Below are 117538 nucleotides of genomic sequence, written 5' to 3' on the forward strand. Positions count from 1 at the left end.
TAGATTTATCAGTTTTAGAGGGGGGTAGGGACATTCTGCCCCCCCCCCAACTCATTAAATTTACACCACTTTGTCTTCGCGCCTCTTTTTCTTTCTTTTTTTTCTTTTTTTTTCTTCCTTTTTTTTTTTTTTTTTTTTGCTTTTCCAGGGGGGGGGGGGCAAGTGCCCCCCCTTGCCCCCCCTCGCGACGCCCATGTGTTTAACCCCCCCCCCCAATAATTTGTAAAGAGTGCCCTATAAAAAAAAGTGTTGCCCTTTTTTTATGCCATCGGCCGTTCCGGGTGCCTTTTTTTTTATAGTAACGAATGTACATTGTATCGCCCTGAAAAAGCACAATATGTCTGTTAGTGTGTATAATCGTCGGTTTTGAAATGTGCCCCCATCGATAGATGGTACCAGCTCCCCCCCCCCCCCCCCCCCCGTGACTTACATTTCACCACGGATGTTATACCTTACCGAAATGAACGTGGTGCGTTACCGAGATCCCTGTGCGTACATAGAAATTAAATATTTCTCCTTTATTGCGCAAGGGGAGCGCAAGTTTGACCCCAGGGACTCTAGAGTGTAACTCCGGCAAGTTGTAAAAATATCCGTTCATAAATCCTGAGTTAACTGACCTGTACAATTTTCAACTCAACATGATTTTGTTTTCGCAATTGTAAAGGCCTATGAAGCGCGCAGTTAACTCTTCTAAAAATGCGCCGGATAATTAGAAATACTGTAGCGTTTCACTACTCCAGCTATATGGGTGGCAGACTGGCAGAAAAATGTTTTACAGCCGGCGTGGGAAAAATAATAACAGAAAAACCTTTCAAAGCAATGTTAAGTTCTGGGGCGTCTCCATAATCTGGCCAATATTCTGCTGGATGTTGTCTAGTCAATTCAAGGGATTTAAATCATCCTTGACCCATTGTTCTTGAAACTTAACATGTTAATCGTTTAAATCCAGAAGCGGAAAGAATGTAGTATCCCGACGCCACTTCTTTGGTTGTATACAAAGTAAATGGACATGGGCGTCGTGAGAGGGGGCGCTTGCCCCCCCCCCCGGAAAAGCAACCAAAAAAGGACCAAAAAAAGCCAAAACAACCCAAAAATCAATGTGAGAAAAGAAAGAAAAGAAAGAAAAAGAAGACGAGGGGCAAAGTCATATTGCTGTTAATTTAATGTACATTTAACAACATGGACTGTCAATGAGGGTGCAGTGGGCAAATGTCCCCCGCCCATCCTCAAAAATTGATAAATTGATAATAATTAATATGCTGGAGAAAGTACAAGGATTTTGGCAAATTGTGTGTTTTGCCCCCTCTAGAAAAAATCCTGGCAACGCCCATGTGTATGGAGATTTGAGTGCATTTTCAAAGTATTTTCTAAAAAAATTCTAAAAAAAACCACCCCATATTCATGTCTTTTCAAAAACTTTGCAATGACTGACCTTCATTGAGATAAAAATTTAATATGATGAAAAAAGTGGCGTCAGGAAAGGATTAACATTAATGCATTCTTTAGGTTAAATGCAGCATCGCCCGAACCGAAAAATGGCCACAAAGTTGTCCTCCACCTTTCGTACATGGATTTTTCGCTGTGTTGCCCATTTTCCTTCCACTTCATTGCAGAGATTAGATTTTTTTTAAAAGGGAACAAATTTAACAGTCTCTATAGGCCCTAATAAATGTTGAAAAATAAAAAAAAAAATCGAATCGTCGTCTAACCACGAGGGGGCGCACTTCCACTACGAGCGGGCGGCGGCCGTATGATCTTTGTCTATTCATTGAATTATTGAAACCATTTCCGACATTCAAATACCTTTTTAACCCCTTTCCTGTACTACGTAGGCCGTGCTGAACTATTTAACCTACCCTCAGTACATGCAGTGGCTACACTCTCGGTGGTGACATCATGGAAGACCGGAAAAGAAGGAATATTTTGAGAAGATACGTAGCGCTCAACTTGGAGAAGCGCCAATCAGATGCGTTGTAGAGGTATGCCTGCCCTCCGTACATGTTGCAGCTATTTCGTGAAAATATTCAGTTTTACCATGTTTACATAATTAAAGTCGTCGTGGATGTTAATATTTCGTTATCTATAATAACAAGATGAATTTTTTTTACTAAGATTGGTAGTAGTAATAGGCCTTGGCTAATTATGAACAAAAACTTTTGTCTCATGATTTTTCCCCTTCAAAAAAAAACAAACCTCGACATGATGACGGCCAATTTTATAAACTCGTCGTAACTTAAAAACTACACAGGTTACAACAATGAAATGTACATGTCATAATTCCTTATATCTTTGGGTTAAACCATCCAAAAATCACTGCAATCAGACAATCAGCTCTGAAGATATCTCTAAAAGTAAAAATGCGATGCAATTTGCCCGATGTGCTCCATCCAGTCCATATGTCGTACGTGAGTGGTGCGTAGGTATACCTCCATGACCTCTGTCAAGTGTCATGTCTGTCATGTCTGTGTGTGAATCACGACAGAAAGTTCTGACTACCTTTTTCCTGTTTCCGTACATTTATGCTTGGTTAAAAACCTAAGATCTAGGCCTACCGCATTTCCTTATTTTAATTCAGGAATCTCCGATAAACTTTTGTGTGTGAGGTTCACATCGATCCCCATGATCGCCCATTTGCAATGTGTGCGATGTCAACATAGATTAGAAATTGTGATGAAAATAACGGGTGATAGAGATTGTGTATTCAACTGAATGTCGGTATTACTATTAACAAGCAAAATTAGACCAGTTTGAGCTTCATTTCAGGAACTTTCATTATATTTATTCCGATATCTGTGACTGTTAGTGTTAGCCAGATGGAGATATGTATAGTTTCTGATCAATGTTTTGAGTACGGAAAAGATGGTTGTGCATATCCAACATGAGTAAAGCGCAGCATGCAAGAGCAGATCGCGCTGTGTCAGTGACGCGTGACGTCATGTGGCGGTCGCTTATTGGTCAGTTTAAACATGGACAGTGTGCCATGTCTACAGAGAGAAAATACAGTAATAAGATTACCTACTTCATTTTTGTCCATAAAAAGTCACCAGTATTGTCTTCAATAAAGTGAAATATCTCCACTTCTGTAAGTCCTTTTCAAAATGACAAAAAAGACTTTCTGATGCTGAAACAGTAAATTTGGAATGAAGTTACAAAAACGTTGAGCGATCCAAAAAAAATAGAGGGGTCCTAAAAGTAACTAATAATATCATTTTCTGCTTTTAATCCTAACTTGCTAGAGTGATTTACTAACCTTCCTCACTTGTGCAAATTCCAAAAACCCCGACCGACCGACCCTTCAATTTTTGGGCAATTTTACTAGAAACCAAACATTGTTTTTGGGCCTAGTCACAGCTTAAATAAATGTATCAAAAACACTTGGCAGGGTTCGACCTTAACTTTTTTTTTTCACTAGCCAGCCAGGCTACTGAAACGACTCTTAACTCTGCGGGCATTTTCACTAGCCCACATGTTTTCCTTTTATAGAGTGTCTCATAAACAACAATGTGCATACATCTAAAAGGTGTATCCTGAGGCAATCTTGTCAGTGTTTTTAATAAACAGGTCGAAAAATTTAACCCTAAACAGTTAATAAAATTAGACACAAATTGATACAGGTTTGCTTTTTGAATTTAATGATTTGAATATTTCTTCCTGTCCTTTCATCTTTGACGTGTTTAACCCTATCATTTTTGACCCGCCAATCGGGCTACTCATGGAAGAATAAGAATCCTCCATGGGCTACTTAAGGAATAGTTTGACTAACCCGCCGCTGTTTTGACTAGCATTTGGCTAGCGGGCTACCGCTTAAGTCAAACCCTGCTTGAGAGAAGTTTCCCACCATCGGTGGGTCTTATTCCTACTGCCTACTGAAATCTTGAAATTGAGATTGATTTTGATTTGTCTGACCCCTGTTGTAATTTTAGTTTTTCTTCTGTCTTGCCGTTTCAGATTCCCAAGCCTATTCTTGTAGACTGTGATAACCGACTCGGCCTAGAGCATGGAGAGGAGATCCCAGTCATCATCAATGGTTTATATGAATGCGCCCGAAATCTGCTGGATAGACAGAAGACGACTAACGAACAGTATATACGCTGCATTAGCAAGCTCAAGGTAAGGGCCTCTAGAGTAGTGACATTTTAAGCGAGTACATGAATTCCCGAGACAACGAATAGGAGCTGCAAGGTGTGTAACGTCCTATTTCATGGATTCAAACATCCAAGTGGGAAGTCACTATTCAGACCAATATGTCTAAACCCAAACCCCAACAGGTTTTCTCTTGGCACCATGCCAAATGCAACAAAATGCAACTTGGCTGAAGTAAGAACCCTGCTAAATGCAACAAATTGCACTAGTGGATTTGTGCAGTGAACTTAGCCACACGAAAGAATTGTACAGGCATTTGAAGGGATATCCATATTCCACAGAAGATTACCTCAGAGGAATTTGAGCGTGGGAGCTAACTCCACGGGCGAAATTGGTTTTGCAAACCTTGAAGGGTTGTGACGTGCAGAAGACTAGGGGATTCATTTATGTGCTGACTGGGCTTATACGGTCAAACTACATGTACATTGTTCCCCCCTTCACCTCCACCCTACAGTTCTTGAAGAAGTTACTCAACTCGGATGGTTCTCAGGAGTACCCCAGCATGAGTGGTCAGACCAGAGAGAGTCGAGTCATTCATGCTGAAGTTGTCTATCTGTTTGGCGGAGTGGAGGTAAAAAAAGTTTATCCATCTGTATGATTGCGCATTATTTTACCTCATATTCATGATTGAGACCCAATTCTCACTGGGACTATACTACATTTACCATCACGTGTCAGTCGCTAGTTTTGCTGTTTACCAGGCGCGCAGAGCGTAACTACGAATGCATAGTAGATTAGTGCACAGGTTACCCATGCCCTAGTCGACTGCGCATGCGCTTTATGACGCAATCAATGTCCGTGAGATTCAATTGTTGGCAACTATAATCAATTTCAATGGTCTTTGCTCTGATAGTAAATGTGTGACTATGAGCTGCCACTGTTACATATGCAGCCTTCAGTGTTTAAAGGGAATATACATCATTTGCTTTTGCTATAATTTTCAGAAATGGATGGAATTAGGGGGTTGAATATATATAGAAAATATAGTTACACTGACTTTTTTGAGGTTTTGGGTTCAAAAATGCTATAAAAACCAAGAAAAACAATCATTTTCCCGTAGTCTGGTTCCCTGACTCCATATAAGAGGAAACAGCAGTTTACATACATTGGGGAATTGTAAGGTCAGGGAACCAGTCTAGCTGTCTTGTACCCGTTCATAGGTGTGTAATCGATTGCAAACAAGTGCGATGGTCAATTGGGGCCAGTATTTGAAAAAAAGCCAGTTTTTTCCAATGCTGGTCGGCCGACCAGCGTTGGAAATTGATACAAAAATACCACTTTTCTTGAAAATGACAGTATACCAGGTGCCATGATTTTAAAGGATGCTTTACACTGTCATTCACTAACAGTCCAGCAAGGTATTTCAAAATGATTTGGTAGTTGTTTTTTTTATGTTTGCAAATGTTGTATTTTCCCTTTAATTTGATTGTACATGTATGTCATTGTCATTGGCAGGTCATGGTACAGCTGCTATTGTTACCACAATATTACCCCGTACTGAAGCCAGGGAATTCAAAGTCATTTAAAGCAGGTAGGTGTGACAAGTATATTTAAAGGCACGTAGGAAATTATCTGGGGAAAAAAACAACTATTTCATGAAAAACCTTGCTCAAATTGAAGAAAGGACTAGCACCAAATACAGTGAACTCTTGATCAGTCCAACCTCAAGGGAAAAGGATCAAAATTTGACAGTCTCTTTTTGATTTTACATTTTCCAGAGTCGGAGCTGAGGACAAGGTTATCATACCAAGTACTGGATGTCCTGCATTACATGTGCTTGTGTGTAAGTAGATACTTGGTCATTTTACGTAAGGGCGTCCCTTTATATTTCTATGATTCTCATAGTTTTTGGCCTCAGAAGCAAGAATCGGTCAGTCAAAAAAATAAATCTGAAAAAAAAATTGGAGATGCACCCGTATAGATGTCTAAATTAAATGATGCCAAGTGCATATTGTCTCTAGTTTTGTTTATTGCAACGAGTTTATCATGAGTTGATTTCACTGAATAAAATAATACAGCCGTTTTTGGCAAGATGTAGTTGACTTAGATTATATTTGCACCAAGCAGCTCACTAATGTTTTGGCTGTCGTGGCAGCCTTGACATACTAGTAAGATGATGAGACGCAACATCCTCTCATGTTTTTAGTGGGATTGATTCCACTGGTTGCTATACACCGTACATTGCGTTGAATCTGGTATTCATTTTCCATAGCCTTTCAAGTAACACAGAGCCTGAATTTAGTTTTCATAATTTTTTTTTCATTTGTTAATTGTTTTTGTGAATGGAGTTTCTGATAGGGTCGGCGGTAATAAAAAAGGTTGTTTTTGTTTTTTCATGTGTCGGGAGCCACACAAAATATAGTCTATGTAATAGGCCATGGTGAAAGCCATGGTCTGTAACATTTGAGCAGATTCGCTGATTAATTATGCAAAACAACCACATCTTGACCTCTAGATTTTGACCAATCAGTGGGCGCTTTCTAGATCGGTTCTTCAGTCATTCACCGTTTTCGCGTCATAGACATCGATAAAAAAATACCCTAGACACAGCAACAAAGGCTATGGTCACGCGCTCTGTATTATGTTACGCGACACGCACCCGGCTGTTGTTGTATTACAAAACACTGCATTCGAATTGACCTATCACTTGTTTAGTCCTGATTTGGGAATGAAATGACGTCACAATTTAGTAAAGTCAATTCCGATTGGCTGAGGCACGAGATCTGCATGCTGTGACATATCAGACGTTATACAGGAGACTTGGCTCAATGGATAATGGTTGATACTCAGACTACCCAAAAATGTAAAATTCCTGACATAGACTCTCTATTTAGTCTAATGACATTACACCTTGATGTTTGACAGATGGGTCCAGACATTGCCGGCCCCTTGTCAGACAGAGAGGATCTCATCTTTAATCTCTTCAACCTCATGTCGGAGAAGTCCTGCTTCCTCAAGGCCGCCACTCTCTTGGAGGACATTCTGGGTGTCAAACAGACTATGATATCATTGGATAAGATACGTAAGTGTGGGCGGGGCTGAGTGATTCATATGGGTGGGGTCATCAAATTCATGCTATTTTGATCATTGTGTTCATATGGGTGAAATGGCCAATGTGTTGTCACTGTGTACCATTGATACATAGTCACATGTATCCATGAAATTCTGAGGTCTGTAGCTGTAACTGTTTTGAAGTTGTGTATGATCGTTTTGAACCGGGTAATAAAATATAGAAATATTATTAAAGGTATTCTGCATTTCAGAGAAACTGCAAACTTTTTCCTGACCTCTTTTGGCTATTTAACCAGTTCGTGTCGGAGGACGTGATAACACACACAGGCTGTTTTTATACACACAGGCACGGCTGGCAGTTTAAACCGTCAAGATTGCCTCGCCTCGCCTCCGGGTGACGTCTAAACACGCTAATCCCCCGTGCCTTTTGCACACACTTAAAATCTGTGAAGTCTGTGGAGGTGGACCGTGTGTTGATCTTGAACTTCAATTGGCCATTGTGCACAACCTGTGGAACAATTTACACTCCAGTGCACACCTTGGAGTATTGAGTGGTTAAAAAAAATTAAATTGAAATACGGGGTTTAAAACTTGAAACTATACAACTAAACACTGTATACCTGATGCTGTCAGAGAGTTTGTGTTAAAAATAATCAGAAACTTACTCGGGCTGAACCTTTGTGCTTCATTTGAAAAGATTAGAAATTCAGATGATTTATCAATGCTAAATAATGAAAAGTTTGCGGAAACACCATGTGCGAATAATTTCTCAACTAAGAGAATGGTTCTGAAAAGAACCAGAGGTATAAACTCGACGTTCCGAGCATACTGACCGGAACGTCGAGTTTATACCTCAGGTTCTTTTCAGAACCATTCTCTTAGTTAAGAAATTATTCGCACATGGTGTTTCCGCAAACTTTTCATTATTTAGTATCTCCACCATGCAAAGCCTCAAATCTTACTTATTTATCAATGCCTTCTTCTTTTTTCCCACTGTCAAATAAACTGAACAGCCAAGCTAGATGCCCTGGTCGACAGCTTTGATGAGGAGCAAGTAGCTAACTTCTGTCGGGTCCTGTCCATCGCCGTGTCGGACACCGAGAGCAGAGATGAACAGCCAAACCTCGTCGCGCAGGACAGGGCGAACAGGAACAGGACGGGTGTCCCGGTCTCAGATTTGAACCAAGGTTTGTACCAACCTCGGAATCAGTCTACTCACAGGGCAGATTTATTGTGCACAAAAGCAAAACAACATCAGAGCCCTTGATTTTGAACAGGCCAGTACAGAAGATTGAAGCGTTTGACCCAGAGGTCAGGGCCAGCCTGGTATCCTGACTTACACTGGTTTGAGACCAGCTTGACAAGGCCTTGCCTATTCATGTTTGTGATGTAGCATCCTACGCCATAATGTACATTAGTCTGGTGCCGCTTGTTACATGTACTTACTGTACATGATGCATGTGTAGTGGTTTTAGTTTTCGATTCCATTACGTTACCACTACAGCACATTCTCTGAACATCTTCGCCATCCAGAATCAATAGAATCATTTGATCAGGTTTACAATGATTGCCTTGTCTTGTTTTCCCCTAGAAATTCTCGTTGGGCTTCCAAACTTTGTGATGAAGTTAGTGCAGATTGCATGCAAGAGGATAGGTAAGTGTTGACATGTTTTTATTTAGCTTTTACCACAGAGCACCAGTTATGTCCCTTGCTTGTTTTCGCTAATAGGGTCCCAGCTTCACATTTGTACTTTCCGGAGTCAGCGTAGAATCAAGACTACTCACATTTCTATGTTTTATATTGCCTAGCCACATGGTAGACATGCCCGAGGTCATCTATCACTAGATCCTAGTTTGGACCATGGTACATCCACCAGAGGGGGTGTCACTTTCCTGGCCCTAGTGGGGTGGATATGAATTGGCCGGAAAACCCACTGTACTTGTGTGCACATTTACATAGGCTTGTGTACAATTGCGCTGTTCACATAGGGATTGCCTGGATTACCCCCGCTGACCAAAATGGAAGAGTTTTAACCTTCACATGGCAATTCTGTGGTTTGAAAAACTGTTTGGGGTCTGAAGGATACGATGTGGAGTGCTGTGGCCTCATGGTTAAGGGCATTGGATTTGTGGTCTGCGAGTAAAGCTGCAGGTTGTGGGTTCGAGTCCAGCCAGGGGTCATGGTGCGTGTGCCCTTGGGCAAGGCACTTTGTCACTCATTGCTTCTCTCCACCCAGGAGTAAATGGGTTACTGTGAGGGCAGAGATGGTTATTGTGATTGAATAAGCTTGCTTGCGCTTAACAGACAGCATCAGGCTGTATACTCCCCAGGGAGCTGAGATGGTATTCGGAATGTTTAATTGGCCCAATGATCAGGGGTAATAATAATATTGTAAGCGCTGTGATTTAGTTTACTAATAACAGCATTCTTAAATGCCGATTATTATTATTATATATTATTATTATCATATGTGTAGTTAAAGGGGCTGGCTCTGCGAGATACACTGTCTTTGCTATTTTTCCAATTTCACTCCGATATTTTTCACAACCTCCCTAACAGACACGCCTTCGACCAGCAACATGCCAGGCCTGTTCAATGAGATCGAAGGCTGGGTGACGTGGCTGGACAGCTCCCTGGCCTTTGATGCACTGGCTGAGGTATCCAACGACGAGGAAGTCTTTCTGAGTCTGCCCCTGAACGACCTGTCGGCGCCCATCCCCCAATCGCTCAAGACCATGCATGAGCTGGTCTACAAAGTGGAGGTGTTGTATGTGTTATGTCTACTGCTGACGGGTAAACAACGAACAAAGGTACGGAATGAAGCGCCATTCATACCTGTTCAGTGTCTCCAGCCACTCCGGACATCAGGCAAATTCTCTCACATGTTTAAACAGAATCGCAATTTTGGAAAAACGGTGGGACCTTGTATTTACAAAGACTAAAGAATGCCTGTGAACATATTTTATTTAAAAAAGTATTATGAGCATCTTGTATCTAAAGAACTAATTAAAGCCCGCATAATAACTAAGAATTGGAAGAAAAAAATGAGAACAATCGATTAGGTTAACCCTCCTATGAAAATGTGCATTTTGAGGTCACCCCCAACTGTACTTTCTTTGCCGGTGAGGGGGTACTTGTGAATGGAGCGGATAAAACAAACAACTTATATTTCCCTCCAATCTTGTCCCCCCGTCGTGCCTGACCAGATCCACGAGATGCTCTCCAAGTACAAGCTAATGGCCGGTCTGAATGTCCTCTTCGACAAGGTCATCTGGAGGTGCAACCTGAGGTCCCAGCCCATGCACGGACTGAACGAGAACTGCGACTGCAGCCCGGAGGTCGCCCTCAAAGTGCAGTTCCTCAGGCTCGTCCACAGCTTCTGTGATCAGAATGAGTGAGTGTTGTCCCAGTAACAGTTTCGTGCTTTGCCCTGGATCTCATCCCTGGTGTCAGAATCATTCTGAAGACTTAAAAACATCTGCACCTGTACCGCATTGTATTAGGGTCATTCAATAAATTAGCAGGCATGCAATTTTTCCCTGGATCTGCTGATTTCCTCGTTTTTCACTTCTCATGAATGCCATACAAATTGAAAAACACTGTACAAAGTCGTGTGTGGTTTTGAATTTCCCCGTTTTTTTCTAAATTCCAGTTGCATGCCTGAATTAGGGCATCCCAATTTTTGCACGTCCCTGTTACATCTGATATAAGATTTTGTAACTTCAGGACACATTCTAGAACCCTCCTACTGATAGAACTGTCACAACCCTCAAAAAATATTTTGACTTCCTCTCCCATAGCAAATGTACAGACTGGTCACCAACTACCAGAACCCCCATGGATTAAACCACACAATAGTCAATACCTGTTGAAGGGGTTGGATAGATAGGGTGACCTTGAATACTGCTACATCTTGCGTTTCACCTGCAAAATACGAGCGCTAGAACTCTTTGAACTCTTTTAACGCAGAGCTGGAACTCTTTGTGTTTCTTCATCAAAAGTTGCCTGAATTTGTGGGTTTTGCTGTGGTCAAATCTCTTCATTGTGGCCTTTATTGTTGATGGCAGCCAGTTGTATGTGCAAGCCAGTCAGTGAATTAATTTACATTAACAACAGTTTACAACTTTTTGTGTGTTTTTTTTCTCACTTTTTGAAGGAATAAGTACCTCATCCTTACAAGAAACGAGATCAATGACTTGAACAGAATATCCAGCAGTGCCAGCCTCCCACCGTTAGATGCAGTCAGAGACATTGACAGGTAAGTCAGGGTGCCAGACTGTAACTTGATTCGTTAATATCCAGCAGTGCCAGCCTCCCACCGTTAGATGCAGTCAGAGACATTGACAGGTAAGTCAGGGTGCCAGACTGTAACTTGATTCGTGAATATCCAGCAGTGCCAACCTCCCGCCGTTAGATGCAGTCAAAGACATGGATAGGTAAGTCAGGGTGCCAGACTGTAATTTGATTGTCGAGGCTTGTCGAGTGCAGAAGAGAAGGAGGGTTAACCCTAACCCCTAGGCCCTTTTTGCTAGGAACCATCCTCAATCCTCCAAATTGGTTTGCACTTATGTTCAAATGAAGGATACCCACTGCCTCAATCCTTCAAAATCCTCCATCAGCCCTTGCCACTCAAATGCATTCATCCTCAATCCTCCAAAATCCTGCTTTTCTTCAAACGCCATTCAGCCTCAATCCTCCAAAACCAACCAATACTGAATGTGCATGTGCCCTCAATCCTTCAAAATCCTATATTGCAATCATCCTCAATCCTCCAAAATCCTCCAAAATCCTCCTCTTCTTCAAGCACCATTCAGCCTCGATCCTCCAAAATCAACTGATACTCAATGTGCGTGTGCCCTTAATCCTCCAAAATCCTCCAAAATTGTGTGTTGCATTCAGCCTCAATCCTCCAAAACCGCCTACAGGACTTTGAAGGATTGAGGAAGGATGCCCTCAATCCAACAAAATCCTCCAAAATTGTATGTTGCATTCAGCCTCAATCCTCCAAAACCGCCCACGGGACTTTGAAGGATTGAGGAAGGTTAGGGTTAATGTTTCAGGTAATCATCTGAACGTCTTTGGTTTCTTTTTTCCACCAGGTCTTTGTTGTGTACGGGGGCTAAAGGAATCTTAACCAAACTTGTTGACGTACTCAAGAAGGAGCCCGCTGAATCGCCATTCAGGTAGAGTTCTCACTCCATGGGCATCTCCTTGCAAATGTGGAGCACCGTGGTCCGATTGTTATGGTGTTTGACTCATGTGCCGTGGTTCATAGGTTCGAACCCTGATAGTGAACCACGGTGCTTGTGTTCTTGGGCAAGACACTTTACTATCATTGCCTCCCTCATTGCACCTGAATCCTGCAAAATCTTCCACTCTTTGTGGCTGGATGCCCTTGCCTGGACCCTTCGAAATCCTCCACTGGGTTTGCTGACTTTTATTTTTACATAATCAGTTTTCAATGCTCTTATGAGTTCATTAGCCAGTGTAACATATTGAAATCCTCCTCTGATATCTTGTGGATTGACAATGTCAAGGCCCTAAGTAATTGGAGTCAAGCCTGTACAATAAACAGTGGTATATGCTGGATGCCTGCCCAAGTATCAATGCGTAAAGCAAGTAGCATCCTGAATTCTGCAAAATTGTTTTTGGACAAAACCAGCCAGAGCTTCAGTCTTCTAATTTTATCCAGCATCAGTTGGTTTGTCAAAAGGTACTTGTACTCATGGAAAATATTGCCTTGTATTAGGTAAAGTAACTCATGGCAAAGACCTTGTACTTGTACTCTTGGAAATGTGCTCGACTTCAACAACACTGGCCGTCTTGGGTGCTACGAGATTAATGGGTTAAGCCTTCTTGTTTTCCCCCACCTCCTAGATTCTGGATGTCGAGATCCATTGAGAGCTTCCTGAGAGGCAAGACCTCCTTCGCTGACCAGACCTTCTTACTCCGGAAGGGTCTCCTGGAAGTCATCCTGACCAACATCAACGGCATCGGCACCAAGTCCAAGGAGGTGCTGCAGAGCAACTTTGACCTGCTGGCCGAGCTCATGAAGTTCAACCACATCGCCTTCAAGCGATTCAACAAGTTCATCGACACTCAAGAAAAGGTATGCAAGGGTCACATCTGTTTATTTATTAATTTGTTGATTTATTTTGTACATAACAATGGTAGCTCCATTGGTTTTAAATGAACTGGGACCCTAGATACATAAAAATATAAAGAGTAATAGAATTAGAAGTATTAGAAGTTTTGTTTGTTTGAAGGGCCTTGGCCTCATGGTTCGGAGCATTGAACTCGTGATCTGCGGGTAATTCTGCAGGTTGTGGGTTCGAGTCCAGCCTGGGGTTATGGTGCATGTGCCCTTGGGCAAGGCACTTTGTCACTCATTGCTTCTCCCCACCCAGGAGTAAATGGGTATCTGTGAGGGCAGAGATGGTTATTGTGGTTGATTTTAGCTGCTTTGCGCCGAAATGGCAGCATCGAGCTGTATACTCCCCAGGGAGCTGAGATTGTCTTTCAAATGTTTCATTGGCCCAAATAGCAGGGTTTTCAAAAGAAAAAACGTGGTTTTGGGAAAATCATGATTTTTTTTTATTATTTGATTTTAGTTGGATTCTTTCTTGAAGTTGGTGACAGAGAACATTGTGGATTCCAACATGTTTGTCCGATGCCTGATACTGACGCTGGATCACTTCCAGAGGGAACAGCCAGAAAACTACGGTAAAATGACAGGTTGTAGTTACCAAGTATTAGGATTAAGGGCTTACAGTAACTTTCTCCCCAAAACCCTCTTTTTGATAAAGTATTGTATTTCAAAGATGCATGACAACAAATGTTTTGTATAGAGGCTGCCTAAATGCTTGAAAATCAACAGATTTCCTGGGTTTCTTTTTTGCAATTTTGTGTTCTTATGCCTGCTATCAACAAGATGAATCAAATTCAGTCTTGGGAAATTTGGCTGCGCTACCTAAAAAAGTTCGAGTATTCCTCATGTGCGTGCATTAGCTTGAATACAGCTTTGGATGATAGACACTTTGATGAAAGAAAAGTTCACAATTTTGAATTTATCCTCGGGTGGGACTCGAACCCACGACCTCCTGCTTACTAGTGCAGACGTCTTGCCACTCGACTATCGAGCTTGCCAGGTCAGCTAGCTGGTTCGAATCTGATATAGCAGTGGGTCCCGCAACCAAGCACTTTTCATATGATGGAATTTGGCATCAGGGAGATGTACATTTGATATGGGGTTTTTAGCCGTTCACTGATGTAATTTTCTAAGCGCTGTATATATACTCATTATTGTTCATGGGCTTGCGAGAAAAAAAACTTCACAAGCCAACCTTCTCGTACTTCATCACAGATTCAGCAACAAAGTACATTCACTGTACAAATCTTGCCGAAGTAAAGTCTGAACTTTTGCTGAAGTTGTTTCCACAATATTTTTTATCGCCCGTATTCCAGAGTATGCCATGAGGAGTTGCCGCCTTCTCCAGTTCATCCGCAAAAGGGACATGAGAATTAAATTCCTCATCAAGCTCATCAACACAGTCCATGTAGAAATCCTCACCCAGGTAGGTGCAGCGACTAAAAAGAATTGAATGGGATGGAATTCAATATGACAAAACCCTATTCCTCCTTGAACCTACAAAATCCAACAGGGGGATTTTATTAATTGTTTTCCTATTTTTCATTTGTCTCCCCGAGAATAGACCTAAGACCTAATGACGTAATGGCTTTGTTTACATAAGCGCTTTCCTATGGGTGCAAAGTCGGGATGCCAGACAAAGTAGGGACCGTCTGCCACATAGAAAAGCGCACATGTAAACAAAACGTGACGTCATTAGGTCCCAGGCCTATTCCTTTCATATTCATAAAAAAACGTTGACAAAATTTACTAAATTTGTCTTTTTTGTATCTAAACCGAATATTTTTGGTCAAGAAGTTGAATATTTCACAAGTTTCTCATTCGCACATAGCCAACTAAAGATATGAGATCCCCTTTAACCAGAGTTGAACTATGGACCTGAAAATCCCAGCCAAACTCCAGCCCTCTGACAAGAACCACATTTTTGTGTGACAAAACCCATATAGTGAGTCTAGCCTGCCTCACCACTGGGCATAGATAATCCTGTCAACAAGAGTAGTCAGCAAGCTCAAGTAACAGCTGTTTGCTGTCTTCTTACCACTTTACAACCTTAAATTTGATAGACAGCAAATAGTTGATCAAATCTGGACCCCTATCGTAACGTGTACTACAAACTGTAGTACGGTCCTGGAACCATGTGTGGAAAACCCCACACTAACGCCGCTTAAATTAACATTGATCTTTACTCTATGCTGATGACCTTCAACAGGAAAACGTGAGTTGTCTGAACACCACCATCATCTTCTTGATGTTTGCCCAGCGCTCCTGTGAGCTGCCAGAGTATCTGTCGGAGCTGAGGAACGAAGAACAGAGCCAGCTCAAGCCCGGATTCCTACTCCAGAACTTCAGGTCTGTCTCGGGCTAAAGTGGAATCCGGAGACCAGAATTAGAAGCTTTTACTGTGGTGGTGTCACGCTCACGCGCATGCTGCACGCGTTCTTAAAGATGAGGCGCACATGCATTTTGGTATTTCTATTGGTCGAAGGAGCCCGGAGAGCGTGTGTACTACCTGAGCAGTTTTCTGTTCAAATTGTGAACCCTAAATTTTGCTCATTGAAAACATTTGTGAGAAAGGGTTGCTCATTGGCTTACTGCCGTATACCAACACAACAAATCATCAAAGAAAAGAAAATTTACTACAGCAAAATATCCAAAACTCCGGCAACTCTTGGTGCTGATTTAGCTGTAACATTGAGGTTTCTGCCTGAAATGACATCACATTTTGCTCACAAATATAGAAATTTGTATTGGCATAAAACCCCGAAAGGCACCAAAATACCCTCGTAAATGGCAAAACGTAAATTGAAAAGAAGGTTAAATGGGACTCAAAGATGCATTTTTAATGATTGCATTGAAAAGATTACATTGCATGGGCCCTGGAAGTGCAGATGTCATGCCTTGACCGCCCACGTTCAATGGGACTCGGTCCTACGTATTGTGGACCCGCGGTGATTTCAACACGGGTAACGAGACGATACAGTGGCCCCCTGTGCAAAATTCCTGCGTCGATTTACATGTTTTTTTTGTTTTTTCATGTCCAGGGAGCTAGTGTTCTTCTGGAGAGACCATTACCTTCATAAAGACAAAGATTCCTCCCAGCTTGAGAAGGTACGGAAAAAAAACTCAAAACACTGGGGTGCCTTCCAGTCACGTGAAGGTATTTGCGTTTGTTAGCTAGGCCCTGCGAACACGCCAACTCCAAATGGAGCGATAATGTCATCGAAAAGCTGTTGTGAAAAATGGCGGCGTCCTGTATGCCAATGCCACAGGTGTCACTGCTCGGATAGCAGCTTTTTAAAATCCTCGATAAATTAACTGACTGACTGGAAGTGAAATTTCTTCCAGTAATATGTGAGGCGTTCTGGCAAAATGAGACAGAACTGGGCAGAGGTCGAAACGAGGGTTCGTTGGTATTAGGAAAGAGAATAAAATTCTCCGTACAATACTGTTTGTTGCAATTCAATTGGACATTCCCTTGAGAAGTGTTCACATTTATCGACGTGCCAACAAAAAAGTAAATACTGAGAAAAGTGCTTTAAAAGCCTTTACACTTCAAGTTTTGTAGTCATGAAAGATACCAATTGACCTATCATGGTAGAATCGTATTAGAATCGCGTCAGCGCAGCTTGTGAAATATTGTCCGATTATATGGTATACAAATGGACGCGGAACGCTCAACATCTGCGACAAACAAAACTTAGTGTACAAAAATTCCATAGGGTTGTCTAAGGGGCGTGGCTAACTCGCAAACGGCGATAGGTCAGTTGTGTTCCCTCAGAAACTCTTTTATTCCATGATTTTTATACCACATTTGTATTTCTTTAAAATATGCGTCTTAGACATATCAACGATTACAAATATCAGTAGATCTGAAAATATTTTTTAAAATCGCCTCATACAGTTCTTTGCATTTTTCTCCACTACGGCCTGTGCCCGGTTCTGTTTTATTTTGCCAGAGCGCCTCACAGATATGAACTCACTTGGGATATTTCTGCGGGCGTTGTAATTTTTGTTCTAAATCCATGGTTTTTTTTGTTTTGTTTTTTCCTTCAGAGTTCCTGCATTCCATTCGATAAATGGACAGCCATCGCCAACGTCTTGATCAACGGTGACGTGACGACCCCGTACACGATAGCGCACTACCTACACAAAGACGACCTGTTGACTAAGGACATGGACGTGGACGTACCAAGGACGTCCTAGGACGACGGAACCTCCCTGTGCGGGGAACTGGAGAAGCGTTAGTGTCAGACTCAGGAAAGAATCAGTGGGGAGTTGCTTGGGCCATTTGGTTCTCACAGTGATTTGAACGTGCCGGTCATGGAATCAGAAAAAAAAAGCAATAGAACGATGTCTCGTGATGAGCAGTGTGTCGAAAATTTGACATGCTGGGTGTGGATAGCTCAGTTAAAAAAAATACAGGTCGAAATGGAACATCCGTAACGTTATTTTACGAGTGGTGATAATTGTGAAAATTACATCGTTTTAAGAATTTGAAGAAAAAAAACAATGAGAAATCAATGGCAATGTACTGAATTATGACTGCGGTGAAATTGTGGCCACTTTTGATTGCAAGGTTTTTTACACTTTTGAATGACTATAAAGACATGTATTTTTTTTGAGGGGGAAAATGTGGACCACAAAAAGGAAACGAAGACTGAGTGAGAACGACTTATTGTATAAAAAGCAGTGTGAAATGCCTACATGTACATAGAAATGTCTGTAAAACTCTCGGTAAAAGACTGAATTTTTTTATTATTTCCCCTAATACACCTGGCCTGTGACAGGCTCGGCAAAGGTTACTATCAACAAGGTCAATCAAATCCGGACTTTCAGAACTTAGGCAGCGCTACCCCGGAAATTCCGAGCACACTGCATGCGCAATGTGTACAATCTAATGCACGTGCATGAGGTATGCTTGGATTTTCCTGGGTAGCGCCGCCAAAGTTCCCAAGGCTGGATTTGATTATGGATTGTGTTGATAGCAACCTCGTAATCCAAGTCCAGTATTGGACCAAGCCTATTCGCTGCGTTCTCAAGTACCCCCTCACCGGCAAAGAGAGTACAGTTGGGGGTGACCGACCGACGCCATCTTGCCTGACTGCAATTCATTTGCCGCGAAGCGCGGCCACTGCGTGTACATTGTACAAATCCCCTGGTGCACGTGCGTCACACACAAGGAACGGTGCGCGCCAGCCAGCGAAATGTCCCGCCCATGGGACGTTGTTGCTAGGTAAATGGGCGCCCTCTTTCGTTGGCGCATGGAGCCCATAAACTTAAGACAACTAGACTTGTCCAGTTAAAGATAATCTGTTTTCCATTTTAAAAGCATAGTAGTAGTCCATAAATGCTTCAAGATACTTGAACATACAAGAACCTGACCTGGGTATGTGTATATATAATTCCATATGCACGCTCATACATTTGCGTGTGCAAGCGTGGAACACGGCCAACCCTGCACATTTTTTTGACGGGGATAAAACTTTAGATGCTTCCAGACTCATTTTGTAGTTATTAATGGCTTAAAGTTTACGTCAGTACCATTACATGTGTTGAAAGTACAAAACTTGTTGCATTTTTTTATCAAGAATTTAGGGGTGTGATGAATAATTATTTGTCACGATGAGGGAGCTTTCATTTTTTGTCCTAAGCCAGAGTTGGAGTCCAGTCCAATCACAAGCCAAATACTAGCCAATCACAAGCCAATCTGAAGTCTGTCACAAGCCAATCACAAGCCTATCGCAAGCCAATAACAAGCCAATCGCAAGTCCATCACAAGCCAATCACAAGTCAATCACAAGTCCATCACAAGCCAATCACAAATAATCATAAGTCCTTCACAAGCCAATCACAAACCAATCACAAGCAAAATCACAAGCAAAATCACAAGTCAGATCACAAGCAATGGGATGTACAATGACTAAAGAATCCCGTTCCATTCACAGTTCATTTAAAGGCTTGTAACTTCATTTATAACTTGATGACTAGTAATGGACTTGTGATTTTGATGGGAAAAAAATGTTGCAACCTGACGTCACTTTTGTCTTCATATATCATCTCAATGAAGGTCATTTATTGCAAAAATGACGATAAGACATGAATCTGGCACTGAGAAACATTTCCAATTTTGTTAGGAAATACTTTGATGAAATAAAATTGTCTTGACTCTCCATAGACTTTGTACACAATCGCGGAAGGGGCGTCAGGTTGCAACATTTTTCCTTTTGATGGACTTGTGATAGACTTGTGATGGACTTGACTCCTATCGAAGACAATATCTTGGTTAACGTGGGTGTTGTGATCATTTTAAAGAAAACAGAAAGGACAAGATACTCACAAGAACAGTGTCACAATATTTGTATGTAAACACTTTTAATTGTATTATTTTTTTTCATAGATGTAATCTCCCACACAAATAAGTGGTGTGGGTATGATTACGCTGTGCATTGCCAAATATGCAGTAAACCAATTAACTAGTGTTTTCTGGAAAGTTTTTCCATCGACACAGAAAAACTTAAGAACCTTGTTTCCATTCTTCAATTAGTTTGAGAAATCACGGAGAAAACTATGTTTAATAGCTGTAACATATTTTAAAATGCACAGTGACAAAACAAAGACACTGCATAGCATACACAAGGGTTTAAAAGGACTACTGTTTAAGATGTTTTACCGGCAAAATCTTTGTATATTTTTTTAAATAAATGGGGAGTTATAATGAACTGTTTGTTGTAATTTTAAAAACTGAAGTAGTATTTGAGTTGCTGGCTCGGCCCATTTTATGCTTAGATCGGTAAAAACTTATACAGGTGTATAGTGCCAAAGTCGCAGGTGAATTTGGAATGGCCATGAATCGTAATGTCATGCTTTGTTTACATGTGTGCTTTTCCTATGGGAGCTAGACAACAGCAACTAAACTTTCATAAGAATGCGCATGTTTACAGAGCATGACGTCATTATGTTTCATGTCTGTAGGAACTTTAGCTGAACGGTCTTGTCATTGTTTTTATGGATCTGTTCACAGCATGCTACGAACCACTACCAAAAAATGCTGAAAAAATCAACTTTTATTTCTTAATCAAACTCTGCTACACCATTGGTTTTTGGAATTTTATATTAAATTATTTTAAATTAAAAAAAAAATCTCACATGCTTGCTCTTTTCAAAATCTGTAATAATCTTCACCGTTTGTTTTACTCAGTCTGTCAGTTTTGAAAATAAAAATTTTGAAAAAAAAATTGAAACTAATGTTTCATTCATTTAGTGGATTAATCAGAGATTTTGCTAAACTTTAGTAAGGCCAAAAAACGAATAATAGTTCTGCTTCCGGTTGTCCTATCTACCCTATTCTGAAAGCCCCTACCCTAATTTTTTTGGGGGAAATTAGGAAAAAAAAAAAAATCATCAATTACTACCTTTTACCGTTGACTGCACGCAGACACCTCCAATATGATTGTACACACAAAAAATTGCCAAAATGTCATGTAATCGGAAGCAGAACTTTTTTTCTTTTTTTTGGCCCAAGTACCACAGGTCACATTGGAGTTTTTATCAAACCCAACATTTTTGTGTGTTTCTTTTTGTGTTTTTATCATCACATTATTGACTGGAAAGGGTGTGGCCTGTGTTAATAGACTGTTCCGTTGGGCCCCGCCCACTGCCCCCTGCACCTTGAGCATGTGGGAAACAAGTGTGCCTCACCAATGCCACACGGCATGTTCAGACCACATGCGTCATTCGTATTTCTGAGTTCTGTACATGCATGTCAGACATTTAATTAGTGCAGTACCATGGCCTCGCGGTCTGGTGCACTGAACTCATGATCTTGTGGGTGAATCTGCAGGTTGTGGGTTCGAGTCCAGCCTAGGGTTATGGTCACGTACGTGTGCCCTTGGGCAAGGCACTTTGTCACTCATTGCTTCTCCCCACCCAGCAGTAAATGGGCACCTGTGAGGGCAGAGATGGTTATGTGTTTGATTGAGCTGATTGCGCCGATATGGCAGGATTGAGCTGTATACTCCTCAGGGAGCTGAGATGGTCTTTGAAATGTTTTCATTGTCCCGGTGGGCAGGGGTAATATGGTTGATATGTACGCTACATACATTTTTTTTTCATTTTTTTCATTTTTTTCATGTTTACGCTATATACATATAAATCCATTCTATTATCATCTTTAATCACAGCTGTGATTGGTGCAGACTCCACAGGGGGGCGGGGCCAAATGAATCGGCCTATTGATTGAGCTGAGGGCAAGTTAGATTTTCATAACCACACTCCTTCTGGGGTCATTTTATATAAAAAAAGGATGGACACTTTTTCTTTTTGTTCTTAAATACCTTTTTGTTATCAACTTTCAAGAAGTTGCAAGACGTGGTGTTTTGCATGTGTATCGGTGCTCAGTGGCAGTATGTACTTTCACTTGTGCAAAAACAAAATTATAGCTCTGTTTTTTTTTACAGAGGATTTGTTTTTGTATTTTTAATATTTTAATATTTTAAAATGTGGCTGCAACTATTTGTCAATTGTAAACGCCCTTTTCAATTGTATCAATGTAATTCGAATTTGCAGCAAATTGCATTAGGTCTTAAAGCATTTTATAATGTCGCCATGTTTGACAGGCTCAGGCCAATGTGTAATGTTTCCCACTGTTTGGTGTGTTTGTTCATTCTTGTTTTAACCAAGTTACATAATTACAGTGCGGCAGATAGGTGAAGAAATTGTGCCTTTTTATGATACAAGCATTGAATTTGGTACGCAGTCAGAGTATATATGTCCTAAGAAAGATATTTGGCTATAGGGCCATCGCAGATTTGTCATGTGACAAAATGTTGGTAAAATAACAAGCAGTGGCGGCCATTTTCAAAATGGCCGCCATCGCTTGTTATTTTACTCTGTGTGCCACATTCCATGATTATCATCAAAGGCACAATTCTCCTACATATTTAACCTTTCTGCCCCACTGTTAGTCAGTTACCAAATTTTATGACCTCCAGAAATTCGTTATTGTTTCTGTTCACTAGTAGAGTGCATATATGAAATTCAAAGACTATTTTAGCTATTGTGTATGATACAAAAAAAAATTCAAATTTGTTGACAACTGTTTTCGTTTTCACCTTTTTTTTGCTCTAGAATATTTTTCTTCCAAAAATATGAGAATGAATGTACACAAGAGTTTCATGGGAATAATTTTATTTTTAACTTGTAAACTAGAACTTAAAACCATAGGATTTTACCAATCATTTTGAATTTGTTAAATGTCCTGTATATAGGTACTGATGTCAAGGTCCCCGTTTTCTGTTTAATTAAACTGCCTGAAAAAATTTGGATGCCTCTAAAATATAGTGTGTTCACTTGCATGTACGTACGTGTAAGATGTTTTCTGTTCATAATTGACAGAATGTTAAAGGTTCTGCATTGTGGTTTCTGACAGCGATTGAGAAAAAAAATTCCAAAATTTGCTTTATATATTATGTTGTTTTATTTTGAAATCAATAATTGCAGGCGTGGATCCAGGGGGGGTTTCAAAAGTCAAACCCCCCCCCCCCCCACTCTGACACCCCTAAAAAATAAAAAAAATTATAAAATAAGTGCATCAGTAAAAAAAAATTGACGGGCCTGATCCCCCCCTCCCTCCTAAGATTTGACAGTTCGGGATTCAGGTCTATAAGACCCAAAACACATTAATAACAGTACTGGAATCGTGCTAGGTTTCTGGGCTGTTGTTGCCAGGGCTCAATACAGTTCCAGAATTATTTTGCAAGTTTGGAACTGGCAGACACTTAAAGTATACCTTTTTGTTTTGCTGTTGTTACAATGAACTTGGCAGCATTAATGTTATGCATATGGATTAACTACATTAATGTACTGACGAAAGACTATTAGCCTATTTCAGATATGACAGACATAGTAGGAGGGCGCTGTTTTATTTGGGTAAATTAGTCTTTTGTATTTGCCAAACCAAACAGCGCCCTCATAATTGTCCGCCACATCTCAAATAGGCTATGATAATTCTGCTGATAATGGTACACCGTAGTATGTTTTCTGTCGGATTTTTAAGGCTGATTACTTTTTAAGCATAACCATTTAAATTTAACTGTGAAATCTTTTTTTCTGATTTCTTTATTTATATCAATACAAATGAATTCCATGTACTTTTATTTGTCTTGTTTTTTCATTGTCAGTCCGTTAGTCTATCTACCGGTTTGGAGTAGTTGTACCATAAAGCTAGGACCACATTCGGTCCTTTGAAATGAAGAAAATACAACAATGTTTAGGGTTTGAGAAAACGTATTCCAACGACAGCAAACAATTTCACATCATTTTGGTTCACATTCCTTTAATATTCAAACCTACCATTTAGTATCCACATAACAATAATAAAAAGCAAACAAATTACACAAAAACAAAAAAATTATGTAACACATAAAAAATATGACATTACACTTCATTCATTCAGTACATAAACTGATCCCATTTTTGCCCAGAGCCATTTGCTTACATAAGCCAGGGGAAACAATGTTTTATCTGTGGATAGAATCAAGCAAGTGATAGACGGTCAGCATCAGGCATACACACATTCATGAATCTAATTTTCGGTGTTGCAGTACTTGTACACGTACTCGAAATTGAGTACATTTTTTGTTCATGCTCGCACTCATGAGAATGTACTTGTATTCGTCCTCACAAGGAGAAAATTACCAGTATTTGTGCTCGCAACCACGGCAAAGTACTCGCACTTGTGGAAACATGCACTCCCGGCGGAATTTTTAATTTCTTGACGTGTATACATGTAAAGGTTTTGCCGTATTTGGAACGGATGACGGATAAACACGCAACGAGCAAGGCCGGAAATATCTGTCAGCGACTCGCTCACAAGCTAGGCCAGAAATATCAGGGTGTGCTACCCACAAATGGGCCTGAACCCGTCTGGCATTGAGGTTTGTGAAAACCAATCCCTCGCCTGGGTGCGGTCAATGTCACAATAATCCCGGCGTGAACTGGTTAAGAGGTACATGCAGGAAAAGAACAAATTTCTACTGTGTGGGAGGCCTTTGCATTTGTTTAATGCCTAGTTGACTGCAAAAAGCCCTTGAGAAGATGTGTACCAATTGAAATGTGCTCGTACTCGAAGCAAAATTCCTTATACTCATACTGCAACACTACATCATTTGGTGAAATAAGCTAGCCAGCAAGAATTCATCAACACATATAAAGGATTGTCTTTGGACTGCGCATAATCATACAATGCAATACCAGTTACTAGTAAATTAAATGACAGGATTAAATACCACGAGGATTTGTTTTCTTCAGGCTGGAAAACGCTCCGTAAAAACTTCTTAAATGCCTGCTGTGCAAATGATATGGGTTTCAAAGAGGAATTTTTTAATTAAGTCGTTAAAGTATTACAAGTCAAACTGCTTAATTACAATGGTTAATAATAATTTATACACCAAAGAATTATAAATACTGAGATTTTTTGGCTCTGGCTTTTATCTAAAGGCTGAAAAAAAGTACAAAAAGAAAAGATATTCACCAGACAGCCTGTGCACGCATTAGGCAGAAGTTAAATTATCCTTACATTACATGGCTATTTGCTCCACCTATAAGCTCCATTGCACAAATTTATACAGGTGGTTTTTGTTTTGTCTTTTGTAGCCTAACAACAGAGTTGCATGACTGAGGTCCAGGACTCAAGACTCGCGTCACAATTTTGGTGAATCTTGACTCGAGTCACTTCAATGAAAGAATGAGACTCGGACTCAACTATCACGACTTCGACTTGACAGAGATAACTAATGAGTCACGTGTTTTCTACCGACAGTACCGTTTTTCGAGAAAATTAAAAAAGAAATTTTGATCTTAATTTTCAGATCACAAGTGCATGTACATGTACTGCTCTAATAAATGGTGTTGCAAAGACTATAGTTCCCAATTGCTTTGCTGTCCCATTCATTGACTTTCACGCATGTATTATCTGGTCAATATATACAAACACCTTGACTCAAAGTGTATATTCCTTGTCAAATTCACCATTTTCTAGACTTTGGCTAGACTTTCTAGATATTTTCTAGACTTTAAAGCCAAAAGTGCTTCCTCAGCTGGTTTTTTACCCGTGGGTTTAAGAATCACTAAATACTGAGCAAAAGCCTTTCATCGTTTCACAATTGAAGGAATACCTATGCATGGAGACTATACTACTTATGATTAAATTAGGGCTGCCACAAACGTTATTCTATAGAGAGTTTACATGTGCCTTTTTGACTCAGTGATAGATAGTTCACACAGAGCTTCACAGTTTTGGTAATAAGTTTGTGACAGTAACACACATGTAAGCATTTGTGTATGGCTGATGTCTCATATAAACTCTCTATTCACTGTACAGGGTAGTTTGAAAAAAAAAAAAAAACACCCCAATCATTTATTCGCCCAATCTACCAATAATTACACATCGATAAAGTTTTTTTTAATGTTTAGTTGCTATAAGCCGATAGACATTGGGCTTTTCCCAAACCTTGGCTACATCTCCAGATTTGGCTCTGCAGTTGAGGCCAAACCTGCAATTGAAGCCGCGATTTGAAAAACGTCCACTGCGGCGTGCGGTTTTACTGCCTTTTCATTGATGGGCGCATTGTACGGATGGTCCACCGCCCCCGCTTTCGTCATCGTCGTCATCGTCATGGTAGGCCTCGCCTCGGTGGTTGTGAGAGTTAGTGTGGTGGGGTTCAAACTCCACCAGGTCGACCTCCTCGGCCTCCTCACCGGGCGGGTCCTGCTTGGGTCTGCGAGGCAGTAGCTTCTCCAGTTTCTGCGGGAAGACAGGAATAAACATCAAAGATGTTTGTGATAGTTGGATACTGGTATTTGTGAGGCGTTCTTGCAAATTGAGACCGAACTGGGCACATGCCGTAGTGGAGAAAACTGGAAAGTTGAAAATATTTTTTCTTGATTTCGATTTTCAGATTTATTAATATTTGTAACCTTTGACATGTCTTCTACACATATTTTAACCCTAACTCCCTAGGCCTTTTTGCTAGGATGTAGCCTCAATCCTGCAAAATCCTCCAATTGGCCTCATGGAAAAATAGCATATAGCCTCAATCCTGCAAATTCCTCCGCTATTTCTTGAATACGGTCCATGGAGGGGTGACCACTGCCTGAATCCTGCAAAATCCTCTGGCTATGACTGTCAATAGGCTGAGGCAGAGGCAGTGACATCCTGGAGCAGTGTGGAGGATGTCAAGTATAATCAAGGACTAAATTTATGCACGGCTGAGCATAAACAACACAAGGTCTGGCCCAAGACCTTGACACAGTGCGTACTCCAAAATCAGCAACCCACTTTTGCATTGTAACCTCAATCCTGCAAATTCCTCCAATTTGCAAAAAGGATTTTGGAGGATTCAGGGCGGTTAGGGTTAAAGAATAGTACACAATTCGTGATATACAAGTGTTTTTGAGGAAAAGCAATTGGCAGCTTTCATTTTCACAATTGAGGATTGACTGGCTGTGACTGTTTATGTAACTTGATACAGCTATGCTTTGACTGCGGGTGATTGATAAGCCAGCTGGGCCTACTTCTTGCCTGCTGTCTGTTGACTGCATTTGACTAGTCACAGTGCTTGCTTGAAATACGATCTCACTGTTGGTGATTAGCCTGTGTTAAAGGCATGGCAGGGGAAAGGATTGATTTTTTTCAGTCCGTGACTGTTAAGATAGCAGGAGGGTTAAGTTTGAAATTGTCAACCGTGCAGAGAACATCACACCACATACACTGACATTTTGACAACAAACTCACTTTCAGTTGCTCCGGGGTAGCAAAATTGTTTTCCGGAAATACGACATTGAATTTCATGATCAGACTTCCTTTGGTGAATGGGTTCCTGTGATGTGGCATACCCTCATTCTCCACCACACGCTTACAGCCTGAAAAAAAAGAAAAAAACAAACACCATATCACACCAAGTCAAGATTTTCCTGTAAAGCTGCATCAATTTACAAGAGAGCTAATTTGCCGCACACAATGTAGTTTTCCTTGGTGCACCCATGTTTGTGAATAAGTCTAGGGAAAACTTGAAATTTTACAGATAATAAAATGTCTGTATTTGTGTTGTTCAAATCACTCATGTACATTTGAATTTACGGAATTTTAAACACAACCATCGTTATATAGTTCTCTCCACGGATCAACAGAAGGTAAGTGTTCTTTCAGCAAAACGAAAACAAATCACATCAGGATGTGTGTGAATTGTTTTCGTTTTGCTGAAAGAACGCATACCTTTTTTGTGATGTGTGGACAGAACTTTTAAACGGGGGTTGTGTTTAAAATTCCGTAACTTCAAAAGTACATGAGTGATTTGAATGATTCTTGTACTAAAAGAAAGCTTATGAATTGGGCTTTCATATCCTAGATATTGGAAGTGCTACATGCAGAACTTCACTAAAACAGAAGTCCTGACATTTGGGTTTCTCTTCTTTTGACTCACCCTGTGTAATTTTGCCCACTCCGGGACCAGTTTTCCCTAGCCTTGCATAATTTACGAAGCACCCCCTTACCTGGTTGAATAATGCTTCCCGGTGGGTTCTTGATGAGAAGCTGACGATCGTCCAGATGTTTCAATGTGATCTGGAATCCACACAGGGCTTGGGTTATAGACACTTCCTGCTCAATGTACAAGTCGTGGCCCGCGCGCTTGAAAGTGTCGTGTTCCTTCTCCACCAGAACGATGATGACATCGCCGGACTCAATCCCAGGCTGGAGGGGGAAAGAGTTGAAAAGTCATCTAAGAGCAAGCTCGAGTGAGGACTACGGTTTACCTGACAGTAGTTCCGCTAACTTCACTCGAACACGCCATGCTTGAACTACTCTAGTCGACTATTTGGAACCGAAGCACAGGGCACCGTTGCATTGCCCGTTACCAATAGCTGCGCGCATCATAATACACAGCAAGGAGCCAGGATCCAGAAGTTTTGTGAAAATGTTTTGACCATTGTTTGACCAGAGACGTTCGCAAGTTGCTATCTGTGCACAGGCGTAGGTTATGTCAGCAATACACCACAAGTCGATCAACGGTCCGCACCCATTTCGCTCCAAAGTGAGTCTTGTATGTGTATGTGCATTTTCACAATACACCTGGCACAAAAAGAAACTAAGCAGTTTTTACAATCATCCTTGTTAGGACATTTCTCAGTGAACAAAAAAAATCTGAAATATACGTTTTGTCACAGAAACTTGCCGGTTCAATTTGATACCTCACTTGGGAACAATGTGTGAGAAATAACGAGAGCGCAAGCGCTGAAGTTCCTGAAATCCTAAAACTAAAAGTTGCACTTAGCGAGATTTTTAATGGGCACTGCAACACATAATGGAATGCAGGGCCTGCATCATTGCATTCAATTGTGTGTTGCAATGCCCACTGAAAATCTCCCTAAGTGCAACTTTTATCAGGGGTGATGAATTAGCGACAAGTGTATGGAAGCCCCCTAACTTCCTAACGCATTACAAGCCACGTGACTATAACATGACCACATTATTGGCTTTTCATTCAAACAATTATCATAAACAAATTCGTGAATTGTTACAAACAATTATTGTCAACTATTTCATGCATTTTGTTTGGTATTTTTGGACAATTACAATTTGGTACTGACAGTTTTATGGGTCACTTAGGGAGATCGTTTTTGGTCAATTTTTTTGGGGGGACCGACAGACCGATCGACCGACCGACCAACTGACATCAAAGTGACTTGTAAAAGCTCTGCGCCAGAGCTTAAAAATGAAAAATGCAGGATAGTGACACCCCCCCTGCTTACCTGTTGATCACCTTCACCATGGAATGTGATCTTCTGGCCTTCTCTCATGCCTTTGTCAATGTGAACCTCCAGGATCTTGCTTTCCTTACAAACTTTGACTCCGTTGCATTTCTTGCACCGATCCCTTTCATTGATACGCTCACCTATGGGAAGCAACAACAACAACAAAAACATGAAAGTACAGCCACCGGTGTTGTGAGCCTCGATCAAACTATTCTGGATAATCAATTTTTCGTCAAAGAGATGTAACTTTCAATCTTCAATCCCTTGAAGATGGCAGTTGGTTTTTTTTTGTCCTTACCCTCGCCTCTGCAATCTGGACAGGAGGACTGCATCTGTTGCACCATGCCGGGGCCAATCTGACGTATTGTCACCTTGATGCCCCGTCCATGACAGCTGTGACAAGGCTGCATGGCTCCGGGCTTACCGCCAAGTCTGCAACGCAAAAAAATAACGCCCAAAATTCATCACAAAATTCAAAAAGTTCAGGGGAACGGATATTAGTACAAAATATGTTTCAGGGGAAAATTCATGTCATGAACCCTTTAAACCGTTTGCGCCAGGAATATTTTGACATTGACCGGATCCGGGCGCTGAATTGTTTTTCACAAACCTCGATGCCAGACGGGTTCAGGCCGTCATCTGCAGGTGTCGCACCCTGAAGTTTCCGGCCTCGCTCGCTGTGAGCGGGTCACTGACAGATATTTCCGGCCTCGCTCGTTGCAGATTTATTTGGCACCTGTTCCGAATACCGCAAAACCTTTGCATGTATACACATCATCCGACATGAACTGGTTAACCCTTCTAGTCTTCTGAACTTCACAACCTTTTGTAAGTTTGCAAAACTGCTTTTGCCCATAGAGTTAATAGCACCTACACTTCAAATTCCTTTGAGGTAACCTTCTGTTGTGTGGTTAATCTCAGGGCAAGCAGGCAGATTCGGTCATGCTTCACTGCTCTCCACAGTGCTGTTTTGTGAACAGTGACTCTGTGTGAGACACAGTTACTTTAACACTCCATATCCCTTCACCCGAAACTGACCTGCAGACGATATTTCTTTGAATAATGACTTCCCACTAGGAGGATTAAACTACTTTGAAACGGTTAGGATTAATATCCACCCTTCCGAGACATGCCATCATACAATAACCATTTGAGGATCCAAAGAATTGTTTGAAATGTCTAACTTTGTGGACTCACCCTTTACAGCCAGCGCAGATGACGTTCTTACTCAATTGCAACTTGGAGGTTTTCCCATTGTACAGATCTTCCAGAGAGACGCTGCATACGAAAACAAAAACAACTCAAAATTACTTAGAAGAAAAAAAATAAACAGTGGGATTTTAGCATAAATGTGACCTGCTACGGCATAATGAGGAATAACTCCCATCCTTGACATTTCGAGTTTTTATACACCATGTAAAAGAGCAACTCTTTAGCTTTCTAATGATACCACATTTATTTCTGTAGTTCAATTAATTCCAAAGACATGCTGTGCGAAAGTCGGTTCCGAGACCTCATTTCGAGTAAAACAGCTTTGAAAAAAAGTTGTGTGTTGACGGTTCATCCCCACAGCGTGACCACTCACCCAAGACGATGCACCGTGTCTTCTCCCTTCATCTTCCGTGGTCTCCTGCCTCCACCAAAACCACCCCCAAAGAGCCCGCCCCCAAAGAGATGGGAAAAGATGTCATCGAATCCTGCAAATGGGAATAATCAATCAAACAATGGCAGTTTTGTTTAACCTTCCTAGTATTCTGCACTTTACAACCTTTTAAGTTTTGCAAAACCATGTTCACCCACACTACAAATTACTTTGAGGTAAAATTCTCTGGAATACAAGGGCAGATGCAGAACACAATATTTTTTGGGGGGGAGGGGGGAATTTGATCCCCCAAAAAGTGGGTCCCAAAAATTACGGCGTGGGGTTCTAGATGCTCTGTGGTGCGATCCGAGGCAATTTCTGTCCACTTTACCCAAAAGTTTTTGAGAAAAAGATGGTGTTGTACGCAGTGCCTGCCTTTATTGCGACGTCGAAAAAGAAAATTGGGTTCGTTTTGGGGGCCATGAGGGACAATAGGGGGGTCCATGATTGAAGGTGTTTACACACTTGTGTGTGTTTGTTGTGTTTCCTTACCTCCACCCTCTCCACCTCCTTCCTTTAACCCTTCCATCCCATATCGATCATAGGTATCCCGCTTATCGGGATTACTCAGCACCTCGTAGGCAAAGCTGATCTCTTTAAACTGCAAATGAAAATTTTAAAAATAATGAAAAAAAAAACACCAGTCCTTGGCCAAGCAACACTGCTTGCAAGGAGTTTCCACACCAAGCACCAAGTCTATTGTACTGGTCATTAATTTCATTACACTTATCAGACTCAGAAAAGGATTCAACTTCAACACAGAACTACACTAAGAAGGGCATGTTCATCTTCACCTTTTCTCCTGAATTGGGATTCTTGTCCGGATGATACTCCTTGGCCAGTTTCCGGTAAGCCTGGTAAACAGAGATAAGAAAAGTTTGATACTCATCTGGTTAAAAGACCAACATGATTGCATGGTAAACTCTGCGAGCACACTGGCTACCGGACCATAAATTATCGAAGCTGATTGTCGGGCAGAAACTACCCTACCCCACGAGAACAGAATCATTCTCTGGCAGGCACTTATTTTCTACAGTAATAATACAATAGCTATGCACAGGCCCACATTTGTTTTGGTTGATGTCTCATTCAAAAGTTAATAACCTTTTTATTGCTAGAAAAATAGGAATTTTATTGATAAGAAGAATCTATTTTTTAAATAGAACGGGGAACACAACTTATTAAGTCCAAGACTTGTGGAAAAAGGTGCAATGAAACAAAGAAAAGTCAGTCGCCATTGTTGAATCATCAACATCTTCACGAAAATGAAGTATCTCAAACTTTCCCTTCTCTTAAGTTATGATACATTTCCCAAGGGAACACTTTTTAGGGAAGGAAAGTCAGGGAAGCTTTGCATTGAAAACTGAAAATCGTCCTCCATTTCACGATCGCAGCCTCTTGTAGATCGGCCCTACACTTCACGATCGCCCATTTCTTAAGTATTTCTGGGAAAAAAATGTTTCAACCCGACGCCACTTTTTTCTTTAAATATCATCTCAATGAACAGGTCATTCATTGCAAAAATGATGATAAGACATGAATCTGGGACTGAAAAACATTTCCAATTTTGTTAGGAAAATTTTCTTGACTCTCCACAGACTTCGTACACAATCGCGGAAGTTTTTTCTGCATTTCCTAACAAAATTGGAAATGTTTCTCGGTCCCACATTCATGTCTTTTCCACATTTTTGCATAGACTGATTGAGCATGCTGAGTGAGAGTGAGAATGAGATGATATGATAATGATATTGATAATATATTTTATGAAGAAAAAAGTGGCGTCAGGTTGCAACATCCTCAAGAAGAAGAAGAAGAGGAGCAACTATAGAATGCAGGGCCACGCCGGAGCAAGGTTTTTTTTTCTGCTTGGAGGCGTGGATCGAGGCCGGCAATGTGAGTTGTCTTCTCATCAATGATTGGAAGGGAGGGCGCGCTTGTAAATATTTCGGGGCACGGAGTCGCGGAGTCGCAGAGACTAGAGACGCGGGGCACTGGAGTCGCCGAGTCGCGGAGACGCGCGCCACCGATAGAGGGCGCAATTCTCGGCGGTATTTTTTTGAGAACGAAGCATCCATATCCATTTTTAATTTCCTCGCAAAGGAAGGGAGGAGGGCGACGAGGCACTGGGGCACTGGAGTCGCGGAGGCGCAGAGTCACAAATTTGCGCCACCGATAGAGGGCGCAATTCTCGGCGGTATTTTTTTGAGAACGAAGCATCCGTATCCATTTTTAATTTCCTCGCAAAGGAAGGGAGGAGGGCGACGAGGCACTGGAGTCCAGGAGTCGCGGAGTCGCGGGGCACTGGAGTCGCGGAGGCACTGGAGTAGTGGAGGCGCGGAGTCGCAGAGACGCGCGCCGATAGAGGGCCCAATTCTCGGAGGTAGGTCGACTGCGGCTCCACGCAGCCGTACGGAGGCGCGGATGTAGAGTGTAGTGGCCCTGCATTCTATAGTTGTACCGAAGAAGAATGTGATCAGCCACATGTATGCGAAAAACACACGTAACTCAGTGCAGCCAGTGCAGTCATGCCATGGCAGTGGTAATGCAGATTTCATGTTGGCGCTGTGTGTGACGTGAGTGTGATTGCTCAATACACATCACACGACACACACAGATCATCATGCACAAAAGCCGGGCGGAAGTTCCCTTCATTTTCACAGTAAAATTCTCCATTCTTTTTCAAAATATTGACATAGTAACTACTCAGATATCCTACCTTTTTAAGTTCGGTTTCGTTGGCATTTTTAGACACTCCTAAAACCTCATACAGCCTTGTGTCGTTCGCGGGAGCGCGGCTTCGCATGTTGAACGCCATCTTGTCGGCAATGAAATCGCTAGAAAACTCGATGCACTTCGACTGCGCAAGTTCCTTGTTGTGACGTCATAAACTGCATGGTGCCTGTTTACGCAATAATCATAATTACAGCACAGAGGTACAGGAAACTAGACATTGGAATTTCAACTGATGCGCAACCTCGTCCCCAGTGCTAACTTTATTTCCAACCGCGTTTCCAATAGTAACTTAGAGAGCAGGTAGTGATGGGCGCGTACTGCTCAACATCCTGGGGACGAGGTTGACTGATGTGCTGACGTAACATCATGCGCACATGTGGTGGGATTCCCCGCACATTGCCCACGTAAAAATTGTCACGTGGTTAGTTGAACATTAACATTGCGTTACATTGCATGCATTGCATTGGCTGAAAGTTTTTCCGAAAATAACCCATGCAATCGCAGATAACCTGAAGGAACTTCTTCGACATTCGAAAATTATCATATCTCTTAGAATTCATATCGTGTTTGTCAGCAAAAAAATAATTATATAGAAAGGGATTCAGTCAGCTTCGAAAATTGGGAAATCTCACCCAAATAGTCAATCGGTATGACTGGTTTTGGAAATAAAGAGTGCTATCGACGAAATCGTGTTTCATGATCAACATGCCCGCCCGATTTATTTGTCAGGACGAATATATTCGATTTGTATGTTTTCTCAACGGAGGGGGGGGGGGGATCTACTTTTCTTCTAATTTGGATATTTCAACCGTCTGAAAAAAACGTTAGTTACTACGGGTTGCTTTTGCGCCCATATCGCACATAAAGAGACGCCTTGTTATAATTATCAGGCGGAAAATAATTCGAAATTTGTGAAGTAAATGATTCTATAACTAAACGTCAGGGGATTTTTTTTTGGGGGGGGGGGGCGTATCATAAGTCCGACGCCTCAGGTCCGACACCTCATAATGAGGCGTCGGACTTATGAGGTATAACATTTATTTATTCCGCCTCATAGGTCCGACGCCTCATAAGTCCGACGCGGCCGCCTCATAAGTCCGACGTCGGAAAAACGAGGCGTTTAAATTGTCGGACTTACGAAGCATCGGAGCTATGGACTTATGAGGCGTCGGACCTATGAGGCGTCGGACTTAAGAGCGGACCCCTTTTTTTCGATGTCTCGTTCAAACCAAACCTTAGTACATCTCCCCTGGATCCGTGCATGGGGAAACTGCGGGGGTGTGGGGTGGAGGAGGTCATCACATTATACCACCTTATTATTTCAAATTTCAATAAAAACAAAACCATTTTATTGTCAGAATTTGTTTTAATTTCTGTGATCCATAATCCAAACGAAAAAAGAAAAGCAAAAACTGATTCGATGAGTTTTCCGTATAGTTGTATAAGAAAACGGGACTGATTATGTAACCGATGGCAGATATTGAATTTCGACCAATTATGAGGGACTGTATATTTTTCCATATCGGCCTTGGGTCAGAAAATACAGGGTGATGCAAAAAGAAGGAAACCTTCTTCGTCCAGGATATAACCTACTTACTTAACTTATTTGAACTGGTTATTTTTTATAATGTAGTGAAGTATAGCTCTTCAAACGTTGTGAAGAAATCTTTTTAAAAAAATCGCAAGAATAGGGTTATTATGCTAATTTGAATACGAAATTACTGTTGTCCACGTGTAAGTCTAGTGCAGTGTTTTTGCCTTCAAATCAAGCTCCGGAGCTCAGTCAAGCGGATGGAATAAAGCCGTCCGGGGACAAACAGGTAAGACACAATACATTTTTAAACTACCATACCTCAGAGACAAAAATGAATTTGCAATAATATTTTCGTCACTTATGTTTAAAGATCAATATTTTAATACCATTAAATTGAATTTTTAAGAGATGCTCAACAAGTAGGTGACAATTGCTGTCAAAAGTGGGTTTCCTTCTTTTTGCATCACCCTGTATATTCTGTTAATGTCTGTAATCACACAGGGAATTGGGTCAATGTAATTGTTATCCTATATTATTAACTGATTTTATTGAACTTTTCTCATAAAAAAATATGAAATATTTCTAGCAATCAAAAAAAAGGGAATACAACATCCAGAATGTAAACATATTTGCATGAATTTGGTTTTAAGTTGTCACCCCCCCCCCTCCCACATATGTATTTTTTTGTTAGGAGCTACATGAAGTTGAAAAGTGGCGAGTGTCTTCTTATAATCTGTTTTGCTCAAATTTGTACTAAATTTTGAATCAGCAGAGCACAGACAGATTTCAGACCATTTTTCTCAAACTATCATACATGTATAATTATCTTTATCCTTTTTAAAGTTGTTTTTAGGGGTACTTAAATATGTACATGTATGCCATGTAATAAATGTATGCCTTTAAAAAAAGAAAACCCACCTCTTTATGGGAAGCTAGTTTTTTTTTTTGAAAGACAAAGCGCAGCATTATGATACAGGTAATCTTAAACCCCATACTGTAAATGCCAAACATCAGCTAATAATTACTGTATAAAAATAAACATATCCTTCAGTACTGTACAGATGTGTAAAAAAAACGAATAGCCAACTTAAATATTTCCCTGAATTCTTTAAACATTTTACACAAACTTATACAAATCATCAAAAACAACTTTCCCCCAATTGAAAGTTTTGGAGAAATAACCTACATTTCAGATATTATGCTAATACATTCCATTGAATACGCAAATATATTTACAATCATATTTAATTCCAAAAGATATTTGTTATATTTGTATTTCCACTGGGCGAGTAACTCAAATACTCAAGTACTCGTGAGTAGTTTATGCTACTCATTGTTCTACTCCTGGTTTTCATCTACTCGAGTACTCGTCCTGGCGCGAGTAGAAGCAGGTACTCACAAGTAGCAATTTAGGGTTTAAGGTTCACGGCCTAATACGTCCCCTGCAAACAGGGAATCACTCCCTCCACCTCTCTCTCCCTAGGACTCCATTCGTCCCAAAAAGTAAATGACCCAAAACGTCACACAGTTAAGGATATATCAGCGCTGAAGAATGCGGTGTGACTTGCAAGCTATTTGCTTGTATTAAGTTACTTCATGTCATACTAACGTATATGTCATTTTCTGCTTTTATGAGAATTCGGTTCACTACTCGCGAGTACTTGACTACTTACGAGTAATTTCTTTGGGAGTACTCGAGTAGAAAAATCCAATTCTCGACTCGCCCAGGCCTAAGGTATAATCATGAAGCTGGTTTCTATACCCAGAAACACACCTACCAATATGATGAGAAAATCCTTGCTCAAAGTGAAGTATGGACTGGTATTAAAACCCTGTGAAATTATTCTGCCTGAAATGATATCGTTTGGAAGACAACAGTCGGTGATGGTGCCATAGTGGTTTTGAAAAAGTGTGCCCAAGGGCTCACTTTTTAATGAGCACTGGCAAAGGAATACATTTACGATACCCCAAAATTTAGCATATGTGTTCTGTTTTCTTAAAATATATAGTAGCCATTTGTTAAACACCTACTTAAAATTTGAGCAATACTATTGCAGTGAACAAAACTATGCACACAAACACAAATGATCCCATGTGCCTTTAAGTACAGACCTGTTTTTTGCAATTTAAACATCATCAAGCAAACTTTTTTAACACCATCTTCTAGTGGTGAGGAAAATTGGAGATTTCAAAATCCAGTTATCCTAAATGTTTTCCAACCTAATAATGGTTATCCAATTTCACCAGAAGCTCCCTTTCAATTCAGTCATGCCAACAAAAAGTGGCAAATGTGGTGCCGCACGCAACGCCCTCCACAAAGATTGGTATAGTATGCGGGATTCAATGACCACTGGGCCTTTCCAAAAACACCCCAGAGCTGTAAATGGGTGAGCACTCTCTGATCAGTTGAAATGGGCAGTTATAAGATGGAATTTTTTGCGTCGGGGTGATATAATTCAAATTAGGTTTTGCCCTTCACCGACATTTTTAAACACTGTATACTCAGTGTGTTACCTCCCGAGTGAAAGTTGGAAAAAAATCGCTCGGGTGGGACTCGAACCCACGACCTCCTGCTTTCTAGTGCAGATGTCTTACCACTCGACCACCGAGCTAACGGGATCGGTTGGTCGGTTCGAATCTGATGTACACAGCAGCGGGTACCGCATAAACTATTATAAGATGGAATTTTGCGTCGGGGTGATATAAATCAAATTAGGTTTTGCCCTTCACCGACGTTTTTAAACACTGTATACTCAGTGTGTTACCTCCCGAGTGAAAGTTGGAAAAAAAAGGAAAAAAAAAAAATTGGGCAGGAAAATGGGCAGGCTATTCATGAACCAAGAAGACAGCTAGTGAGTGAACGTGGCTACAGTCAGAGAGACTACTGAGCACACTGTGGGATGTTGAATTCTTTAGCTTATGTAACACAAAAACACAAGGTTTAATTTTTTTTAAAGTTTGATTTCAAATATTGGATTTCCAAAATCCAAACTGAATAGTGAAATTTGAAACAAATTTAAAAAAAAATCTTGTTTAAACTTCGACCACTACCATCTTCCCTGGTAAAAAACTTCCAATTTGTATTTCAGACAAATCTAGTTTAAAGAACTATTTATGAATACATTTCAAGCAAACCGACACCCTGTGTTACCATGATACAAACTACTTACAGTGATAACTTATTCAATATCTTCCCTGCTTGTTTCTTTCATGGCAGCTTAGGCCCATTCTAGACGCCGTGCTACTGACGTGCCGAATTCAATTAATTTGACTTTTTTAAAATTCGGCACAGCGATAGGATGGCGTTTAGAACCATTTGGCTTGGCAAATTGACTTTGGTACGGCACCATTCTTTGGCTCGACAGGGCTGCCACTGTTGTCGTTCCGAATGGCAGTGGCACGGCACTGATCTAAACGCCGGTAAGCAAAGCCAAAAAATTGGGCCCAGATTGCTATCAAGGTTCAGTGGAAGGCTTCGTGTTTATGTTACCCTGTATGAATGTGGCTGAACACCTCTGAAGATTATACACCTCCTCGATATGTCTCATCTGTCTGGACATGCCTGGCTGATGTATCCCCTCCCTCCAACTGCCAACTGCTGCTCGTCTGAGTTTGCACCTGCGTCCTGTTTGTCAGCTGACGGACAGAGCTGTTCAGGAAATGTGCATCCGTCTGTACAGAAGCGGATTGATAATCGAAGGCACCGAGATCAAAGTCAGCCATGGTTTGAGTTTGCATGCTGGACAGGCTGTACTCCAAGAAGGAGTCCGTCTGAGTCTGAAGGGAGGAATTCTGGTTCCCTCCTTGACCCTGCTGTATCGTCTGGGTGTACATGTCCAGGGAGAGGAAGTCACTGCTACTCAGGGTGAGGTCTGGGAGTGCAGTTTGCGTCTGCTGGTGGTCGGTCTTAGGAGCAGGGGATGAGAGAGTCTGAGTCTGTTGGCAGCAAGAAGCAATGTTGTTTTCATCAAGACCTCCTCCTGGGCTAGTTTGGCTCTGTGATTCGTTGAGTAGAAAGGCATCCAAATAGGCGCTGTAGAAGTTGGTCTGAGTCTCCATGGTACTCTGTGGGGCTAACCTATCCACGTACTGACTTTGCAGGTCGGATGTGGCCGTATGGATACTGGTCTGGGTGGTGTCAGCAGGGTACCTGGTTGTCTGAGTGGAAATGCTCTCAGTGGCTGTGGAGTCCTCAAATGCTGACTGACTTATGGTGGTCTGTGTCTCCGAACTGCTCAGATTCAAGAAGTCAAAGACATTGAGGTCAGTCTGGGTGGGGACTCCGGCAATATCAGTCAGGGTGCCCTGATCACTTACTTGTGCCAAGGATGAGAGCCAATCATCTGTTTGAACATCACAGCTGGATGTGGTGTTGGAACTGAACCGGGGCTCCATCTGCACTGTGAAGTGAGTTTGCTGGCCAGGCAAGGAGCTGACGCTACTTACGTTGTTGGGAAGCGAGCCTGAGGGTCCTTGGTAATAGGTCTGGCTTGTTTGGGTGTTCCTGTTTAATGCTGACATGTCCTGCTGCGGGTACTGTTGCTGAAGGACCTGCTGCTCTGGCACCCGCATATGCAGCTGCTGCTGCCTTCTTGACGGCGTGTTGATTTGTGCCGACATGAGAGCTTCCTGCATGATCACATCACCAGGGGTTTGTGTGTGGGCTGAATTCCGCTTAATAATAGTCTGCGTCTGGCAGTTGCTGCTGCTATTCAGATGGGTGTTCATTCCTGAATCTCTGAACACTCGTAGACTGTTAGAGCTACCATCTCCCCCTGGCAATACTGAAGGATTAAAAACAGAGCCTTTGCGAACCCCTTCGAGTTGACGCTTAGCCAACCTCGCTCCCCGGCTTCCAAACCGTTGTGGGGTCTGGGTAGCGAGAGTTCTTTTGTACCTTGTGGCCGGCTGACTCGGCGCAACAGTCACTGGAAAGCTCTGCACGATGCCTTTGTTGATTGTCACAATCTGGGTGATTTCAGGATGCAAGGCGGCGGCCTTACCAATGCTGAGGATGGTAGGCTTTGGCAAGAGGAAGCGCTCTGTCTTCTGCTTGTTCTTGGATTGGGGAGTATTGGTTGGAGTACCTGCCTCTAAAATCTGCAATGGTTGGGGGGTCGCAATGAGACGGGGAATATTGCCAACTCGGGAAACAGGAACTGGGATTGTCAGGATTCTGTTGACAGCAACCGATGGAGGGTTTTCATTTGTATTGTGTGATTTTGTTACTGGTGAAGTCCTCCTGTTCACTTGCTGCTGAGGTGGTTGCTCCCTGAGACAGTTAAAGAAAACCATGGAAATATGGAAGAAGGCATCTTGACCAGTGTTGCTTTGTACACTGCAATGTCATACTTGAATTTTGTGAAGTTTACTTTGCACAACATCAGACACAGGCTAGGTGCCTTGCAGAGAAAGTTATTACTCTGAATGCTTTCAAAATGTTAGCCTGTAATGCAAATAGCTTTAGATCTTCATTTGTTGAAGCAAGAACTTTAATAACCAACTGTTGGTTTCATTTGGACAGGGTTCTGTTCGGATTGGTTGGGCTTGAGTTGGGTTGGATTGGGTTGGTTGTGGCTGGGTTTGAGTTGGGTTGGGATGGGTTGGGTTTGGTTGGGTTTGAGTTGGGTTGGATTAGGTTGAGTTGGGTTTGAGTTGGGCTGGGTTGGGTTTGAGTTGGGTTGGATTAGGTTGGGTTGGGTTGGGTTGGGTTCGAGTTGTGTTGGATTAGGTTTGAGTTGGGTTGGATTAGGTTGGGTTGGGTTTGAGTTGGGTTGGGTTGGGGTTGGGGTTGGGTTGGGTTGGGATTTGGGTTGGTTAGGTTGGGTTGGGCTGCAGTTTGTTTGGGTTGGATTGGGTTGATTGCAGCTGGGTTTGGGTCGTGTTGGGTTGTGTTGGGTTGTGTTGGGTTGGGTTTGAGTTGGGGTTGGGTTGGATTGGGTTGGGGTTGGGTTGGGTTGGGGTTGGGTTGGGTTGGGTGGGTCGGTCGGGGTTGGGTTTGGTTGGGTTGGGGTTGGGTAGGGGTTTGGTTGGGTTGGGTTGGGATTGGGTGTGGGTTTGGTTGGGTTGGTTCGGACTGCGGTGGATGCAGTGGGGTTGGGATGGGTAGGGTGTGTTGGGTTTGGTAAGGTGGGATTATTGGGGTGAGTTGGTGGGTTTTCAGTTGTGCTGTGCTGGATTGGGTTCAATTAGGTTACGTTAGCTATGGATAGATTTAAGCTTGGCTGGATTAAGTAGGAAATACTGAACTGAAATCAATAGATGAAAAATGTTAAGGTTTCTGTTATGGCTCTGTAAGTGTATTAAGTCTTAAACATCTTGGAGTTGGATCAGGAAATTGAAAAGCAATATATATTACGTTATTTTATACAGCACTGTTTTTGTAATTTAAGACTTTATTTTAAAAACAGGCATTTCAGGCAAATTCCAACTTACACATTTGAAGCCTCCTCGGCATAGTCAGGCGGCAACTCGTGGTTCTTTCTCCTCGCGTGCAAGCACAGGGCCTGTCTGGTTGTGTAGGGCACACCGCAGGAACAGGTGAAGTTCTTCCCGCAAATCTTCTCATGTTTGCGCCGCTGAAGTTCAAAGGCGAAGGGGAATTGGCACTTTCTGCATAGATAATTACGTACACCGTGCACTTGCTGGTAGTGCTAATAGTTTTCATTAAAAAAAAAGAGAGAGAACACAATTTACAAACTGCAGTGTCCTTACTCAGAAAAGATTCAAAAAGCTTGCATACTTTTTGAGAAAACTGTGAAAATGCATTATTTTTCTCAGGGCAAGGCATAGGATTCTGTAGAAAGTGATAGTTTATTCCTAATCATCAAAAGTAATTTGCTGACTTGAAGTAAAAACATTTCCTAGCAATATATCACATATAAACCAACTTAGGATGTTGAAAATTTAAAAAATTCAGCCCCTGAATCATTACACTCATTGTGTGTGTCAGACATGTTTTCAAAAACCTAGCTAACGACTTGGAAACACCACTCGCCATTGTTGTTTTCGTTCGCCAACGTCGGTGGCTTACAGTTTAGTCCCACTTGCACAGACGCTTCCAAGACTGGCACACTTTAACATAGTTCGCGTAAAGTGGATTGCAAGATTGAACCCGTACCTGTTTAAGAGGCCACATGTTTGAGAAAGGGTTGTTGCCTTCTTTGTGTCGACTGCATCCTACTACTGGGCAGAAGTACTGTTTCTGGACTGCCGGGTCCTTGGACTGCCGACATTTGGTGAAGAGGACCCTCTCGGACTTATTCTACAAATTAAAGTGGACGCATGTGTTAGGAAACATTTTATATTCCAGTGAATCCAACCTAATTAGTAAGTAAACACCCCCAACAAAGAAAGTCCACACTCATTGGAGGCGTCATAGTTTTAAATCTGAGGGTCTTATGAGGACGTCATTTATATAGGCTACATCTTTGGGGAATTTTACCAGCTACATTTTGATACCCCATTTGCTACCAAGACTGTAAATTGTCTAAGATTGACACAGCTTATGAACAGAAGTATATTAACGACGTTTTCATAGCTCATTTAGGCCACAAAAAAAAGTCTCCGGTTTCTGGTATGGAGCTTGCCCAAAAAGTGGTGCGGCGACGCGGCTTTTTTTTTTTTTTACCTGATTTTTTTGCTTCAAATGTCGGCTGATGACTGCAAATGGTGCCCGACTAAACTTAGTGCAAATATATGGGAGTCCAGAGAGGCCACATAAAGCTTATTCTTGACCATAACCCAATCTAAAAACACGTTAAAATTGTGCAGCAGCAGGATTCCAGTCAAACCAGTGAGTTTGGCGGTTTTGAGACATCATCTTTCATTGAAAAAAAAACTTTTTCATTTTGCCGACACGCATGGCTACGGCGACGCGCGCGCATACCAGAAACCGGAGACTTTTTTGTTTTGGCCTTAGCTTGATCGCATCACAAATGTTGTGAATTGTAATACATACCTTGTATATTCCATGTGTCTTTATAACATGCATTTTGAGAGCTGTAGTTGTCGGTAGGAGCTTGTCACAGCCTTCCACCGTGCAGGGGACATTTCGTCTCGGCTGTTCCATCAGTTCTTCTGCCGAGGGGCAGATGATCTCCACCGTTGTCATGGCGACTGTCATCCTACCATCAAAATGTACTCACTCATGTCATGGTCATGTGGTGGTTTCTCTACATCAATAAATACAGGAGTTTTGTGATTATAGGCCTTGGTAGTATGTGGCTAAGTCTCTTCTTAACCAGTTCGTTCCAGGATTATTTTTGTCGAACATTTCGATTTTCGAAAAAGGCAAGATATAGCAGCCAACTTTTGATATACAGCCAAACGCCACAACTACTGATTCGCAAGAGTCATTTCAACAGTTTTTGTACGATATTTCTTACCCCTACTTCATATTTTTACACTCCGGGGTGTGCCCACGGAGCGTAAATTGTACCACAACAGGCCATGCACAGCGGCCTTTTTCAAGTTCAACACACGGTCCGCCTCCACAGACTTCTTGGACTTTGCGTGTGTGTACAAAACAAATGGGGGAATAGCGTGCTTAGACCATGGAGGAAGGAATAGATGTCATCCGGAGGCGAGTCGAGGCACGCTTGACGTTTTAACCCGTCGGCCGTGCCTGTGTATAAAAACAGCCAGATCATGTCAACACGTCATCCGACACGATCTGGTTAAGTCTCATGGAAAAATATTGTTTAAAATTAAAGGTAGCAATGCTAGTCACTAGCATGGGTAGAGTAGATAATTAAAAATAGGCCTAGTAAAAAAGTACTAGTATTAGTAACATGAGTTATGAATAAAATTAAAAACAACTTTCTATTTTGTTTTGCGACTCCCGACTAGTAACACATGACTAAAGTGCTCAGCGGTTCTAATTTCGCCGTTAGACTTGCTTTTGAGGGGAAAGTTTCTAGGATTGTTCTGTGAATAACTAAATACGCGGAAAGGTAATCGAGGAGGAAATTCCTGGAGGAAATCCATGAAAATCAAACCTGTTTTTAGTGCGATCCGCGACCATGACACTCCCTGCTGCAGCTGTGTGCTAGATAGATAACAGCTTGAAGACTACTGAGGGCGCACTTCACTTTTACCGGCAAAGCGCAAAATTGCACTGCAAAATTCCCAAATCGAGATCGAGCTGTACAAGTTCCTGTGTACTATATGAACTAGGTGGGGTATGCAAAGCATGCACCGTACAGTCAACAGTTTATGCTGGTAGATATATATTTTTAAGTAAAAACTGTGTCTGAGACATTCGACGAGCAGTACTTTTTTTATAAAATTAAAACATTCAAAATAATACAGGGGTTGAGGGTGAACATATCCCCGCCCGCCGGCCGAAAAATTGAATTTCTACCTGTGCTCAATTAGTCGATTTTTTTCTCGAAACGAATCATTGTTTTCATTTTTTTTTTATCCAAACATATATACGCCTTGATTTTGGGTTGATTTTGCGCCAAGAACGGAAAAAGATATAGTCGGCCTCACGAATAATTGGAAATGTGTACATACTTCATATTAACTAAACGTGGCCAGATTTTTCAGTTTTGTGTGATGTCTCCGTCATTCAAAGGTGAATAACTTTTTTGTCATTGCTAAAACATTAGCAATTTAAAACACAAAAATAGCACGAAGAGGGAAACTTTAAAGCGATTTTTTTCTTCATCAAAATACCCAGTAGAGACAATTAACAATTGAAATAATTTTCAAATTTAGAAATCCAACAATTTTTTCAAACTTTGAGCATGGTACAAAGATATTTTTGTGTGCACATAATTAAAACAGTATAGTTTTGAATGTAGAAGTTCTTCTCTCGAAAAAAATAAAATTTCAGTTTTCCACAATTCGTTAGCAGAAAATCAAGCTTCATTTTGTTAGTAAATATATGTCGCTTACGCCACAGTTTACTCATAGCTTATCCTGAGCATATAATCGGCACAAAAAAAGAACTTTTGTTGAAAACTAGAAAAGGCTTGTATTGTTTTCGATCAGCATCAAAAAAGTATAACTTTCCCACATGATGATTATGACTCTGTAAAACAAGACCATGTTTTTTTTGTTATAACTTACATGTCAGTGACCGAGAAACAACAGAGTAGAGATAAACAACCTTATAATAAAATGTTAACAAAAGTGTGATGACATTTGATACTCTTTTTTTTTTATATTGAAATAAAATGAAAATTAAAAAGAGAAAGGAAGGAAGCAAAAATAGTAATCCGCCCGGTGAGGGACTCGAACCCGCGACCCTCAGATTAAAAGTCTGATGCTCTACCGACTGAGCTAACCGGGCTCTGACACAGGTTGGGAAAGCATAATTTATATACCTACAATATTTTTTGTTCTCCAAGGTTTATACATATCTTTGTTAACAAGATTCTAACTCCTGCTATCAATGAACATATACGTTTATTCGTTTTACAGAAATCAACATAAATATATCTTACAAAAGTTTCTTCTCATTACTACTAGATTAAGCAAACAGGCAACCAGTGATCAGCAGTATTGTTAAGCATTGTGTGTGCACGAGAGACCAGCTAAACCAATGCGCACGTGTTCGTTCGTTCACAGTGCAGTGTGCAGTGCATAAACACATGATACACGCAAACGTAACGAAGGACAGCAGAGCTAAGCCTGAAATCTAGAGCGTACCTAAAATAACAAAATTAATGTAAAATGTATCTCATGTACTATCTCAACGAAACTGGCGACCGAGTTTACACTCTCCAGGTAGGGATTTTTCTATGATTATTTTGTTCCATGTTGAGCAGTTTTGACTCGAGCAGCGCCAGCCACTGAGCCAGACATGTCAGTTGCTTTTCAGTTGACATGGTTGAGTTCAGTTTAGCCCCAACCTCGTCCCCAGTGCTTACTTTATTTCCAACATATTAACAACGTTTCCAATACAATAGTAAGCCCTGGATTAGTTCGAGTAACTTGGACCAAACTTATCGCCTTTTTAACATTCGGATGGTCTGGCGATATTGCCAGACATGCCAGACCATGTCCGAATGTTAAAAAGGCGATAAGTTTGGTCCAAGTTACTCGGATTAATTAATATGAAATGTGTTGCTGCATGTTGTCTCGATAAGAATAGATCGTAACAGTTATAACTCATGCCATGCTCGCACTGCGACAAATTGATTCTGTTTTTACCCCAGACACCGCATACAATTACAAAAATGAACGCAATTGTAATGCACAAGCAGGCACCAGACTATTTCTCATTTGCATACATGTTCAAAAATCTTGCACATGCAAATGATCCAATACCAGGGTGAGAGAGCAGCTAGTGGTGGGCGCGTACTGCTGGACACCCTGGGGACGAGGTTGGTTTAGCCCCACTTGTAATCCTTGTGTGGCCTCGGTATTGCTGCGCTGACCCGCTGTAGCTTGAGTAACTCCAGCTCTATAAATGTAATGCCTATCGCATTACAGCTTGAGTTACTCAAGCTAGCTGCGCTGTACGTTCGGCCACGCGCCTGGTTTTCCAACCTACTGAGGAGTTTAGTCCAAAGCCTGGCGCACCTTTTTTGGCTTTTTTTTTTTACATACCACTGCATACGGTTGTATTCTATGATGCCTTATCTTTTGCCCTCCGGGTAGATAAGGTTATCTTTCTTCAAATTTTTAGAGAAATTTAGCGGTCATAGGTGGTCAAAATGGCGCACTGGTTTTGCGCGTTGAATATGTATGCTTTTCCGGGCGCCCTTGGGCAAGGTTATGAACATGCATTGCACAGATAATGACCTTGTGGTGTCGGGCATGCGCACGATGGCGCGGCCGGCCATACAAACAGATAATCTCGCTCTAACTAAGTCGGTAGTAAAATCGCAACAATCAGTATGATCAGTTTCAGGCGTCCAGGGGACGTTTGCCACTCTGGCCGTACTACAGAGCTTGTGATAGTGTACGACCAGAGGCATTCGGGCTATTGTTCCATATGGAATGATGGAGGTGTTTTTCTGGTTATACTTTTAGTCCCCACGTTGTGCACAAATCTTAACATTGCTTGACTTTGGTTTTCTTCACAGAAAATGGATCCATTCGGTAAACCAACGCAGTCTGCTCATCCAGGTACGATGCTTCCCTGGAATAGGTTTCAACTTTGCATTTATTGCTTGATCTATCTTACCCTGTTGTGGTAATGTACCTTTAATCATAAGGGTATCTCTTTTTAATTCTTTGGTTCTCCTTTCTGACTGACCCTATTTTGGTCTCCTGAACCCCCCCCCCCCCAAAAAAAAAACCTTTTTTGTATTACCGCCGACCCTGGCTGGAACATCCCCCCCCCCCTCCTCCCACTTAACAAAAAATAAATACATGGGGGAGGGGGAATGGCATTACGGGGGAATCCTTTTCTTGTTCAATAGCACTGCCTGGCCAACAAGTGACTGTCAGTCAGCGTTTCAGTCGGTCTGTCAGTCAGTGAGATAGGTACAAAAAAAAACACTGGCCAAGCCAGCTAAGACCAGCAACTATATGTTCAGTACGACATGCTTTAAAAACTAGTTGTTCTAATAATATCTGTTTCATGTTTCAGTGAGGTTTTCACCAGATGATAAGTATTCACGGGAGAGAGTCACCATCAAGAAACGATTCGGGCAGCTCCTGACGCAGCGACCCAAACCGGTGTACTGATTCAAAAGATGCTGTTCAAAACATGAAGACTGAAAGCGCTGGGCAAATATGAACATTAAAGGAAGATTCTTCCTTTAACTGTACAAATTGCTGTTCAACATGAAGGAACCAAAAGGAGTGGGGTAGGAAGACAGGAATGATCCAACGTCAATGAGTGCTTCCAGATCCACTGTTTCCTTCTACTTCTGCTTCGAGATCCACCATACCCTTCTACTTCTACTTTTAGATCCACTGTACCCTTCTCCTGCAACCACATTAACCAGAAGTAGTTCTAGCCATCCAACTGACTGCAAAATGGTTTTTTTTAGTAGCTCACAAAATTCAAGGACACTGTGGATAAACATGGCCAAGCGCCCAGTTCATAATGAGACGTAGCTGGCAACTCCTGGACTTTGGTTCTTGTCAAGAGGAGCCATGAAGGAACTGCTTTATGCATCCAGGACCTTCACGTATGCAGATGAGTTAAAGGGAATGTACAACATTTGCTCTTGCTGCAATTTTCAGTAGTGAATGGATTTGGGGGAGTAGAATGTTATAGAAAATATTTTTAAACTGACTTGTTTCACGTTTTGGGCTTGAAGATGCTGAAAAAAGAAAGAAAAACATCATGTTCTTGTAGTCTGGTTCCCTGACCCCACTCAAGATGAAATGGAGCAGTTTGTCGACTTTAGAGAATTGTAAGGTCAGAGAATCAGTCTAGCAGGCTTGTACTTGTACCCCTTCACAGGTGCAAAGAAAATGCGGCAAAACTAATTATGAAAATTTAAGAGCAGTTTTTGAAGGGAAAAAAGGCCAAAATACCATTTTTCTTGAAAATGTCTGCACACCCGGAGCCATGATTTTACAGGGTGCTTTAGAATGTCATTCCCAAATAATCCAGTAAGAAATTTCGTGACAATTTGATCATTTCGGTTTTTGATGTTTGCAAATGTTGTTATTTTCCCTTTAAGTGGATTGATTTGCCGATTGGAATGCACAGTACCAATGATGGACTTTGGTGACATTATCAATGCGGGACATGTATGATGATGCCCAGTTCTATACGTATGAAGCATAATTTTCTACTACTCCATATTCTTTGCTCCGATTCTATGTGATACTTGCTTCTTTTCCAAACTTTTTTTTCTGTAGAACTTCAATTTTGTTTACTAATTCTAAAGTTACATGAAATTCCATAGTTTCTTTTGCATTTTTCATTTAACTGAACAAGATAATAATTGAAAAGCGCTTTGAGACCCTTGGTATGAAGCAGTATATAAGCACCACATCATTATTATAGTTATTATTAATAATTAACACGGCCTTTTCTTTGGTAAAGTTTAGACTGTCACAAAACACCCTGAGAAAATTATGCCATAATTTTAAACCTCAACACTTTTACAAGAAGGCTCTTTTTTTTTTAAATAACGAGAGTCAAGTGATCTGTCCATTCTATTTTAATGTGTTGGAACACACCCTACCTATTCTCCATTTTACCTTTCAAGTTAAAAGTACTTTTGTAACAATCATCAGGAAGGCATTTCTGTATTGTTTATAAGAAATAAAATGTGTACCAATTCACCCAAATGCTGAATCGATTTAATTATTGTACAGAATTGTCTATATTAATAAGAAAGCAGACGACCATTAACTTTTTTACCCCTGGAAAAGATTTTCTCATTGGATTTTTTTCTCTTAGATTGTTAAAATAATATTATCAAGCAATATAATAAGTTTCAATCGCTTGGCGTGTGTTTATATATCTGTGTGAGTTTTGGGGGCAAATATGAATCGAGGGCTTGTAGAGAAATGAATAACAACAATGAGAGTTATTTGGTTTGAAGCATACATTATTTAATGTCCCAATTTCGCATTGGAATGAAGTTTAGTCACTTAGTACCGAGACTTGGTTTTGGGTTTCCAGAGTACTTCTAGTGTCATCCTCAAGGGCGGATCCAGAACACAATTTTGGGGGGGGCCAAAAAAATTTTTGGTCCTTCAAAAAAGTGGGTCACAAAAATTACGGCGTGGGGTTCGGGGCCCGCTTAAGGGCCCCGAAAATTTTTTGGATTCTAGATGCTCTGTGGTGCGATCTGAGGCAATTTCTGACCACTTTTACCAATGTTTTTTTGAGGAAAAGATGGTGGTGTACTCATTGCCTGCCTTTTTTGCGATGTCACATAAAAAAAAAAAAATTGGTTTCGTTTTTGGGGGGGGGGGGGGGCCATGGCCCCCTTTGGCCCCCCCTGGATCCGCCCTTGGTTACTCATCCTGTATACCAAAAGCTAACCATCAAATTAGTCTTGGAATTTTGAAGAGAGATTTCCAGAGATATACCAACTTTTCATTTGATATACCCTTTTTAAAACACCTTTTACGGTTTAAGTACCCTTTTTTGTTGATTGTCTAGGGAACCTATCGGCCTAGTCTGTTTCTTTGATGTACATGTTCGGGCGGTACGTTATAAAAACCCGCGCAATCAATATTGTGTATGTATGACCATTAATTGTACATAGCGCCCTCTATTTTTTTCCTTTCCTAGAATTCATGATTATATTTGGACATCAAGTTCTTCTTTTGCTTTTGCGTCGACAAGCATATGAAACAACTTTTTTTTAGACAAGCGAGAGTTAATGCATTCTAATAAAATCAGTCTCATTCTATATGACCATTAATTGTACATAGCGCCCTCTATTGTTTTCTTTTCCTATAATTATTATATTTGGACATCAAGTGCTTCTTTTGCTTTTGCTTTTGTGTCGACACGCATATGAGACAACTTTTTTTTAGACAAGCAAGAGTTAATAAGTTCTAATCAAATCAGTTTCATTCTAATCAGTACAGCAAGAGTGGATGTATTTCAATCATTCACTTTCTCGGGCGGTTGTGTATGACCATTAATTGTACATAGCGCCCTCTATTTTTTTCTTTTCCTAGAATTATTATAATTTGGACATCGGCATCTTTTGCTGCTGCTTTTGCGTCGACACGCATATGAGATAACTTTTTTTTTCAGACAAGCAAGAGTAAATGCATTCTCTAATCAAATCAGTTCCATTCTAATCAGTACAGCAAGAGTAAATGAAAGTCAATCATTCAGTTTCATATATGCCTACTTGTGTCACTTTAATAGTTGTGTGCGTCCAATTCTGAGTTTGTTCACGAAGAGATCGAAATTAATAGAAAAAGCCACGTAGAATCATTTGCAATTACCCGGAAAAAGTAACCACCTATTTAATGGCATAAACTATCAAATTTAAGTGAAGATAGGACTGACATTAATAGTCTTGTGAAAAGTTATTCCGCCCGAAATAATGGAGAAATAAAACCTACTTTTGAAGATGGGAAATAGAGCGCCCGCGAGCACACCTTTTAAGATGCGTTAGCCACACTCAATAATCAGACCTTCCAAACTTTGAAAACGTTTTTTCTGTTTTCTCAAAATTCATAGTATCAACAAGTTAGTGTTTATGCACCCTACTTAAGATTTTGAGCAATTTCGTTGCTTCAAAAACGAACCAAAATGATCATCCGTACCAAATGCATCACAGGTGCAACGTGTTTATGTAACTGTTAGTTGATCAAGGCTGCCGGGCGTACTTGTTTCTTATTATTTTAACCCCCCCCCCCCCCCCCCCCCAATGTGGCAGTACTTGTCTAAGTTTTGCAAAACAAAAGTACTTTTTTGGGATGGGAAAGAGTGGAGAAGAGCATGTGCGAGTGCGTGCTTAAATCGAGGACACACACGTGCAACATTATCGATGAATTGAGGACAGGAACCAAATCGAGGACGACCTCGATTAGAAAACCAATGAGAGCTGTTCAGTGCAACATAAGTTGGAGTATAAACAAAGGAAAAGGGAAGAAGAGCAATTGAAAATCCTTGGTTTACACCATAAACAAACGTGTGTTTCTGGGGGTGGGGGGGGGGGGGGGGGGTGGGGACGCCAATACCCGGAGAAACGCAACTTCCTCCGCGGGGTCCGCTCATAAGTTCGACGCCTCATAGTCCGAAATTTTGGACATGAAGGCGGACGGTCGGATCTATGAGGCGTTGGACTTCATGACACGGCCCCGCCTCCGCCAGTTCAAACTCCAGTTCAAACAGAATCTGGTAACGAGACCCCAAAAAGTTTGCAAACTTATTATGGTTTCTCTGTTTCCTCAAAATGTAAAGTTGCCACTGAGCTAAAACTTCCACTGGTTAGTTGGAGCAATTTTGTTGATTCAAACGGAGAACAAAAAATCACAAAAAGCAAATGATCAATTTTGTTCCTTTTAGTGATAACCTAAAAAAAATAAAGTTAGCAACACATATGATACGTTTATCCGCAGATGACAATAATTAAAAGAATAAAATTATGTTTTTTTTGTTAAAGCCGGACTCCATTTTATAAATATATTCTCAGGCTGCACGTTAAAGACAAGTTCTTGACTGGATTTTCAAGTCTACATGTACATACTAAGAGAATTAATAGTCACCTAGTACATGTGTATGCTGCAGCAGCGTATCCAGCTTTTAACGCCAGGGGGGGGGGGGCAAATTTATTAAGAAGTTTACTGTATGAACTCTGTCTTAAAGAAGTAAAATGCCGCCGGGGATTGGGAAGGCCCCTCCCCCCGACTGGATACGCCACTGATATTCACATGCAATCATGAAATTGACTTTCCCTTACTAATAAACCATGGAAGTATGAATAGTACATTACAAAGCTCAAGCTAATAAAAGACAACTAGAACTTTTTTTACCCCGCCCCCTTCAAGTTTCAACAAGGCTTGAATTCCCCCGCCGTGCATGGCGCCGTGCGTGATGAGCAGCTGATGAGGGATCCGCTATCGTGCGTAAACGGCACGTACGACGTTTACTGCGTGCACAAACAACAACATACCGCGACGAGTGACAGCCGAGTTGCTGAGCGATGCCGATGGTCAATTGCAATGCGGAAATGCCGGTTAGTTATTTATTTCTGTCATGAATAAATGGCGACACATTGCATCGCTGAGCATGTCTTTCTGCGTAGATCATGAATTCATGTGACCTCGGAGCTGCTGATGTGCCTGTGCGAGAACTAGGAATTTTTGGTGAGTTTTAGTATTTGGTGAAGAACATTTCTGAATCTTATGAGTCATGTGATAGTCCGAGTAACTTGGACCCAACTTATCGCCTTTTTAAAAATTTGGACATGGTCTGGCGATAGTAGGGTCCAAGCCCATTCCGAGACCTAGACAACACAGTCACTGACAGTCCCAAAAACCAACATTTTCCAACAAAAAACATCAGATTTCACCTTCAAAACGGCCTCCAAATTACTAGATATGCCACCTGAGGTACAAGTAGACATCGATAATTAAGATGGTTGTACTGAAGTTTACTTACGATCCGGAAAAAAAGTGAAATTTTCCGTTCATTTCGGAGAGCTCCCCTCGCGATCTTGAACACGTTAAATTTGCGATCGTGTTTAAAGTTTGAACGACGCGATTTCTTCTACATGCCCAGCGTACATTCGATGGTCCCCGTATCCCGAGTGCGATTCCGTTACCGAGCGCGCGCGATGCATCGATTATGATAATGAGTAGACTGGATCACGTTTGTAAACACATGTGCATTTCAAACGATAATAGGGAGTCGGGAACTAGCGCAGCTTTTATAGCGGGTACCAGTTCAAGCTGGTTCCCGATTCCCTTTTACAGTTCGAAATGCACATGTATGTGTTTACAAACGTGATCATTATCATAATCGATGCATCGCGCGCGCTCGGTAACGGAATCGCATACGGGATACGGGGACCATCGAATGTACGCTGGGCATGTAGAAGAAATCGCGTCGTTCAAACTTTAAACACGATCGCAAATTTAACGTGTTCAAGATCGCGAGGGGAGCTCTCCGAAATGAACGGAAAATTTCACTTTTTTCCGGATCGTAAGTAAACTTCAGTACAACTATCTTAATTATCGATGTCTACTTGTACCTCAGGTGGCATACCTAGTAATTTGGAGGCCGTTTTGAAGGTGAAATCTGATGTTTTTTGTTGGAAAATGTTGGTTTTTGGGACTGTCAGTGACTGTGTTGTCTAGGTCTCGGAATGGGCTTGGACCCTACTATCGCCAGACCATGTCCAAATTTTTAAAAAGGCGATAAGTTGGGTCCAAGTTACTCGGACTAGTCATGTGAGTAGCGTGGACAACTAGGACTAGTACAAGTACAAGCACAATTCTTTTCGTGCAGTTTTAGAAGCAAACGCAACTCGTCGCTGCCTGAGGCCTGTTGCGGAAGCAAAAGAAATATATGTTCAGTGAGTAAGGCATTTTCCCCCAGCTTTAGCTGAAATTTTATTTTCAAATGTGAAAGATCCAAGCTATTTCTCAATCTATAAGTTCTGCATATTTTTATTTGGATGCATCAAGTCAAAGTCAAATAAATTTGTATTTTTTTTCTTACAATGTTAATTATTTATATTTAATAATGACAATAGTGTTAGTGTTATTAGGCCTTTAGAAGTGCATTTTAAGTTGCAGCACAGGAATTGAGTTAGCCCCATGTGGCTCAGATACAGCTGCGCAGTACAGCGCAGCATTCCGGGCCATTACTAGTGGGGCTAAGGAATTGATACAGCTATATTTCTAAACTTTCCCTTAAAATAGTGCCTATGATTAATATCAGGCCGAGTTAAAGAAAAAATTAGTGTCTCATCTGCATACTGGGCTTTTTGAAATAATGAAGGAGACCGGCTCTTTTTTCTCTCCCCCAAGATGTATTCTTCCATTTTCGTTGATTCTTTTGTTGATACAAAATTGTGTCCAAAGCTGTTACTTTAGTGTTACTGTTAGCCTTTCTACATCTACAGCCACACGTTTGTTGGAAACAAACAAACATACAAATACAATGTATTGAGCATATCATGTGTGTGTATGAATGTATGAATTAAAAAAAAAAAGGAGAAAAAGAAAGCGGGTGGGGACAAGAAACTAGTATATTTTTTTACTTGGCCTTAACAGTGAAGTGTGATTTCAGGTTTAAGAATTGAATGACAAACACATGTACCGGTATATAGCCTAGGCCCTAGTATAACCACAATCCACATGTATTGCATGTCAAGGCCGGATCCAGCTTAACACAATTTTTGAGTGGTATTTTTTGTGGGTCCAAAAAATGTTTGCCCCAAATTTAATATGAAAAGCAAGGGGAGGGGGGGGGGGGGGCACTACGTATTGCTCTGGTTGAGTTTTGTGGGTGGTGAACGCAGTGGCTGCCTTTTTTTGCGATGTCACTTAAAAAAAAAAAAAGGGCATGGCCCCTGTTGCCCCTCCCCCCTTTCTTGGGGGGGGGGGGGTGGGTGGGAGTGACACAGTCATTTAAACGAGTAGCCCCAGCTCATAGACCAAAACCTGAAAACATAATTAATAGGATAAGAGTGAAGTTGGTTTGACTTTCTCTGCAATAAAATACTGTCTCATTTTGCCATTTGTTGAAATATTGTTTGCTCACATGTTTAATTTATGAAACACATGAGTTCTCAATTTCAGAATTTCCCGAGTTGTGGGTTTACCCCCATATAAGGAGGCCTACCGGTAGTTGTTATAGTACATTGTACATTCTTACAAATTTATTGTGTCCAACTCAATTAATATGCCAGTCCCTGTGTGAAAACAGTTGTGTCAAGCATTATCCACAGAAGGTATCGATTGACATTGCAAAAAAATCAAACAAGCTACACAGACTATTGAATTTGAAGGTCAAAGTCCTCAGGCTGATGGCATATAAACTTGGCAATCATTGTATTCCTTTTAAATTTTCGTCAGCAGATGTCCAGTGTTGAAGCAGAACTTTACCAAGTCTTGAAAAAATACACCGGCAGTGTGCCATGCCATCAATAGTTAAGCACCTATAGTCTGAGAATGACAAAGATTTGCGGTCAACACCACTGGAGCGTAGTTCATCTCAGTGTGGCTCTGATACTCTGCTTGGTCACGTTTGCTTTGGCGGAGGACACGTCTCACGAGAATGGAACCAGTCCCAGTACTTGCCACGGAGGCGAGGAGGTCAAACGCTACGAGGTAGTCAGCCTGGAGTGGGACGAGGTTCAGGTGCCGTTTGGAATCTGCGTCTGGATTATGATCGCCAGTCTGGCCAAATTAGGTAAGTTCCTCATGTTGTTTAAATTTTCCTGGGACAGCAATGAACTTGTGTTACCTTTCATCTCCCAAACTTGTCTAGTACTTACAGCAATGAGATGAGTGGCTAGTGCGTAAGGTGCTTGCCGCTCACCACTGTGGCCCGGGTTCGATTCCCGGCTCGGACCATATCAGCAATAATTGCGCGTACTTCTGAAAATTATTAAAAATGCTCACAACTCTCCAAGGTGTATGAGATCCCCATCTAATTAATGCTTATTTCATCATCTTTCATTTTCTCTTCATTTTTTGTTCAATAATCCAATGACTTTTGGGAGAAAATTCCATCCAAAGATGATTACCCCGAAAAGTAGTCCTGTGGCCCATCACCATTTTGAAAAATGATGCTTGCGCTCCATAGCAAAATAGAGCAATTTCAAAAAGTCTACACCCATAGATGTACAGAACCTAAAACCTGACTTTCTTAAATGGTCAAATTTCAAAGGTCATTTTTATGCTGTCAAGAATCTGTTGCTTTTGAACACGATATCATTAACTTTGCTTTCTCAGCTTCTAGAAATAACTGTGTTTACCCAAATTTTCTTTTTTTAGATCCTACCCTTTTTAGTCTCCAACCTGTTTGATACGAACCCACTCCGCAGATCTCAACGTTTAACCCGCCCGTGTTTGGATTTGTGTGGGTATTTTGTTGAGGTCCTTTTGTTGGAGAACGACTCGTGCGGCGCGACCCATTGAGAACCCTATAAAACCCATTCACTGAAAGGAGATCTTGTTTCCTGTGAGAGAGGCGGATCGATTTCAGTCATTGAATACTGTAGCGAGATGGTGAAGACTAAGCTTACTGCCATTGTGTAGGGCAGCCTTAGACGTTAGGCCCCCCCCCAAAATACTTCTGTTACCATTTCCATGTATGGCATTTGAAAATAGGGTAGGTAGGGAATTTTTTTTTATTTGGCAGTTTTGTGTGTACACGTACGATCATATGGAGGCGTCTGCGTGTGTAGTCAAGGGTAAAAGGTGCCGAGTAGTAATTGATGGTTTTGGGTGTTTTTTTCTCAATTTTGTCCATAAACAAATTACAGGCATGCAACTTTCCCTCGGATCTGCTGATTTCTTCGTTTTTTTACTTCACATTTATATAAATGCCATTAAAAATTAAAAAAAAATTTACAAAGTCTTGTGCGTTTTGGAATTTCCTCGTTTTTCCTAAATTCCCAGTTGCATGCCTGAAATTAGGGTAGGGGGCTATCAGAAATCAGAATACAGGTAGTGTAGGTAGGGAAACCGGAAGCAGAATTAATTTTTTTTGTTGGCCTTTAATTTAAATGACACAGGGCAATAATTTCAGACAGAAACACCCCCCTCCACCCCCTGGCTTGCAAGTTAAATAAGGCCACCCCAGCAGTCAAATAAAAAAAACTCCTTGCCTAGATTAATTAGGATTGACTGGCTGTGACTGTTTATATAACAGCAGTGCATGTATCGTACCTTTATGTACCATGCACTGGTACCGTTACGTACCATGCATCAGTACCTTCATGTACCATGTACCTATTTTGACTAAGTATTTGACCAGTCACAGTGCTTACTACAAAAATAAATAAAGGCATGGCAGGCGAATAAGGATTGGTTTTAATTTTAATAGACTGTCTGAAACGGTTCAGACAGCAGGAGGATTTTAAAGTTTGATCCGACGTACTGGTACTGCAGTATTTAGAAGATAGTTTTCATTTCGCTAATCTTTAAGTACACGGTAGTGAAGTGTCGGTTAATATTTACTTAAGTGATAGTGCGCCCAATAAATTATACACATGATTGAAAGATCAGCAGCAATACAACTGAATGGCGTTTATAGTTGCTGTCGATGCCTATTTGCAGTATTTAACTAGCTTTATGTAAAATGCATTGTCAGGGAACAATTCTTCGACACTTATTATTGTGTGGCCCCAGACCATGTATGTTTAAGTGGGCAACAGCGTGACATCGCTGGAATATTACATTGGTTAGATTGGAGTCATCTCATGCATGTCATGTAATATCCGGGATATAGGTTGCAGACAAGTTTATCCATGCAGTGGGCCAGTTGTTTCAGATTTTAGTTGCAAGACTCTGAACAACTTCCCAAAAATGATACTAAAATTAGGAGTTATCAGTGAACATGTATGCTATGCAAACAATAATATTTAATTGTACACACCCCAACTGATAGTCTGGACTATAGGCCTGTACAGTGTGTCCCCAAAAAAGTGTCTGTCTGACTGTTTTTGAAATAACTACAAAACCATGAGGTCAATTTTGAAAATGTCTGGTTGTGCAGATACTCCTAGGCCTTGGCCTCAAGTGACTGGAGTTTCATTTCATTTCAGTCATGCATCACTGCACACTTGTCAATTGATCACAACATTTTTGGACACTGTGACCAAGTTCCATGCCTTAATGAATTTCAGTGCTGTGTTAAAGCTGTGTAAAATCCTGCATTTACGGACACAAAACTTCAGTTAAGTGTGACAATATTTGCTATAAAATCCTAACCCCCAAATCCATCCGTTTCTGAAAATTACAGCAAAAGCAAAAGTTGAATATTATACAAGTAAATGAAATTGTCCAATGTGATTTAGAGATTTGTATGCACCATACCCCGGTAGGCATACACTGTAACTTTTTCACCTAATAACCCCATGGTCTGTATTGAATGTCAACATTATATCCTGCTTATGAAAAGGGAAAACAGGCACAAATAATGCACAGGCCCCCTACAGTACAAAGCGGAAAAAAATAATTGTGAACAGTAGGCCTTACCCGTAATACATCCTGCTTCCTATGAATACAGGTAAAAATCTTATTACGTGTGCCTGTGTGTGCAGGGCTGGTCTTAATTTGATCTCATGAGGAAATAAATGTTCAGTACCAGAAGTAAGCAGTTTCAGGAAATGTGACACATGACATGTCTCTGTGCCTCGTTACATGCTGATCATGATTGGCAAATAATTCTTTATGTGGGCAATTCCACGGTTACTCACGTTACATTTTTGTAATGTGAGTAACTGATTTTGTGCGCCTTGTTTATCATATGTAACACATTTTTCTGGATGTCATCTTTGGCGCTTAGGTAGGTCTAGGTCTACTCTATCTACCATGGGGATAACAGTTATTAAACCTTTTAAGTAAGGTAATTACAGCCCAAGGAAACTCAAAAATACATCCAAAATGTAACGTGAGTAACCATTGAATTGCCCATGTGGTAAATTCAAGTTCATATTTTGGAGAAGAAAAATTATTTTGTACACAGCCCTCAATAAAAAATACAGCAAACACACACGTACATATAGGCCTACATGTTGATTTTTGAAACAAAATTGTGTTATTATTTATAATTAATGTATAGTCTAGTTAAACTACTGAATACTGTGATGGGCGACAGATTCTGCTTATTATTGCTATATACCAGTTAAACAGGGCGACACGCCTTATTGGGACGACAAATCGGTGTTGCCCTTTTGTTATTAAAAACGACCCTTAGGATTCTAAGTAAGGGGCTAAACCCCCCCCCCCCCCCCTTCCAAGTTTCTGAAATTGCTACATGTAGTCCAAAATTTGAATTTTTTTGTGACAGCTGTGCAAAGGTATTCACCATTTTGGCTAGTATAGGAAAATAGTTGAAATCTGATCAATTTTTTGCCCGCTTAAAAAAAAAAAAATCAATAAATAAATAAAAAAATCCCCCTTTAATTTCAGATCAGCCAGAGGGAAAATTCCACAGATAACCCACAGTGACATCAAAGATCCGCTCTGCCTTTAACCTCCCAGATAACATTCGTATCTTTTCTTTAAAAAAAATTCTTTCTAATTATCAACCAGCAGTAGCACAACCACAACAGAACGTTTCTTGATTAGCCGTCCATTCTACATGTATGTGTACATGGTACTGCCAATACAGTCGTTGCAGTTGAAATCCAAAATGATTCTCTTTTCTATGTCCAGTTGTTTTTCCTGGCTATAAAAAAAAGCAGTGTAGCACTTACTTGATTGCTGCTTCGGTATACATGCTTGTGAGCAACCGTACCGTAGCACAACTCTTTGTTATTTGTAGGGCTTGACATTCAGGTCACAATACAATATGTCAGACTGACAGCGCTGCAACCCCCCTAATTCAAGGTACAGGGCTACAAGAGAAATAACAAAAAAAGGACTCAGAAAAACCGAAGGTAGGAATTGACATTCCTCTTGAAACAGGACAGATCATACCGGTAGGTTAGAAGGAAACAAGCACTAGGCAAGGAATTCCAAAGAGATGCAGCATAAGGCCAAAAAAAAAAGTCTCCGGTTTCTGGTATGGAGCTTGCCCAAAAAGTGGTGCGGCGACACGGCTTTTTTTTTTTTTTTACCTGATTTTTTTGCTTCAAATGTCGGCTGATGACTGCAAATGGTGCCTGACTAAACTTAGTGCAAATATATGGGAGTCCAGAGAGGCCACATAAAGCAAATTCTCGACCATAACCCAATCTAAAAACACGTTAAAATTGTGCAGCAGCAGGATTCCAGTCAAACCAGTGAGTTTGGCGGTTTTGAGACATCATCTTTCATTGAAAAAAAACCTTTTTCATTTTGCCGACGCGCATGGCTACGGCGATGCGCGCGCATACCAGAAACCGGAGACCTTTTTTTTTTGGCCTAAGCACCATTGATATATCGATATGACCCCCCCCCCCACCCCCCTCCGATTTTCCCAGACAACAAAAGTGCCCCTCTCGCGGTCATAAATGTGCCCCCTCAAGATGAAAAAACTTGCCCCCTCGAGATGACAAAAACTGTCCCTCAAACGCACACATGAAAGCATTATGATCGGGCTAACAAATTGTCTCCTTTCTAATGCAAAAGTGACCCTCAAAAACACAAATACCCCTCGCACATTAACAAGATTGTGAACCTTTCTGTAATGGTGGGCTGAGGTGATTCAACACTGTTTCATGAATGAACAAATGTATAATTGTTCTCCAAGATGTTTAGATTATTTAAAACATTGCGCAGCTACTCCAAGTTTTTTTGAATCGATCGTAAGTTTATCGCAACAAGTTTGTTGCGTTTGTCCTATGGATGGCCCAAGCTAGGCACTTTTTCACTTTTTTTTGTAAAATCGGCTGCAGGTCTTGCACAAGTACAATACTCGACAAGCTTATGCTTTTTGGAGACCTCCATCCATCCATACACAATAATTCAAATGTTAAGTAATATTATGTACATGTATGTGTTGGGAAAAATTAAAGGTTTGATTGATTGATTGATTGATTGAACTTTTGCTCTTCCCCTTGATCTGCTTTGGGTTTGAACATGCATTCCAGTGGAATTGTATACCCTACCCCACAATTTATTGTGAAGAAACTGCAGGCATGTGCCCATTTAGCCTTTCCTGACCCTTTCCGTCTTCCTTGGAATTCGGCGAGAGATAACCTCGGAATTCTCGTTTGCTTTGCAGGTTTCCATTACACACGTTTACCGGAGTTTCTGCCAGAGAGCTGTCTGCTGATCATCATCGGCCTCGTCGTGGGTGGTATCATCTCGATCAATCCCAAGGTTTTCCCAGCGAGTCTCTCCTCTGGTCTGGACACCGACCTCTTCTTTCTGTTCCTGCTGCCTCCCATCATGCTGGAGGCAGGCTACTTCATGCCCTCCAGGTGAGAGGAATGCTGGGGTGTGAATCCCAGGGTGAATGGGGGGGGGGGGGGGGTATATTCCCCCCACACACTTTTCGACCAGGGGGATGGGCTATTAAATCATCGCCCACTTTTTCGTGATGAGAAAAGAAAAATGCAGATTTCGAGTTATTTTTCGAACATCCCAGCAAACAAAATGTATTCAATAGCACTGAAAAGTGGAGAAACAAAGTACAAAAGCTTTGAAACTGCGCAGTTTTTGATGTAAGCTCAAGTATACATGTTGATATACATCGATATCCCGAAGAGCGCCCCCTAGTGTAATGTGGTGTCCAGCCTCCCCCTCCCCCTTTTTCGAATTTCCACGGCCAGGCAATTTTTGGATTTTGGTCATCCCCATGCATCCCCCCCACTCGCCGGCACAGATTTACACCACTGGAGGAATACTTACATATTACGCATATATACATGTATATACTCTGGTTCCAAGACATGACAATCATCTGATATCTCTTAATAGATCATAGGTCAAGTAAATGTCACATTCAAGAATTGAACGTGATGCAGCAAAGCACTTTCTATGTCCGAGTGCATAGGCTACTCAAGGCACAAGGCCAGGGTGACGGTAATGTCATGTCCAAATTCTGCTAAATGCACTTCAAAAATCTGTCACATTTATCAAAAATCTGTCAAATTCCCCAGAATTACTCAAAATACACTTTAAACACGTAAAATCACATGCAGATGTTGTAGTATTGCCTTAATTAAGGTTCAAAATTACATTATAAACAATCTATAGTCACATGAAGATGTTATGAAATCGCGTAAATTTCAAGCAATACGCGGTTGCGTCACGACAAAATCCAGTTCGCAGTGAACCTCAGCACCTAGAACAGCCAACCTGTCCCATTATGCAAGGGTTTGATTGAAAAGATTGAAGGCTTTTTGAACAAATGTACCATTTTTTTTCCAAATTTGCTGTTTTTCTGTCAAAACCAATTGCTACAGAACTCTGCCAGAAATCTGCCAAAAACTCTCATTCTTTCAAATTTTCTGTCAAACCCTTTTTTGGAAAAAAAATCTGTCAAAGTTAGCCGAAAATCTGCTAAAACGGTCACCATGCACAAGGCATAAATAGACATTAAATGAGGGGATAATATTAATAGTGTGATAGAGCAGTCACAAACCTGTCGTCACTGTTTTGACAAAGTGATGAATCTGTGCACACAGCTGCAAAAGCGAGTTTTGAGAAAATTGCGTTTGAAGTTGGTCGATTGGAAAGAATGTTGCAACCTGACACCACTTTTTTTCTTCCCGATTCAGTTTGCAGCAGTTTCATTCATGTTTGAAACATGAATGTTACCCAATTTGAACGAAACATGAATAAAAAAATATTTCCAAGTTTTACTTGGGAGCAATTGCTTTGCAAATTTTGAAATAGTCGTGTCACGAAGATAAGTCGGAAGGATGTTATCATACATATGAGGTGTAAAAACAACCCAAAATAGGAGTCTGAAGGGTTGAAAATGCACAAAATTGAAAAAAGATAGTTTTTTTGGGGTAAAACAGACAGTTAAAAATTTGTTTAGAGAAGTTTTTTACAAACAAACCCTCTCTTGATCTAATTTATTAACCCTAACTCCCTAGCATAATTTACTAGGAACCATACCAATTCTGGCAAATTCCAGCGCCCACATGGGAAATTGTACACACACACTGTTGGACTTAGTTTCTGGAGGTACTGGTATGCCAAACTCAATGTAAAAGACCATCAGTTTAGGGGTACTGTACCCATCCCAACAGATTTCAACAACGCCTGCTGTTGGACTTTGGTTTGGGATGGGTTGAGTTCGGTTAGGGTTAATTAAAAAAAAATATAGACTTTTTGAACCATTTATGTAGAGCACTTCCCCTTCCCCTTTCCCCAACAGAAGCTTCTGGTTTACAGAGAATGACTTTTTGCTATGGAAAACACAGGCTGTGTGCCAAGGCACTTTCATTTTGTTCGTAAAATAAATGTGCTTCCTCAAAACAAATTCACTGATATCGAAGTCGATGGCAAAGTTTTAAAAATAAATGGCGCTAATACAGTCACTAGTTTATGTTTTAGCCAACCAGGTGTTTGAATGTAAACAAAGGAGTGCTTCTGTGTCATTGATTTATTGCCAACATTTAAAGATAGAAGTTACCAATTTTGATTTGTAAAATTGATTGTTTCTGATGGCTGTCTCATTAAAATTCCCTTTACAAACACAGATGCGCAAGTAATATACTATTACTCCCACGTATGGGTTTCAAAATGAACTGTTTTTTAACTTGTGATCCCATGTACTGTACACAGAAAAACAATATGCATGATGTTTAAACACTGCTAAAATAAACCAGTTGCCTGTGTTGTCATTTTCATGATCATAAACAAGATGTAAAAAGAAACAGAATTTTAATGTTAAGAAACGGTCATGATACAGTGATTTCCCCTTTTATGCTCATGTAATTTCTCAACCAAACTGGGGTGATAGAAAATAAAAAGCACTTGTTATTTGCTGACTTAAAGAAAGAAGGATATTGTCTTTAAAGCCCATAGGATCATTTGCAGTTACCTGGAAAAGAATTTAAATGAAAGAAACCCTGCTCAAAATTAAGATGGGACTGGTATCAAATACCCTATGGAAGTATTCCCTCTTAAATGGTATTGTTCAAAAGAAAGCAAATATTGAAGGCGGTTTCAAAATAATATGCCCACAGGCACACTTTTTTTACATGCGTTAGCAACGGAATTCTGTTACGAGATCCAAAAAATTTTGCATTATGTTTCGCTTTTTCCCTCTCAAAATGTACAATAGCCTTAACAGATTAGTTATGCACGCTTAAAATATTGAGCAACGTTGAGCAAAACGTTGCACAACAAGTAAATGATTGTGGGCTTTTCCATGGTTACTTGCACGACACTTTTTAACATCCTTACCACATTCTGAATGCTGCGGTCTTCGGACTAGTCGGACTATCTATTTCCTTTGTTTGCATAAACATACCCAATATTCATGGCTTTTCCAATGATGCGAACTAAAAAGTTGTATGTTCCCTCATTTGAGCATGTAAAAACAACGCGCCAAAATGACTACTAAAACTCTATAATATATTTATCTAATTATAATTATAGCCAAAAAAAGGTTGTTTGGACAAAAAAATAAACTTGTACATAGTATGTAAAACTGTATTCCATCTGACTGGCATGTACAACTCAAATGTCTTGTTGTTCCCATGTGATACCACATTTCAGGTTGTGATGTCCACTTTTGCATAAAATTACCCCCTACCAGTACGTAATTTGAGACTAAAAGTTTAAGAATAAAACTCTTTTGAGGTATGAGAAATGATTGAAAATGAGCAATTGAAATCAGTGAGTGTGTGGTTTTGTTAGTGAAATTCAAAATGTTACAATCTACACGAATGAAGCACAACTACCCTGAACACTTACTGCATATATGCAAGGTGGTAAAAAAATGCAACCCTACAACATTTGTCTTTAAAAAAAAAGGATGGGTGGATTTTTATGTTTTGGGTATCAGATTAAACCTGAGAGCTTTTTCTTTCAAATGTGGAAAAAAATCATGAAAATAGCACTTTGGTTTTGCTGAGAAAATGCCAATTATGTAAAAGTAGTCATTTTTCATCATATACACAAATACTTCAAACTGTGAAACATTTTACCGCAAGCCTACTGTGCAATTATCCTTCATTTAAATGCAATTTCTTTAGTATTTTGACATATTTATGATGCTCAAAAGGTTTAAAATAGGACTAAAAAGGATGAGATACCTTTTCAGGTGGAAAATAAAAGGTATTTCCATCTACATGTAATTTATGTGTTCTCTTGTCATATTACGTGCCTTGTTGTTTGTAAGGATTAGGACATGGACAAAATACCTGGTAGGTACAGTAACAATCCTTACTGTGGTATTTGTGTGTGTGTGTAGAAGATGCATTTTCTCAGCAACCCAAAGTGCTATTTACATAATTTTTTTTCAGTATTTGAAAGAAAAGGCTCTCAGCTTTAATCTGATACCAAAAACATAAAAATCCACCAATCCCTTTTTTTTTTAGGGCTGCATTTTTTGTGGGGTCACCCTGTATAGTGACCACTTTCAAACAAATTTCCCATTTTGTTGTTCCAGGTCATTCTTTGATAACATCGGCACCATCCTCATGTACGCTGTCTTTGGAACTCTCTTCAACACAATGACCATCGGTTTCTCCCTGTACGGCATCTCCCAGCTGGGCTGGTTCAGCACACCGGGGCCTAACGGCACCGTACACGTAACCCTATTGGAGTGTCTGACATTCAGTAGTCTCATCTCGGCCGTGGATCCCGTCGCCGTGCTGGCCGTTTTTGAGGAGGTGCACGTGAACGAGGTGCTGTACATTTTGGTGTTTGGGGAATCCCTGCTGAACGACGCTGTCACTGTGGTAAGTAATTTGCTGAGCTAAAAGTGGTTACCAGCCAAGATGTAATTTGTTGTCTGTTGCTGGTGACTGGTTCTGTTGCTGATTCTTGCTTAGCCCATTTACTAAGGGTGCAACCCTGCAACAAAATTTCCATAGACACTAGTGCTAAATGCCCATACTTCAAAATTCTTTTTAAAATATTTAGAACGCTCACAGGTATTTAAGCTGCACAGAAAGTGATAATCAACATGTCATCTTTCAATTTTTTTTGTAAACAAATGTACCTTTTTTTTGCAAATTTGTTATGTTTTTCTGTCAAATAACAATTTTTGCAGAATTCTGCCAGAAATCTGCCAAAAAAAATCCATTCTGTCAAATTTTCTGTCAAACTCGTTTTTTAACCAAAAATCTGTCAAAGTTAGCCGAAAATCGGCTAAAACGGTCACTATGAGTGCAAAAAAAAAAAAAAAAAAAAAAAAAAATTGACCAGGGTCGACAAACAACTCATTTTGCTTGATCGCATCACAAATGTTTCATTTATTATGTATTTGCAACATGTACATTTTGTGATTCAAAACAACTGTTTCCCCGAGTTGGCGAACCATACATGTATCAGTCTGTGACATATGTTTTTTTCTTTCAAAATGACCTTTTGTGAAGAGTCTTCACTTGATTGAGTGTGAGATGAAAATTCCCACTCATGCAAGCACATTGACAATTTGATGAGGTGCGGGCAATATGGTTTATACTGGTATGCTTCAGGATTTTTTAATGGTTGAATTTTAAAGTTACAGTTCATCATTTGTAGCTATCCAAAAAGTAACTGACGTAATTATTGTTGAAAATCATACTTGGTTGAAAGATAGTAAGTGGACTAAACTCCCGGTGAAATTATTCTTTCTGGCATGCTGTCATTTTGAAGAAATCTACAATTTTTCATCAAAAACAGATTTGTTTATCGTTGTTTTCATAAATAACGCTGCTGATAGTGCGCCCTCAGTTGACGTAATACAGTCATGTTTCGCAATGCTATATTGAATATGGTACGTATTCATACGATTGACGTACAATGTTGCCACATTTTTTTTATCATCAACGTTATGTTTTGCGTAATAGCGATACATTGTTATATTTAACCATTCAAGGTCTAAAAGAAAGAAATTTGCCAAAAAGGCGAAACAAAAAGGAATATATCATTTTTTTCGCATCCCGACTGTGACTTCAGAGGCACTCAAATGGGGGCTTATATACAATGTATACCATTTCAGCACCTTGCAGACATCAGACAGACAGATCACACAGACAGACATCAGCCAAACAGATATCAGACAGACACCGTAGGATCTTTTGATATCCCAATATAATTTGTCCTATTGAAATATTCAGAAAGCATGTGAGTGGTCACAGTCAGATGAAGAAAAACATCCTGGATGTTATTACGAATGCATCAGTTGCGTGGTTAACATTGTTTGTCTAATGCCACATGTTTCATGTCGACAGTCACTCAACATGCATGATTTGAGGGCATCTGCGGGAAACATACGCTCTAATTTTCATCTTCCAAATCTTTCAGACATGAGTGATAAAATGATGGTCTTGAAATTGTAATGAACTCATTGTCAATTTTCGACAGGCGCACAAAAATCCTGATCCCGGGGGCCGATTAATTCATGACCATGCAATTTAGGCTGGCGCACATGTATGTAAAATCGTTGTTAATGCAAATATTTGAGTAGTGGTCGGATCCAAGTTCAAATAATCAAAAACGAATTAATTATTACCCTTCCTCTCTGGCTGGCAATTTCAGCAAGGCCAGCCCAGCAGTCAAATCACCGTTTTTGACTGTTGAGTGCCTCCTGCCTTCATGAATTAAAGGTAGAGTGTAGTATTTTGTCGCTTGTGCAAACGGTGAAGTTGCAAAGCAGTGAGGAGGCAAGACGTCGAAGTCGCCTTGTTGGGTTGAACATCTTTCAAGATTTCAATGTGAACTAATCAAATCGTAAAAAAATTATGCTTGCGGGATGTTAAGCCAGGGTGTTCTGCGATTTAATGGAGAAATTTCCCCAGGAATTTTCCCCCTGTTTTTGAGATTTTAATTTCTCGGACAAACATTACAGTACATGTACAGCAAACGTATACTGTTGGATGGAGTCCATATTATTGGCTTTGCTAATAGTAATCCCACGAGCGCATGCTTGAACACGAAGTAGTGCGTCTGTGTCCAACATGCCACGAGGCCATAGGCTGAGTGGTACGTGGGACTCAGAGGCTGTTGAGTGGGATTGACGAATTTATCTTCAATCAAACTTCAATCAAAAACGCACAGTAAATATGGAACACGCACGCTGCACACACAATTTCCAGTGGTTGTCGTTATTATTACGTGCATGTTGTATGGAATGGCGTGCATATCTTTAAGCACAATACTCAGAGTGCAGTATGGACCGTGGCTGTGCTACGTGGTTTAAATAGCACGGCTTGTTGCCATGGATGGGCCAATCAGGATCGAGGATTCCAATTAAGATACAAAGGAATTTAAATATGTGTTTGGGATGTATTAAAAACTCTGTTTAAGACCTGTTGGAGTCTGGATGGGTGATAATTACCCGAGGCGAATACCAAACCAAGCACATATTTATTCCCATTCATAAATACCTTTTAAATAATCTTTTCAGTTCAAAAATCAAAACAAGTCAAAAACTAGACGTTGCCAACCATTTTGTTCAACAGTTTTACTTCATGTTTTATGAAATTAACACCCCTCTGACTATAATATGGAATGCCCCTTTACAAATTCCTGACCTCATAAGGAGATTGGCGTGCGCGTCGTGCGTACTGCGCGATGTCGCGCAAAATGCAGCTCGGCTGGTGTTGTGTGAATTTCGGACTATGAAATGTTGATTCACTGATAGCATTGCACGTGCCTACGTGAGGAATGTGAACGTTCAACCAATGAAACGTTAAAAGGCACCGGATTTCATGGGAGTCCAAATTTCATGTGACACTGGAAAAGTGTTTAAGACCAGCCAGCCATGTCTTTATCATCCGTTTAAGACCGGCCACGTGACGGGCTCTCAACCAATGGGAATGGGTAAACTGTATTTATGAATTAAAGATAATAGTAGTAATCACTTTGTGTTTTTCAAGGTCCTCTACCGGATGTTTGAATCCTTCAATGCCATCGGTGCGGATAATCTGATGGCCATCGACATCGTCGGTGGCTTCTTCTCCTTCTTCGTGGTCGCCATTGGTGGGGTGCTGATTGGACTTATGTATGGCTTTCTGACGTCGCTGCTCACCCGCCTGACTCACAAGGCGCGAGTCATCGAGCCCATCTTCGTCTTTGCCATGGCCTACATGGCGTACCTCACTGCCGAGATGTTCCGACTTTCTTCGATTTTGTCGTAAGTCCGATTTAAGTAGTCTGTCGTCCAATTAAACATGTACCATGGAATGGGGTAACTTTGGCCTATATTTTAGATAAAAGTGAATAGAAATCTCTGTAAAACAAAATGTCTCCAGCAAATTTATATAATTAGTTTGCAACTAATTATATGCAACTGCAAATTTAATGCCTTAGTGGATTTGAAGTGGGTAATTAAGTTAGGTAAAATTTTACGATGGCAAAGTTTTTGTGTGTGTTAATATTGGTCAATTAACAGAATACTGATATCTTAAAGTAAACAAGGTACCGGTATAAAAGGCAGAAAGACAGACACACGCAAAACACAAAGCTATTTTCCTGGAAAATTCTGGGGGCGTTATACCGTAAACACAAAATGAAAATTCTCGGCCTAGCATTGATCATGTTGATGTATAGCATTTTGTGTGTCCTTATGATCTCTGTAAGCATGTGAACTCTGTGTCTATAAATCTTACTGCTGTCAGAGCTGCATTTGTGAAGATCAATGGTTGGATTAGCCGACTACCAGCAAAGTTATTATGTCAATGTTTAGTTGATGCCATTTTAAGCTCGTTGGCTGCCCATAATGCATAGGCCAGACTATTTGAAATGTCATTTTATTACCAAGAAAAAAATATCTTGTTACACTTAGAGCAATGAAAATTGCTCTGCATATGTCAGTACAGATTTGATTGTAGGTGCATGCACCGATATATATTTAAATGCCTAATTATTACAATATAACACAATTTTGTCATCAAGATTTTTGATAACCCAAAATTGGGTCTTCCACATTGCTTCCGGGCCAATTTCATAGAGCTGCTTAAGCACAGAATTTGCTTAAGCACAAAAAAACCTTGCTTGATATAATCAGGTTACCGGCCCAAACGCCATGCGATGTACATTGCTTATGACTGGTATTTAGCTGTTCTTTACTTAGCATAAGATGTTTCACTTGTTTTCTTAAGCTTCACAAAACAAGGGGAAAGGTCAATTTTTTTGTAAATGTTGGTTTCGAATATCTGGTTTTTTAAATCTAAACCGAATAGTTGAATTCCAACTTAATTATAAAATTTTTTTTCTCCAGCCACTACTTTGAAATTGATTTTACACACACATGGCAAATTGGTCACTCAGAAAGTAAAGCTATCAAATATTTCTGTGCGCTTGTGAGCAGTTTCAAAAGCGAACTGGCTTATTCACTAGTGTAAGTGCACTCTGAATTTTCGGAGCAATTTTCGTCTGCTGTGCAAAACTAGACGGAGTCGTTCTTCTTGCAGGATTGTCTTTTGTGCCATCTTCATGAAGCCCTACGTGGAGGCCAACATCTCCCAGAAGTCCCACACCACCATCAAGTACTTCTTGAAGATGTTGAGCAGCATCAGCGAGACCATCATTTTCATCTTTCTTGGCGTCACAACGCTGGTGGACCCCAGTCAGCATAAATGGAACACCGTCTTTGTCATCTCCACACTCGTCTTCTGTCTGCTTTACAGAAGTATTGGTAAGTTGTATGTGGTGGATCACAACTGCATCACAAGTCCACGGTATGAAGTCAGTCCACATGTCCAGTCATAAAATGGCATGTTAATTCTCGCGTGCTGCAGCCGAAAGCTTCTGAAGGAAAGCAGGATCACCCCTGATGTTTTTGCACACCTCCTCGATCGTGTTTTGCGCAAAACGATCGAGAAGGTGTGCAATGACATCAGGGGTGATCCTACATTCCTTCAGAAACTTCCAGCCGCAGCGCGCGCCTTCCGCCACGGTCTCCAGCGCTGCATCAACATTGGAGGACGCCAAGTCGAAAGTGGCAGATTCTGAAAGAGAGTAATTTTTCTTATATGGCATTTAAATTTTACCCTCTTGCGCAAAGCTGATGAAATTCGCTCCATTCCGGTACAATTTGTTATGCCTTGTTTACAATGACCTGAAATTTTGGTGGAATTCCATTGACAAACAACAGAGTTATTTAGGATCAAAAGTAGGATACATCGTTGTACATGTACTATTAAACCTGGTTCATTAGTTTTCACTAGAGTAAAAATGGGATGCCTTCTGACTGTCATGGACGACATCCATACACGAACCTTGTCCAAAGCAGCTAAACAGCAATGGTGCCATAGAAATCCTGTTGACTGCAGTCACTGCTTATGGTCACAGTGAGAAAAAAGGGTGGGAATCGCAGTAAAGTGGGTTGCCCAGGGACACCTTCAAATATGTCCAATCAGCAATTGTGTAATAATTGATCTTCCAGGTGTCATTATGCAAACCTGGGTGGCCAACACCTTCCGTCTGGCTCGCATCTGCAGGACAGAGCAGTTCATCATGGCGTACGGTGGCCTGCGGGGCGCCATCGCCTTCTCACTGGTTGCCTTACTATGCAAAGAGACTGTCCCGAGTAAACAAATTCTCTTCACGGCGTGCATTGTGGTCATCTTGTTCACTGTCTTCATTCAGGTAAGGGGTGGATGAGGAACTCGATGAAGAATTCGTCACCGTTTTCATGAAGAGCCACACATAATGTGGATTTTGAAGAAAAAGCGTTTTTAGGATAATCGCTAAAGAAGTTTCTCCTATTTTAAAACTGCAAAAAATACTACTTTGCAACAATTTTTGCTGTAAGGAAACCTTCACATGATTCTGTGAAAGCTGAATTTTTACGTGAACCCAGTAATTAGAATGAATGCAGTAGTTAATTAGTGAAAATTAGTGAAAAAAAATTAGTGAAGATATGTGTCTCTACGTGAAAATAAAAATTCAAGTTTCTTACATTTTGGCCCTTCCTCTATTGTTGTGTAGTATTTTTTTGCCTTCAAATCAAGCTCTGGAGCTCAGTCAAGTGGATGGAATAAAGCCGTCAGTGGACAAAAAGATTTGGCACATGACATTTTTAAACTACCATATCTCAGAGACAAAATATGCACAAATTATGTTTTCGTCACCTTTGTTTAAATATTTTAATACCATTAAACTGAATTTTTGAAATACGCTCAACAAGTAGGTGAAAATTGCTGTCAAAAGCGGGTTTCCGTCTTTTTGCACCACCCTGTTCAATTATATGTGATTGGCAATATGGGCCATGCCAAGATTTTAAGTTGCCATCAAATGACAACTCTAAAAGGAACCCAAACATTCCTTAAAAGCAGTGAATTAGAAACTTAACAACTTCACCAAAACAAAATTATATTTTGTTCCTCCTGTACTTCATATTATTTGCTCTGAATTTTATTCATTACTTCAGACAATTTAAAGATAAACTATAAATGCCTTTTTGGTGTGGCACCCAAAAAATGAATTTTCAAATTGGATTTGGAAATTTTCTAGCATTACATTGCTCATCGCGTAGCTAGGATCAGACCAGGCGAACACAAAACATGTGATTCCACAATTAACATACAGTAACATCACTTGATATGAATATATTTATAGCATTTCGGTCAAAACTTTCTGAACAGGAGCGTGCCATTTAAAAACCACTTTTTAAAAACTGTATAAAAGGCCTGCAAATGCAAACAAGCAAATTTATTTGTTACATGACATTCCTTTGAAATTCTTTCAGAGAGAAAATCAAAAGTTTGAAAAAAGCATGTATATACAAGCTTTATTAAATTGAAAAGGAAAGTTCAAGACTTTCTTTGTAATCTATTTGTATTTATAATATGATTTTTCTTTTGTTTCAGTTCATTTTTCATTCACTTCAACACTGAATGTTCAATTTTGTGTGTGTAATTCTTCACAACTAGGGAACAACAATCAAACCACTCGTGGACAAGCTGAAAGTGAAGAGGGCAACAAAGCACAAACCTTCCATGAACGAGGAAATATTTGAACGGGTGAGTCAGTGTTGACATAGCACCTGACTTGTCTCCATGTAGATGCATTGGTACATTTTCAGTCTCGGTTAAAGGTACAGTCCATCATTTGCAGCTATCCAAAAAGTAACTGACGTAATTATTGTTGGAAAGCTTACTTGGTTTGGAGATAGTAAGGGGACTAAACTCCCTGTGAAATTATTCTTTCTGGCAAGCTGTCGTTTTGAAGAAATCAATGAAAGAAGGCCTTTGGCCAACGATGCGTCTAAAGACATATCGTTGGAAATGTCTGTTAGTAGTTGTTTTTTATTCAGCAAAGGGCACGCAAGCGTTGACGTGATGCACACGCATGCCCAGTTGCTATAATTCATCGGTTCAGCGCGCGACATCCTGAGCTGCAGCGGCTGAATGAGAATGAGTCTCGGACACTGAATTCAGGCTCAATTCAAAACATGACTCGGCAACTTTTGATTTGAAATCAAGATCCTGGAATGTTGCTTTCTCAGAATATACAACATTCACTGAGCTAAAACTTCATCATGTTAGTTGTTCAGCACCCTTCTTTAGATTTTGAGCACTTTTGTTACCTTAAACGAACAAAATGCAAACGTTACAAATGATGGACGCTACCTTTAATAGATAAGGAAATTCTTGTTTTGTATCATGTGTACATACACCAGACGGGTGTCAAGCGGATCTGGTAAGTTTTTATTTCTGAGTTTAATGTGGTTTTTATACACAATGGCAGAAGTTAAAAATTAATCGTCAGTTGCATCGTCATGGCAGAAATAAAAAATTAATCATCAGTTACATCGTCATGGCTGAAGTTAAAAATTAATCGTCAGTTGCATCGTCATGGCAGAAATTAAAAATTAATTGTTAGTTGCATCGTCATGGCACAAGTTGAAAATTAATCGTCAGTTGCATCGTCGTGGCAGAAATAAAAAATTAATCGTCAATTGCATCGTCATGGCATAAGTTAAAAATTTATTCACGCTGCAACGTCAGCTGAATCGTCATGGCTGAAGTTAAAAATTAATTCATGCGCATCATCAGTTGCATGTTTCATTAGGTAGCAAGTTAATTTTGATGGGTGGGGAGGGGGTGTTACACGTTAAAAAAAAGGGCACATTGGTTAAAAAAAAACGGGGCACTTGGAGTCGTTCCTCTCTCTTTTGTTTTAACTGTTCTTTCAATTTAACCATTGCATTATTGTCACACAAATCTGTTTTTAAAGAGCAACTTTTTTGTAATGCAATCCTTGAAAATTCACCTTTATGTATCATCTATCAGTTTTTTCAATTTTCGGTTTGCTATTTTCAAGGGTATTTTGGTGCCGTTGTTATTTGTTATTTGTATTCTTATTTCCATATTCATGAGCAAAAGTGTGATGTCATTTCAGGCACAAACCTCACTGTTACAACTAGTTTCAGCTCCAAAAGTTGCCCCAATTTTGGATATTTCGTTGTCGTAACTTTTCTTTTCTTTAGTGATTTGTTGTTGTGTCAGTACGTGGCAGTAAGCTAATGAGCAAGCTTTTCTCAAAAATGTTTTCAATGAGCAAATTTTTCTTTTCACAAGTTGAACAGAAAACAACAAAACTGAACAGTGTCTTCCTTAAATGACATCACAGCATAGAAACAGCATCTCAGTTGTCTGGGAAAGCATCTTAAATTTGAAATGTTTAAAGAAGTGCAGTTTTTAATAAAATTAACCAAAAAGGGATGTTGAATAGTTTTCATACATTTAAGAGAAGTAGAAAGTTGAACAAAATAAAAAAGTCATTGCAGGGACCCTTTTAATGCATCAGCCTAGTTTTGTCTTATATATGTTGGTAATAATGGACAAGTTTTCTTTGATCAACGTAAGTTCTCCCTTTCTGTTTTCCCACTAGCTTGGTGATCATCTCATGGTTGGCATTGAGGAGATTCTAGGCCAGTACGGACACCATCACTGGCGTGACAAGTATGTAGAAAAATAGTCTCTTGATCTCCAACCAGTGATTTAGTGTTAATTTGCATGCAGAGTTTGTACAGCAAAACAGCCTTTCTGAGGTGGAGTTGGATAACGTCACTCAAAGATGCGTGCTCTGTGCTCTTCACAAAATAGATTTTTCCTAAAGCTCGACGCACTCCCTTCCGATTTTACCGGTTCCCCAGATCATCAGGCAATCGTTCAGAGGTGTGCGCTGAAAATTCGGATCAATCTGACCGTATACCAGGCGACTGGATGTTTTTTTCACATCTGATTTTTACTAGATCCAATTTCACAGGAAGCAATATTTATGTTGACCAATCAGATTCAGGAATGAAGTCGCATGGTTGTCATCATGTGACCAACAAAAAGTGGCTCATGGTCGCACTCCAATAGAGTCTGCGTGTTGATTCATATGTAGAACAGCTAAGTTACGGAGTGTTCTAAACAGTGGCTAAAATTGTACGTGAAACCATCAAAGAAACATGAGCCAGTCTTTGTGTGCATATGGAATTGTATTGCATTGGCTGGCATCATATGGTCTCCAATCAGCTGCATAGTAAATGGTATGGTATAGGCTGAACATGTATGAGTATATGAATACCAAATTGACTGATTTGCATTTTGTGCTTTCTAAAGCATTTTATTGTGTTCCGTGCGTGAGTAATAAATTCACCTTGTGGCTATTGTCCTTGTTCATGGCCAGATGGTATTTTAAAGCCCTGTTTATGATTTACATGTATTATAATAATTTGTGATTCATCGTTCAGTTCAATCTACTTTGCAGATTCCAGGAAATATATGGTAATGTCAGGGGTGGCTTTCTCAAATTTTAGTGAAGAAGGGATCAGGTTATTATTCTTTAAAATTGACGGTGAAAATTGAACATTTTCATCATCAGCTCTCTCTACATTTGTGCTTGTGCACCCACTCTTGTTTTACTATACTCCCAAGGACAATGCTTTGTGTTTTCTATTGTCCCTGTAAGTTATTACTCTCCCATAGACTAAGCACACGAACCTACTAAAGAGGACCGTTCTGGACAAAAGACCCAACTCCCGAGGACTGAAAGGATCTGTTGTTCTCCCTTTGTGTGTCTGTCCTCGGGGGGTTATGCACAATACGTACATTCTTGGTTACAGTGGTTACATAACCAGAAAGACTATAAAAAGGCGTATAAGATCATTCGCATTTACCTCAAAAGTAACCAAATTATTGTCAAAAAAGCTTACTTTGACTAAAGATTGTACTGGAGCTACAACACCCCATGTAATTATTTTGTCTGGCTTGCTGTCATTTAGAAGAAATCAAGAAATGTAGGTGATTTCCAATGATCAGTCGATTGATTGATTTTTTTTTAAATAAAGAGTGCTCTGGACAAAAGCGTGTTTTGTGATCAAACCCTGTGCATGGTTTTGCACTGTTTTTCTCAAAAAGTGTTATATCCACTGATATGAAAGTGGAACAGGTTGAACAGGTCATCTTAAGATTTTGGGTTTTATTATCATTGAATACAAAAAAAATTCATGAAAAATAAATGATACTACATGTATATGCCTTTAAAATAAAATCATTCAAATGATGATCGTAATACTTAAGTTATATATCACTTGAAGCTTTGCATGGCAGATGACAAAAATAGACAAAAATTGCGGGTAACACCATGTGGAAAGAAATGTCTTCTTGGAAGAAGGGGGTTTCTGAAAAGAACCCGTTGGTTGAGTGTAGAACTTGATGTTTCGGACAGTGTGCTCTGTCCGTTTTCAGGAGGGTGAAAATTTTTCAGAATATTTTTCAATTATTGTTACCATTCACATCCTTTCTTCATTTCGTTCATAATTTTTTTTTTTTGGTGAACAGATGGGAACACCTCAACAAGAGGTTCATTGAACCAATGCTCTTGCACGAGCGGAGGAAATTGGGCGATCCCAAAATCTTGGAAGTCTTCAGTAAGCTGAATGAGAAAGACGCCAAGGATTACATCAAATCGCACGGTTCCTTCATCCAATTACAGTCCAACCAGTCCCTATCCAACATTCTGCGCACTCAGTCGTCGGATATGCTGTGCACAGGCTCAGCCCCTTTCAGGTACAGGTAGGACGTGTATCTACTAACAATTCTAAGTGGAAAGATAGATAGATACCGATAGATAGATAGATAGATAGATAGCTATGTACATGAAGGCTAAAGTGGTGTTGCTAATACATTATCATGATATGCAGCTTCCGTTTTACCAAATGCTGTGCACCCATGGCCCCTTAACCCTAACCGCCCTGAATCCTTCAAAATCCTCTTTACCAAAGTGGAGGAATTTGGAGGATTGAGGTTACATGGCAAAAGTGCGTTACTAATTTCGTAGGATGCACTTTGTCAAGGTCTTGGGCCGGACCTTGTGTTGTTTTTGCTCAGCCATGCATAAATATAGGCCTGCATTATGCTTGAAATCCTCGGTACTGCTCCAGGATGTCACTGGCCAAGCCTCAACATATTGACAGTCACTGCCGCAGGATTTTGCAGGATTCAGGCAGTGGTCAACCCTCCACGGACCATATTCAAGAAATAATAAATGAATATATGCCATTTTTCCATGAGGCCAATAGGAGGATTTTGCAGGATTGAGGCTACATCCTAGCAAAAAGGCCCAGGGGGTTTGGGTGAAAGGGTTAATCCTCTTCTCGCTTTTCAAGAAAGATTGGTTTAAGGCCCCGGAAAATGTTGGATTCTGGATGCACTGTGATGAAATATACTGAAGTATATACTTAAACTTATAAAACCCGAAAGGATGTTTTTTGGTTCAAGTTAAAACAAAATGGTTCCACTGGAAGCGGATGAATTTCTGTTCAAAAAAATATTCACATAGGCCTAAACGATGTAGCTCTCAATATATTTGCAGTGTTATTTGTTTGTTACAGGGAATGGCAAATATAAAAGACTAACAGACCAAATGCATCTTTATGTTTATGATCGATAGGTGGCAAGTTTGGGGCTAGACAAGGATTTATCGGTCTACTGAGTTTTTATGAGACAAAACTTGCAGGGGGTAAAATATGAATAGTTTTTTTATTAAAACGAAACTACACTGGAATTGGCGTAAAGCATGACTAGTTTCAATGACAGCCCGTCCCACTCCTATTAGGTTGGGATGTGTGTGTGTGAACATTTGTGAATGTTGAGTACAGAATGCTAGCAATGTCACTGGAACTTTTTAATGAAAAGAAAAACCTTCAGGGGACAGGTATGAACATTTGCCCCTATTGAAAGATCGAATGAAAAAAAGATCCTGGAAGGCATAATCAACTTTGCCACCATTGTCATGGCCGAGGTTATTGCTTTCGGGTCAAAGCTTCCATCATGGCGGAAATATCATAGACATGTCCTGATTTTAGATACATTGAGAGAAATGTCAATTCTTCACTCGTAGCAGCGCAATTTCATCGTCGTAGAACACTGCTGGCTGGAACACATTTTTGCCCAGGAGTAGGGGGTGCTGAAGCATATTCCAGCACCCCAATCCAAAAAGTTGGGGGTGCTGCAGCACCCACAGCACCCCTCGTTCCCGCGGGCTTGGACTCCCACGTGCCCATCAGACTTCATTAGAAAGTTCAGCCCGTGTGGATAAACGAGCATGTGATGGTGACATACTCGATTATCCACGGAATTTATCCGGAGATCGTTGCTCGCGTTCAACTTTGCTGATGGTTCGGCTCACTGCAGTCTGCATTACCGAACATCGATAGGCTTTAAGATCCTGTTAGCTCGATGGTCGAGTGGTAAGACGTCTACACTAGAAAGCATGAGGTTGTGGGTTTGAGTCCCACCCGAGTGATTTTTTTTTTCACTCGGGAGGTAACACACTGAGTATACAGTGTTTATTTGTCGGTGAAGGGCAAAACCTAGTTTGAGGGGCAAAACCTTATTCGATTGAGGATTTAAGAACTCAAATATTTACCAAGTTATGCAAAACAAATTTGTTTTCTTCTTTTTTTGGTCTTTTTTGTCCAGTGCTCTTCCTGTTAACGACAGCGTCCCGTGCCTGGATATGCAACAAATGGGGACGAACGTTCCCACGAAACTTTTCAAAGAGTCTTCCTCGCATCACCTTGACCTTCTAGCGGACAATATGTACAAGCCGCAAAGACATGTAAGCACACTCTACATTTTGTCGTCTGCTGTGATGTGCCCAAGGGCATCAAATGTCACCCAAGGCGAAGGCATTATTTTCCCCCAAGGGTTGTCATAAATGAACTCCTGAAATATCAGGTCATCATCATACATCAGGTAGCCATATATACACAATGGAAATCTGTTTGAGAAGTCATAGGATGTACGTGAATTGTTTTTGTTTTGCTGAAAGAACACACACCTTTATTGTGGTCCGTGGACAGAACTTTAAAACGGTGGTTGTGTTTTAAATTAACTGTAACTTGTAAAGTACATGAGTGATTTGAATGATTCTTGTACTAAAAGAAAGCCTATGAATTGGGCCTTCATATCCTAGATGTTGAAAGTGCTACATGCAGAACTTCACTAAAATGATGGTCCTGACATTTGGGTTTCCTTTTTTTTTTACTCAACTTGTATAAAAAATGGTTCTGCTTGAGGAGGAAAAAACTTAACCATTGACATTTGTGGACTTGTTTTACAGAACAACCATCGCAGGTCACGGCACATGGACGTCGATATCCAGGAACCAACGAACCTGATGCATCGCAGCATGAAGATCCAGCTGCGTCGGATCTCCCAGAAGCAGGGCATGAGACACGGCAGGGGCACCAACCCGCTGCTCAACTTGGCCCTGAAAAATAGCAGCAGCGACAAGCACCTCGCTAGGCGTCATCATCTGGAGCAGAACCATAACAAAGAACCTGGTAGGTTTTGTTACGAAAAGAACAAGATTGGCTGCAGAAGAGTGAGCCGTTTCCAAAAATATTTAATTCCCTAAAAAACCATTTGGACTTGATTGTTAGGTGTTTTGTATACACTCAGCCATGGACGTCAATCCTGGGGAGGACATTCCCCCCTCCACCCACCTCCCCCCACATTGTGATGGGTGGGGGACACAATATCAAATGTCCCCCCAGATTTTTGAACTTGTGCCTCATTTACAGGGCCCTATTATGTACTACGATCTTTTGCTAAGAAAATATTGGTTAAATTTGTCAGAAATTGCTTCAGATTGCATCACTGAGCTTTTAGAATCCAAAATTTTTTAGGGGCCCTGAAGCGGGCCCCGAACCCCACGCCTTTAGTGGAGAATGTAACAGCTTATTCAATGACTTCAACCTCGAAAATGATGTTTAAGTTACTATCTTTTGCTAAGAAAATATTGGTTGAAGTGGGCTGAAATTGCCTCAGATCACACCACAGAGCATCTAGCATTCAAATATTTTTGAGGCCTTTAAGTGGGCACCGAACCCTACACTGTAAAGGCTTCGCGCTCGCATTAGTTCTTATCAAGGTTTATATCCCGCCCTTTTGAGACGCGATTGATGCCCCTCCACTCGGCATCAATTGAATAAGCCATTTGCGAATAACCTATACCCTTTGCGAGTTACATTTGAATAACATCTGGTAGACTGACTTGTTTTAACTTTGAATTCTCCAGACCAAAGACACTGTTGCTAATGACATCATTCGGGGCATGCTCTTGCATAATTACCTAAGAGATGCTTGAGAATGGCACAAAGACACCAGACCATGCCGGAGCTGGGGGTTGCTAGCGTAAGGCTTGCCCCGAATCACATGATATAGCAACAGTCTCTTTGGTCTGGAGAATTCAAAGTTTGCCAAGCATTATTCAATGGCACAGCTTTAAATGAAAGATGGATGTTTCCGTCATCCTTCTTAAAATGTTTCCCATCTCTCCTGTGCAGAGAACCTCCCCGCATCGGCTGAGCATCCCGCTGTGATTGTGACCTTACAAGAAGAAGACGAAGACGAGGGCATTACATTCAGCGCCAAGGAAAGCTTCGACGAAGCTGACGCTGGCATAGACAGTAAGTGTTGATTTCTCCAAATTAATACCCTTTGCTCACTATGCTGATCTGATTGGAAGATTTCATTTTTAAATGTTTGAAAATGGTGCATGATACCTTTCAGCTTTACTAAGAGACATCTCATTATATATATAAATATCCAGGATAAATTGCGAAATTGCAAGATTCTTGACAACTTTTTCATAATCTTCCCTCATACTTTTGCTAACTCAATGAACAACAATACAATATTTTACATCTGAAGCAGGTCAATGAAAACCTAAGCTGTTGGAGTTTCAAACTAGGTTTTGCCCTTCACCGACGTATTAACACTGTATACTCAGTGTGTTACCTCCCGAGTGAAAGTTGGAAAAAATTCCATCTTATGAACTGTTGGAGTTTCAGCTCAGTAGATATACTTTTTCAGAAAACTGTTAAGATACATCTTCATTTTTCTCGACGAATAAGCAAAGTTTCCATTAAAAGCCCTCCATTAAAAACTCTCCCTTACGATCACAGTTTGTTACTTTAGAAAGTAATTATCATTCATGGATACGTAACTGATTGCAAACTCGACTAAATTTGGTCAATTGGGAGCAGTTTTTGAAAAAAAAAACAGGTTTTTTTTGTCTTGATGGTTGAGTCCTAATCATCGCAAGGAAATAATGGTTACTTCTCTTTTCTCAAAGATTTGATAATGTTATTTACTAACATCAAGTAGAATCTGTCATAATATTCCAGCAGTTTTGATTTTTGAAAGTTTGCGTATGCTGTCCATTACATTCAAGGATTGATATTCATCTAGATGCTTTTTTCTCCTGACAGCTCAGCACGGAAACTTTGCCAAGGATGATGGATGTACGGTGATATAAAAAAAATAAAATCCTGTAAAATCAATTACTCTCTGGAAAAACAAAAACATTAAAATCAAACCGATGAAAAGAAATTACTCCAAATGGAAGTCAAACAAGGTTTTCAGTCGGTGATTTCGTGGATTTCTTTAAAACAGCTCTACAGGCTGCTAGAGGGGGATATGAACCCATGACTCACTTTTGAGAGGTGCAGCTTATTTCACGAAACATACGCAATGGCATAAAGCCGGCCTCAGGTCGGCCTTGCGATGACACGGATCAGTGGGTGACTGACTTTATAGGATCAAGCTGTGCCTGAGCTACGACCCTTGGGAACATTTCAGTCCCCGATTTTTTGTAACCTGAGTATGACTGCGACAATATTAAGACGATCAGCATCAGTTGGCGCTCACAAAAATAAACAGTTCTAATCAAAAGAGTAGTTATTTATCCTCGTCCAAGATGTTTAGATTATTTAAAATGTTGCGCAACTACGCCAAGTTTCGTGAAATCGATCGTAAGTTTATGGCGCAGCTGCGCAACAAATTTGTTGCGTAAGTCCTACGCATGACGCCAGCTACGCACTTGTTCGTGAAATCGGCTGCAGATGTGTTTACCACTGCCTATTGAGCATTTTGGTGTTCCAAATTCGGCGATCAGAGACGTAGTTGTGTTTTACAGGTCACCCGATTCTCTCCTCCCTGCAAGAATTTCTGTTCCGTTTCATCGTGTGTAGATACTAGACAGGAATGCAGAAGCGTTTTGTGGTCGTGCATTGTCAATCCTAATATATTGATTGATTGATTGATTGATTAATTAATTGATAACTTTATTTGTTTGTTTATAGACGTATTGAGTGATACTGGAAATTGATATTGGTTGGATCTGACGTGCTGTAGATTTAACTTTAGTTCCTGATTTTTTCCCCTCTTTTGATGTGATTTGTTCATTTGATATTTTCCTACCTCCATTAAATTTTCCTCCTTTTTTCTTTTTTGTCTTTCTTTTCCGTTTTTAACTAAATGTTCCATGGTGCAATAAAACTGTGGGCTTTAACCAGTTTTCGCACCGGCATTATTTGAACATTGACCGGACCCAGGAGCGGGATTGTTTTTCACGAAGCTCGATGCAAAACGGGTTCAGGACATCATCTGCTGGTAGCACAACCTCAACCTGAGTTTGTCGAAGATTTGTCGAAGAGTGTCAGAAAAGCAACTTTAAATAGACATGTCGAACAGTTGCACTCTAAATTATGCACAAATGTTTCAAACAAAGTATGAAACAATGTACAAATGAAGGCTTTTACATGTTTTGTACCTTTTCCTGTGTCTGTCCATGTATGTGTGAACATTTCTAACCCATGTGTGTTCCTTTTGTCCCCCTTGAATTTAGATTTCGCATTTTTACATGTAGTCCCAGGTATGGTATATGGACTAACAACGTGAATGAAACCGCATGTCTACTTCTTCTCATTCTCAAATTCCAAATTGCAAACCACAAACATGTTATCATCAGACTGGTTCCCATTTGACCCAGCATATCCCACTCATGTCATTCGGACCGACATTTTACTCAATAAAAGTTGATGAACGTACAGCGAAAATTGACCAGTACAATTTAAGTACCATACCAGTAACCTCCTTCCCGCCCCCCCCCCCCAAAAAAACCCCACACACCAAAAGAATAGTTAAGTCTGTACCGTAGCTTATTGGCCCATTGCTAGCAAGCGTTTATCTCTTGTTTCTGTGAATTTCAACAACTGAGAATATTTCTATTCCTCCTGGATGGGATGCCAGTTCATCGCAGATATAAGTCTGTCACGAGCTAATATGGCCCAGAGCCGAAATTTGCCATATTCTGCATCAAAATCTCTAATAACCTGAAATGTACCGTTGCTGAAATATCACTTCTAGGTGTACATTTTTAAGGATTTGAAAGGGTGCCATAATTTTGACACCAGTATTTCATTGGGCTTTTCGTTCCACAAATTGGGGTTGGCGCAATCACTAACATTAAAGTGGCATTCACATCCTGACCAGTCGTTTTGACTAGCTCCATATCTAGACCACATGTCATATCATCATTGCCATTGATTATCAAGGTTTCCATTCAAGATGGTTCATCGAGGTATTTCCTGGAACCAAGTTGTAAAAACCTGTTTAAAGCATGTCAGCCTTTCAGTCTACAGCGCATCCCAGAATTCCCGCAAAATGTTTTGCAAGGCTCTAGCGTTGCCATGGTACATACCGCCATTATTTTATACCATTTTAAAGCTTATCCCTGGTAAGTATTGGTTTGGTTTTCTAAAGGTTTTTGAAATGATTCATGTTCAAAAAAAGGCATGTCAAAAACAAACTCAACCGATTTCAAGGAAAATCAGTCATGCACATTTTTTCTAATGTGGAAATGGTTCATCATGTTTATGACGTAACGATCTCGTTGCCTTTTACTTTTTGTGTTTTCTATTCTTTTTGATTCACGTAGACTTCACCATAAATCATGTGAATTCACAATATTGTTCTTCGTTTCAAGTTCAATTTTGAAATTCACGTGCAAGCATATACCTATTCAAAAAGCAAGCTCAAAGTATGACTCGAGTTTGCATACAGCATCATCTATTTCCTTCGAAAATCTGTTGAGTTTGTTTTCGACATGCCTTTATTTGAACATGAATAATTTAAAAACTTTTTTAAATATCAAACCAATACTCGCCAGGGATACAGTTCAGATTCCAAGCTTTAAAATGGTGTAAAAATATTGGCGGTACGTGTTTCCATGCCGACGCTAGAGCCTTGCAAAAAATATTGCAGGGTATTTTGGGATGCGCTGTAGATTGTTGTAATGCATGATCCCTTATAAGACTTGCTTGGAATGATAACACCCAAAATTGAAAAACCAACAAGTAATTGTTTTTCTTTCTTTTTGGTGACAGAAGGTTAACTCATGCTTTTTGTTAAACATGCAGAATCAACAGACGAGATTGTCCAGACAGCTTGCGAGAAAACCTTGCCGTGGAAAACGGAAAACAATCCGGAGGTCTCCGTCCGAGCCGAGATAAACCCCCATCAGTTTGTGATGGAGTTTCCCCAGAGCCCCCGGAAAGTCCCCCCAGCCAAGCCCCTCGTCTCTCCGTCAGACAGCACCACGGATGATTCGCTGCCTCTGACTGCTGCCGAACAGTTGCCATGGAAATCCGGCGGTGAGACATCGCCCTCATCGCACGGTTCGTTGGATGTTGGGGACGTAAAGTTCGAAGGCACAGGCAGTACTAAACAGGACGTGGAAACAGATGACAGCGTAGAGGATAGACCTCTTGAAGGTGCAGACCGCGAAACAAGATTATGAGCAGCGAGTGCAATTTCCTTGTTTGAAGGAGATGCGAAATCAATTTAATCATTCCTTCCTTCTTCCTCATCTGGAGTATATCTTAAGCATAACTGGGAACAGTCTCTGAAAGAAAATTCTCTACCAATTCTAAAATTGAGAATTTACACCATTTGCATTAGTGGGGGCCGTGGTACAATGGTTACGGTGTTCAACTCGTGTGCCGTGGTACACAGGTTCGAATCCTGACAGGGAACATGGTCATTGTGCTCTTGAGCAAGGCACTTTACCATTATTGCTTCACGGTCCTTCGGATGGGACGTAAAGCCGTAGGTCCCGTGTGTTGTGTAATGCACGTTAAAGAACCCAGTAACACTTCTCACTAAGAGAAGGGGTTTGCCCTGGTGTTTCTAGCAGTGGCTGCATTATGCGCTGCAGCACCTTGTATACCCTTTATAAAGGGGCTACATAATGGGTCTCATATTTTTCATAAACTTCATTTACCTGTTTTTAAAAATAGACATACATACCAGTGCCTTGAGTACCTAATTGTTGGTAGATACGTGCGCTTTATAAGACGCCGGTATTGGTATTATTATTATTAATGGAAATTGTGATACGTCATGTACACTAAGGAAAGTAATAATTTTGCAGACATTTTGTATCCAATCCCCCCTTCTAATCCTGAAAATCAGTGACAGATTTTAGGTTTGCTGTGAAATGACCCCGAGTGAATACTTCAGAAATATTGTAGATAACATTGCAACAAGGGCGTCAATCGCTTCTCAAAGTGTTTGGGGGGGGGGGGGGGAGGTACCTTGATCAGAGCGTGAAGCTCAAAGCCCTAACAGTGTGGGGTTCTCGACGCTCTGTGGTGCAATCTTAGGCAATTTCTGACCACTTTAACCTATTTCCTTTCAAGCAAAAGATCATCATTTAAACATCATGTTCGAGTTTGTAGTCATTGAATCAGCTATTCTGAGCTATAGAATCAAATGTGGGCTACAATTTATATTTGGGGATGAAAAAAAGTGTGGGGGGGGGCAATCTATATGATATCCCCCCCCCCCCACTTTAAAAAATGTGGGGGGGGGGGGGGGGGAGGTCGGGAGGGACATGTCCCCCCGTCCCCACCTATGGACGCCCATGTATTGCAAGTGAACATTTTTAATGGGTTGGATTTGTATAAATTTTGTTTTGTATAATTTTCCATCTAATGTCTCTTTTTTTCTCCACATCATCCATAATTGCACTTATTTTAACTGTTCAAAATTATCTAATATTGCTAGCTCATAGAGCACATTTGTTAAATATTACTTGTAACTTAATGACAACATTTTTGCACATCTCTCCATTGAAAATCACTCATTTTTATTTTTTTTTATTTATGTGTACACATTATTACTCACATAACATTATGAACGTCTGCGTTATTTCATTCACAGTAAGCCTACATGCTGCATAGACCATTATCATATTGCGGTTATCTTTCATTTTTCCCATTCAAATCAATGTAACCAAAGCGAGGCTGAAAGGAAAAATAGTCTGGTTCCTTTTTGCACAAACCCCATTATCATTCAGAACTGTTATTGGACGCAGGGAACATGACTGAAATGGTGGCAGCATGATAAAGGCCTATTACAACTCGCTACAGTGTCACATTTATCCTCTATCAAATAAATCAAACCGTTCTGATACCAAACATTTTTTTTAATTAGATATTTCTCAAATCATTTCACTGCTCACGAGCAGTGATATCAATGTCACTTTCCTTGCTAGCCACACTTAAAGGGGTACTTCTGCGAGAAAGTGCCCAGTTGGGCTCGAAAACGCATTTACCACAAAACGATTAAAGATTGTTTAATTAAGGTAGACAAGCTTTTACACAGTTAAAGGGGAGAGTGAGGTAAAAACGACGGTCTGGGTAAAACGGCAGCCCCTTGAGTATGAATACATAACTATAAAGCAGGGTAGTCTAACAATAGTTGCTTTAAAATACTAACCCCAAGTCCATCCATTTCTGAAAATTACAGCAAAAGCAAATGTTGTATATTACTTTCATGATGGATTCGTAGTGTAGAGTTTCTTTTCTTTATTCCGATACCAAAGTTAAAACTGAAGTAAACTTAGTCACCAAAAAAAAAAGGCTATAACATATATTTATGGTGGTAACAAGGGATAGAAATATTTATAAGAAGTCGATGGGGATAGATGCTTTAACTAGAGTACTCATATTTACGCTATATTTTTACAGTGCTATATTACTTTAATACTTTATATTCTGTGTAGAGAAGGGTCTTTCAACTGTTTATTTATATAGATTTATTTCAATACTTAGATTTTATTTAGTTCTTAGCTTTATTTATACAAGGAAATGTCGAACTTTATAAAAGGAAATGTCAAACTTAATTTAAGGTTTGGAGAAGTTCTATAACTATTTTAGTTGTAGTGATGATGCTTGGTTTTTATTGCAGGATCTTCTACAAGTCAGTTTGGTGTCGGTAGGTCGGTCCCTGAAAAATTTAGCAAAAACGAACCCCCTAAGTTTCCCATAAGATACATAATTTTACTTTAAAAATAAAATGAAATACTTCACAAACATTGTCTGTAACAAGTTGTGAAGTTGATTATGCAAGTTTTGTCAATGTAGGCAAGATAATTATGTGCAGTAATGTTATAGTCACATGGCGTGTCACGTGGTATATAGCGCGCTATATTTTTATGGAAAACTAAGGGGGCTTATTTTGGTCATTCACTGGTCTTTCTCGTCTGAAATCAGATGAACATCCATCGTTATATAATATATAATACTCTCATTGTTAGAAACACATGTACAATTTATTTGGATTCTTAGTTTCTCATAGTTTTGTTTCGCACATTTCGCACTGTATTGAAAGCAATATATTTACTTGTAACCAAAAGTGTATTAGATTTATACTGGTTTTTGTCATGGTATTTAGAAAAAAATTGCAAGTACTGACACAATTTGTACAGAAGTTCACTTTAAATTTGATTTTAATGTAAATTCATACAGTCTGTTGGCAAAGTTTATCCAATAATTTCTGAGTTAATGGTCTTGGATAACGACTGTTCAATTACTCCAGTAAAAAGCATAGGCTCCATCACATGATATCTTTTGTATAGGTATTGCATATTTTTTTCTTTTAAAGCCAGAAAACAAAAAAATAAGAGTGCAGATATTTAAAGCTCCTTTCACAAACTTAACAATATTTGTGTTGTTTGGTTGATTTCCGATTACTTTCCCCACTGCATTTTTGAATGAAAGAGAACAGTAGCAATTAACTTAAACTACACGGCAAGTCTTTTTGTTTTTCTTCACAAAAGATTGGAATAGTTTTTAAAAATTCCAAAAATAGTCAAATACAAATGTAAGGGGAAGTTGCATATCTCTCTTAATGTAAAAGTGTGAAAAGGTCACTCTCCAAAAGAGTAAATCTCCTATTAATTCCACTCCAAAATAGTGAAACTTTAAAAAAAAAAAAAAAAAAAAAAAAAACAACACTCCAAAAGAGTGAAAACCACTCAAAAAAGAGTGAAATTTCCACTCTTTTGAGGAGCCATATAAGAGACAACTCTTTTTAGACTGGTCTCTTATATAGCCTATGGCTTCTCGAACGGGTGGAAATTTAATCTCGGAGTGATTTTCACTCTGTTGGAGTGATTTTCACTTTTTTTAAGAGTGATTTTCACTTTTTTTGAGCGGGTTTCACTCTTTTGGAGTAGTTTTTATGACTCTCGGATTGGTTTTATAAGGAATTCAATCTTTTGGAGAGTGACATTTTCACTCTTTTACATTTAGAGAGAAATGCGTCCAATCATTGCGTTCGAATCATGTTAAAGCGTACGCAATATGAGGTCACACAAGGCTTTATTTGTGTGATTGGTTTAAATTTATGCAAATTTATGCAGTTGGAGACAGAAGTCGAAATAATGTGTGCCATCTAGTCACCGTCTTTTTGTTCATGGATTATCTGTACTGTTTCCAAAGACTGATGAGTGTAATTTTGGAGATATATAAATGAACAAATTGGTACTGTTTAAGGAAAACTACAAAAGTATTAATCGACGTACAATTTAAAAAAGTGCATTTGGGGAATTTTGTTACTGCGTAAGACTTGAAGAAGAAATATATTTTTGTAATGAATGTTTAATTTGTATAAAAATAATGTTTGAATCAAATAGGTGTTTTTATGATAACAGTACATTTTGGTGCGATTGCTTCTTTGTTAGATAAGTGATACAGATTGTATTTGCAAGAAATTACCTTGAAATCAAGGAGTAAGACTTTATAGTACATTGTATATAGTTGGGAAATGTTAAATTACTCCCAACCGTAGTATAAATAGGCCTATTTAAAAAGCTAGGGAAATTTTAAAATGTGCAAACAATTAGTATAAGCAACTCGACAAAAATTATTGAGTATAATTAACAGCGTACTTTACTCAGAAAGAAAACAGACAATTAAACACTGGATGATTTTTAAAAAAATGTATATACAGCCTTTCTTTTTAATAACAATATTATTTCTGTATTGCTTCATCGGTGTGTGTATCGATAATTTATCCCAATTCCCAGTGATCTTTTTTTGTTTGTAAGGGAATTCAGTTTTTGCTTAGATGTACGATTCGGACGAAACCTTAGCATAAATGATACTGCGCCAAATCAGAGGAACAGACATTCAAAGCCACGGCAGAACGTCTGATATATCGATCGTAGCATGTACATTTTATGCGACCCCGCGCGCCAGCCAATCGGAGTGGTATTTAGAAACTGTAACGTCATTTCGTTTAGAAATGTGGACTAATTGGTCAATTTGGCTGCCATGTTTTTGCAATGTAACAACGGGTTACGGAAGACGCGATGTAACGCGCCCGTTGAATGGTCAGAATGTCGAGGTCACGACGCCATCTTACTTTGCATAATAATCGCCGAATCAGCTCGCATTATCTTGGATATTCCATAGACTAGGCATTTGTGTGGTTTTGGCAAATGTAGCACACCCTCATATAAATGTTGGTACCGATAGATAGACCTGTCATGAAGCTTTTTCGTACATGAGCTCTTTCTCATGGGAACTCGTTGGCTCACATGAGAATCACGTTGACTTGAAAGAAGACTAGACAAGCCTGGCAAAGCTGGTCCCGAAGTGCAAAAATAAAATGATATTCATCATTGCTATTGACTGGATATCTTCATGCAATAGACCTAAGACATAATGACGTCACGCTTTGTTTAATGTGCCTTTTCCTGAGGGAGCCAGGTGGGGACAATTGGCGTGTGATTACTTAGATTACTATCCACAACCAAACTTTGCCAGTGTTAGCCAAAATGCCATTTGATTCATGGTGCGGTACTTCCGTCAAATGAAATTTCACTCCGAACCAATTGTACCTAGTGAAATTCATAGAAATTGAAAAGATCTCATTTAAACTCGCGTTTCAACTTACGTGATTCTTTTTTCAAGGCTTCCAAGTACCGATGTTTTTTGTTAATGTTGATCAGAAGAAATAGAAACCCAAGAACTATGCATATAACTATCGAGATATTTAACGTTCATAAATACCTAAGACAGTTTACCCATTCCCATTGGTCGAGATGATGAAGACATGGTTTGCTGGTCTTAAACACTTTTTTAGTGTCACATGAAATTTTGATTCCTATGAACTCCTTGCAGTGCCCTTACCGTTTTATTGGGTGAACGTTCACAATCCGCACGTAGGCGTACGTACTACCAGTGAGTCAGTATTCCATAGTCCTAAATTCGCCTCGGGTAATTATCAGCATTCCAGACTCCAACCAGTCTTAAACATAGTGTTTAACACCTCCCAAGCACATTCCCTCCTTATTTTACCAAGATAGCAGGTCTCTAAACACAAAATGATGTCGTGAAGTTAATTGAGTTTTGAAAAGTCAATATGTTTGATTATATAGGTACGTTTGAAGATGTTCCTTTTTATGTAGAGCCATCTCCACGGTTTCGAATCGTATACGGTTTCGAATCATATAGCGGATCATATAGCTCCTAGAACAGACAAAATCGGGCTCATTTTTGAAGTCAAACGGTCAAACCACGCGAAAGATTGTGTAACGGTCTTGCCGGCCTAGAATTTACAGACGAAGGTTTGCTCGGTTTCGCAAGGTCGGTCATTCATCGCTTGAAACCATTCCACACAGTCGCCGTCGTAGCTTGGTTGTGCCTTTTGCCAGCACAGCGAGTCTGCAGGGGAACCATCGACCCACTGAAAGTTTTGACCGCTGTTGTTGAATAATCCGATCCACACAGCTTGCCCGCGATCCTCAGCATACTGGCCAATGATGTGTTTCTCCTCGTTTGCGATGGACGCAAGGTGGACCATCTTCCCTGGATGGGATAGCATCTGGCAGTAGCGCTCAGCATCAATCCAGGACATTTTCTTGTCAATCCACTGGTAGCAGTGCGCGCCGAAAGCACGCCAGGGCGGCGGGCAGTACGGTGCGCTACATGTAGCTGACACGATTGTCGGCATGATCAGAAATGCTGACACCGACATTAACATGAAGAGACCAGTGAAACTCATGATGTGTTCATCAACTGTGCTCCGTTTAACTAAAAAGATGTACTGATACAAAAGCAATACAACAGACTAGTGAAGTCTTACTGTGTGCTAGCAAAGAGCCGTTTTAACTTATGAGCGTCATCAGCACTGAGTTCGTTTAAATGGCGCGATCACCGAGTGTGATTATAATCGTTTCGAAGCGCTGCTCCTGTGATTAAAGTAATCCATCCCTACGTCACTTATATCTAATTGACAATCTTTTTTTTCTTACTTGCTAAAAGCCTACAAGTAGCTGGCACGATGGTCATATGATACGAAATGCTGACATCGACATTATCGTGAAGATACCGAGGTCATGTGTCTATCAAATCTGTTTTTTCCCCTCGAATACAATAAAAGCGCTAGCAAGGAGCAGTTATAATCAATAGCACCGAGTGCGTTGTTTGGGTGCGATCTACGAGTCGTTCTAGTAATAATAAAGTCGTTTTACATCGCAGCTATTGTGATTAAAGTAATCAATCCATACGTCACTTATATCTAACTGACAACCTTCTGGTATATACTTATACTTATAAGACCAAGGTCCCTCAATAAAACAAAGCTCTTGACGACAGCGGCCTTTTCCTGTGTATTTGTTTACTAAGTATCGCCTCTGGAAATGAGAACGCTCATTGGATCACTTCGTTAGTCCAGGAGCGCTTCATTTCCCCTCGAACTCAGCTTCCCCTCGACAAAACAGAACGATCACTTTTGGGGCTACTTTTACTACACCACTCGAAACAGTCAATATTTGTATAGTCTAGTATAATGTATTTCAGCAAGGTTTTTTTCATAATAAATCGGTATTACGTTTTCGGGCTATTTAATAATAGCAATGTTATTTACCTTTAAAAAATTAACGCGATTATATCGTACCGTAATATTAACCAACAAGGAATTATTGTTACATAGGCTATTAGCCCATTTTGGGGGATGACCAATTTTTTGTTACACCCTGTATTATTAATTATCATGCAAGTTTTGTCTAGATTCTTTTGGAGAAATCCGAAGCGGTTACAGATAGGCTTTCATTGTACAATATCTATAGTAATGATGAGTAATACCTCAAGCTTCCTCGAGGGTTCATTTGATGAAATATTTTAAAGTATAATGCCCAAGAAATTGGATAAGCAACACTCAATTTAAATCATTGAGAAAACATTATGTATAATTATTGTAATACAAGTCAATTAGGTAGAAAATAGTATACAGGAGCGTCGCTAGACCACTTTGAATGGAGGAGGTTAAAAAAAACGACAGACCATCCGTGCTTAAGGGTAGACAGGATTATCCCCGTCACCTGGCCTCCGCAAAATCGAAGGGGTGGGGGGGGGGCGGTGTGGAGGGGGGCAAGACACCCTCTTCCCATAGGGGCGCTATTCAAAGTAGACGATCAAGGACACTGTCGCACAACTGGCAATCTTCTCCGGGCACATTTGCCGATGGCCGGACTCACAAATGTGCCAACTAGGCGGGACGATTTTGGCCACAAAAGTACTAATTAGCAAGGGGGCGGGTGGGGTGGTGTGGGGGGTCACACCCCTCTAGCGACGCCCGTGCAAAAGTAATGTTGAAAACAATGACCGCAACTTTTATTTTTGAACATAGAATGTGGTAAAATGTTTTAATTGTACGCATTTTTGTCTGTACAGGCTTTGTAAACAAAGCACGAAAAAATGAATTAAGGAATTGAAGAAATCTTCGCTTTACTTATTACTATCTACATAATTAACAATATTTTTCACCAAAGCACTGGCCTGACACTCAATTAAAATATTGCCAGATCAAGTCAGTAACATTTTCAAAGTCAATAATTAAGGTTTGTCCATTTCATTCGAATTTCTCATCCCCGTGCATCCGTTCTACGGCCTACAATTTGCAGACGAAGGTTAGCTCGGTTTTGCAAGGTCGGTCATTCATCCCTCGTATCCATTCCACACAGTCTCCGTCGTAGCTTGGTGATTTGCTGGGCCAATACACCCAGCTTACAGGGGAACCATCCGTCCACTGAAAGTGAACGCCGTTGTTGAATAATCCGATCCACACACGCCGGCCGCGATCCTCAGCATACTGGCCTATGATGTGTTTCTCCTCCTCGTTTGCGATGGACGCGAGGTGGACCATCTTCCCTGGATGGGATAGCATCTGGCAGTAGCGCTCAGCATCCATCCAGGACATTCGCTTGTCAATCCACTGGTAGCAGTGCCCGCCGAAAGCACGCCAGGGCGGCGGGCAGTACGGTGCACTGCATCCAGCTGATACGATGGTTGGCATCTGAAATGCTGGAGAGAATAACGTCATCATGAAGTCATCAGTAAAACACAAGATGCTTCTGTCAACTGCTCTGTGCTTTCAGTGAGTTTCACTCGTACAAGCTAGACTACTGTAGTCTTACTGTTTGCTAGCATGGGGAGCAGTTATAGTGCGAGCGCTAGCCGCACTTCGATCTCTGAATTAAAACAAAATGCCGACGTGCAGTATTCGTCACTTATATCGCAATTGAAAAGCTTTTTTTTTGAGTTTTAAGACCAAGGACGTGTATCAAGTGAAAAAAAAAACCGGGTGAGATCACCATGCACTGGCGTCCCCCGGTCAAAAATATTGGGGGAGCGACAATTGTCTTACCACGAAAACCCAATCACAGCTTCGTAGAAAACAATTCAACAACCAAAATGTTTAAAGTTGTGTTAAGTTGAAATACGCTTTGGCCCCCGTCAGCTAACGTACACTACACGGCGCATTTGAACAAAATCCCCGACCACACATTTTGTAAGATTTATGTTGACAAATTAAGTTCAAACCACCCACATATCAAACTACGTTTGTGTGAGGAAACAAATCTTACAAAGGCAGCTATTGAGATCACGGGATGAAATCAAGCAGACTGAGAAAAAAACACAATTTAAATATAGGCCTAACAGTCAGTGCCAGTCACATAAAGTATATAAGGTACTTAATACTTGCATTATACACAGCGGCTTTATACAGATTTGTTTTAGGACTCCAGTAAAATAGGTGAATACCATATGGAATATGAAATTCTCAAGCCTACCTGTCATTGCTGACAGCATCAGAACCAGAACTGCTACTCCGTCCATTTTCCCGCGGAAATCTGAGCAAGAATGCATTAGGTTGGCAGTTTTATACCTTGACTCATAAATGGCATGATGTCACAGCGAGAGTTGGATTATTGCCGTGTACAAAAAAAAAATTCACACCAGGTCACCTCAGAAGCTACGCAGCCGCAGACCATCGAACAGACTGACGAAATTATCCGCCATGCAATCAGGAGTGAAACTTCAACTTGGGAACGAGTGACTGGTTCAATTTCACAGCATGGGCGGGGCCAATGCTGGAATCGAGTAAAAGGGGCAGACGCAATGAAGCTCCCTATTATAATTGTGTTCAAAATTAAACCTTGAAGCCCACCGCGCATTTTGCAAATTATACAGAAATCGATATGAAACTAATTAAATGGCACCGAGTGCGAACAAAAGCTCCTTCTGGTAATAATGTACGCATGCAAAGACTTCCTTGAAGCCATCAAGGTTCGGCCCAAATTGCAATAACGTTCTGAATTGCAATAAGGCACACGGTCCAATTGCATTTACGGATTGCCCTTGACATTCACAGTGATCGTGCTATTTAGAGAAAAAAAACATAAAATACCATGTTGTATATGAAATATTCTTCATGAAATTCATTCGCCTGTGTTGAAAAAATAAGGAAACCTGGACCAACTGGCTAGCAGTAAACAGGAGCCTTTTCATTACCAGGCTTCTGCCGCATTCACATAACTATACCGTCCCTCAGCTAGCCAGTCACGGCATATCCATGGGGGCTGAGGGAGGCAACTTGCCCCTTGGTTTTGTAATTTTGTTTTTAACATGATTATGTTTTGTTTTATATACGATTTTAAATTTAAGGCGGTTTGGACGTCGATGCAATAAAGTCTTAATTTTGCCCCTTGCAAAAAAGCTGGATACGCAACTGTCCCTATGATCCCGTGGATCATGCAATTTCCCTAACTTGGCTTCACTTCTGGAAAACACCACTCGAAGTCGTCAATATTTGTATAGGGCCTATTATATTAATAATTTATGAGTTCATACATGTATATAATAATCGTCAATGAGTTCATAACGGAGTCTTATATAGCGCACGTAAATCTACCAACAATTAGATACCCAAGACCCTGGAAAATATGTCTATTATTAAAGAAGGTCAATAGAGTGGCATACCCTTGGTCGTTTATGGATTCATTAAATATGCATTTAGCCAGTAATAAGCCACACAATACCGCACAGCCTGCATGCAACGTTATAGACCTTGGGTTATGCTTGATGTCTTTCCAGATCCTATATCATATTCGGAAGACCATCTTTCACAGCGAGGTATAGGATATAGGCCTACGCATAAACGCGTACGCCTTCCGCTGTCTTGAATCTTTTTTTTGGGGGGGGGGTCCGATATGGCCACAGCTAGTTCAATATATCTAGTGTTGGAGGTTAAATGCTCGAAGAATCCTTTATAGTGTTCATTTGATTCAATGAAACATTTTATGTTCATACTTCTAATGAGGAATAACACCAACAAGGTATGGGACCAAGAAATGAATAAGCGCAACTTCAATTAGTATATTGAAAACAACAGGCCTGAATGAAATAATTGATAAAACAATTAAAGAAATGGCCAAAAAAAAATCAGCCATCAGCAAGTACATGGTCATGTGTTCAGATTTACACAGTGATAATGTGCACTGGGTGCATTTGGACAAAGCTTGTAATGAGTCAAATGTAAAAATGCACTCTTGAGTGAAATTTCGCATTTCACATTTCACTCTGCCCACAGAAACTACGAAATCCAAGTTGACAACATGGATCCGATGAGAACAATGACATTTTTGGCGTCATACCTTGTCAAAGCTTGATTGACCGAAAAAGCTTGCGAAATTTGTTCGAACTTCCTGTAGCCTATACGGTTTGCAGACGTTGCTTGAATTCTCAAGGTCGGTTACGCATCGCTCCAAACCCGGCACAGTTTCCGTTGGAGCTTGGTTCACCGGCCGGAGTGCGCTGTGTTGTGGGACTTGAGTCCAGGACTCGGTCTCGAGTCGGACTCGAGTCACATTTTTTTCGTGACTCGGACTCGATTCGGGTCACATTGGAAAATGACTCGGACTCGACCATGATGACTCGGACTCGAGCTTGGTGACTCGTGACTCGAGTCACTTTTTTTAGGGGGGGGGGGGGGGGGAGGGGATGATTTTATTGAGAAGTCAATAAAATGGACCGAAAATAATCGCACATTCTGGAAATTGTACATGTTCATTTTCCTATTCAAGAATTCCGGAAGCGCGCCAACAGGGGTGAACGCTCAGGATCTAGGTTACAACAAAGGTTCACGTTCACGTTTAGGTTCTAGGTTCTTAATCGACTGACATTGCATACCAAATTACCTTGTGGATTGAGCAGTTTTTTGTCCTTAATAGCAGAGCCATCATAGTGAAGGGGAAATTGACAGCGAAATTATCAAATGAAGAGACCGGTAAAACGCATGATGTTTCTATCACCCCTTCTTATCATGAAATGCACCGATACGTAAACTTATTAGACTTCAACATCATGGCAGTTTACGGAGCGATATGCAAAGAGCCCCAGGCCAAGTCCATCGTTAACTCCGAGTGCGTTTTTTTTTTTTTTTAAATCATAGAGCGTTTTCCGAGTCCTTTTCTAAAGTCGACTAGCGGCGCATCTATTGTAATTAAAGCAATCCATCCCGTGTCACTCGGGTCTATATCTGATTGACAACCGAAAATTACTTTTGCAAGGACGCGTATTCAGAGAAAACAAAACTCGGCTTTACAATGAGACCAAATTCAATTTGTGTTATGTCACTGTCACTGCGGAGCATGCACATAAAAGCATCCACACGCAATTTTTAAGTTTCTTTTCGATCACGGCACTTGCTGCAGAATATGTGTTTTAGGCCTATATTATTAGGCCTGTTGATAACTTTCGTACAATGAAAACAACTAAGTCGCTTGTATTTACATGTATAGTTTTTTTTTTTACTGAAACCTTTAAACTATACCTTCACGGTCCTTCTCAATTAATTGTGGATTGCCTGTGCTACTTCTTAAAAACAAAATCGCCTCGGGACACAAGGGCGGATCGGGGGGGGGGGGGGGAGGCAATTGCCTCCTTCCCAAAACGAACCCAATTCTTTTTTTTCTTTAGCGACGTCGCAAGAAAGGCAGGCACTGCGTACACGACCATCTTTTCCTCAAAACAAATTTGTTAAAGTGGTCAGAAATTGCTTTAGATCGCACACAGATCGCGTCTAGACCGTGAATCCGACCAAAATGTTGCCCTTCAAAGCGGGCCCCGGCCGAACCCCGTGAGTTTTGGACCCACTTTTTGGGGAACAAAAATTGTTTTTGGCCTCTCCCCCCCCCAAGAAAAGTAAATAAAAATTTGTTCTGGATCCGCCCTGGCTGCCTTAGTCAACCCCATAATAGAGCTGTAATGATCAACCCCCAACAACCCCCCAAATCGATACGATCGAACGCAAACGGTTTGCCGCATTGTTGAACGTGCTTGCAAGTTATTGATTCTCACAACAAAAGAAAACTACGGAAACTTTCAGCAGTGTATGACGTCATCCATTGGTCTGGTATCCTGCTCAAAGGGTATACTTACAGGCACTGTGCAATTTGGAGACCTTACTCGTCTTCGGAATTTGAGAAACAGGACGGCACCAAGAAACTTCAATAAGTTCAGGGACGTAACTTTTTCGTACTACGAATTTCTTAATAATCTTTGTGATTTACACACTTTGTGGATAACAAGAAAGGTATGGTTACTCTGATGTGTAATCACATGGATATCTGTGGAATATTTATGGGCAAAGATTTAGTAATTAGGCCCCCTAAACTAAACTTGGCACGGCACTCGCAGCGCTGAATCCCGTGCCGTGCTGTGCCCGCAGCATACTGATTGAACTAGGCCTTACCTCCGTAAATAAAGGCCACAATCATGACAATTGGAACCCGAAAATGTAGAACTTTGTCAAGTTGTTATTTTCACATTTAGACTTTGTTTGTAGTTAATTTATGCTTCAGAAGCACACTCGCCCTCTTTAAAGCGTTAGAATATTAAATAATATTCCCCCTTTTTCAGACGTGACGTCTATCTTCCCCCCTATAAATAATATTTTGTGTAATTTCCAGGTTCGTTACTTTGAATGCACACGTTGGCGTTAATGGCATATGTAAATTCCAACACGAAATTACACGAAAAATGGACGTCTGAAAAAGGGGGGATTAATTTTCGGGCGCCTTATTTTTTTCAGATATCCATGTAATATTTTGTGTACAAAACCTGTAAATTTTGCATGCCTTATATAGCCTACCTAAATTCCAACACGAAAAATGGACGTCTGAAAAGGGGGTGGGGGGAATTAATTTTCTGTGTAATTTCTGTGACACACACAACGTGTATTTAACATTGACTGAAAATGACAGGAAAAATGTATTCGTACTCTGTCGTGTCCAATGTAAACAACCTTTTTTCCCCGTTTTTTTTAGGCTGTAATTCACTAACATTCCAGTAAGGTATTTCGTGATAATTTGGTAGGTTTTTATTTTGATGTTTGCAAATGTTGTATATATACTCCCTTTAAAACTAACATTATTGAAAATGTTTTCAATAAGGACAGGATGCTTAATGTATTATTTTTGTTACAGAATGCAGATACTGCAAGATGTATAGCTTGAGATACTAAAATGTGACCAAGGTGATGTGAATGTCCTTTGGTTTGAGGAGACGCATCGGTTAAAAGGCCTCATCCTGTATGAGGCGATGGTGGATTCATTAGACCGACAGCGGCAGTTGTTTGCAGCCTGTGAGCATGGAGATTTAGCCTCGGTGCAGGCCCTTCTAGACCAAGATGCCAGCGGATGCGTGGATGCCGACGGGGGCGAAGGCTTCACCCCTTTACAGATGGCCGCAGGGAACGGCCACGAAGACATCGTCCGGCTACTGCTCATGCGGGGCGCTTCGCTGGACAGGCAAAACCTGTACGGATGGACAGCCCTCATGCAGGCTGCCAGTCACGGCCACGCGAGCATTGTTGCGCTCCTGCTGCAAAACAAAGCAGATCCCAACGTCAGGAACAAGTTTGGCGCCACCGCGCTGACCGCTGCGGCGCACTACGGTCACCTATCCTCTGTGAAGGTCTTACTCGGTTGCGGATTCATTGATTTGAACGAGAAGGAGGGGGCTAACGTAGGCCAGGCTTTCACCCCGCTCATGGTGGCAGCCCTGAGTGGGCGGGACCCGGTTTTAAAAATGCTCCTGGACAAGGGGGCGGATCAGTTCCAGGTGCACCGACAAACGGGATGGACGCCGTTGATGATGGGAGCATTGTGCGGCCACACCAGCATTGCTGAGATACTGATCGAGACTCGGGGATGCGATCCCGACGTGACCAATACCTTGGACAAAACTGCCCTGGAGATTGCAATACTAGGGAATCATCGAGATGTACAGAATTATCTGGATCGCAGGACATCCAACAGACCAAGAATTTGTAAGTTAAAATTTGTAACATGTTTTTTAGTGTTTTGTACTGTTCGTTGCAAAACATATTGAAAAATCAGACTGCCACACATTGCTAGGTGATATGGCCATTTATTTATGCCCCAAATGCCTTGTATTGAACTTTAGAAGAAAACAAAATCATGCAACTTTTAACTACATTCTATATATAAATTTGCGCAACCACATTGTGAACATTCATGGCTCGTACATATCGAACAGGGCTCACAAAATTGAGGGAAAAAATAAAATAGTTGCCCAAATATTTGTTCCAGTTTACAGACAATTGATATTAATATGTATACAGAGTGGTGCAAAAAGAAGGAAACCCACTTTTGACAGCAATTTTCACCTACTTTTCACCTAAATTCAATCTAAAGGTATTAAAATATTGATCTTCAAACACAAGTGATGAAAAAATGATTGCAAATACATATTTTGTCTCTGAGAATATTGTAGTTTCAAAATTTCATGTGCCAAACCTGTTTGTCCACGGACGGCTTTATTCCATCCCCTTGACTGAGCTCCGGAGCTTGATTTGAAGACAAAAAAAACTACCTTAGTATGTGGACAACAGTGATTTTGATGACAACTTGTATTCAAATTAGCATAACAATGTCACTATTCTTGCAATTTTTTTACAGATTTTTTTCACCACGCATGGTTGAAGAGCTATACTTCACTACATTATAAAACAAAAAAAAAGTTCAAATAAGTTAAGTAAGTAGTGTAAAATTCCTGTCAAAAGTGGGTTGCCCTCTTTTTGTACCACCCTGTAGAATTTCAAGGGATGTTGATGTATTATTGAAATAATTAATGGAAAAATGGTCTGACTTATAATTTATTTGCTTCCATACAGCAACAGAAAATAGCAAGCCAAAGATAATCGAAGCCACAGAAGCAGGTATTTACTCATGCGATTTTCTTTTTTCTTTTTTATTTCTTCGTAATGATTTTGATTTTAGTTTATTTTAGTAAAGGTTTGCACTTTTCAAATAAGAACAAAAACTGGACAACTGAAGTGCATATGTATAAGTCGTCAACTGAGTTATTTATTGTTAGAGATACATGTACGAAAAATGAACTGATTGGATTGTTCTGAGATACATATTAAACAGATTAACCCAACCCCCCCCCCCCAGCAGGTTTTCTCAAGGCACCCTGCCAAATCCAACAAAATGCAACTTGGCTGAAATAGAACCCTGCTAAATGCAACACATTGCAACAGTGGATTCTGTTGCATCGTGCAGTGAACCCAACCCATACCAGCCTTGGCACCAAATTTAACAGTGCTGATGGGTCAACATGTGTCCTGTTCACCATTTGAACCATTGTTCGCATTTTGTACATTTTGTTGTCAGGCGACATAAAACTCGTCCAGCTCATTCTGGACGGGGATCCAAAACAGTGCAATAAGTTGTCACCAGAGGGCGCTGCACCTCTGATGGTAGCCGCCATGATCGGCCGAGGGGACATTGCCGAGCTGCTGGTACAGCGCGGTGCCGATGTCAACATGCAGGACGCCAAGAGTGGATGGACGGCCCTCATGCAGGCCACATTTCATAGGTAGGCTCGCTGTCAATAGACTAATCCATTAGGCCTTGCCCACTGGTGCTTTATACCCCCTATGCCTTTTTGCTAGGATGTAGCCTCACTCCTGCAAAATCCTCCAATTGGCCTCATGGAAAAATAGCATATAGCCTCAATCCTGCAAATTCCTCCATTATTTCTTGAATATGGTCCGTGCAGGGGTGACCACTGCCTGAATCCTGCAAAATCCTGCAGCAGTGACTGTCATAATGTTGAGGCTTGGCCAGTGACATCCTGGAGCAGTACGGAGGATTTCAAGCATAATCCAAGCCTATATTTATGCATGGCTAAGCAAAAACAACAATAGGTCCGGCCCAAGACCTTGACAAAGTGCATCCTACAAAAATCAGTAACGCACTTTTGCCATGTAACCTCAATCCTCCAAATTCCTTCACTTTGGCAAAGAGGATTTTGAAGGATTCAGGGCGGTTAGGGTTAATGCCACACTGCATGCTCCAGCTGCATGCATCGTATGCAAGCAAGTCGGAAATTAATCATGTCTGTGATTGGTCAAGACTTCAGGGGGGGGGGAGGGAGGGGCTTAGTGGATCAATTTAGGCCAAAAAAAAAAAAACAGTTCTGCTTCCGGTATAAACCCAACCTACAATGTACCTTGATTTTTTGACGTGACCCTAAAGATTTTATTGGCAACCTTTTTACATCAAAAACGCTTGTAATATTTCTGCTGTCCGTATTTGTTTGTTTGCTTACTTACAATAGCTATTTTTCAGAATGAAACCTTCGTTGTTTTTTTCCGATGCGATCTGCAAGGCTTCGCTGCAGCAGTGGTGAAAGCAAATGCATCACGCATGCAGCAATGTTAGACCGGTTCCCGCCACGCGCCAAAGTTAAGGACGGGAACCAATCTATGTCCGACATAGTGTAACACGTCAAATTTGACATCGTAAAACTGCCAAACGAACATTGATGGAGAAAGAAAAATAGAAAATTTCTGCAAGTTAATTTACAGAACATGATCTCGTTTCTATGTATGTGTCTTCCATTTCAACATACTTATTTCGAGGTTGTACCGCTATCTATAATTGGTATTTATTGAGAGCAAATATCCACCAGAGGAAATACGCATAAAATGCGTTCCAGTGTAAAATTCACGCCGTGGTCCCTTTTAATAATACCTGATATCATGATATTCCACAGGAGGAAGGAGTTGGTGAAGTACCTGATAGATGCAGGGGCTGACGTCAACATACAGGCTAAGGATGGCTGCAAGGCACTAGACCTGGCGTTGGTCATAGTCATGAGTGAGTTGTTATACAAATGCAACAGTTTGGTAGGGAAATGACTGGTCCTGAGTTGTTGGCCAATTTAACTTCCTTCCAAAACGAAGTGGAGGGGGGAAGTCAATATCAGTCTACACCGAGGGACTAGGAATTTCCCGCTTACTTAAACCCTAACACCCTCAGCATTTTTGCTAGGATGCAACCTCAATCCTGCAAAATCCTCCAACTGCCTCCATGTAAACACTGCATACAGCCTCAGTCCTGCAAAATCTTCCGTTATTTCTTGAATGTGGTCCTTGGAGGGGTGACCACTGCCTCAATCCTGCTTAATCTTTCAACAGTCACTGGTACATATCTCCGATAGATTGATAAACAAAAAGCGAGCAACTAAATCTCATCCACCTACCAAGATTGTTACTGTTTTAGTTTTTTTTATATTTCAGTGACAGGTTTTGTGCTTAAATTTTCTTTTTTTCCAGATGAGAATGAAAAATCCGACAATGAACTCATATCCCTTCTGGCTGCCATCACCATGCCGACCAAGAACAACAAAGCGGTCAAAGGTCACAGTGTGGGGTCGTCGACCTGGTCTACTAAGACCAGCATGAGTCAACTAAGTGAAGACTCGCAAAGGAATGGTCTAAAGGTACAGTGCAGGGCTCACTGTAGAGCTACAGTCCAATTGCGATAACTCAAATTCGGATAACTCAAAACTCTGTATGTCTCGAACTAATACTCCTTTCCCATCAAGAGAATAGGATTTTATGTACATGAGTATCCCCGTAACTCGAAATGCCCGCACTGGTACCTCCGTTTATCTCAAACTTTTGTTCGGCCAGTCCATAAGAAAGTGCTGCCTAACAGTCGCAAAGAAGCATAAAAAGATCGCAAAACCTTTTTCAGGAGTTATACTGTAAAACACTTTGTGTAAGGATGCGGCATGCACGATGCCATTGTGATCGGATTCCCGCCCCTTAAACTGCAACATATCCTGGCTTTCGAGTTAGTCTAACGACTCTAATCGCTACCGCTGGCCCAATTGTAGCCTGCATGCGGGCAGTCCAATCGCTGGCTGTTTGCAGGGGCCATGTGACTACTCTGGAAATTTCTGAGGATGCGCACGATTGTAAAAATTTTCGATTGTCAAAATTTAAATTTAAGATTGTAAAAATTTAAGTTTTGAATTGCAGCAACATGTAGACTGAAGTCGGTAACCTTGGACACATTTGTGTTTGAAACCCCCAGAATTCCAATGTTAAAGCGCCCTCATTCAATCAAGAAGAATCATATCGAAGTGTGAGAAAGTGATGTTTTGAAACAAATAAACTTGTTTCACTGTAACTCTGATTTTGAAATTAGGCATGGTGGTCACGCATGTCCAACCGCTTTCGTAATCTGAAGCTCTCTCGCACCTTGAGGGCGGGCTTGTCGTCCACGCCCCTGACGCCCTTTGAGGATGAGAACCACCTCTCGCCCAGTGCGACACTGAAGGTATCCCAGGATGCAGTCGTCAAGACGGCCCCGGAGGATGATGGGAGGAATCGGAGGAAGAGCAGCCGAGAGGGGGGTTCGGAGCTGAACCGATCCCGCAACAGTGGTAAGAAGCAAGTCAGACTCTGGCTGAGGAACTTGTCATTTAAAAAAAAAGTTGTTAACACTCGGTAGGTTTTGTCAGGTTACAAGCGACAGAGCCATGGGCCTTATTCACAAGTCCGCCATGTTGAATTGAAAGTGAGGTAAAATCTTCATTTTTTGAACTTGCGAAGAGAAATGAAAGCATGTACATTGCTAAATAATTAAAGTCTGCTTAAATGAATAATTTGAAATTTGTAATTAAACATTCATTAATATTTTAAGCCAGATCAAAAAAAAAAATTAAAGTAAAATAAGGCTGCATAAATAGTCCAGCGCACACAACTACAACCAAGAGTTAGTGAAGGAACGCGCACGCAGCACAGGGAGTCAAGGCTGTGTTTCTCACTCTGTGGTCGAAAGGGGGAAGTAACTGTATTTGCTACCCTTTTGTTCTGTCAACAGTTGGGCGTGATAGTGGTCTTGATGTCAGCATGCAGTCTACACAATCCATGGTGAGTATTGCCTAATGCCTAATCAATTGAAAGAATAAAGAAGAAATTGTTATTTTTGAAACTTTATTTTGTGTTATTTGTCACTTTCTTAACTGAGAATTTGAATTTTGTAGAATTAAATCCCAATAAAAGACTGTGGGTGACAGGCGGCAAGCTGCCTCCCCAGCAAAGCCGGCAAGGCAAAGCCTTGTTTACTGATTAATAGAGGTATTTCCCCTTAAAAATCACATACTTAATGTGAATACATGAAGTATAACATTGAAATGAATTGTATCTTGTATCTTACACCTTCCCAGTCCATCATGTCACCATCCAGCCATCAGCCTAATGAAATTGACCAATGACAGAAGTGTATTTGACTCATAAATATGTATGAGGTGTAATTAGGTTGTATCTTGTTCCCTGTCTGCCCAGTCCATCATGTCACCATCCAGCCAGCAGCCTAATGACATTGACCAATGACAGAAGTGTATTTGGCTCATAAATATGTATGAGGTGTAATTACGTTGTATCTTGTTACCTGTCTCCCCAGTCCATCATGTCACCATCCAGCCAGCAGCCTAATGAAATTGACCAATAAAAGCAGCGTGTTTGGCTCATAAATATGTATGACGTGTAGTTAGGTTGTATCTTGTACCTCTTTCCCCAGTCCATAATGTCACCATTCACCCAGCAGCCTAATGACATTGACCAATGACAGAAGTGTGTTTGACTCATAAATATGTATGAGGTGTAATTACGATGTATCTTGTTACCTGTCTCCCCAGTCCATCATGTCACCATCCAGCCAGCAGCCTAGTGACAAGCTTCTCCCTGTAGTCCCTCCGTTCTTGCCGCCTCCCAGCTTTGAGTTGCACACTGCTGATAGGTCCAGACGATCCCACCACACCCCCAAAGCCTCACTGACGAAGCTTGCTAATGGCCAGGTAAACTATCAACAAGATGAATAAATTCCAGTCTTGGGAAGTTCGGCAGTGCCACCCAGAAAGCTCCAGGCTAAGGCACACTATTTGAACTGTACTGATGTTGTATCCATTAGAAGTGGGATTGGTAGGAAGGGTGTTTAGATGATGCATCTGGTCACGGGCGTCGATCGGTGGGGGGCAAGGGGGGGGGGCATGTTTTAAAGTGGGGGATTTATCGTTGTGACCCCCCACTTTATGGCAAGTTGTGCAGAATCCTACAACTAAAACTAAAATTACAGTGAGCCTATTGCAGGTAAACTTCTCAGTAACTTTTCAGATATTTTAGAAGTAGGTTTTTCGCAGACAAAATTCCATCCAGCTGAATTTTGTGTATTTATAGCTGGTTAGCAATGTAGCTATCTGACCAACCGTGCATTTACTGAGTCAACAATTCAGATTTGTTTGGACCCCATGTACCCCAGGGTGTAGGAGCCACCAGACCCAGAGGCCGGCCACCCACCAAGCTCATGTTCTCTCGCCGGTCAGCGAGCACCAGTGGGATCAGTCCGTCCAATTCAGCCCATCTGAGTGCCACGGCCAGCCCCGACTCCTCCGCTGAGGCCGGTACGTTGAGCAAGGCATTGGTGAACGCGAGGAGAACCAGTCTCAACTTAAGGGAGGTGGCTGGTACGTCCAAACTGAGTAAGTAGGATCTTTCTGTGTTAAACCTTGGTATGTCATCCAAAGCCTGTTTGTTCAAGTGAAGTGTTTGTGGTTTGAAATTCAAGAGGTCTTGGTCTCTGAAATTGTTACAAGCCATTATCATCTTTGAAGTCTTATCATGCATCTGGTCTGCACAGTAAGCCAGGTTTAGCCCATTCATAGATGTTACTGGGTAATCCTATACAATAGCACTGCTCGGCTTACAAGTGACAGACAGTCAGTCAATTTCATGGCTTGTTTTCATTGAAGCCCAATAGGGAAGATACAACATTTGCAAACATCACAAAACGAGATGATCAAATTATCACGAAATACCTTACTGGATTGTTAGGGAGTGACAGTCTAAAGCATCCTGTAAAATCGTGGCTCCTGGTGTGCTGACATTTTCTAGAAAAACTGTATTTTTCCAACGCTGGTCGGCCGACCACCGTTGGAGAAACCTGGCTTTTTTTCAAAAAAATATTCCTGATTTTTCATTTTTAGTTATTCTGACTTTTCTTTGCAATTGATTACACACCTGTGAAAGGGTACACGCCTGCTAGACTGATTCTCTGACCGTACAATTCCCCAAAGGGTATTAATTGCTCTGTTTCATCTTAAGTGGGGCCAGGGAATCAGACTACAAGAACATGATAGGTTTTCTTGGTTTTTCCAACATCTACAAGCCCAAAATGTGAAACAAGTCAGTTTCAACAATATTTTCTATAACATACTAATCCTCCAAATCCATTTTTTCCCTGAAAATTGCAGCACAAGCAAATGTTGTACATTCCCTTTAACTCGAAAACAGAAGGTCTTACAAACCTACTCAAACTGCTGAAAGATTGACTTTGAATATTGAATTTGAAAATTCCTTGATAGGTTCAGTTGCCGAGCCGTTGTTTACCCCAGTGTCATCCCACTCGATCAGACATTCATCTTCCAACCGAGAACCGTCCATCCAACAACCATCTACCAGCACACAGCATGCAAGGTGAGCATGAGACAAATTCAATGTGGATTGAAAGGAAGTACAGGGTTTCCCCCAAAAAAAACCTGAACCCTCAAAGTTACCTCTTTTTCACAGCTTTATAAAGCATAAGTCTTATTTATTTTGATTTGTCCATAAACCTTGTTTTGTTAGCTTTAATACACCGAAAACGTAATTCTGATCGGTTCAAGACTTGTTGAGTTGTGGCTAATTAAACAATTAAACAAAGATACTGCTTTTTCATTTTATCCACGCTGTCTGCTGTTTGACTGCTGCAATGCGGGTGGCATGGGTGGCTTGTGCGTAAAGCGCTCGCCTCTCACCAAGGTGACCACGGTTCAAATCCTGGCCGTGGATCGCATGTGAGTAGAGTTGTGCGTTGGTTCTCTCCTGTGCCACGAGGGTTTTTCTCCGGGCCCTCCGGTTTTCCTCCCTCCGGAAAAATCAAACACTTTCGATCTCAGGCTGTGCTCCTTGGTCATATATGGGTCGATGTGGCCGGCAGCCATAGGCGCCTTTACGTGCCAGCGGCCTGACCACGTTGTAGCCGGGTCCTTCGCAATTCAGCATACCAGCTGCGAGTAAGGATGATTAGCTTCCCAAATTATTATTATTATTATTATTATTATGCGAACAGTGGTCCGAGATTTACATCTTTGAAACAACGAAGTAGAGGGCAGAGCAGAGCAGCAAACATCTAAGAAATTAACCAAAACAGTTGTTTTTCAGGACTACCATTTCTATCCATCTCCAAACAGAGGAGATGACCATTGCTACAATAAAATATAAAATATACAAGAACCAAATAAAGATAGAAAGATTTTTAAAAAATAGAAGAAAGAAAAACTACCCTCACACCAAATCCATCACATTCCTAATAAATGACAATTAAGACCGTGGATGAAATGAAAAAGCAACACTTTTTTGAATAGGCCATAACTCAATCAATGTTTTTCTGATTAGAAATTTTGCTGAAAAGCTGATGAAGTACACTTTTCTAATATGGATCAATATTTCTGATGTATTATTAAAAAGCTGAGGGGCTAAACATTTTAAGTCACTTGTCTGGTAGAACCACCCAGCATTCTGAGAACCCCCCCCCCCCCTCCCCCAGAGCAGCATGAAACAATTCATTAGTGTTTGTAATTTTCACTTGTCAGGTTGCCCCCACTGCCCGTCACTCCACCAAATGCCAATCCAGCTAGTGCGAGCTCGGCCTCCTCTACCATATCCGGCCCACTGACCCAGTCCAAGCCCCGCCCAGTCAGTGGGATGTCCCGCAGCACCTCCCCCACCCTGACCCCTTCCCCGTCCCCCACCCCTAAAGTGACAGGCAGGGTGGTGCATGCCGGACCGCACCCTGGCGACATCATCAAGGTAGGAGACAGGAGCTCCTCTCCTACGCAGAAGAAGACAAGTTCAAGCAGCGGAATCAGTGAGGACGGTAAGTCTAGCCCAGCCTAGTCTTGGCAGAACGATTCAAATAGTGTGCCTTAGCCTGGATTTTTCTGGGTGGCACTGCCGAACTTCCCAAGACTGGATTTGGATTCTGTTGCCCTGACGCGGCCCGTCCCTAACAAGCGCGACCGAGCCATCGTGGCGATAGAGGGCGCTATCAACAAGATGAATCAATTCCAGTCTTGGGAAGTTCGGCAGTGCCACCCAGAAAATTCCAGGCTAAGGCACACTATTTGAACTGTACTGATGTTGTATCCATTAGCATTGTGGTCTTGTGGTATTGGTGTCAAGACTCGTGTGCGATGGTAGGTGTGTTCAAACCCTGATAGGTATAATGGTGCTTGTGTTGTGTTCTTGGGCAAGATACTTTACGAAAATTGCCTCTGCATCCAGAGTATAAATGGCAACCTGTGAGGTAAGAGACCAGATTGTGAGGTATTGTGAGGTAAGAGACCAGAGTTCATGCTGCTGCAGAAAACTGGTCTCGTGGCCTGATGAGCAGGGGTAATAATTGTGAAGCACTTGGGGAGTAAAGTATAAAGCGCTATATAAGTACCACATTATTATTATCATCCTATCTTTGTATCTTTTTTTGTTTCAAGATGAGTTGTCCGCTCTGTTTAGAAAGCTGTCTTTGGAGAAATATGCACCAATATTTGAAGAACAAGAGGTGAGTTTAATACTGCATTGCATTATCCCATTGGACTGATCATCGGGCCCTTAACCGATCCATGAGGAATACTGGTCCCGCGATTTGCACAGCTTAATTATGTTCACTCTTTAATACTTGGCACATTCGGGTGATTTTGGCAGACAAAATTTGAATGGGGGATTGTGTCAACCAATTTGCCGAATGACCAGTGGGTGCTGTAATGCAAAAAAGGCACAAGACATCTTGAAAATGTCTGCCGAAGGATGAACAGTTCTGGGAAGATTTTAATTCGGGCTTAATTTGTCTTAAAATATGGACCCCTTGTAATTGATATCCCAATTTCTTTCTATCGGCTCAAAAATTTGGACCTTTTCCCTCCCAACTTCCCAGGTTGACATGGAAGCCTTCCTCACCCTCAATGAGTCAGACCTCAAGGAGATGGGCATAGCCACGACAGAGCCTCTGCAGCAGATACTGGGTGCCATCACGGAGCTGAACGACACAAAGTATGTCAGGAAATATCCCCTGCCTGACAGGTCAGTAGAGGTAGGATATAACATGGGCTCAATGACTTCTAGGAAGGACTTCAGCTACTGACAGCAACTATGTCAGGAAATATCCCCTGCCTGACAGGTCAGTAGAGGTAGGATATAACATGGGTTCAATGACTTCCAGGAAGGACTTCAGCTACTGACAGCAAGTACGTCAGGAAATATCCCCTGCCTGACAGGTCAGTAGTGGTAGGATATAACATGGGTTCAATGACTTCCAGGAAGGACTTCAGCTACTGACAGCAAGTACGTCAGGAAATATCCCCTGCCTGACAGGTCAGTAGAGGTAGGATATAACATGGGTTCAATGACTTCCAGGAAGGACTTCAGCTACTGACAGCAAGTATGTCAGGAAATATCCCCTGCCTGACGGGTCAGTAGCGGTAGGATATAACATGGGCTCAATGACTTCCAGGAAGGACTTCAGCTACTGACAGCAAGTACGTCAGGAAATATCCCCTGCCTGACAGGTCAGTAGCGGTAGGATATAACATGGGTTCAATGACTTCCAGGAAGGACTTCAGCTACTGACAGCAAGTACGTCAGAAAATATCCCCTGCCTGACAGGTCATTAGCGGTAGGATACAACATGGGTTCAATGACTTCCAGGAAGGACTTCAGCTACTGAGTGGATAAGCTCGTCGGTGGAGTTCAACGTTAAAACGCCACTAACCGTAAGCCAAAAAATCGTTGCTAACTGCATCGGAAAAGTCTGCAAGAGGTAACAAGGCATTTTGATTTGTGCTCATGCTTACATCTTGTAACTATGGATTTGTTACATGTAACAAAGAACACCGGCTGAGGTACCTGCAGCTAATAGGATTTATTGAGTGGATGCTGGGACTCGGGCTTTGCTAGAATCTTTCGTATTTTTCTTTTTTTAACACTGCCTGTTTTCAAACAGTTTCTAGGGCTTGTGAGTGATTGTTTGCAAAAACAAACAAGTTGGAAGTACAGGAAATTCATCCATTATGAAATTTCTTAAGGAATTACAGAAGAAAAAATAGACAAGATGCAAGAACATTTTGTGAAATATGAGGCGTTGAACAGAAAATTATAAACTCAGTGCAGAGGTGGCCCTCATTAATTTTATGTAAAGAGTACTCTGTGCCATTTGTACACCAACCAGTGTGTGGGCACATTTGATATCTTGACCTTCACATACTACTGCGATTTGTGAGACATAGGGATAAACAGTTGATGAATAAGGGGATAATGTACATGTAGGTTCACAATACATGTATTTACTATGATACAAATTGTATCGTTATCTTTGTAATGTGATACATATATTTTAAACAGCGGCATTGTTACATACCTAGTGAAAAGGCATAAAATGCTAACACGGAGTCCATATTATTAGTTTAAAGTGTTTTTCAGTTTCTTCACAATTTTTTTTGTTATGCTTACTGCATATAACACAAAACAAGTGCTGCAACACTTACTTTTATTTTGTATGTATGAATATGTATACATGTACATATATATTTCTGTTTCAAACAACCAGTGAATCATTTTGTATTACTGAAGTTTAGATTTATATACTTAGTACCAGTTTCCAAAGCTGTATTTTTAGTACATTGTAGTTAGTATAGGATTTTGTATTTATTTTTTTGTACTGTAAATTATTCGTAAGTACTCGTCTTCAGCATTCTAAATCAACTATTTATTTGTTTCCTAATATCTTTTCTACCTCGGATAAGAAAACAACATTTGTTTTCATGTTTTATATGCAAAAACCGCATTCTTGGAGTGGGATGTGCATACAAGGTAATATTAATAAGCGTAAATGAAAATTTAACAATTTTTAGCAATCTCAACCGTTCAAGATTGCAAAAAACTTCTAAAATAACAAATAAAATATTTAAATTTTTCAAGCGACCAACAAATAACTATAACAAGGGACAAGTATAATCTAAACAAAATTGAACAAATGAACAATACAAATAACCAGTCATGTTGGCTTTGAAGGTAATGTCAGTTGCTTTTGCATCAATTTCAGAAATGGATAGATTTGGGGGTTAGTATTTTATAGCAAATATTGGTTACACTGAGCTGCTTAAAGTTTTGTGGTCATAGATGCTGAAGAAAAAAAACAAGAAAAAAATGCTGTTCTGGTTGTCTGGTTCCCTGACCCTACTTCAGACAAAACAGATCAATTTATAGACGTCGGGGAATTGTCAGGTAGGGGATCTAGACTAGCTGGCTTGCACCCGTTCATGGATGTGTAACCGATTGCAAACAAAATGTGGACTTACTAAAGTTGGTAAATTGGAGTTGGTAAACGGTAGGCCGACCGTTGTTGGAAATTGATACAAAAATTCCACTTTTCTTGAAAATGACAGCACACCAGGTGCCGTGATTTCACAGGATGCTTGAGACTATTATTCACTTACAGTCAAATGAAGGTATTTCATAATAATTTGGTAGTTTTTGTTGTTGGTGGTGTTTGCAAATGTTGTAAAATTACCTTTAATTTGTTGCTTTTTACCACGGTATGTATTCAGATTTTCCTGTGCCTTACAAACATTGCCAGCTAATACTGCCCATCCTCGTTTTCCGTTGTGAGAAATCTAGAAAAGACCTCTTTAATATCTCAATATTCCATCTTTCTGTGATAATTTATCACGGAAACATTGAAGATCACTTGAAGCTTCCGTAGACAAAAGTGTTGTTTGTCCTCATAGTATGTTATTTTGTATTCAAGTTTTATGTACTTTCTTTGCTGCAATTGTATTTAAAAAAAAGGTGAAAATGTGAAAATGAAAAAGCATTGTCCAAAGACATGTTAATACATCATGTTTTATTTCTGAATTATTGGCCATTATTTCACATTTTTTTCAGTAATTGGCCAATTCAGCAGAACATTTTTCAGAATTTTGTTTTTACGATTCACACGCTGCTTTGGATCATGTATCCACATTGACCTTACCTATTTGAAGAGTTATTTCCAAAAACGCGATATACGCCATTTTGTTCTCTTTTAGAATGCTGCTCTCTCCTGAATGCCCAAAAGCAATTTTGACGGCTATTTTGGCGACCTTTTTTTGGATATGTCGCATTTTGGAAATAAAGTCTTCATTTCTTTTTTCTTGAAAGGAGCAATACAATTAAATTTAGTTTTACATCCGAGCAGTCTTGTTTTCATTTTTCATTTTTACAAGGTGGTTTTCAAAATTACACTTTTGCAAAGCAATCATTCATTTCCTAGATTTCTAAACAATATTACAGACATTAAAACACTGTAGTCCAAGTAATCTGTACTTTCATGCTTCACATGATATGACGACAAAAGACGTAAATTTGAAACAATTTAATTTTTGGCCAAAAAATTAAAGTGTTTCAAATTTGCTGAAAAATATGCTGGAGGGTCCCTAAAGCACATGCCGATCCGATATATGGACAGATGAGCTTTTTAAGACAAAAGTTCTGCAATGTTTGGAGAAAAGTCGTTTTTTGGGCCAAATTTCATCAAAAATGTAAGGCTAACCCCTTGCCTTTTTATCAATTTTTGGCAAAAAATGAAATTGGTTAAATGTGCTTTAAAAGATGCTAAAGGGACCCTAAAACACATTTCAATCAGATTTATGGACAGATGAGCTTTTTAAGACAAAAGTTCTGCAATGTTTGGAGAAAAGTCGTTTTTTGGCAAAATTTCATAAAAAATGTAAGGCTAACCCCTTGCCTTGTTATCAATGTTTGGCCAAAAAATGAAATTGTTCAAAATTGCTTTAAAAGATGCTGAAAGAACCCTTAATCACATTCTAATCTGATTTATGGATAGATGAGTTTTTTAAGAAAAAAGTTCTGCAATGTTTGGAGAAAAGTCGTTTTTTGGCCAAATTTCATCAAAAATGTAAGGCTAACCCCTTGCCTTTTTATCAATTTTTTGGCAAAAAACTGAAATTGTTCAAATTTGCTTTAAAAGATGCTGAAAGAACCCTAAAACACATTCTAACTCGATATATAGACCGATGAGCTTTTTAAGACAAAAGTTCTGCAATGTTTGGAGAAAAGTCGTTTTTTGGCCAAATTTCATAAAAAATGTAAGGCTAACCCCTTGCCGTTTTTCAATTTTTGGTCAAAAAATGAAATCGTTTCAAATTTGCCTAAAAAGATGCTTAAGGGACCCTAAAGCATATGCCAATCTGATACGACATTTCGACAAATATTTTGGGTAAAATCAATGAAAAGGTGTTGTTTTTCTCAAAATAAATCAATGAATTTTGCTCATATCTTCAAAATATTGGGTGTTTCAATGTTTATTGATGCTCCTCTTCACTTCCAACGAATTTCTACAGAGCCTGGAGAAAATTCATTTTTTGGCCAAATTTCATCAAAAATGTAAGGCTAACCCCTTGCCTTTTTATCAATTTTTGCAAAAAAAATGAAATTGTTCAAATTTGCTTTAAAAGATGCTGAAAGAACCCTAAAACACATTCTAATCCGATATATAGACCGATGAGCTTTTTAAGAAAAGTTCTGCAGTGTTTGGAGAAAATTCATTTTTTGGCCAAATTTCATCAAAAATGTAAGGCTAACCCCTTGCCTTTTTATCAATTTTTGGCAAAAAAATGATATTGTTCAAATTTGCTTTAAAAGATGCTGAAAGAACCCTAAAACACATTCTAATCCGATATATAGACCGATGAGCTTTTTAAGAAAAGTTCTGCAGTGTTTGGAGAAAATTCATTTTTTTTGGCTAAAATTCATTAAAAATGTAAGGTTAACCCCTTGCCTTTTTATCAATTTTTGGCAAAAAAATGAAATTGTTCAAATTTGCTTTAAAAGATGCTGAAAGAACCCTAAAACACATTCTAATCCGATATATAGACCGATGAGCTTTTTAAGAAAAGTTCTGCAGTGTTTGGAGAAAAGTCGTTTTTTGGCCAAATTTCATAAAAAATGTAAGGCTAACCCCTTGCCGTTTTTCAATTTTTGGTCAAAAAATGAAATCGTTTCAAATTTGCCTAAAAAGATGCTTAAGGGACCCTAAAGCATATGCCAATCTGATAAGACATTTCGACAAATATTTGGGGTAAAATCAATGAAAAAGTGTTGTTTTTCTCACAATAAATCAATGAATTTTGCTCAAATCTTCAAAATATTGGGTGTTTTAATGTTTATTGATGCTCCTCTTCACTTCCAACGAATTTCTACAAAGCCTGGAGAAAATTCATTTTTTGGCCAAATTTCATCAAAAATGTAAGGCTAACCCCTTGCCTTTTTATCAATTTTTGGCAAAAAAATGAAATTGTTCAAATTTGCTTTAAAAAATGTTGAAAGAACCCTAAAACACATTCTAATCCGATATATAGACCGAAGAGGTTTTTAAGAAAAGTTCTGCAGTGTTTGGAGAAAATTCATTTTTTGGCCAAATTTCATCAAAAATGTAAGGCTAACCCCTTGCCTTTTTATCAATTTTTGGCAAAAAAATGAAATTGTTCAAATTTGCTTTAAAAGATGCTGAAAGAACCCTAAAACACATTCTAATCCGATATATAGACCGATGAGCTTTTTAAGAAAAGTTCTGCAGTGTTTGGAGAAAAGTCGTTTTTTGGCCAAATTTCATAAAAAATGTAAGGCTAACCCCTTGCCGTTTTTCAATTTTTGGTCAAAAAATGAAATCGTTTCAAATTTGCCTAAAAAGATGCTTAAGGGACCCTAAAGCATATGCCAATCTGATAAGACATTTCGACAAATATTTGGGGTAAAATCAATGAAAAAGTGTTGTTTTTCTCAAAATAAATAAATGAATTTTGCTCAAATCTTCAAAATATTGGGTGTTTTAATGTTTATTGATGCTCCTCTTCACTTCCAATGAATTTCTACAAAGCCTGGAGAAAATTCATTTTTTGGCCAAATTTCATCAAAAATGTAAGGCTAACCCCTTGCCTTTTTATCAATTTTTGGCCAAAAAATGAAATTGTTCAAATTTGCTTTAAAAGATGCTGAAAGAACCCTAAAACACATTCTAATCCGATATATAGACCGATGTGCTTTTTAAGAAAAGTTCTGCAGTGTTTGGAGAAAATTCATTTTTTGGCTAAAATTCATTAAAAATGTAAGGCTAACCCCTTGCCTTTTTATCAATTTTTGGCAAAAAAATTATGAAATTGTTCAAATTTGCTTTAAAAGATGCTGAAAGAACCCTAAAACACATTCTAATCCGATATATAGACCGATGAGGTTTTTAAGAAAAGTTCTGCAGTGTTTGGAGAAAAATGATTTTTTGGCCAAATTTCATCAAAAATGTAAGGCTAACCCCTTGCCTTTTTATCAATTTTTGGCAAAAAAATGAAATTGTTCAAATTTGCTTTAAAAGATGCTGAAAGAACCCTAAAACACATTCTAATCCGATATATAGACCGATGAGCTTTTTAAGAAAAGTTCTGCAGTGTTTGGAGAAAAGTCGTTTTTTGGCCAAATTTCATAAAAAATGTAAGGCTAACCCCTTGCCGTTTTTCAATTTTTGGTCAAAAAATGAAATCGTTTCAAATTTGCCTAAAAAGATGCTTAAGGGACCCTAAAGCATATGCCAATCTGATAAGACATTTCGACAAATATTTGGGGTAAAATCAATGAAAAAGTGTTGATTTTCTCAAAATAAATCAATGAATTTTGCTCAAATCTTCAAAATATTGGGTGTTTCAATGTTAATTGATGCTCCTCTTACCTTCCAACGAATTTCTACAAAGCCTGGAGAAAATTCATTTTTTGGCCAAATTTCATCAAAAATGTAAGGCTAACCCCTTGCCGTTTTTCAATTTTTGGCCAAAAAATGAAATTGTTCAAATTTGCTTTAAAAGATGCTGAAAGAACCCTAAAACACATTCTAATCAGATATATAGACCGATGAGCTTTTTAAGAAAAGTTCTGCAGTGTTTGGAGAAAAGTCATTTTTTGGCCAAAATTCATCAAAAATGTAAGGCTAACCTCTTGCCGT

The 117538-nt window shown here is 40.3% G+C and overlaps 6 protein-coding genes and 1 non-coding gene across 11 annotated transcripts; 3 read left to right on the top strand and 4 right to left on the bottom strand.

Annotated features, from left to right (window-relative positions):
• The first annotated feature begins 1717 nt into the window (after positions 1-1717).
• LOC119739202 (short transient receptor potential channel 4-associated protein-like) lies at positions 1718-18013 on the top strand. Its single transcript, XM_038214047.1, is given in 19 exon segments — positions 1718-1924; positions 1927-1979; positions 3949-4110; positions 4598-4714; positions 5599-5674; positions 5862-5926; positions 7009-7165; positions 8169-8342; positions 8747-8809; positions 9716-9966; positions 10363-10550; positions 11313-11414; positions 12256-12339; positions 13034-13265; positions 13768-13879; positions 14621-14730; positions 15514-15653; positions 16346-16412; positions 17358-18013. Coding segments are annotated over 19 exon segments (2331 nt in total). The 5' UTR covers positions 1718-1896; the 3' UTR covers positions 17508-18013.
• Positions 18014-23610: 5597 nt separating this feature from the next.
• LOC119739203 (dnaJ homolog subfamily A member 2-like) lies at positions 23611-33628 on the bottom strand. The gene is made up of 10 exons (XM_038214048.1): positions 33473-33628; positions 31551-31610; positions 31249-31357; positions 30700-30811; positions 30312-30392; positions 29413-29546; positions 29112-29254; positions 27855-28053; positions 27097-27224; positions 23611-26106 (listed from the first exon to the last, which is right to left on the bottom strand). The coding sequence occupies exons 1-10, from the start codon at positions 33569-33571 to the stop codon at positions 25915-25917; spliced, it is 1257 nt and encodes a 418-aa protein (XP_038069976.1). The 5' UTR covers positions 33572-33628; the 3' UTR covers positions 23611-25914.
• A 4194-nt stretch (positions 33629-37822) lies between these two features.
• Positions 37823-44085, bottom strand: LOC119739204 (ATM interactor-like). Its single transcript, XM_038214049.1, has 5 exons — positions 44023-44085; positions 42984-43149; positions 42144-42287; positions 41459-41676; positions 37823-40295 (listed from the first exon to the last, which is right to left on the bottom strand). The coding sequence occupies exons 1-5, from the start codon at positions 44046-44048 to the stop codon at positions 38546-38548; spliced, it is 2304 nt and encodes a 767-aa protein (XP_038069977.1). The 5' UTR covers positions 44049-44085; the 3' UTR covers positions 37823-38545.
• Positions 44086-45250: 1165 nt separating this feature from the next.
• Positions 45251-45323, bottom strand: Trnak-uuu. The gene has a single exon. It is a non-coding gene; the product is annotated as a tRNA-Lys (tRNA).
• Positions 45324-52511: 7188 nt separating this feature from the next.
• Positions 52512-85456, top strand: LOC119739552 (sodium/hydrogen exchanger 3-like). 5 transcript variants are annotated; one of them, XM_038214535.1, is made up of 14 exons: positions 52512-52732; positions 55454-55787; positions 61257-61455; positions 65610-65901; positions 69028-69284; positions 70564-70787; positions 71538-71740; positions 73027-73116; positions 74990-75060; positions 76930-77163; positions 79072-79210; positions 79715-79937; positions 80943-81065; positions 81870-82400. In XM_038214535.1, the coding sequence occupies exons 2-14, from the start codon at positions 55547-55549 to the stop codon at positions 81914-81916; spliced, it is 2343 nt and encodes a 780-aa protein (XP_038070463.1). In that variant the 5' UTR covers positions 52512-52732; positions 55454-55546; the 3' UTR covers positions 81917-82400. The 5 variants fall into 5 exon arrangements, with proteins under 5 accessions (XP_038070463.1, XP_038070460.1, XP_038070459.1 ...); XM_038214532.1 differs by lacking the exon at positions 81870-82400 and adding an exon at positions 84861-85456 and having other exon boundaries at positions 52513-52732; positions 55451-55787; XM_038214531.1 differs by lacking the exon at positions 81870-82400 and adding an exon at positions 84861-85456 and having other exon boundaries at positions 52513-52732.
• A 5885-nt stretch (positions 85457-91341) lies between these two features.
• On the bottom strand, positions 91342-91797 carry LOC119739098 (C-type lectin LmsL-like). The gene has a single exon (XM_038213931.1). It carries the CDS (start codon positions 91795-91797, stop codon positions 91342-91344), a length of 456 nt encoding a protein of 151 aa, XP_038069859.1.
• A 140-nt stretch (positions 91798-91937) lies between these two features.
• On the top strand, positions 91938-112680 carry LOC119739099 (ankyrin repeat and SAM domain-containing protein 6-like). Its single transcript, XM_038213932.1, has 16 exons — positions 91938-91955; positions 93958-94069; positions 98444-98490; positions 99588-100407; positions 101275-101319; positions 101777-101981; positions 103164-103267; positions 103726-103892; positions 104606-104843; positions 105284-105333; positions 106101-106259; positions 106721-106940; positions 107823-107934; positions 109092-109375; positions 109992-110059; positions 110432-112680. Exons 1-16 carry the CDS (start codon positions 91938-91940, stop codon positions 110636-110638), a joined length of 2856 nt encoding a protein of 951 aa, XP_038069860.1. The 3' UTR covers positions 110639-112680.
• The last annotated feature ends 4858 nt before the right edge of the window (positions 112681-117538 follow it).

Source organism: Patiria miniata, unplaced genomic scaffold (genome assembly GCF_015706575.1).
Source record: "Patiria miniata isolate m_02_andy unplaced genomic scaffold, ASM1570657v1 HiC_scaffold_30, whole genome shotgun sequence".
NCBI lineage: Eukaryota > Metazoa > Echinodermata > Asteroidea > Valvatida > Asterinidae > Patiria > Patiria miniata.

Bases quoted from the DNA above. Each gene is read 5' to 3' on its own strand.
- LOC119739203 (XM_038214048.1), bottom strand. From the start codon at position 33,571: ATGGCGTTCAACATGCGAAGCCGCGCTCCCGCGAACGACACAAGGCTG. The intron at 28,054-29,111 runs GTAAGCAGGGGG...TTCCCCCTCCAG, and splicing joins ATGGTGAAGGTGATCAACAG to CCTGGGATTGAGTCCGGCGA. The intron at 27,225-27,854 runs GTAAGGGGGTGC...CTTTTTTTTCAG, and splicing joins GGGAAGCATTATTCAACCAG to GCTGTAAGCGTGTGGTGGAG.
- LOC119739204 (XM_038214049.1), bottom strand. From the start codon at position 44,048: ATGGTCGCGGATCGCACTAAAAACAG. The intron at 42,288-42,983 runs GTATGTATTACA...TTTAATTTGTAG, and splicing joins AGACACATGGAATATACAAG to AATAAGTCCGAGAGGGTCCT. The intron at 40,296-41,458 runs GTAAGTTGGAAT...TAACTGTCTCAG, and splicing joins GCCGAGGAGGCTTCAAATGT to GGAGCAACCACCTCAGCAGC.
- LOC119739552 (XM_038214532.1), top strand. From the start codon at position 55,547: ATGACAAAGATTTGCGGTCAACACCACTGGAGCGTAGTTCATCTCAGT. The intron at 69,285-70,563 runs GTAAGTCCGATT...TTCTTCTTGCAG, and splicing joins CGACTTTCTTCGATTTTGTC to GATTGTCTTTTGTGCCATCT. The intron at 71,741-73,026 runs GTAAGGGGTGGA...CTTCACAACTAG, and splicing joins TGTTCACTGTCTTCATTCAG to GGAACAACAATCAAACCACT.
- LOC119739098 (XM_038213931.1), bottom strand. From the start codon at position 91,797: ATGAGTTTCACTGGTCTCTTCATGTTAATGTCGGTGTCAGCATTTCTG.
- LOC119739099 (XM_038213932.1), top strand. The intron at 94,070-98,443 runs GCTGATACGATG...TCACAACAAAAG, and splicing joins AGTACGGTGCACTGCATCCA to AAAACTACGGAAACTTTCAG. The intron at 103,268-103,725 runs GTGAGTTGTTAT...CTTTTTTTCCAG, and splicing joins GGCGTTGGTCATAGTCATGA to ATGAGAATGAAAAATCCGAC.